Source organism: Sceloporus occidentalis, unplaced genomic scaffold (genome assembly GCF_023333645.1).
Source record: "Sceloporus occidentalis isolate IW3139 unplaced genomic scaffold, rSceOcc1.0.p SCAF_8, whole genome shotgun sequence".
Lineage (NCBI taxonomy): Eukaryota > Metazoa > Chordata > Lepidosauria > Squamata > Phrynosomatidae > Sceloporus > Sceloporus occidentalis.
This window is the reverse complement of record NW_028316988.1, coordinates 4173742-4317920: the sequence shown is the minus strand read 5'-3', so window position 1 is coordinate 4317920 and position 144179 is coordinate 4173742. Positions and strand designations below refer to the sequence as shown.

Here is a 144179-nt window from a genome sequence, read left to right as displayed (position 1 = left end):
TACTCCTCTTAATTTGGTGTCATCTGCCAGTTTGATAAACTATGCCTTCTATTCCTTCTTCCAAGAGTTTATCAAACAGGAGGAATGTCTCTTAAATTCGAACGAAAAGAAAGTGGGGCCAGAACGCATTCACTTAAAGTCGCTAGTTTAGCGCAGTTACGTGAATGCGCATTGCGTTTGAACTGGCTCCCCATTGCCCGAAAATAGCATGCCATTGCCCGAATTTGCGTGTGGCGGTCTATCACGCAATAACGTTAAACCCCATGATTGCATTCAGATTGCCATCAGATTATACTTCCATTTCCCCTTGTCTGATAGACTCCCAAGTCATTGATAAAGATGTTGAATAGCACTGGACCCAAGACCAACAAACCCTGTGGCACCCCACTGGTCACTTCTCTCCATATAATTCCCTTCCTAATTTATTTGTTTTCCTTCTATACTATCTTTGTTACTACTCCTTCTTCTAAGTTTTTAATCAAACAAAAAGATGCCAACGTTTGTTGGTGCCAATGTTTATGGAGGGGAGGATGTCATCTGGAAATGCTCAGATGCTGATGTGAGCAGATTGCGCATTTTAAAACACACACACACACACAGAGAGAGAGAGAGACCAGCAAAGCAACATATATTAAAACTGAGCGGAGCTGACGAGAGAGGTCACCAAAGGAATAAATACAATTGGGAGCAGCAAGGCTGTCATCCCTTTATGAATTGACTTTCTCCTCCAGAAGAGCTTCTGCAATGCCAGCCTTGCCAAGATGGCCTTGGGCCCGCCATGCTCTCGAAATACTACTGAGCGACTTTCAGACAAATGAGCCCTGATATCTCAGCTGCGCACTGCTCCGACTGTCAAGCCTGGGATTGTCCAGGCTTGGTCTAAAAAGTCCTCTCTCGTCCTACGGTGTCCGTAGCATTTGAACCCGGCTGACACTGTTAAAAGCGTGGAAGCCGGCGGGGAGGATGAAGCGACGGTTAAATGGCGTTCAGAAGGGTCTGCGACCTGGTGTGGAAGGGCAATGGCTGACAGAGAGAGAGAAAGAGAGTGGACATGTGGGTCTTAACGGAGGAGCAAAAGAGTGGGAAAATGGACACCGATATTTAAGGCCTGCGTAGTTTGCAAGGACCTGCGGAGAAATGCCAAAAACAGATCAATGCAGGTCAAGAGGGTCATTGAGAAATGATTGTAGAGATTGCTCATGTAAGATAGCTCACAAAAGATTGTATTCTCACACAGACACACCATATTCTGCCAGCGACCAACAAGGAAAGGAAGGCAGACGGTTTGCTGGCACAAAAGTGAAGCAGACATTTAAAAACTCCGGAAAACATCTATTTTTCCTGTTGTTGCTGTTGCTATCTACCTACAAGTCGTTTTTGACTTATGGCGACACCAAGGAGAACCTATTATTGAGGTTTCTTGGCAAGTTTCTTCAGAGGGGTTTGCTGTCATCTTCTCCTGAGGCTGAGAGAGTGTGACTTGCCCATAGTCATGGCTGAGCAGGGAATCGAACCAGCCACAGATGCCGGCAAAATGTCAGGAATAAACTCTTCTAGAACATGGCCACATAGCCCGAAAAACCCACAAAAAACTATGGATGCCGGCCATGAATGCCTTTGACTTCACATTATATTGGCATAATTTCTAGTTCAACCCCCAAACCTTTCCCTTTTTCCTCTGCTACTAATGAATTCTGCAGAGACAAATGAGACATGATACTATTATATCATAATCCTGTTGTGTGTGTGTTTTTTAATTGAACTCTATTTGGAGGAAGAGCCAGTGTGGTGTAGTTGTTTGAGTGCCGGACTGTGACTGTGGAGATCAGGGTCCAAATCCTTGCACAGCCATGGAAACCCACTTGGGCTAGTCACACTCTCTCAGCCTCAGGGGAAAGGCAATGACAACCCTCCTCTGAACAAGAAAACCCCATGATAGGGTCGCCATAAGTTGGGAATGACTTGAAGGCAATGTGAAGTCGAAGGCTTTCATGGCTGGCATTCATAGTTTTTCGGGCTATGTGGCCATGTTCTAGAAGAGTTTATTCCTGATGTTTCACCAGCATCTGTGACTGGCATCTTCAGAGAATGTGAAGAGACACAACAACTTGAAGGCACACAACAACAGCAACAACAAATCTATTTGGCACACAGTCAGTGGCAAGGTAGAAGTACCACTGACATTCCTAAAAGGATAAAATCCTCATCTGTCTTCCTACCTCACTACTCCTTGTCTTTCTTTTTTTTTAAAAAACAAACCAACAACAACAACTACTACTACTTTACCTTTTATACCCAATTATTTCCCCCAGCCTTCCTCACCCATCCGAGGCACCCAGATTATAGCAATTTCTTTCAAATGTAAGCAGGTGCAATAAAATTCCTGCCAGGAGAAATTTGCCTCTGAGGCACAAAAGGCAAAACCCAAGCGTATATCCAATTATCCCTTTAGTGCCATAGATATCTACATAATCTACGTGTGGGAAAGGTTTACAAGAAAGGAGGGAAGGAGAAAAGCATGGGAACGGGTTAACCAAAGCCAGTCATGCAACTGTCAGAAACTGTATGTGTGGGTGGATGCGGAGAAAGAGGGGGTTTGCATCTAAAATCTGATCATACAAAGTTCCTAGCTGTCTGGGAGTCTGAAATGAGTGTCTATGAGCATGTGCAGAGTGCCCATCCCTTAGTGTAAGCTAAGGACCTTCAGATATGTATAAAGACATTAGGTATATGTTCAGATAAACACCAACTATTATCATAGGGGAGCCCAAAGATCCTGAAAGTGTGAACCCACTCATGTTAAGTCCTTCCTTTCATTGCAAACTAAGGCCCCATACAAATAAAGCTGCTTTGGGCCACTTTGGAGGTGTGCTGTTTAAATGATGCATGTGTCCTAAGAGGCCAGAAGCTGCACCAAAGGTGCGCTCCAGTCTTTAGGACTGGAGCATGGCTTTAGCATGGATTCTGGACTCTTAGGATGCATGCATCATTCAAACAGCATACCTCCAAAGTGACCTGAAGCAGCTTTATTTGGGCCTGTCTGTATGGGGCCTTTGTAATTCAAGAAAGAACTTGGCAGTTGAGTGGTTTATGGGGAAAGAGGTGTTAATGGATGAATGCTGTAGTTTTTATATTGCTGCTCTCATAATTGTTTTTAATCCAATTGCATTTTAACATCATCATCGGTTTAATTGTCTTTTGATGTTATAATTTGTTATGTTTTTTTATCTGTCATTTTTGGATGAACCTTCTTGCCTTCAGTCCCAGTTTTAGGAGAAAAGCAAGCTGTCAGTTAGATCAAATACTAAATGAAGCCTTGCTTCATTTATTGGGCAGATGAATCGGGGGAAAGTTAGGGGATAGAAATGTAGTAAAGTTCAATGCATTGTCAGGTTTTTAGCAAATACTTTATATTGATTTTTTCCCACAGGACAGAGAGAGAACATCAATTCAGAAGAAAACATTATTGGGACATTGGGGACATATAAACACAGTACTACCAAAGGAAACTCAGTTAATCTGGTAAGTTAAACAATACATTGTCATTATGTGAGTATTTCTAAATAATTAAGCATTTGTTCACATAGCCCCAATCTGGCGACAGCTCTCCAAATTCGCAGGAAGCTACCTGATCTTTCTGGTTTAGAGTTGCTGTGGATTAAATCTGGACTTTCTTTCTTTCTTCCTTCCTTTTTTGCATGTAAAGCAGGTGCTTTGCCAAGCTCTAGGGGTCTGCCTTTTTGGGGGTGGGAGGCAAAACGATGGCATTGCCCCCCAATAAGAATTCTGTCCCTCTAAATGCAATTTTCTAGTGTTGCAGTAACTTAAAAACTTCAGCTGAGCGTTTAGAAATGGAGTTTAAGCATCCAAAGAAAAGGGGCAGGCAAAGAGAGCAAGAAAATGGGAACGCGGCAAACGTAAGAGTCCTAGTTGTGAATGGTTTTCAGTGTCTCGTTTATGTGATGGTAGAAATTTGGGGAATGGGAAAAAATAATTGGGGGGGGGGATTCCTGTTTGGAAGGGCAATGGTCTCATTTTGCAATCCTCTCTAGTAGCTACACATCTGGGAAAAAGATATATAAAGGATGAGAAAACCAAACTATGGGCCCATACAGAGAGGCCAAAATAAAGCTGCTTCGGGTCACTCTGGAGGTATGCTGTTTAAGTGCTGCATGCATCCTAAGAGGCCAGAAGCCATGCCAAAGCCACACTCCTGTCCTTAGGACTGGAGCATGGTTTTGGCACGGCTTCCAGGCCCTTAGGATGCATGCATCATTCAAACAGCATACTTCCAAAGTGACCCGAAGCAGCTTTATTTTGGCCTGTCTGTATGGGGCTTATGGATTCATGAGAATGGTAGCTTGAGCATCTGGAGAAACCCTAGGGCCACTATTCCTAGAATAGGTCAGACGTGTGCAGCAAGAGGGCTCCTGCTTTTGGAACAGCTCCAAGGGCTCAGCCACTTTAATCTGGTCCCGAGTGGAGTGCAACAATTTACTCAGATAGGAGTCATTGACCTGTGCCATTTTGAGAAAACCAACATCAAATCTTCATGTACTTGAGCCACATCTTCATATACTTGAGACACATATTCATATACTTGAGCCACATCTTCATGTACTTGAGCCACATCTTCATATACTTGAGCCACATCTTCATATACTTGAGCCACATCTTCATATACTTGAGCCATATCTTCATGTACTTTAGACACATCTTCATATACTTGAGACACATCTTCATATACTTGAGCCACATCTTCATGTACTTGAGACACATCTTCATATACTTGAGACACATCTTCATATACTTGAGACACATCTTCATGTACTTGAGACACATCTTCATATACTTGAGACACGTCTTCATATACTTGAGCCACAGTAGCTCCTTCTTTCTCAGGTGTGACTTGGAGACACTCAGCAATTTCTCATTACCCACAAGGATGCCACAGGGCATGCCATCCACCATTTTGTTATTTGCCCCTTCTGTCAAGTCTCCAGTCAAGTATAAAGCCAATGCAAATAACTGGCGTTTATCTTTTTTAAAAATCTCTTTCTTTCTTTCTTTCTTTCTTTCTTTCTTTCTTTCTTCCTTTTCGATATTGCCACTCCACCATCCTCTTTCAGTGGTCAACATTTGACATTGTGTTTCCCCATTCCCTCTCTTTAAAAAAGAACCGAAGAAGAGCGGAGGCATGGAAAAGTTTACTTGGCCGCGGAATGAATAGATCGCAATAAAGTAAAAAATAAAAGGACAATGGCCAGTCCTTGTGCAGAGGTATGAGTTTAGCTATTGAAAGTCCGCGGCTTAGGTCAGGTTGGGACCATATGTCACCATTCCAAAGCATAGTGGTGCATGGTATCCCTGGAACCGGAATCAGCTGAGCGCATTGTCTCCTTGCCCCGGGTGATTTCCCCCCCACATATATTCATAGCCGACACCAAGGCCTGCCCGCAAGACAGAAACAAATTGATACATACAAGCTCCCACCCCCATTGGGCTCGCATGACACATTTTAAGCAGACAATAAAAGCACATTTCAGACTGTTTAAAATCTTGAGAAAGGATCGGTTGCCAGGGCAATCGGATGGTAGGCCCCCGACGCGGCCCATTAAACTCCAATTGCACCTTATTCATTAGGACAGACTCTCAGGAGGTAAAGGAGGAGAAAAGGTTTTTAAAAAAGAGGGCCTTTTTTTTTATGGGGTGGACTTAGAGAATGGACCTGTACAATAACCAGTTTGTTCATCAATTCAGGTGTTATTTAATTGGTTTTGTTCAGAGGTTCCCTTTGTTTAAGGCTATCGCCCCAGTGGCTTATAATTCCCAACACTCTATTAAGATGGATTTCTTCAAATCCTCGAGCCTCACTTCATCACCAAAACAGGGAACGGAGTGGAATGGGTCCAAGTCAGGGAGGAGATCAACTTTGACATCAACTTATACTTTGAAACCGGCTTATAATTTTGGATATGCTGCTTGGCTGAAAATTTTGCAAAGAGAGAGAGGAAGAGAGAAAGAGACTTTCTTCCATCAGCCATTTCAGGCATCACAATGTTTTGGGCTGACTGACCCAAAGCTTAGACACACAGGAATGCATGGATGGGTTTGTGTCAATGCCTTATAGTGCAACACAGTGTTGGTCAGGATAAAACTGTATCTATCCAGATTCAAACATTCACAAGGTATGAGTATATAAAAATGTTACCCACATAACCACATTTAGTAATGTGAGGGTTCCTTTTTCACATTGTACACTGCCAAGGTAATTGACATTTTAAGATCCATGTAGACCTGTGATTTCATGTTTCTCAAAGCATGCAGGGGAAGTGTTCAGTGATGGCAGTCATGGGAGACACAAACCCATCCATGCATTCCTGTGGGTCTAAGCTTTGGGTCAGTCAGCCCACAACATTGTGATGCCTGAAATGAAAAATCCTAGATATTTGATGGCAAATTTGGGCCTGATACAGACAGGCCAAAATAAAGCTGCTTCGAGTCACTTTGGAGTTTTGCTGTTTAAATGATACATGCGTCCTAACAGTCCAGAAGCCGCACCAAAGCCATGCTCCAGTCCTAAGGACTAGAGTGCAGCTTTGGTGCAGCTTCCAGACTCTTAGGACGCATGCATCATTGAAACACCATACCGCCAAAGTGACCTGAAGCAGTTTTATTTTGGCCTATCTGTATAGGGCCATAGATGGCTATATTGGTTGGTGGTCTCCCATCCACATACTAACCAGGGCTCACCATGCTTAGCTTTCAAAACCAGAAGCCTCTGGCGCCCTTAGGGTATTTAGTTGTCTCCAAAGAAGCCCTAACTAGATTTCTGCCTGTCAGACGTTCAGTTGAAAAGTGTCAAACATCTGTCAGGTGTGAAGAAAACGAAAGAGACAGGTTTTCCCCAGTACAGGCAAATAGGGAGAAATCATAAGCCATTCTCCTAATCAATCCAATGTCACAAACAGTTTTGTTTCAAACTCCCTCATATTGGCCTAAGTTCTGCTTCTTTTTAAAAGAAAGTTTACATACCTAAACCCAAAGATATAGCCATGTTAGTCTGCAGAATCAGTATGTAGAGAGATATTGTAGCTCCTTTGAGACTCTCTGAAAGAAAGAAGTTCACATCTGAGGAACGAGACTGAGGTCCACGAAATCTCATGCTGCCAACTTCTTTCTTTCAGTTACTCTCAACAGTGCTACAAGATCTCTCTACATGCCTAAACCCAGTTGTTGGTCCTGAGTAGACCCACAGATTTAACTTAATGTATGTAAGTGTTTACCTAACCAAGTTCCCAGTGATTCAGTGGATCTACTGTAGTTGGGAATTTGTGTTGGTCTATGACCGTAACAAAGATTCTGTTCTATTCTAGTAGAGAATAGCAACAAGATTTGGTCATTGCTGTCAAATGTCGCATCCTCCCATACACATCCCCTGGCACCTTCCCAGACTCACAGAACATACAGATCTGAAGATGCCAGCCACAGATGCTGGCGAAACGTCAGGAATAAACTCTTCTAGAACGTGGCCACATAGCCCAAAAAACTATCTCAGAACTAGTTTCATAACTTGATCCTGTCCAATGACTACTGAGGTTTTAGGGTACCATAGCATAACCTTGGCCATTTTGGTTGAGTCGGCCCATCAAATTAGAATGGAATAAGATGTCCATCTGTGTGTTGTTGAATGGCAGGGCCGCAAAGAAAACCGAGATTCCCACCAGTTCCTTAAGTCCCAATTATTCCCAGATTATCTTTTGAAACCTGAAGATCTCAGCTGAATAAACCATTGGGCTGAATTACTGACAGCCGGGTGAATCTCTAAGGAGAGCAGAGAGGGAGCTGAGCCCTGTGGGTTAAAGGTGTCAGTCCCCCTCTCTGACCTTTCGGGGGCAAGGGATGCTGCGTTATTGACTGACAGCAGATAAACAGCCATCCCGTTTGCTGTCTCCTTTGGCACGCCAGTCAGGCAAACAAGAGAGGGCAAGAGCCTCCCAAAGTTAAAGAATAACTGTTTGTAGGGGATGGGGGACCCTGGGGGCTCCATCTCTGCCTTGGGGGACTTCAAATCAAGCGTGAGGTAAACAGCATCAGAAAGGAGAAGAGGCAAAAGTCACCTCCGTGGTTACCAAAGGGGTTCTGCTCTCTAGCAACAAAAGCTTCTGTCTCTCCCCCGCCTCTGCTTTCCCCCCAGACCCTATTAAGCACTAGATATGGCAGCAGACTAAAAGACCTGCCCTCCCATTGGGAAGCACTGGGAGCTATTGAGAATGAAAAGGCTCCAGTGTCTTCCTGAAAGGGTGGCGGCCCTGTATCCTACTCCGTTTGAAAGGTTCTCGTGGGAGAGTCCTGGGTCTGAAGGTGTCCTCTGTTTAAAGAGCTGTCCAATTTGAGCCTGGTTTAAAGAGCTATAAAGGCCAATTGGTGGGAAAAGCAGGGTATAGAACAGTGATGGTGAACCTTTTACAGGCTGAGTGCCCAAACTACAACCCAAAACCCACTTATTTATTGCAAAGTGCCATGTCTCTCTGGCTTTCTAGTAACAAACTCTGGCAAACTCTGTGCTGGGGCGATGGCACATATGCCCACAGAGAGGGCTCTGAGTGCCACCTCTGGCACGCGTGCCACAGGTTCGCCATCACTGGTATAGAACATTTAGGACCTGAGCAAGCAGGTACACAAGGCAGTTTATCATGGTCTCCTCCTCCCTTCGTTCTTGTTGTTACATGCCCAAGCTGATCCTGGGTTTTGGAAACCATATCCAAGGGTTTTTTTTGACAAGATTCAGAGGTTTTGTGTTGCTCTTCTCTTAGGCTGAAAGAATATGACTTAACCAAGATGAGTTTCCATGGCTGACGAGGAATTTGAGCCCTTGTCTCCCAGGTTTTTAGTCCATCACTCAAACCATACACCAATAACACAATGCAATAAACTTTATTTATATCCTGCCTACTCCGGGTAGGATCGAGGCGGCTTACAGTCAAAACATCAACTACATGATAAAATGATAATATACAACAACCCCAGGCTGTACCCTCCCTCCTTAAAATAGCAACTAAATCATATATACATTAAAAGAATGCATTAAAAACAACAAACGAAAGATGGGATGCAAGACACTTGTTAAGATGGGCTGAGCAATAGTCAGTTTTTATGATGGCTGATATACTATTCGGGAAAGGCCTGGCTCTCCTATATTTCTGCTTCAGTGACAGTGGTCATTTCTAAATCTTAATTCAAACGAATACATTAGCATGTGCAGAACATATGCAGACTTTGTCCCCTCTTTTGTCCTCTTTTTGCTGATGCGGTTCATCTTTTCCCCACTCCCTTTTGTGTTGGCAATGTGTACACATCTACCTTATTTCTTGGCTTTCGCTCCCAAAGGTTTCTTACTCCTGGAACCCAGTTTTGATGGCAGGGTCCATATCAACTTCAGTCAGACCATCGGGAAAAACTGCGACCCACCGGGACAGAAAAAACCTTAGCAGCCACTATTAGGGTCCGCTAAGCAGGGACGTAGCCAAGGGGGGGTTCTTGGGGTCCGGACCCCCCCCCCCTTCCATTAGGAAAATGAATGGTGCGTGCTGATGCGCCGCCGCACTCAAGCCCTATTATAATGGTGGCACTTAGTCTGGACCCCCCCCTTCCTAAAATCCTGGCTACGTCCCTGCGCTAAGGGCTTCCTTTTGCCTTCCCTTGAAAAGAGCCAAAAAGAACATCATCAAAGAAAGTTACCAAACCTTAACAGAGACAACGTTAGCTACAAAACCTGAAAGCTGTTGTGGACCAGAGTAGCGAGGGCAGAAATGAAGATAGTCAAGTTATAAATGAAACCAGGGGAATGCTTAAACACCCACCCATTGGCCCCAATGGTTAAATAGTTGGTTGCATTGTGAGCATAGCAGGACAAGAAAGGGTCCCAAATCAAAGCATTCCGTGGTCATTTTTCTATCCAAAAGTGATGTTGGGTGAATAACTTATTTACATGCCAATGTGCTTTGCTGAAGAGAACTGGAGATGAGAGGGAGGGGAAGCCCATCCAGGCTTTCTCTTCTTCCACAATCAATACTTGCCCAAGTCCCTGGGAGCCACCCTACTAAGAAGACGTTAACAAGGGGCTCCCTTGCACGAGGGAAGGCCGCGAATGGGCTTTTAATTGGTGATAGATTATATTTATCAAACTGACAGCAAAGAGGGGTTGAAGGAGTGACACTCCTCTCGGTTGCTGTGTGGGTGGGGAATACAGGCTTAAAGGATGGAGAGGAGGGAGGGTGGCAAGGTCCTTCCCATAATCTCACATCATTCTGAATTATTCATTAGAGCCCTTAAAGAGGGTGGATAAATCAAGAATGAAACAAAAGACTCTAAGATGCTATTGTGCTATCACTTGAGGCCAACCTAAACCCAAGGCCAAAGAAGATGGAAGAGGGCAGCTAAGAACGAGGGGCAGAGGGGGGCCGGGGTGGGGAAGACGGCCTTTGGAGAGTCATTTGGCACATATGGAGTGGTGGTGGCGTTATTAAGAAGCGTTTAAGAGATGGGACTTGATGTTTTTGGTTTGACCACAGCCCACCTAAAAGGTCATGAAGTGTGTTAATCATACCCACCTGAAATCTAAATGACTAGTTTGTTACAGATACACCGTCTGGGCCTACTTTGGGCTTAGAGAACCAAGTTCAAATCTTCACACAGCCATCAATCTCACTGAGGAAGTTTTCGGCAATTTATTAACTTTCAGTCTGAATTATTCTAGTGTTAGTGCATGGTTAAAATGGGATAGCCATCTGGTATGTTACCCAGAGTGTGAGAAATAGATTCACATTATTAAGCCTGGTCGGCTGGGAACCAGAAGAACAGTGGACAGAAGTCAGGGATAGAGTCAAAGAGGAATGTAAAAAGATCATACCAGTGGCTAGTGCTTATCTATCTGTCTGTCTGTCTGTCTAGCTATCTGTCTATCTGTCTATCTATGGGTTGCTGATTTCTTTTCCATCACCTATTCCTGGGGATTTGTTGTGAAAAACACTGGGGAAAATCAGAGCCACATCTGCCTATCTGCATTCATTGCAGCATATGCCTTCCTGGCTTTGGCAAAAGAGTCCAGCCATATAGTGAATACATCCCAATGTAATGGACCAGGTCTATTCAAAGTGATGGCCCATGGACCAGTGCCAGTCTGTGAGCCATTGGCACCTTGCCCACAGTGAGTTTCTGGGAAAGAAGGAAACATCTATAGCTGATCGACACAAATATGGTGCTGGTTCTTGGCATACCAGTCCCACACCTCAGATAGTTTAAGCAGCACTGTATTAAACCGCAGTGCATGCAAGAGCTCCAGTATGCAATTCCTACAATATCCAGGTGTACAACACTGAGCTAGATGGAAGTATGTTCTGATCTGATGGATTTGGGATTCCTGTTGAGCTAAATCCAATTGTTAGTCCCAATGAAAATAAAGCTCACTGAATCAATGGGAAATTGGAATACTTGTATAGGTTTAATTGTTTCAGTGGGTTTATACTATTGAGTATTGACAGTTGGATTTAGGTCTGTGTTCCAGAGGTTCTTGCTGTGTTCTTTCCAGAACTAGGAATACAGAGAAGATGCCAGCCACAGATGCTGGCAAAACGTCAGGAATAAACTCTTCTAGAACATGGCCACAGAGCCCAAAAAACCCACCAAAAACTATGGATGTTGACCATGAAAGCCTTCGACTCCACACAACAAAGAATCCCGTTTGAGCAACTATGGGACACATATTAATGTGCAGTGCACACCATGGGAGGTTAAAAAAAGTTCCTCCAACTCACTTTCCACTCAGTTTAGAAACTATTGTCTGTGACCAGCTTTAAGGTCTGGTTTCTTTTCTTTTTCTTCTTTCTCCTTTCTGAGATGAGAAAAGAAAAGAGGTGGGGGGGGGAATAGGGGAATAATCTAATGAAATATTTAAGAATTTTGGTGTGCAAGAGAGCCTCAAGAAGACATTATTGTCTGCGCTTTTCTTTTGTGGGAAAGATGGGAGAGGAGGTTATAAGCAGGTTGCCAGGGCCCTTCCATATTGATGGGAACGGAGTTGGCATTGGCTACAGCTGTGGTATCTCGATTCCCAGCTGAGACACCAGCCTGGAAGCCTTTGTCCGGCTTTGTGAAGAGGACACAGAGGGTCCAAATTTACACAAACTTGATTGCAATTGCCACTAGGCTTTTCTGCTTTGTCTCCTGCTCTCCTTCAACAGAAAGAGAGAGAGAGAAAGAGACAGAGAGCCCATAGCGCAGGGGGAGAGGGAAAGGGGTGACAATAAATGATGAATTCCATCACCGCTGAGCCACATAATAAACTCAAACACAGGAGAAACCCCAGCTTTTCCCCTTCCCTCTGTTAAAGAAATCTCCCACTGGTTGCCTTCTTGGAACCTGCTTTTTTCCCACTAACTGCTGCCTGATTTATAGTCACTCTTTTGGAGGGAGCATATGTGGTTGAGGCCGTTTAGCATTGGCTGACATTTTGCTTAAGCAACTGTGAAAGGGCAAATCTTGAAACAGAGCTGCAGGAGAATTACACTCGGGTCACTGTAGTTCCCCCCTCCTTTTCTTGCGGCCGCCAGTCCCTGCTATACACACATGCGTACGCGCACAACGTTGCGAAAGGCCTCATCCTTACATTCCCATTAATGAATACCATTACTTGGTTTTCTCCTCAAAAGCAGCAAACTGCCTCACAGTATTGCTTTGAGAGCCTTTCTTTTCAACAAGATGTCTTCAGAGGGAATGTCTCCCATGGATGAAAACCCAGACATGTGTAGCCAGGCAACATCAGAGTGTGGTCAAGATGGAAAACATTGTTGATGAAGGAGAACACACAAACTAGGAGAGGTTGCAGCAGTTTGCTTTTGCCTGAGCCAACAGAGAAGGTCAAGATTTGCTCCCTTCTTTATTCTCCTCTCTCCTCTGCCAAGTTAGTTGAATGCAAACCGCTTTTGTACTTTGAACTCAGTTTGTAGCAGTTGAAAGGGTCTGGAAACCTTATGAGGATAGACTTAGGGAGCTGGGGATGTTTAGTCTGGAGAAGAGAAGGTTAAGAAGTGATATGATAGCCCTGTTTAGGAATTTGAAGGGATGTCACATTGAGGATGAAGCAAGCTTGTTTTCTGCTGCTCCAGAGAATAGGATCTGGAGCAATGGATTCAAAGTAGAGGAAAAGAGATTCCACCTCAACATTAGGAGGAACTTCCCGACAGCAAGAGCTGTTTAACAGTGGGACACACTCCATCAGAGAGTGGTGGAGTCTCCTTCTTTGGAGGTTTATAAACTGAGGCTGGATGGCCATCGGCCAGGTATGCTTTGATTGTGAGTTCCTGCATGTCAGAGGGTTGGGCTGGATGGCCCTTGGGTTCTCTTCCAACTCTATGATTCTACGATTCTATGAAATAAGTTGAAGACAAACGGTGGAAATAGGAGGAGGAGAGAGAAACTATTACATTTTTAAAGCAGATGAAAAGGGTTACAGTCTTAGCAATTAATTCTGAATTGCCCTCTCTCTTTAGACAAATTTGGCCTTCTTGGGGGTGATTCCCACTGGCTGATACGCCGGGATTCAAATCGAATCCAAGGTGAGGCGTTCTTATTGGAAACCGAATTAACTCCAGAACAGTTCTAGAGTAACCCGCAATCGTTCCCACCTAAAATCGAATCGTAAAGCGGGTTTTTATTTGATCCATGTTATCGTCATTTAACGCGGGTTAAAAAAAAATAGAAGGGTCGAACCTACATTTTTTCCTTGATTCGGGACAGGAATCGGAGTATGTAAATAGGAACGATCAGCCTCTGAAATCGGGTTAACTGGATGGGAGGAGCGGAGCGTGATGGGCTGGCCTGGGGTGTCACCCTCTTTGGTCTCTTTCTGCATCGCCAGCGCCATTTTCTTCCATTCACATAGACTTTTCCCCCCGGTGGATTGCAACCTCTCCTCTGTTTGAGGAGAACCACTGAACACCATTTGTAACAGAGAAAGGCTGGATGCACAGCGATCTGGGGGGAAATAGAGCCTTTCCTTCTCTCTTTCCCAAACGGAATCTGGGGAGACATAGGAAACCCTGGATATGTTTGTGTGTGTGTGTGTGTGTGTATTCCACTTTATCTCTATCCCTGGAGACTTCTGCGCTCTCCTCTTTTGTATTGTGTCCGCCTTTCTATCCTGGATGTCTCTTGCTCTTGCTTTATTCGGCTTTCACTCTCTCCTCTCTCTTAGGTCTGCAGCCTCTTGCCTCTGGGATCGTTCTCTTTTCCCCTTTTCTGTCTTGTGTCTCTATCCAACTTAAACCCACTGCCTTCTCCTCCTTGATCCCATTTTCCAACCCTGGGCTTTGGATCCAGAGTCTCTACCCACTTAAACCCACTGCCTTCTCCTCCTTGATCCGATTTGGCAAACACACACACTTTCCCATAGGCTCTTTCCAGAGGAACTATGGTGGGTTATAGACCGCCGCTTTGAGGCGGTCTGCCGCCGCCGCCGTTTGCTCCGTAAGGGAGCCGTCGCAGCCACACCGCGCGGCTCCCTTGCGGAGCAAAAAAGAAGCTCCAAAATGGAGCTTCTTTCTGCGGCGCCCTAATGACGTCGCGAGGCGCCGCTGGCACACTCGTGACGTCATTAGCACCATGACACGTTCGGACACACAGCGTCCAATACGTAAAGATGGCGCCGGCTGTGTGGAACGGCTGGCGCCATATTGTACGGACAGAGTCCGTATTAGAGCCAGGGGCGTCTAGAAGAGACGCCCCTTTTTTAAAATGGGACGTCCTGCGGACGTCCCAAGTGCCGGTCTGTAACCGGCCTAGGGGATGGCTCCCAAGACAGCCCTGGGAGCAATCTTCCCCAAAGATTCTCTCCCCATGGGGCGGCCAAAGCGAATCTGGGGAACCGAGGCTCTTTCCAGAGGAACTATGGGATGGTTGTGTTTGTTGTGTTTGTGAGACATTTGTCCTCCTCTGCCGGAGAGTGCTGGTGCCATAATAAACTACCATTCCCAGGATTCCCTAGCACTGAGTTATGGCAGTTAATATGGGGAGACACAGAAGAGGACGAATAAGCGCCTCCTGATTGGCTCTTTTAAAAAAAAACACCGCAAAATTTATAACGAATTAAAAATGGCCAGGTAGTGGGAATGCAGGTACAGGCTACATCGGTGTATGTTACTCCAAATTAATGTGACGTCATGATGACGTCGCTTTGATTGACAGCCGAAAAAGGCGAGTGCGAACGAAATAAAGCTAAAACCGGGTTATATATACACCGATTCATTCTTGAATAGGAACGAAAGCGGATCATTTACAGCGATTCAGTTGGTACATGAGAACGAAGAAAAAAAAGCGATTTGGAACGCGGGATAACACCTGTGTTATTTTGAATCGGATTTAACAGAACCGGTGTATTTTAAATCGTTGTAAATAGCAAGTGAGAACCACCCCTTGGAGTCCTAATCCAGCCATCTGGGCTTTCCCAGATGGGCATGCCTTCTTCCCCAGGCCACCATCATTTTGTAGTTTTTCAGCTTTTATATGATTCCTCCCATGTTCTAAAGACTTGATACACCTCTCCTAAGGCATGGGAGACATTTAAGCTAATATAGGGCCCAAACAGACAGGCCAAAATAAAGCTGCTTCGGGTCACTTTGAAGGTATGCTGTTTAAATGGCACATACATTTTAAGAGGCCAGAAGCTGTGCCAAAGCTGTGCTTCAGTCCTGTTTGGGCCCATGTTCTGGTATTTTAAGCCTTTGCTCTTTGGCTAAAGGTACCTAAGAATTGGTCTGGAATTAAATTTGGCCTTTGGGCCGAAAAATGTTCCCCACCTTTTCCCAAGACCAGGAGTGGAAATCATGTGTCCCTCCATCTGTTGCTAGATTGCAGTTCTCACTATTCCTCCCTGTTGATTATGCTAAGGCTGCTGGGACCTGTAGGGCTGCATGATTTCCCATCTAACTTAATGACCAAGTAAAAAGAGGGCCAGGCAAGTGGAGGATGTTGCTCTTCCTTACCCTTGTCATTGCTCACAGGCTTAGAGGACAGAGGTAAGCATGAGGAGCAACAGGCTTTGGACATCAGCAGTGGAGGCTTTGCTGGACCATAAGCCCAGAAAAGCTGACCCCTGACTATTTAGCATCTCCATATTGCCATAGCCACCCACTATTACAAGGCCAACCCTTTTGAGCACCTTCGGGCACATAATTGAGATCCCACTGAGTGTGTTTACTTTGTTTACTAGATTTATACCCTGCTTTATTTTAATAACTTATATCCAGTTTTCCTTCCTGAAACAGGAGCTGAAGTGCATTGCATGAACCTTTGCCTGAAAGCGGAAGGGAAAAGACTCAAGGCATTTGGAACATTTCCTGCAGGAAGGAGGTAAGAAACTTTTAGATTTTTACTTGTGGTAGATTTAAAAGTGGATGAGTATCTAGTGGCAGAATTGCAGCATTTTAGAGATGACAGGAGATCATCTGGTTCAACGCCCGGCTCAGTACAGGACTCTTGAAACAATAGTCCTTAGCAGACCTTCAGCCTCTGGTTAAGTCTCTGCCAAAGGATATCCAACCATCTTAGGAGTCAGTTTATTCCAACTCCAAGATCCATATTGTTGGAACAGACCACAAGGACCAACTCCTGTCATGCAGGAATACACAACTAAATAAAGCAGTCCTGAAAGATGTCCATCCAACCGCTGTTGAAAGGCCACCGAAAAAGGACAGTCTACAACCTTCTGCAGCAATCTATTCCATTGTCAAACAGCTCTTACCATAAAAATGTTCTTCCTGATGTTTAAGTGGAATTTCTTTTCTTGTAATTTGAATCAATTGGTTTGTGTTCTAGTCTCTGGTGTAACATAAAAAAGGTTGATCCTTCTTCTATATTACATCTCAGTCTTCTTGTCTCCGAACTAACTGTAACCAGCTCCCTCAGTCATTCCTCATAAGGCTTGTGAACAGTTCTCATCATTGGGAACTCTTCATTTCCCCCCTTTAAATATGCTTTTTGGAATTTCCACCTATTGGTTACAGATCTTCCTTCTGGAGCATCAGAGAACAATTGCGCTCCATCTTCCACATGACCATCCTTCAAATATTTTAAGGTCCCTGTCATGTCTCCCTATAATCTTCTGTTCTTTAGGCTAAACATACCCAGGTCTTTCAATCACTGTCTATAATTTTTGAAGACCAGCCACCTCACCATCCTGGTCATCTTCTTCTGGATCTTCTCTATTTTGTCAGTTTACAATGGATCAGCAAGGGTTTCTTACTCACGGTAATTTAACAACAAACAGTAAAACTGCAAGTGAACCCCAAATCTCTTCAATATGGCCACCTTGTGCCAGTTACCTTTCAGCCTCAGTCTGCCATATCTATAAAATATTCATATTATAAAATATGAGTCTTGGTTGCCTTTGATCTCTGGGTGCACAGATCTTTGCGCAGCTCTGCTGTCCAGATTTACAATTTTGTGTTGGAATTCCTTACCTGTAGCTACTCAGATGTAGATTTTTATGTGCAACTGGAGATCATTCCAGCATTTAGCTCACATAATGTTTCAGGAAATTCAGCATTCTTTACTCTTGGAGTTATCATGTTGAACTTTTCTATACGTTGCGCCATCATTCCCTGCTTCTGAACCCATTCTTTTGCTCCTAGCTTTTGTTGATGGACCTGGAGGTTACAGGTTGTTTGATGATGATGATGATGTTTCTTAAGGAGCTTCCATAAACCTAAAGTCTGCCTGAGGAATGGCTGGTGACCCATGTCAGCGGGACAGAGAATCTAGCTGGATTCCAAAGCTTAACTAAATGTTAAAGTAGATAGAATTCAAAACACTGGGCAACTCAAAAGTTATGTTCACCACCTCATTGATGTGGAAGCTACCAGTTGTTGCTATCTTTGGATGGCGGGAGTGGCAGAAATGAAAAGCAGCAGGTTCTGGGTAAGAACAAGGCCAGGTTTAGGGCTCAGCAATGTGGGACTCCTACCAGTTCCTGACAGGGTCCATTGTTAACCCTCCAAGTTCTTTGGCTCTACAGCAGTGGTTCCCAACCTGTGGGTCAGGACCCCTTTGGGGGTCGAAGGACCCTTTCATGGGGGTCGCCTAAGACCATTGGAAAACACCTTTTTAATTACAGTTATGAAGTAGCAACGAAAATAATTTCATGGTTGGGGGTCACCACAACATAAGGAACTGTATTAAAGGGTCACAGCATTAGGAAGGTTGGGAACCACTGCTCTACAGCATCTTCTCCTCCTCTTTGCCATTATTTGCTGTTAGTTGCTTCCTGTTCATGTACCCCAGCTTCCTCCAACCTGGCACCCTGAAAATATGTTGGACTACAGCTCCCATCATATTATGTGCTGGTGGGGATTGTGGAGGTTGTTACAAATCTCCCAGGACATTAGGAGAGTACTGGATTGGTGAAGACTGACATGCCTTGTCCATACATGCAAATGGCGATATAAGCCTAAGAAGGAGCAACAGCCTCCAGTTGTCTTTTTTTCCTCCTCCTTCTGATTCTAATGTGTCCAGAGGCAGAAGACAAATGAATGAATAGCAGCGGAAAGGACAAAGAGGTGAGCTTCTCTAGGTCAGTGCTTGGAAAAGTAATGTTTTGGGACTGCAGGTACTAGAATCACTCAGTTGGCATGACTCTGACTTGGCAGGAGAAGAGCTATCAAAGTGATCTAGCACAGGCTCCCCTAAATAAATTTAAAGCAAACAGCAGGTGGGAAGGCAATCTGGAAGGTTTACCCAAAGAGGTATATGAGCAACGCTTGCTCCATTCGTGCATCCTCTTGCATTTTCTTCTCTACTGCGAATGAGGCATAAATTCCACTCGTTCAAGAAGACTTCCTCACGTTCCCTCGCCAGGGAACTGGAGCAGGCTTTGGAGATTACATCTTTCTCAAGAGGCTGGTTCTTTCTTCATTTAAGAGCTTTTTTTCCCCTGAAAGGAAAAATGAAAGGAGGAGCGGGCATGAGGTAGGGACAAGAAGAGAGCAATGCTATTGAATGTGCATTGCTTCAGCAGAAGCAGCAGCAGCAGTGTTTTTCTGCCTCGTGACACTAAGGGCTGGCACGCAAAGCTGCGTAGTTAGTTGTTATTAATGACCCTGGCTCTCCTTCAGTCCCCAAGGGACAATCTGACTTTAATAAGCTGCAGCTGGAGGGTGGATTCTGGGCTTGCAGCTGAGGAGGAAGAGAAAGCATCAGGAGTAGGAGCAGAGAGCAAGCAGAGCTGTGGTGGAGGCGCTGTGGATGGGGAGGGAGAAAATGTGTGTGTGGGGGGACCCACACTGCTGTGCCAACCAACTTGTGTCTTTGTTTTCTCCTGAGAAGGAGGATAAAGAGAAACAAACTTGACGCCAGCTCTGGGATGGGCTGAGTTCCAAACTTGCTTCCAGAAGGGGCCTCTCAAGCCCTTCTGTGTGGAATGATGGTGGCAGAAGCAGCACTGGGGAACAGCACCACACACTGTGACCCATTCTCTCTCTTTCTCTGGAGGTCATTAACACTTACTTTTTTTAATGCAGAGATTTGCATCTCCGCACCGATTCAGAATTGATTCGGTGTTCCCACTACATTTAACCTGATCAAATCTCTCCATGCCATTTTAGAATCATAGAATCATAGAGTTGGAAGAGACCACAAGGGCCATCCAGTCCAACCCCATTCTGCCATGCAGGAACGCTCAGTCAAAGCATCCCCATTGACAGATGGCCATCCAGCCTCTGTTTAAAGACTTTCAAGGAGGGATACTCCACCATACTCATACAGCTCTTACTGTCAGGAGGTTCCTCTTAATGTTGAGGTGGAATCTCTTTTCCTGTAGCAAGGATGTAGCCAAGGGGGGGGGGGGATCTTGGGGTCCAGACCCCCCCTCCATTAGAAAAATGAATGGTGTGTGCTGCTGCACTGCCGCACTCAAGCCCCATTATAATGGTGGCACTTAGTCTGGACCCCACCCTTAAAATCCTAGCTACATCCCTGCCTGTAGCTTGCATCCATTATTCTGGGTCCAGTTCTCTGAAGCAGCAGAAAACAAGCTTGTTCCCTTCTCAATATGACATCCCTTCAAATATTTAAACAGGGCTATCATATCACCTCTTAACCTTCTCTTCGCCACACTAAACATCCCCAGCTCCCTAAGTCATTCCTCATAGGGCATGGTTTCCAGACTCTTCACCACTTTATTTGCCCTCCTTTGGACACGCTCCAGTTTCTCCACATCCTTTTTGAACTGTGGGGTCCAGAACTGGACACAAACCCTGTTGCTGTTCACATTTGCCACTGTGTCGATTTAAAATAGAGGCGCCCCCCATTTCCAGGAATGACGCAGTGCAATCCGAATCAATTCACTAGTGTGGACACACTACCGAAGATGCGGATTGTCGCAGCTCTTTAAAAAAGAACCACTAAGGGGTCTGGTGCCAAATGCACTGGTTTAAGTGGGTTCTTAAGGGTCATAGAATCATAGAGTTGGAAGAGACTGCAAGGGCCATCCAGTCCAACCCCATTCTGCCATGCAGGAAATCCAAATCAAAGCATCCCCAACAGATGGCCATCTAGCCTCTGTTTAATGACCTCCAAGGAAGGAGAATCCACTACACTCCGAGGAAGGAGTGTGTTCCACTGTCAGACAGCCCTTACTGTCAGGAAGTTCTTCCTAATGTTGAGGTGGAATCTCTTTTCTTGTAGCTTGCATCCATTGTTCCGGGTCCTAGTCTCTGGAGCAAGTGAAAACAAATCAAGTGTGAACTTCACGGAAATAAACCAGTTCCACATTGGTTTATTTCCATAGTGTGAACGGGTCCTCTCTCTCTCTTTCACACACATATGCTCCCTAGGACTGATAAAAGGCCAAGATATCTTCCCAACTGGGGACAGAGAGAAAGAAAGAAAGAACGAAAGAAAGAAAGAAAGAAAGAAAGAAAGAAAGAAAGAACAAGAACCACCATCGGCAGCTCTGTGGCCCCCTCTCCAATGTGGTCTCCCTAATGCATTTTCCTGCTGTCAGGTTGGGTCACCCAAACTAAGCTGTGAGCGATGACCTTGACAAGCGACCAACTTCCACGAGCCAAAGAGGGGAGCGTTGGAGGGGGAGAAGGAGGCCTGGAGGGAGGATAGTTAAAGAAAAGCACCTTCTTTTCAGTATGTGCACAAGGAGCGGGGGCTGACATGCCGACCTCGGTGCTTGGCGGCCGCCCAGCCAGTTACACGACTTGGCAAGGGAGAGCGTGAGAAAGCAGGGGGCAAGAGCCGAGTGTCATCTGCAGCTGCAAAAAGGTGGGAGGTTGGGGGGGAAGGAGGGAAACACTGCTGAACAGAATGAAGGGGAAAAAAACAACACTCTAATTAGAAAAATATGTGGCCCGAGGCCTTTCCGCCATGAAAACACAGCCGCATTGACCCTCTCCTGCCAAATGTGCAATGTAAGTTATTTGAGGCTATGAAGTGTGGGATTTCTTCACTCAGATGGAGCAGGGTGTGGTGAGGAGGGAAATGGGGGGTGGAAGGGAGAGGAAGGGGCCATAAAGCAAAGCTGTCATCACTGAGTGTGGCAGGACTACAAGGAGGAGAAGGAGGAATGAGCAAAAGTTCATGGCTGCTTCCTAGTCCCCGGAGGTAGTGGCGGCGTGTTAAACTCCCTTCTCTTGTGACAAACAAAGCAACACCCTTGAAAACGAGTTGAATTTTCAAAAGCCCGAACGTGTGATGCAAAAACACATTTTAGATTTGGGAAAGTTGGCATCTCGTGTTATGGAGGTTGTTACTGATGGCCAAATAATCTCATTATTATTTGCTTTTTTAAAAACAATTGATTCATTTATGTGTATTAGAAGGCATAGGTAGGTAATGGTCATGCTTGCGGGGGGACTTGGCAGAACTTGGGAATATGTAGTTACAGATAACTAGTCACTTGTAGGGAACTCCTTTCCCCAGTTATGAATGTATAACTCAGGGGTAGGCAACCTTTTTGAGCTGGGGGCCGGGTTGCTGTCCCTCAGACAACTGGGGGGGCCGAAGCCAAAAAATAAATAATTAAATATATTTTTTTAAAAAATTAAATATATAAATAAATCAGGACAAATGTAGGACAAAATTTTCAAATGGAAGACACTTTTTTTAAAAAAATGGAGGACATGCGAAAAAATTTGCTGATTTTTAAAAAAATGTTAATATAAATGCATGTTTCTGAGGCTTCTATAGACAACTGCCCCCCAAAGGCCCCCGGTGGCAATCGGCAGCAGGACCAGGCTGGGGCCGGTCCCAAGGCCTTGCCGGGCTGCATCCGGCCCGCGGGCCGCAGGTTGCCTACCCCTGGTATAACTAAATTGCACTGTGATGGTAACCTAAGAAGAGATAACTGCTCCTTCTGTGTGTGACTAAGAAGACTATTAGTCTTTTAAACCATGATTATAGTTAGAAAAAAGTGCCTTTGGCGATACTTAATGCACCACGGTGCCTCCTACCCATAGCTGCCATGCTCCTGAAGCATAGTCCCTTGTCATTGACAGGGAAACCCATCAGTGACCTCCCAATTGCACTAGTCCCCAGTTGCAAAATGTTGCTGCTGGGGCAGCTGTGATATTGACAGTCACATAATATCAGTTTCCCCTCTTCTCCCTCTGTCCCCTCTCCTCTTTGCCATTTCCAAGCAGGCTGCTTGTCTGTATCCCAAAGGCACAAGATCCTATATAACACCAGCAAGTAAATAAGGCCAAGCCTGGTTAGTTCTAGGGAAGGAAACTGCCAGGCAATACCAGCTGCTGTAGGTCAGTGCCTCTTAAGCTATCTGATGTGGGGGATTGGCATTTGCCTCCCAATATACCAGGCACCAGTACCATATTTATACCCATTGCTTACAATCCTTCCTTCCTTCCTTCCTTCCTTCCTTCCTTCCTTCCTTCCTTCCTTCCCTGGAAGCTCTCAAGGGATTGTTGGCAGGTGGCTTCAGGATCGGACTGGTAAACAGACCACCTTGAGTAGCACTGCTATAGGCTATATTCAGAGGAATGCAGTGACATGGATACCTTTGAGTATTCATTGCCAAAGAAAACCCAATGAAATTCAACAGGGTCACCTTGCATGCAGTTCTTTGGATACTCTTTGGGCTCAGTAGAGGAAAAATAAGATGCACATTAAACTCATATGTAGGTATTATTAGAGCCAGAGTGATGTGGTGATTTGGGAGTGGGACTAGGACTCGGAGAGACCAGGGCTTGAAACCCCACTAGGTGACCATGGGCAAGCCATCTAAGCCTTAAAAGAAAGCAATGGCAAACCTCCTCTGAATAAATCTGGTGAATTAAAAAAAGCCTAGGATGGAGTCTCCATATATCAGAGACAAATTGAAAGCACATAACAGCAACAACACTGTGATGCTGGAATTTTGCTCCATTCACGAAAGGGTACATGTAAGGAGTGGTTGCATACAAGGAGATAGCATTTTACTAGAAATGGGAATCAGGTATTGTTCCTAATAATTGGGTATGATTAGAGCATATGGCAGTGCCCAACTAATGTAGGCCAATGGGGGGCCTATCCATCAAAAGAACATTGCAGTGTGTCTACCTCTACCATCAGCTTTTAGTAGCGTGCCATGAAATCCATTTACTTCGTATCGTTTGCCTAGTTCCGCCCGTTCCCCCAGGTGATATCCTGGGCCCTTTTATATAAGTGTTGGCAAGTCATGAATTGATGTGGCCCCAACACTTCTTTGAACATGAACTTGGATAGTTTGCAGCTCTAGCCGAGAGGGAGGGAGGGAGAAGACCCATAATGACCACTTTCTTTGTGTGACAAGCTGTCTGCTTCGTGTCTGGGAAAAGAGGAGCCCGGCACGCATCCTCATGGAGCCACCCACGCAGCCTGGGATGCTGAACCGCAGTCGTGTGTCAATAAAGTACATACTCTCTGTGTGTGTCTCTCTCATACACACACATGCTCACTGCCTCTTTCCTAAATGCATTCCTCCTCCTTCTCCTCCTGCTTCACTCAGCTCTCTGCTCTTCTCTTCTGCTTTGCCCTCCCACAGGCAGACTTTATTGGCACACAGGATGAGACATCCTTTAAATCAGCGAGTGGCATTCAAAACTGTGCTCTTCAAAGAACCCCTGGATTTCTCAGGAGGTTTCTCAGGGGCCTCCAAATGAGTATGAGTACTGTAATATTTTCTTTTGAGCAGGCAGGCTTCTTAAGAAGACAGCTTACACAACCCAGGATTGCCACTTGTCTGGCTTTAGCCTTGAGACTCTGGCTTTGAAATTCTTTCTCAAGGCTAAAGGTGAACCTTAGGTTGCATGGGTTTGCCAAGACTGGTTCTAGCATTAGGCGGAGTAAGGTAACCACCTCACATGACATTGGTGGAGCAAGCAAGGTGTTGGAAGAAATAGTTGTGTGGCATACACTATGCTCTGTGTCTTAATCTGCTGCTGTCAGTCATTGTACCCAATGCTTTCCCATCACCAAGGCAGATGAAAATTTCAACTGCCATTTTGTTAATCTTAAGTATATAGGAAGGAAAGGAACATCTTCTTATCCTTCAGCTTGTGCAGGAAACCATTCCACTTGTGTAGGATGTGTGTGCATGCGTATGTGTGTGCATGTGTATTAAGGTTGGGAAACATATTCAACGATTTCCCAATCCTTGACGAAACACAGGTTTTCTGGCCACTGGGAAACCTTGATGATGTAAGATTTTGAACCATGGAGTAATTTTCTGGGCAAAATTCAAGCACACTTAAATACTTTCGTTTTGTAGTAAACATGCAGAATAAGTCCTGAACTGCAAATGACTGTTTGTTTTTGACAACTTTATCACAACGGGGAGAAAACCTACAAGAACAGAAATAACAAAGGTTTTCACTGTGTATGCATGTGTGTGTATATGTTAGTACAACCACATCAAGGTGATATAAATGTTTTACAATAAGATTTAAGGACGAAGAAGTGGGGAAAAGGAGGTAGGGGGGCATTAGAGAATATGTATAACCTTGATTAGCTGCAAATGCTTTTGCTTACAAGCACAGGAACCTACATATAGGGTCATACCAAAGGCATGAGGTTGGAAAAGATGTGTTTTAAGGTGATTGAAATGAGAGAGGAAGTGTCACACAGCTATTCCAAGGGCATTTCTTAGCAGTGTGGTGCAACAAGGCAAGGAAATGTGAAGCAGCAACAGAGCTCAGGGGCAACAAGTACAAATGAACCCCCCTCATGCAGCCACCAACAGTGCATTGACTGGAGGTGGGGCAGACAGTGGTATAGGGGGTCTGTTGGCTGGATGCCCAGGAGGAATGCCCTTAGCTATGCCCTTGGCATGGAGTCTTTTGTAGCAGCGGGGTACTTCTGTATGACTTGGGTATGGAAGGTGAAGTTTCTCCATTTCATTTTTAGCATGTCCTGAGTGTTCTTGTTCTGTCCCATTCTTCCATTTGGTTGCAAGGCACACAACAACAAGAACAACAGCTGGCTGGCTGGCTTTATGTCAGTGGTTGGCAACTGACACCCAGTAGATAGTTTCACACTGTTCTGTTTTGGTCAGACCTCACCTGGAATACTGTTTCCAGTTGTGGGCACCACAGTTCAAAAATAATATTGACAAGCTGCTTTGTGTCTTAGGAGTTTATCACACTGGGGCTAATTTCGGCATTAAAGAGAGATCAAAGCTCATTTAAAGCATCCCTCAAATACAGCTAAAGTGGTGAGTAATTGTGTGAATGATTATCACACGCAGTTGCGCAAGTAAAGTGATATCAGAAATGCATTGTCGCGGAAAACCTGAAAGTAAAAAGATGTATGTTAATGCTTCTTTGTGACCACTTTAATGGCAGATTTTGTGCAATGATGTGTGAAATCGTTTCTTGTAATTACATGATTTTTCCAGCATATTCATGGGATAAACTCCTATTTTCCTTTGTGTGATAAACTCCTAAGGGAGGGTGACCAAGGTAGCAAAAGGTCTTGGAAACCAAGCCCTGTGAAGAATGACTTAGATATGTGGGTTTGTTGAGCTTGAAGAAGAGAGGATTGAGAGATGATAAGACAACCATTGTTAAATATCTAAAGAGATGCCGCACAGAAGGTGAAATAAGCTTATTTTCTGCTGTTTCAGAGGTTAGAACATAAACCAATGGATTCACTTTGCAAGAAAAGAGATTCCAACTGACCATTAGGAAGAATCTCTTGGCATTAAGAGCAGCTTGCAAGTGGAATAGACTGCCACAGAGGAGGTTGGCCTCTCCCTTTGGAGGTTTTTAAACCAAGGTTGGATTGACACCTGTCAGGAGCGAATTAGTTGTGTATTCCTGCATGGCAGAGAGTTGGACTAGATAGGTCTTGTGGTCACTTCCAACTCTATGATTGTAAAAATATCCCATGGGTAATTCACAGTTGGCCTGTTTTCTACTTGATGAGTATTGGGTTAGAACTCCAGGAGTCCAGAGTTCAAATTCCTGCTTGGCTGTGGAACCCCACTGGATGGTCTTTGACTATTCACATTCTCTCAGCCTCACAGGAAGGCAATGGCAAACTCCTTCTGGACAAACGTTGCCAAGAAAACCCTGTAATACATTCCCTATAGGGTAGCCTTAAGTTGGAAATGATGCAAATGCACAAAACACAAAGAGCCAAAGGGAATTCTTATTCAAACCCTCCACACACACCCTGCTGTTCTTTTTTCTGAAGCTTCTGTCTTTTATGTGTCTTGCAGTTGCAGTACCCCCTTTCCCACCCCAGAAAAGGGACTTTTTTCCAGGCCTGAGGCTTTTTAGCCTCAGCCAGCTACAAGTTTCCTCCAGTAGCAGCAGGTATGGAGCAGAACGCGGCAACCTACATCCTTCCCTCTGCCCCACCCTGCCCACTCCACACAGTAGGTTGCGGGGTGCTTACGCACACAAGCAGCTCTTCTGTTTGTATAAACTGCACACCCACAGAAAGAGCAGCTTAAAAACATTCCCAGAGGAGGGAAATGATCTTGTCTCTCCATCCGGGAAAGATCTGTGTAATGTACTGCATACGCATCCTGACAGCATATGTTATAATTGGCCTCTTAAGGAGGTCGGAGTACAATACTCACTCTCTAGATCTGCTCCTGAATTCCCCCTTTTCTCTACCGAAGAAAATGGCTTCTTTTCATGCATGGTGGCAGTGCTTCATTGCTGGGGGGAAGAAGAAGAGATGCGGAATTCAAATCTGTCTGGGAATACATCCTTTCCCTTAATCCTTGATTTATTTCCCTTAATTCAATTGCAATGTTCAAACCAGGAAAGCATTCCTCTGTGCTTCATGTGTTCCCAAGCTGAGTCCTGGCAATCAAACAAGATGCTCTAAGAAACTGAGGCCTTATTCCAGTGGTTCCCAACCTGTGGGTCGGGACCCATTTGGGGGTCAAATGACCCTTTCACAGGGGTCGCCTAAGACCATCCGAAAACACATATTTGCATATAGCAATGAAAATAATTTTATGGCTGGGGGTCACCACAACATGAGGAACTATATTAAGGGGTCACAGCATTAGGAAGGTTGAGAACCACTGCCTTATTCCCATTTACAAAAAATTTGTGATCTGAATCGATGGATCAATTTGACAGCGGAGCGTAGTTCCCACAACATTTGCCCCGGTTGCATTTCCCCCTCTAAAATAATCCACTATAATAACTAGTTCAAAATGGACCCGCTCTAGCTGGATGAAGGGCAAATTTAAATCGATTCCGATCCGCATCAGGTTCACACTTGCGCAGAATCGATTTATCCAAAAAGACACGGGAAACATCAGCGTCAAAAAGACGTGGGTAAATGGGTCTAGCGCATGCGCCCTTGTCTCCGAATCACTTCAGCGAATTGATTCAAGTGGGAACTAGGGTCATTTGAATCGGTTCAGACCGATTTGCAATCTGGTTTAAAAGGTAGTGGGAATCAGGACTTTGAGGTAGAAGGGAACCTTATAGCAGAGGGAGCAGGAGGCACCATAACACACCTCTCTTGGAAAGAACAAAATAGTAAGAGCTTGGAGGAATGAGTTGCAAGTAACATATCTCGGATCTGAACACTTTCAATGTTTTCTTGCTTTTGTAACCAAAGGTATGATGTACTGAGCTAATCCTTTGCACTGTAGTGGAAATTTTCTCCTTTTTTATTCTTTAAAAAATCAGAGTTGGAGTGCCATGTTAGTGATCCCTTGATGCCTTGCAATTCAATAAAATGCAAAAAGAAAGGAGAAGAAATGGTGATCCTTGCCACAAATTAAACCTTGCTGCATTTGGATGCCAGATTGGTTGGGTGGAGAGAAACTGCGAGTGAAAGATATAACAAAATAGAGAATCTGCTACTAAATACCGCTAAATACCTTTGTTGGGCCAACTAAAGAAACAGAGAATGCATCATGCAAGCTTTCAAAGCTCTACTAGCCTCTTCGTTGGGCAAAGATGTTTGAAAACACACAAAGGAAGAAGCCAGTGGAGCTTTGGAAGGTTGCATGATATGTTTGTACTTTTTAAATTGGCCCAGTTTTGTGGATTTTCAGTTTTGTTGTGCTGTATTTTGTTTCATGGTCAACACTGCCACCCCAGATATGCTTCTTTTGGGTGCATCTACATTGTAGAAATAAGCAGTTTAACACCAATGTAAAGTCGAAGGCTTTCATGGCTGGCATCCATAGTTTTTTGTGGGTTATTCGGGCTATGTGGCCATGTTCTAGAAGAGTTTATTCCTGATGTTTCGCTAACATCTGTGGCTGGCATCTTTAATACCACTTTAACTGCCATGACTCCATTCTACAGAATCCTGGAATCTGTAGTTTTGTGAGGCACCAGCGCTCTTTGGTAAAGAAAGCTTGTAAAACTACAGAGCCTAGAATTCCATAGGATTGAATCATGGCACGTAAAATGGTGTCAAACTACATTATTTCTACAGTGCCGATGCAGTCTAAAGAGCAAGAGGTTCAAAAAAATAACAAGCTAAACTTTTAAGAGCAATATTTAAACTTGTAGAGAAAGGAAGGGCGAAGAAAGAAGGCAAGTAAAATGCTACAGTCTGGCTACAGTCATTCTTACTATAATCCTCCAAAGCGTGCACCTCGCACACAGCTAAACTGAAGGCAAACGGAAGCCAAGAACTTCAGCAAACAAGGGGTTTTCGAGCCTTGTTCCTATGTCATCCAGACGGGAAAAGAAAGAGCTTTTCTTTCCTATCTTCTCTCTTCTTCTTTTAAAGATTTCCCTCCTTTTATTCTCTAGAGTTAAGCTCTCAGAATGAATGCATTAACCAGTATCCCGGAAACCTGACTCATTTTTTATGATAGCATGAGTTTGTCTTATTGGGGGGAGAGAAAGCCGAGGGGGAAAGAGAAGGACACAAGGATTTTATTCTCCTCTCCCAAGTAGGGCTAAGTAAAAAATGGGAGTTCTTTGGTAATATTTATGGTCTCTCAAGCTGCTGATGACAGGGTGCATTATTGAAACTGTTCATACCGGATGGAAGAGCCAGAAGGGGGTCATATCTGCATTACAAATGAACTAGTTGCTTCTGTGAGAGAGGGTCCTGGGTTCTTTCTGCTTTAGCCAGGAGGGCTCTTTGGAGTGCCTTAAACCAGAGTGGTGGTCCATGGACCTGTAGTTAGCTATGGGCATCAGTTGTTGGTGTAAATAAGTGTCCGGAAATGAACGTTACAGTCGTAGCCAGTGGGCACAAATGTGGCACCAGTCCCTGTTGTTCTTGTTGCTAACTGCCCGTGAGACATGGCAATCCTGTGGATGAGACATTGCCAAGACTCCCTGTCCTCCACTGCTCTGCTTAGTTCCTGCAAATTCATACCTGTGACCAGTCCCTGGCACATTAGGAAAGACAATTGCTGGACCATCAGATATAGCTCAAGAAGCACCTGTTTGCCAAAGCTTGGCTTAAATTCACTTCCTCTTTCATTGTTTGCTGTTGGGGTCAGGAGGCTTTTCTGTTTCTTTCCCCCTCCAAGTCTTTTAACTTGTTGCCTTTTAACTTATGATCTGTCAGCTAGTCTCTAAGGTTTCTTTTTATACTGTTTTTAGTCTGGTGTTGTGCGGGGCTTTATTCTTTCATTTTAGTGACTGGATTGCTATTTTTACTCTCGTTTGTCTGTTCCTGATATTTCTTTGACTGCTTTGGAACACCTCTGGTATAAAACAGGCATAAATAACTATGGGGGGAAGTGGCTAGAAGGCCTTTGAGGTCGGAGAATGTGGCTCCCAGGTATCTCTCCTCCTCCTTTTTCTTTTCTTTTTGCTTCCCCCCCCCTTTTTTTTTTGGTGGGCTACATTCATGCCCACAACAGAAAGCTGGATGGTAAACAGAGAGACCAGCAATTCCCATGCTCTTTGGGGCAAGCTGTACCACCCGCGTCCCAGACGGAGACCTCACATGAACTAAGCTGGCTTCCCGTTTGGTGGTGCGTGTGCTCCCTCCCAGAAAGTAAGCTTGGCAGCACTTCTGAGTCTGACCCAGAGCAGATCAGCCTGTGTCAACTAACTGGAAGAGAGAGAGAGAGAGAGGAAGAGGGGAGGGAAGGAAAGAAGAGCAAGGGACAGTCGTTGGCACGAAGAGACACAAACATTCCTCGCATCAGAGAAGCCTCAGACTTGGTCGGCGGCTCTTGTGGCAGAATCAGAGCTTGGAATAGTTAGTTTTTTGGACTGCAGCTACCACCGGCTTGTGGTCTGAGTGGCAAAGGCATCTCTTCTGCCATATGGAGGATGTAGCTGCTCAGACCATAGGCTGATCCAGACTGCAATACTAGTCCCCCACCGCACCCCATTACATCTCCTTGCTGTCTGGGGTTTTTAAGAGATGTTATAATACCAAAAATAAGGAGAGGAATTTTGCAATAGGATAATCTTGATGTGAGTGACAGCCTGAATAGTGCTTTGAGTGTTAGACTTTAAGAGACCAGAATTCGAATCTCCACACAGCTATCAAAACTCACTGGGTGATCTTGCACAAGTAACACTTTCTCAGCTTCAGAGGAAGGCAATGGCAAACCTCCTTGGGATAAATGCTGCCCAGAAAACCCTAGGATAGAAACATCATGACTTGAAGAAACATAACAAGCCAGCATGCTGTAGAGCAGTGGTTCTCAACCTTCCCATTGCCATGACCCTTTAATACAGTTCCTCATGTTGTGGTGAGCCCCCCACCATAAAATTGCAGTGTCTCAGTTCCTAAGACCATTGGAAATATGTGTTTTCCGATGGTCTTAGGTGATCCCTGTAAAAGGGTCGTTTGACACCGAAAGGGATCGCGACCCATAGGTTGAAAACCACTGCTGTAGAGGTTTGAGCATTGAATGAGGACTCTGGAGACCAGGTTTGATTCCTTGGCCATGAAACCCACTGCATGATACTGGACAAGTCACACTCTTTCAGCCTCAGGGGGATGCTTAGTAAACCCTATGAAGAAACTTGCCAAGAAAACTCCGTAATAAGTTTTTAGGGTTGCCATAAGTTGGAAACAACTTGAAGGCACTGAACAACAACAAGAAGCAACAAACTCTTAATGGAATGAAGTGAGCCATATTGATCCAGTTAGAAAGTTGAAAGCTTGCTTGAATCTGAACTCTTCCACGTATTTTTAAACAAATGCAACAACTAATAACATCCCTCCTTGAAAGTTAAGAAGACCAAGAAAACAAGGCATGTTGGAGTATTCTAGAGAAACAGATATTCATTTATAGAAACATATTCATGCTTCTTAGTTATGCTCAAACTGGGGGACATTTGGGGATTCCTCCTGGACTTAAGGCTGAAATGTAGGACATGTCCTGGAAAAGGAGGATGGCTGGTCACCCTGTATAAATGCAAAGGAGGACAAGGCACCACAAAATGTAGGGCATTCCAGAAAAAAATGGGGGACATGACCAAAGAAAAAGCAAAAAAATGCTCATAGAAATGAAAATTCATGCTTCTAGTAATGCTCAAAATGGCGGAACATTTGGGAAATCCTCCTGGACAGAAGGCTGCAATTTAGGGCATGGAAAAGGAGGATGTCTGGCCACCCAGAACCCATCCAATTAAACAACAAACCAACATCAAAATAAAGCTTTGTGTTTCTGAGCTTAAAAAGAGAGAGGCTTTCAAGTCACAACCCAATTCTAGGCAAGAGAGTAAAAAACACGAAGAGAGTGTCTTCAATCATGCATTGTGGTAGCACCAGAAATGTTATTTTTAAAGCGTCAGGCAGCACTTCAGACAAGTCTGTTCTGGAGTCCAAAAAGATGCAGTTACTCACTGAAGGGTATATATTTATTAGCATGACTAATAAATCAGAAGCTCATGGCAAGATGTTTCACATGCCATTTTCAGGTGCTCTGAGGAAGAGCCACCTTGTTTCTGACTTATCATGACCCTAAATCTATCATGGGGTTTTCTTGGCAAGATTGGATCAGAGGAGGTTTGCCATTGCCTTCCCCTGAGGCTGAGGTAGTATGACTTGCCCAAAGTCACTCAGTGGGTTTTATGGCTGCGCAGAACCATGTTCTCCAGAGTCATAGTCCAACACTCAGATCACTAGGCCACAGGTTTACCCTAGGTTACCCTAGGTTCAAATACGTGTTAATACTAAGGTAGCAGTTAAGTAAAGAAGAATACAGTTGCCTCTCCTAATTTCTGCAACCTCGATTATGCCTGGAGAGGCGACCTCTGTTATTTCTAATGGCATGCGCACCCAGGCCACGCACCCTATTCAAGTCTATGAGGCTTGAATATGCGTGAGCCTCCATTTTCACAGATGTTGTTTGACTGGAATCCCTAGCACAGTGATGGCGAACCTATGGCATGCGTGCCAGAGGTGGCACTCAGAGCCCTCTCTGTGGGCACATGTGCCATCATCCCAGCACAGAGTTTGCCAGAGTTTGTTACTAGAAAGCCAGAGGGACATGGCACTTTGCAATAAATAAGTGGGTTTGGGGTTGCAGTTTGGGCACTCGGCCTTGAAAAGGTTCACCATCACTGCCCTAGCATTTCTCACTATTGCTTATGCTGGCTAGGACTGATGAGAGTTACAGTCCAACAGCAATCAGAAGGTTGAGCTAGATCAATGGTGTGATGTAGCAGCTTCATGTGTTCATATTGCCCTCTATTGCATGCACACATGCCCCTTCTTTTACGGAGGTGGCATTTGTAGCGCTTTTGACAGCTATGACCATCCCTTTCCAGCAATGAGGTCCACATGTCCCCTTGTTTTTTTAGTGCAACAAAGGCAAAGTCCCCCTGTTCCCTTCTGCACCTCCTCTGCACCCCGGCTACCCGGCCCATCCGTCATCCAGTCTACAGGGACAGCATGTGATTAGCAATATTAGGAAACTAAGCCCCTCTTTCCCACTACTTAATAACCCATTGGCTGGGATAGCCTGGTAAACAGAAATCTAAATTCTGGAACCTCTCCAGTTTTGACTCACTGGAGGTCAAACATCTCATCGCAGGGAAAACAGGCCACAGGAAGCTGGCCGGGGAGGAGGAAGGCGGGGGGAACTGTCAGGAGGCCGCCAAAGCTTTACGTTCCCAGAACTCAGCAGGCCTGTAGCTTTCTGCTCTATTAATCCTTTCCAAGTTCCGTCCTCGCTCTAAAGCATGCGGTCTTATGAAATCCGCACAGACCTTTTGCCAAGAGGAGACTTAGGGTCTGCTGTGTCCATCAAGGAGAGGCCAAACCTACCATTCTGGAAAGTTACCCGTCGCTGACTTTTTATTTTTTAACATCCTGAGACTATTTCCAACAATCCAACAAACTATTATTAATCAGAATGTCAGACATGTGCAAAATAATCGAACAAATACTGCACAGAAAGCATTTGTTCAGGCTGGCTTGGGAAACAGGATTCTCTGACACTTGATGTGATCAGTCAGTGATTTTTCTTTTACAAAGCTCAGAGATATAGTCAGGTTTATTATGTCATATGAGTTTATGAGGACCTTGATACTTTAAAAGCGAGAGAGAAAACGTCCTTGTGGTCCTGGGCTGAAATTAGACCCAGGAACATTGGATGATAAATTCCACAAGCTTTGCCTAATTATAAGTAGACTCCTATTTGAAAGGTGCGGCTGGGAGGAGGAGCCCTTATCTCTAAGGAGTCACCGAAGCCCATTTTCAGTCCTAGAACATCATGTAATTAAAAAAGTATCTCTGAGACATGTTGGTTCTTCTCACCACAGGAGTAGCCTGTCCCCGGAGCGTGTGGGATTTAGGGCAACTGCTTGCAGGCCAAGGACTCTGGCTTTTAGATAGGACCGAGCTGCAGTTTTTCTCTTTCAACTCTCCCCCTCGAATCCCTGTGCCAGTTTTAGACGGCTCAAATGGTTGGCAGCCAAGCTCTTAAAAGTATTGTGCCGGTTACACCCAGCTGTTGGAACCGAACCTTGTTCCCTGGCCCACCAGAAACTCCAAACAAGACCAGGCAAAGACTTTTCATTGGATGTGCCATGTAGGCAGACTAGGCACTTGCTACAGCAGCCAGAATTCAACACAAGCGTCCCTCCACCGCCCCGCACCCCGCCATTGCTGGCATTTTCCCTCCCTAATCCTGGGCCAGCAGGACCAATGCTAAACTCTTCCCAGCTGGATGTCGTTGTTACATGCATAATAATTTTTTCCCCCTCTTCTCCGCTTGGCCCAGTTACCGCATCTGTGGGCCAGACACCCCTGCGTAGACTTGGAAAGTTAACAGCATCCTCCCTTCTTGCTCCAGGCAGACGTTTGACTGCCTTGGCAGTCCCAAAGACCATGTGCGTCAAAGGAACCCTTTAAGTCATGAGGGATTTCTGAAGGCTCTTTTGGAAGAAGCTGGCCCTTTGTCAACCAGGGGCACCATTTGGGGAGGAAGGGAGGGCGGGGGGAGGTGAGCCCCCCACCAGGTGTTTCAGATTATTCCTATATTTCTGGCCAGCTCACTGTTTCCCAGACCTACATTTGTGTTATAACACTGAGGGAGGAGGGGGAGAAGCAGTAGTTTGGGAGAAATACTGCTTAACTATTCCTATGCCTGCTTAAGCTCCACTTCCAAATGCTCCTACATGTGCTGAAAAGGTTGTCCGTGAGTGGATCCATGCTACATAACTAATGACTGTTTGGCACCGCTTTAGCAGCCACAGCTCCATCTAGAATCCTGGGATTTGTAGTTTGGTGATTCTGAGAATCCTCATTTCCTCTGAGCTATTTCTCTGTGGCAGAGAGTTCTAAGCATTTCATGAAATTACTAAGGCGATAAGGCCACACAACATACAGCCTTATTGCCAAATGTGGGGCGATAAGGCCACACGACGCCTGGCCCTATCTGCCCCAGATTTGGAGTACCTTATCTTATCGTGTGACTTTTTAACTCCAGAGATTGCCCTGGAGTTTACACCGCCATTCTAATGTCTGGGCCAGTTCCCAGCCTGAACGCTGACATTTTCCTCTCCTCTCTTGGCAGTGCCACTGCAGCCAGATCACAGCTGCCTGCTTTTAAGGTCAGACAAGGCACCCAGAGCACATGCTGGGCACCTTGTTTGCTTCAGAGGGATGGGTGCACCAGCAGAGCCAGTGCTGCAGAGGGAGAAGGAGGGGAAAAACTTACTGTTTGGGCAAGGAACTGGCCCAGATATTAATGGTTTGAAAGGCGGAGGTGGCAGCAGTGGCAGTGGCAGTAGGAGCAGTGTTGGCAGGAGCAGCAGTGATGGACCTAAAACTCAAAAGGGACAGTCTGGTAGTGTAGACAGTCTACCCAATGTTCCCGCAAAGAAAAAGGTTGCTCCGGGGCAGGTGAAGGGTCCATTTGTACTTTTGTCCCTAGTGTAGACCAGTGATGGTGAATCTATGGCAAGCGTGCCAGAGGCGGCACTCAGAGCCCTCTCTGTGGGCACACATGCTGTCGCTCTAGCACAGAGTTTGCCAGAGTTTCTTACTAGAAAGCCAGAGGGACGTGGCACTTTGCAATAAATAAGTGGGGTCTGGGTTGCAGTTTGGGCACTCAGTCTGTAAAAGGTTCACCATCACTGGTGTAGACTGTCCCTGAGATATAGGGATGGCCTCTTCTGATATCACAGAAACTAGGCCAGTGATGGCGAATGTTTTAGAGACCGAGTGCCCAAACTGCAACCCTAAACCCACTATTTATCTCAAAGTGCCATGTCCTTCTGGCTTTCTAGTAACAAACTCTGGCAAACTCTGTGTTGGGAGTGATGGCGTGTGTGCCCACAGAAAGGGCTCTGAGTGCCACCTCTGGCACTCGTGCCATAGGTTCGCCACCACTGAACTAGGCCCTACTGATGTTGCAAGGCAGGATGATGTTACAAAGGGCAGCCTTTGGTGATGTCATTAAGGATGATGCATTAAGCCTTAACCACAGTTGTCCAGAACTAAAGATTTTAGTGCACTAAAAAAGAAAGGCGAAACCGATCGGGAGAGTAGCAGCTTTCTCTGTGCCGTTCTACATGCCCTCATAGCACTTCCATTGTTTTCCCAAGAGGAGATGGTCATCTAAGCATGCCTTTTGCTACACTGATTTTTTCTGTTCAGCAAACGGCATGCTTTGATGACCATCTCTTTTTGGGAATTGAACAGAAGTGCTACGACGTCATGCTGTGTGCCATGAAGAAAGCTAATATTCTCCTGATGGTTCCACATTCCTTTTCTAAGGTAGTAAAGTCCTTAGTCTAAAACATACCTTACCTAGAGATTCATCCTCCTGATCCTGAGGACTGGAGAAGACGGGTGAGGCTCTGACACAGCCAGACCCTGAGACTGAAAACAACAAGCGGAAATGCATTTTGGTTGTGTATTCCCAGAGGAGGATGGGGTCAAATGAGAAAGCTTGACCTGCTATATCTTGGCCTAGCAGGGAACCCTTCATGTGCATCAGAACCTCAGTTTTGGAGGAGGAGGAGGAGGAGGAGGAGGAGGAGGAGGAGGAGGAGGAAGAAAAAGAGGAAGAGAGACATTTCCACCACATTTGCTTTGTGTGGGTTTTCTTTGTACGCCGGTATCATCCGATTTGTTCAAAACCCTTAAACCCCAAAGGCAGGACAAGTCTAGAATAAACACACACACATGCACATACACAATTGGCGACTTGTTCGGAGCAGGGTGGTGGTGGTGGTGGATCAGCTCCGGGGGAAGCTGGAGAGGGAAGGGGGGGTGTTCGGTTGAGCAAAATTTCCTGCTGGCCTCCCTTTTTAAAAAGAAGGTGTGCTGTTTGTTCAAGGCTATCCAAACATTTGCAAAAGCCCTGGCAGCCAGGGAATGCGCAAGGCAGTGTGTCCTAGGCGTGGGAAAGTGCTGCTCTCCTCAACCTTTTGCGAGCCTCATCCCCCGGCCTCCTCCCTCCGGCAAGCAAGCGGTTCAATTAAAAAAAGAGAAAGAACCCAGTGCCAAGAGATTTATTGAGCTGATAATGACAGCTTCACTCAGCAGCAGCAGCAAGCAGACAGAGGCAAGAGGCTAGGAGGAGGAGGCGGGGAAGGGAGGGAAGGCTCCAGATCACAGGAGAAGGAAAGAAAGAAAGAAAGAAAGAAAGAAAGAAAGAGAGGGAGGGAGGGAGGGAGGGAGGGAGGGAGGGAGGGAGGGAGGGGGGAGTGTATACTGTATGAGCCAGGAAGGATCTGGTATCAGAGGAAGGTGAGAGAACGGAGAAGCAGGCCTGCTGTTGTTAGCTGGTTTCGATGGTTAATCTCCAGGATGAAAGCTGTCAAGAGGCGAGGGCAGAGTTGCCACTGTTCTGGCCATGCATCCTGTCCTAAAACCTTAAAATCCAGATTTCTTTTGCCCCTGTACACATACGGTTGTTGTTTTATGTACGAGAGGGAAACTTCACTGTGACGCTGTTCCCCGAAAAGTTTGCTTTTATCATAAGGAGACCTCATAATTAATAAAATGATTCCAAAAGAATGTACATCCCGCCTCTCCGTCAAGACAACTGGGGTGGCTTACAAGTTAAAATTGTACAATCTCAACCCCAGTATCCTACCCTCCACTAAAATTAACAATTAAACAATTAACAGTTTTAAAACATACCTTAAAATAAACAAGTCAGGCAGTGGCCATAGCAGATTTGGAGGGGTGATGGGTTCCACTTTGGTGGCTGTTTGGGAAAGGCCTGCCGGAAGAGATCCATCTTAACAGCCTTTTTAAGCTGGGAATGTGATGGATCTCTTCCGGCAGGCCATTCCATAATCTGGGAGCGGTTATCGAAAAGGTCCTCTGGGTGGTTGCAGTCAGTCTAGTTAATCAAGGCTAGTGTGGTTTAAGTGAGGGACTAAGGCTCTGGGAGACCTGGGTTCAAATCCCCACTCAGCCGTGGACCTGGAAGACATAGGGCAGTGATGGCGAACCTATGGCACGCGTGCCAGAGATGGCACTCAGAGCCCTCTCTGTGGGCACATGTGCCATTACCCCAACACAGAGTTTGCCAGAGTTTGTTACTAGAAAGCCAGAGGGACATGGCACTTTGCAATAAATAAGTGGGTTTTGGATTACACTTTGGGCACTCGGCCTCTAAACGCTTCACCATCACTGACATAGGGCAAGGTCATGCTTTCTTAGGAGTTTATCACACTGGGGCTAATTTTGGCATGAAAGAGAGATTACATCGCATTTAAAGCGTCCCACAAATAAAGCGAAAATGGCGAGCAATTGCACAAATGATTATCACAAGCAGTTGCGCAAATAAAGTGATATTGGAAATGCATTGTTGCTGAAATCCCGAAAGTAAAGAAGATGTCCGTTAATGCTTCTTTAATGGCAGGTTTGTGCAACGTCATGTGAAATTGTTTCGTGTAATTACGTGGTTTTTCCTGGATATTCATGGGATAAACTCCTATGCCTCAGAGGAAGGCAACAGTAACCCTCTTGTAGATAAATCTTAGGAAGAAAACCCTAGGAAATGGCTGCCATAAGTCAAGAGACAATGCAAAAACATGCCACAACAACAAACTGCTTTGTGTATCTGTGAGTCACTATGCTGGAATCAGAAGGTCAGCCCAGAGCAGGGACTCACAGAGAAATGTAACTGGCATCCTCTTCTGAGAGCAGTGGATTCTGTTAGATAGAGACTGTCTGAACAATCTATTTTCAATCAATTGCATACCAAACCTATCCTCCTCCAATGGAGGAGGCTAGCTTAGAGCAGTCATTTATGGAGTAACACAACAGGTTCCCACCTTTGGAAGAAGGTAGTCCTGCTACATTGAGGATGGCTGTGAATTATGTGATCCTGTCCAGTTGCATGGCAGAACAATCCAGGGACGTAGCCAAGGGGGTAGGGTTCTTGGGGTCCGGACCCCTCTCCCCCGCCATTAGAAAAATGAATGGTGTGTGCTGTTGCACCACCGCACTCAAGCCCCATTATAATGGTGGCACTTAGTTTGGACCCCTCCTTCCAAAAATCCTAACTACGTCCCTGAACATTCTGACCCAGGGCCAGTATGCTGAACAGGGCCAGTTATAGGGAGAATATAACTCCCTTGTTGTAACAGCTTCACTGGCTACTGATCCATTTCCAGGCACAATTCAAAGTGCTGGTCATGACCCCAAAAGCCCTACATGGCTTAGGTCCAGACTATTGGAAATATCGTATCTCAGTCTCCATATGAACCTTCGTATAGATGTGTGCTTTGTCTGGCTTTAACTTTTGTGTGATTCCTAATCATTTTCATAGTGTTCCTAATATGGCGGGTTTAAATGGGTTTCAACCCTTTTTATAAACGTTTTCAATTTGTTGTTATGGAAGCTGTCTTGGGTCCCGTCCTGAGAGAAAGGCGGCATATAAATACAGTAAGTAGTAAGTCGGTAATTTGCTTACTACTAAGTCGAGACTGGCTGAATGAGGCCTGCCCAGAGCAGACTCATACAGACACATAGCATGCACCGCTCTGGCTACATTTGGAGTAGATGAAGAACGCATGCCCACCCAATTCCAAAAAGGATGGAGAAAATCACCTGCCACCGCCTCCTTAGTGGAGGCTGATCGAAGGAGGCAAGACCAGAGCAGTGAGCCATTTACCGCTGAGGCTTTCCAAAGAAGTCGCTTATTGCTTATGACGCTCCAGCAGTTCTGCAGGACTCCCAGTGCCCAAAGGTGTCTTCCTGGTATAGTGCATGCAGTAAATTTGCTCTATGGGTAAGTGCGCCTCATATATCAGAGGTCTGCAAAAACACCAACAGCTTCCAATGGCAAAAGATCTGGCGTCTTTAGAATCTCCACCACGTCTCACAACACTTTGATGCTCCCCAGCCTGCAATGCATCACAGATATTCAGGCATAAAATCGAGGGACTGGAAAGTAAATAGATGCTAAGGAAGGACACCCCAAAATAGCTCAGTGAGGACTGAGTGGCAGAATGCTAAGTTTTGGGATAATGGTGGAAAACATGGTGGTCAGAGGAGAATGGAAGAGAGTCGTAGGGAGAGGTGGGATATGAATAATAATAATAATTATTATTATTGGAACCATGTGACTCAAATCCTCCTCACTGCAATGTTTTATTGTAGGTCCCACTTCTAGGATGCTTAATCTCAGCATGGATCTGGTTTTACATCTTATTAAACACATGAGTCACGGGCCACATGCAGAGTGTTTTTTTGTTTAACAAGGTGAAAAAAGCCATATTCATGGTAGTATAATGGTAGTATAAGCAGAATTGTCCATGTGGGACTGTTGTGCCTGTGATGGCGTATTAAAGTGCACAGTAATGTGTGAATGTGCATTGCCTCTGTGCCTTTGTGTGTTGCACATTTTCAGTTGCCCGACAGGTAGTCAGTCATGCACATTGACTGCTGATCTGCCTCCATTGTGCTTTGTTGGTATTCAGTACAGGGATTGCATAACGTAACTCCATTGGTGGATATTTGTGCTACGCTGAAGTAATGTATAAAGGATTTCAGCTGAAGGGTTGATCTGTGGCAGGAAAAACAAGGAGTGTTGTGGCACCTTAGAAACCAGTAGGTGGAAAATCCTGTGGGTACATCTGCTTCATGGTGTGTATTGGAAGCTAACAGAAGACAGAGAAAAGGCAGAATTACTCAACACCTTCTTTGCCTCAGTCTTCTCAGAAAAGGCAAAGGGTGCTCAACCTGAGGATAATGGAGCAGAAGACAGAATAGGGGAATTTCGGCACAGAATAAGTAAAGAGATAGTAGAAGAATACCTTGTTAATCTAAATGAATTTAAGTCTCCAGGACCAGATGAACTACATCCAAGGGTATTAAAGGAACTGGCAAATGTAATATCAGAGCCATTGGCAATAATCTTTGAGAAGTCCTGGAGAACAGGAGAGATCCCAGCAGACTGGCGAAGGGCAAACGTTGTCCCCATCTTCAAAAAGGGGAAAAAAGAGGATCCCAACAATTATCGTCCAGTTAGTCTGACATCGATACCAGGAAAGATTCTGGAGTAGATCATTAAACAGAGAGTCTGTGAACATCTAGAAGGCAATGCCATAATCACAAAAAGTCAACATGGGTTTCAGAGAAACAAGTCATGCCAGACAAACCTAATCTCTTTCTTTGATAAAATTACCAGCTTGGTAGATGAAGGGAATGCTGTGGATATAGTATATCTTGATTTCAGTAAGGCCTTTGACAAGGTTCCCCATGACATTCTTGCAAACAAGCTTGTAAAATGTGGGCTAGACAAAGGAACTGTTAAATGGATCTGTAATTGGTTGACTGGCCGAACCCAAAGGGTGCTCAACAATGGCTCCTTTTCATCCTGGAGAGAAGTGACCAGTGGGGTCCCACAGGGCTCTGTCCTGGGCCCAGTGCTATTCAACATCTTTATCAATGACCTGGATGACAGAATTGGGAGCACACTTATCGAATTTGCAGATGACACCAAATTAGGAGGAATAGCTAATACTCCAGAGGACAGGATCAACATTCAAAATGATCTGAATAGACTAGAAAGCTGGGCCAAAGCTAACAAAATGAAATTCAACACAGAGAAATGTAAGGTACTGCACTTAGGGCAGAAAAATGAAATGCACAGATACAGGATGGGAGACACATGGCTGAATGAAAGTACATGTGAAAGGGATCTGGGAGTCCAAGTAGACCATAGGTTGAACATGAGTCAACAGTGCGATGCGGCAGCTAAAAAGGCCAATGCAATTTTAGGCTGCATCAATAAAAGTATAGTGTCTAGATCAAGAGAAGTAATAGTGCCACTGTATTCTGCTTTGGTCAGGCCCCACCTAGAATATTGTGTCCAGTTCTGGGCGCCACAATTCAGAAAGGACATTGAGAAACTGGAGCCATGTGTCCAAAGGAAGGCGACTAAAATGGTGAAAGGTCTGGAAACCTTGCCCTATGAGGAACGACTCAGGGAGCTGGGGATGTTTAGCCTGGAGAAAAGAAGGTTAAGAGGTGATATGATAGCCCTGTTTAAATATGTGAAAGGATGTCATATTGAGGAGGGAGCAAGCTTGTTTTCTGCTGCTCCAGAGAACTGGACCCGGAACAATGGATGGAAGCTACAGGAAAAGAGATTCCACCTGAACATTAGGAGGACCTTCCTGACAGTAAGGGCTGTTCGACAGTGAAATGCACTCTCTCGAAGTGTAGTGGATTCTCCTTCCTTGGAGGTCTTTAAACAGAGGCTGGATGGCCATCTGTTGGGGATGCTTTGATTTGGATTTCCTGCATGGCAGGGGGTTGGACTGGATGGCCCTTGGGGTCTCTTCCAACTCTATGATTCTATGATTCTATGTGTGGAATTTAAGCCGCACAAACTTACATCATTATCAGTTTATTAGGTCCTCTAAGGTAGTAGTTCTTTATAGAATAGCTGCACAGTTGGAACATATTCAGAAGCATTTGCTGTCTCCATTAGTAGTGAAAGAAGAGAAGGAAATGGAGAAGCAGTATCCCGCACTGCATCTGCGCATATGCCTAGGCTCATATGAGAACTAAAGTCAAGATGCCCCCATTTAGAGATTTAATACCTAAGGATTGGGAGGAGAAACCTGAGAGATCAACCTTGAACAGTCTTGATGGATCCAACAAATGTCCCCTGAACTCAAGTGCTATTAGCCATCATGACTATATATGCAAAGAGAGCTTGAAGTCCCTCAAGTATCACCTGACCTTCCTCAAAAGTATCTAGGAAAACCAATAGAATCATTTGGACTGCATCCGCACTGCAGAAATAATCCAGTTTGACAGTGATTAAATGGCCATGGCTCAATGCTATGCCATTCTAGTATCTGTAGTTTTGTAAGACATTTAGCCTTCTCTTTCAGAGAGCCCTGGTGCCACCACAAGCCACAAACCCCAGAATCCCTTAGCCTTGAGCCATGGCAGTTAAAGTGGTATCAACCTGGATTATTTCTGCAGCGCAGGTGCAGCCTAAGGCTTCTGTGAAGTTGCGCCTTGTCAGGAATGATCAAGCAGAAGTGTAGTAAATGATCAAGCGCTGGGAAATATTAACGCAGTGATTGCCACTGACCCCATCCAGAAATAATAAAGGCTGCCTGCCATCTATTCTGTGCATACTTACTTAGAACCACTCCAAAACATACCTTTCCTGGCATAACGGAGCATTACGCTAACCTAAGCCCCCAATAAAACCCCAGCCCTTCCATTTTTAAAGGACAGCTAGCAGCTAGGATTAACTAATGCATAGGAACAGTTAGAAGGGACAGGCTTTTGTCACCAAAGGCAACCTGAATGTTCAGCTGCCAGTCATCTAGTATACAGAGCAACCAAGGGTTAGATAAATATTTGCTAGGGATGGTTGAGTTATAATATATTGTGCCTCTACTGTCACATTGTGCTTTTGCAATTTCATTATTGACTGTAAATAATCATGTTATATATCTATATGCAGTGCAAACTCTGCTTTAATGGATTGGCCCAGACGTGGGGGGAAGGTTGTCGGGGGGGAAGAAGAATCCCACGGTAATATATATATATATATATATATATCCTTTTTCTAATTTTAAGATTGATAAAGATTATGGAATTGGGAGAGAGGGATTCTCACTAAAGGTAGGAAATGTGTCTATTTCGGTGTCTTCTAAACTATCTTGGCTTCTTTTCATTCCAAAAGTGACGAAAATTGCAAATTTGGCTGAATTCTGAAGGAGCGAATGAAAATGCTTTACTTTCTGCACTGGCTAATATTGTTGTTGTTGTTGTTGTTGTTGTGTGCCTCCAAGTCTTTTTGACTTATGGCGACCCTCTTATAGAGATTCCTCATTCATAACAGCTACATAGCAGGCAGGTATCACATGGGTCTCTTCGAGCTAAGGATACTTGTACCTATATCAGGCAGCATGTGCAGTGGTTTGAGTGTTGGACTATGACTTTGGATGCCAGGGTTCAATTACTCACTTGAGCATAAAAGCCCAATGGTGACTTTGGGCAAATCATACTCTCTCAGCCTCAGAGGAGGGCAATGGTAAATCCATTCTGAAGAAACGTGCCAAGAAAACCCTCATTTGATCCCATAAATCTACTGAATGGCATTTTTCAATACCAGAAGCTAGTGTGAGTAATTCCTTTCATTCACTACTGTCTTGAGGCAGAGCCTGGGGTTTTCAGCATCTCATATCTTAAAGAGGGAAAACAAGGATGCCAATTCAATAACTGCGTTTTATTGCAATATTTGCCCAACTGAGAACTGGATTTCCAAAAAGCGCTCAGAGGGAAAGATCTGAGATAGGGTTTTTTCACCGTACCAGCCACCCACAAGCATTTGCACACAGAGAGAGACCTGCAGGGGAATTGCTAGATCAGGGTTGCTCCAAGTTATTTTGCTTGGTGAGGTGCTCCAAGAAGCAGCAGCTGGTGCCCCCATTTTCCATATGCAAAAGTAAACTGGACTGGCAGATTAATCTTAGTCCAACAATGGTGATTAAACAGCATCTTCCACCACATATGAAGGCAGCAGACTAGCCTAAGAGGCACAGGGCAAGTTGCATGGCACAGACCTCTCTCTTCCAAAACGTTGCTGCCGCCTCTGAGCATCTGTTGCCTGAAGCAACCACTTCACTTCACTTTGCTAGTCTGGCCCAAAAAACCCACAGGACAAAAAGTGTCACTTGAAAGCCTCTCCTGCACAGGTCTGGTATGAAGATATGCTCCAACTGCTTCGTATTAAAGATAGTCGCTATTTTCTAATGTCAGTTTCCAGTATATGGGGTGACGGAAAGAGATTTGACTTTTTGAAGATGGTTGAACACTATAATACATTTATTCAATTCACACACCAACTTTCTGCTTTAAGAAGGTGCTCATGGCAGCTACCAATAATAAAACAGATGAGAAACAAAATGTTAAATATATACCCAACACTAAGAAATACAGCAGTTCCTTGTTATTTGCTGGGGTTTTGTTCCAGGAGCCGCGGTGGATCACAAAATCTGTGGATGCACAAGTCCCGTTAAACACAGTGGCATAGCAAAATGGTGTCCCTTGCATAAAATGGAAAATCAAGGTTCGTTATTGGGAAATTATACTTCTTTTGAATATTTTCAAGCCGTGGATGCTTGAATCCGTGGATTAAAAAAGATGTGGATAAGGAGGGCCGACTGAACACGAATTAAGAACTTAGTCGTAACAGGCATAGACATACCCCCTTCAACAGCAAGTCAGCCTATATGTTGGAAGTCTTCCTGGCTCAAAGGGTCTTGCTTGCCAATGGAGGGAGAGTAGAGAATGAGCCAGCCTTGTGGAAAGGAGTTCCAGAATTTGGGGATAACCAAATATTAGGGATGCTGACAAGAGGAAGGGTTGTACGCAGATCTCCAGCTCACCTAATAAAGGAGCAATTTTTTCAGGCTTAACTGATTTGTTGCTGCAGCTTGCAGAGATGCTGCATCCACTTAGTTTCCTCCTTCCTTCCCAGTCATTATGGTACCAGGGCTCACCATCTGCTCTGCTCTCTATCCATCTTGCTAGCAATAGCAATAGCAAGTGCATTTCAATACCACTTATCAGTGCACGTAAGCATTCCCTAAGCGGTTTACAGTGTGTAAACTAATTGCCCCCAACAAGCTGGGTACTCATTTGAGCAACCTGTTGAAGGATGCAAGGCTGAGTCGACCCTGGAGCCCTGTCTGGGATCGAACTCACAACCTTGTGGCTGTGAATGGCTGCAGTACCAGTATGAAACCATTGCACCAGCAGGGCTCCTTGCTAGATGCTAGTCGGCTAAATGAAGTTCCTTCTCACATCTCCCTAAATTGGGGAGAAGGAATAATACCCTCATTTCACCTTGATCTGGGAACAGCGCCGTTAGCTAAGATTTCTGCCTTAATTTCCAAACTGTAAAATATGTTCTCTCTGTGTGCATGTGTGCGTGTGTTTGAAAGACAAACTATGAGCAACTGAGGTTAGTATTTAATGCATAACATTTTAAGATCTCACCAGGGGCTATCCTCACGTGTTCGTTTTTGGCCTGGAAACAGGACCTGATTCCAATCTAAACTCGCAACCCTGACAGTGATACGTCCCTTAGTTACATCTCAGATGTAACAGACTCTACATAGGGCTGAGTTTGAAGAGTGTTGCCTGTGCCAAACAGCTGCAGCCAGATGGTTAACCAAACCAGGCCACAGGGTTGGCACAACTCCTTTGCAGCATTTCCACTGTCTGCCAGTCTGTTTCCAGGGTAAATCCACAACTGTGTTGGTGTTATAGCTCTAAAGCCCTACACAGCTCAGGTCCAGCTCTTCTGATAGACTGTATTTTCACATACAGCACAAACCTTCCCAAGGCTTCCTTGATTGAGTCTGTCCACCTGCAATTGTGGTCTCCTCCTCCTCCTATTGCATCTACCTTGCCAAGCATTGTGTAACAGTCTTCAGTTTCACAATAGTTTCATCCTGTGTTTTGGAAGGACTTTCCCCCTTGCTAGCAGACCAGAAGAGCTCACGTTTGCTCTAGGTTTGTTCCAAAGTTTAATTTGTGACTGTCTACCCCAGCAACATGCTGAATCCTAGATTTAAATGAAATTATAATACCCCCCCCCCCCCCGGTGCACTCAGAATGCTTTCCCCTCACCATGCGCCATGGCAGGCCCTTCACTGCCGAAACCTGAGCATCATGCTCTCTTGGCTAATCTCAAAGGAGATAAAATGGCAGATCAGATGCAGAGGAGGAAGGGAGGTGGCTGTGTCCAGTGAGGAGACCTTAGGAAGCTCCAAATAAATCTCGATAGAATATGCAATCGTTATCAAACACAGCTGTCTTTGACTGGGCTTTCCAAGGTCTGGGTGACCCAACCAGCATTTTTGTGCTCTTAGCAGAACTCCCTAAAAGTGAAGAAATCTATGGGGGTACCTTGCTGGATCAGAGAACATAAGAAGAGCTCACCTAGATCAGAACAAAGGACTCCAGCATTGCCTTCCCTCAGTGATCAATCATCCTTTTACTCATGCTTTCTAAGTACTAGTATTAAAACACATACTACCTCTGACACTGGATTAACATATCCTGTAACTGTCCTGAATGAATCCTCTGTAGTCCTAATTTTCAGCTGCTTTAAAAATGTCCGTCTTTCTCTGTCTTCCTTCGACGTTCCTCTGCTGTCCTCAGATTGCTTCAGTTGCTGCAAACAAAGGGCCTGAACAGACAGGCCAAAATAAAGCTGCTTCGGGTCACTTTGGAGGCATGTTGTTTAAATGATGCACATGTCCTAAGAGGCTGGAAGCTGTGCCAAGGAGTAACAAAGTTCAGTTCAGAATCCAAAGATATAGCCGTGTTAGTCTGTAGAAGGAGTACGTAGAGAGATCTTGTAGGACCTTTGAGACTAACTGAAGAAGTTGACAACATGAGCTTTTGTAGACTTCACCTGAGGAATAGACTGAAGTCTCCGAAAGCTCATGGTGCCAATTTCTTTCTTTCTGTTAGTCTCAAAGGTGCTACAAGATCTTGCAAAGTTCAGTTCAGTTCATCTTTATTCAGGGGATAGCGAAAGGTCCAAAACATCCGGTTCTTGGAGATGTAGTATACTTTGTTGTTTATGCTGCCACTGCAGTATCTGGTTATAGAGACAGAGACTGAGCAGGCATGCTCCTAGATCAGCCTTTCCTAATCTGATGTATGTCTGCACATGTGCCTTCAAGTCACCTGTCAGCTTAGGCTACACCATGATTTCCATAGGGTTTTGCTAGGCCAAGAGCACTGAGAGATGGTTTTACCAGTCCTTCCTCTGAAATGTATCTACAGCACTTGGTATTCATTGACAGTCTCCCATCCAAGTACTTACTAGGGCTTACCTTCCAAAATCAGAATGGATCTGGGTCTTGTAGGGTACCTGCCAAACCTAGTATCCTTATGTAGGGTACCTTCTTTAGTATTAGGGCTACAACTCCCAAACGTTTCTGGGAACTTCAGTCCAAAACATTAGATGGCACCAAGTTGGGGAAGCCTGCTCTAGACAGATCATTCCCTCTACAGCAAACAGCATAGATCAGCAGCAACTCTCTCACGAACAATACAGATGTTTCTTTCCAGGCAGCTGGAAAACACAGACTTCTCTCTCTTTTGCTGGCTACTTTCCACTTGCCAAACTTTTGCCCTCCAATTTCCAGCCTGAGTAGAAGGAGTGCAATCAATAGCCAGTAGTAGCCACCGGCCATTAATGCTCACTTCATCTTCAACCACCGGTCTTCACTTTTCTTCCATTAACTTTCATTTCATCTCCGTCTTCGATATCTTCTCCAAAAAACAACTTTAGGTATTGGTCAAGCAAAAGCTACTCATATGGGGGTGGGCTAAGGAAGTAAGGGTACAGTGACAATAAAAGGTGAATGCTCTCTAAGGGAGATTGGGGAAAACGTCAGCCAAATCTGTATGTACTCTTGCTCCCCTTTTCAGGGAAGCTAAACAGACAGTTTCCTTTGGAGAGGAAAGCACTGCAGTTTTCAAGTGTCTTTCTCAGTGTGAAGTGGAAGGCTTTCGTGGCCAGCATCCATAGTTTTTGTGGGTTTTTCAGGCTATGTGTCCATGTTCTGGAAGAGTTTATTCCTAATGTTTCGCCAGCGTGCCACAGATGCTGGCGAAACATCAGGAATAAACTCTTCCAGAACACGGCCACATAGCTATGACATTTCACAGATGAAAACCGCAGCTGTTTGCTTTTGCCTGAACCTACTGGGAATGCAAAACGCACATGCACACTGAGTTAAAAGAGTGCATGCTGCTTTTGCGCTTTGGACATGCTTTGCAGTAAATGAAGTAAGCTGAGGATAAAAGAAAGTGGGAGGAAGGGAGAGAAACAGGCATTTTAAAAGTAGCTGAGAAAGTATGGTGATGGTGGATTAATTAAGAACTAATGGCAAATCAGAAATGTTAGAAGGTGTGAGTTTAGAAGACATTTCCTGGAGAGAGAATTGTGAGGGTTCTTTTCTCTCTCTTCTTCCCCTCTCACTGCTATATACACACACATTCACATATATTCTTTTTCCCCTGTTAGCTTTTTGTTGTGTAAACGCACGGAGCCAGACAAACAGTTTTTGTCCCACGCTTAAAGCTTAAGCACTCCACTTCAGGCTGGAAAACTGATAGATTTATTTACAGTAAGCAGCTCACAAACTTGGAAAGGCTTGGGTGTATTTGCTATTGTGCGCCTGGGATAGTGCTCACACGCGCTGCTCCTGTGGCATTAAGAATCGTGTCAGCTGCCAAAAACCACACAACTTTTCTGTTGATGCTAATTACAAGCGCTGTTTCCCACGGGCCTAAAGTGTGTGTGTGTTTGTGGGTGGGAGAGTTTCATGCAAAATGGCCTTATGCAGGGTGGCACTGTTGATCCGTCTTGCCCAGTGCAGTGGTTTCTAAGATCCAAGGGACTTTCCCATCATCTCCTATCTGATACTTTTAACTGGAGATGCTGGGGAGTGAACCAGGGACCTTTGGCATGTAAACCACAAGTTCTACCCTTCAGTCAGAGTCCCCTGAGGTAGTTTCTATACCACAAGAGACATGCAGCAACTCCTGTACCTACACAAACACTACCAAAACTGTAGGTAGAGAGATCTCACAGCCCCTCTGAGACTAACTGAAAGAAAGAAGTTGGCAGCTTGAGCTTTCATAGACTTCAGTCTACTTCCTCAGATGCATTTGGAACAAACTGGGCATCTCTCTGGCCTTTCCCCATCACCTACTTCCTGGGCCCTTTAAACAAATCATGCCAGAAACCACCTAAACACTTCTACATGCAAAATGTGCGCATTCACACCATTCTGTGTTACGGTCTGTTCCCACACTATACAGGATCCCACAGCTTTGACAGCTGTGGCTTTCCAACTGGGTTGTGGAGAGCTCCAAGCTTTAGACGCTTAGGTTATGTCATCTGTGTATGTGCCTTCAAGTCAGCTGTTGACTTGTGGTGGGTCCATCAATTTCATAGGGCTTTCTTAGGCAAGGAACATTCAGAGATGGTTTTGCCAGTTCCTTCCTCGGGAGAAAAGCACATCTGAAGGGATGTTGTGCTTTTGGGCAAGCTGATGCTCCAGAGACTAGAATGAGAACCAGTGGATTCAGATTACAAGAAAAAAGATTCCTAAATCTTAGGAAGGATGTCATGATGGTAAGAATTGTTCAGCAATGGAATAGGCTCACTCAGAGGATGATAGGGTCTCCTTCTTTGGGGGTTTTTCAACAGAGATTGACTGGATGCTAAGTGCTTTAGCTATGGATTCCTGTACTGGCAAAGGCCTGGATTAGATAGCCCTTGAGGTCCTTTCCAACTGTATGATTCTATGACTCCATGATCCAAACATGTAACTACAGGAAAATGTTGGGGGTGTTTGGGTGAAGCAGAAGCTCAGACTTAGTTAGTCCCGATAATGTATGGCTTGAGGAATCAAAAGTCCTTATCAGAGGTACTCCGGGCTACAGCCAGATAGCCAACCATTGCCATGCTATTTTCCAAGATTCTCGGTCTCTTTCCCCCACTCCATTTCCCTCCAGCAGTCACTAGGTCTTCGGTGTTTAGTCCTTCTTTGTTTGATTTTGAAGGTTTCTACCCGCTAGGTTGTGCCCATGCCCACCAAAGATTGTACCAACCTTGGAGTCCCCTGAAGCCGGCCCTTATACTTGGATGGTGCCATTATGGTCATGGTGGGATTGGCATTGAATGAATTAACTCCTCTATAGTTTACAGTGTGGATAGAAACTGTGCGGCACTCCAGGTCATGTTGAACTGTGGCTCCAGTTGCTATGCTCCCTCAGGCTGCTGGGAATAGCAGTCCAAAAACATTTGGAGGACAGCAGGATTCTCATGTCAAATATGGCTTTCAACGACGCAAGCTATGGTGATGCACACTGACTTAGAGTCTTAATACAGTAGAAGCTCCAAGTTCAGCAACACTGTACCTCTGAATGCTAGTTGCAAGGTGTGTGTGTGTGTGGGGGGGGATAATAGAGAAGGATCACTTTTATGTTCTCTCTGGATTTCCCAAATCTGATTGACCACTGAGAGAAGCAAGATGCTGGACCAGAGTTCAGAAAAGGTACTTGTTTAGATCACAGCTTCCAGTATCTCCCAGACAGCAAAAGCAGTTTTCTGGTAGCTGTAGTCCAAAAGTAACTTTCTCTTGTTCTGTGCTAGGTTAAGTAGACCTTTGGTCTGAGCCAGTAAGGTTCATGTTGTGCTTTTATACATCAATGCACATGTGCTGAGGCAGTTCGCATATGCACATTAACAGCAGGAACAGAGTGTGATGTGATCATTCCAAGTGGATTCTGGAGTTATGTTAGAGTGGTTTATTACAAATCAAGAGAGAGCAAACTCATCACCCCAAATAGGACAGATATGGATATTTGTGTATATTGATTTAGAGATGAGATATCTAGTGTAGTGATTTGAGTGTTGTTGGATTAGGATTCCAGGAGATCAGGGTTGGGTGATCCTGGGCAGGCCACACTCTCTCAGCCTAAAAGGAAGGCAATGGCAAATTACCTCCGAATAAGGCTTGCCGAGAAAATGCAAGGACAGAGTTGTCATAGGTATATGGCCATTGATATATGGCCTTAGACATGCCAGTATTCCCTGTCACATTTACAGGCTTCTTGGGAGAGATCTACAATCAAAGTATGTCCTGAATCTGAAAATATATGACGTTTGTATCCAAAGACAACCATATCCCACTTGCTCTCTCTCTTCCAACAGGGTTCCATCATGTCTATTTTCTCCATTTAAATTAAGCACTCCTCTATTTTGGTGTTTTGATGCACAGCAAATACACAAAGTGAATCCATGGATAAAAAGCCAGTTTATCCCCCAAGCAAACAAACTGTTGGCCCTGAAACAATTGCTTTCCTACTTCATTTCTTGATCCTAGGCTAAAATTTTTCTGCAACCTTTGATACTGTTGTGTTTCTGACTTTTGCATTCAAATTACCTGTGATCAACAACAAGCCTTGTTTTGGTGTGTAATTTCCTCCAAAGCATATTTCAGTTTCTTCTTCTTCTGCCTTTGTAGCTGAAGCATAAACTTGGATTATGGTTCTGTTGCTCAGTTTTCCCAAAGTCTTATTGATATAATGTGATCAGACTTTGGATTGTATCCTTTGACTGATTTTGCTGCATCTCTCCTCACTATCAATGCTTTCCCATTCCTTCTTAGAGTTTCATTTCCTGAGTTTCCTGACACTGTGTAATTCTCTAAGGTGCGTTACAGAGTGCCGAAAAGCGGCGCTCTGCCTGCGCTGTCATTAGCTGTGCCGAGAAGCCCCAGCGGCCAAACCGCGAGGCTTCCTGGCGCAGCTAAAAAGAAGCGCCAAAATGGCGCTTCTCTATGCATCGCGGCTATGACGCTATGAGGCGCCAATGACGCACTCACGGCATCATATGTGCCGTGTGACATACGGACGCAGCGCGTCCGCTACGTAAAGATGGCGGCCCCCGTGTGGAACGGGCGCCACCATTTGTACGGACCCGGTCTATATTAGGGTTAGGGGCGTCAGGAAGTGACGCCCCTTCCTAACCCTAATACATCCTGGGGACATACTTTGTGCCCGTCTGTAACGGGCCTAATTCACAATGTCCAATTCCTGTCCATTTTAACTTGCTTACCCCAAATATTGCAGTGCTGATACGTTCTATTTCTTGTTTTCCTATGTCTCACATTCCATGCTCTTATAATATGTGTCATGGAGCTTTGGACTTCCCTTTCACCTCTGAACACATCAACAGCTGGATGTCCTTTTGACTTCAGTCCAGTTGCATCACTACCACGGCGCTACTTGTAGTTGTCCTCTGTTCTACTCTTGTACTTTGGACATATCATGAGATGACATGTCTCAGAAAAACCAATAAATGGATGGCAACGGAAAAGAGTAAGGCCACATTACAAGTGGGTTGACTCAGATGAGAGAACCACAGCCCTGAGTTTGCAAGACCTGACCAAACACAGGGCTCTTGGAGGTCTCTCATTCATAGGATCACCATAAGTCCAGCCAACCTGGAAGCAGTTAACAACAACCACAAAGGCATGCCTACTGTAAAAGGTAACAAATATTGACATTTGGCAGTTGCTGCTTGTCACGTAAACATTCCCGTCTTCTCTTTTCTCCTGCAAAGCTACATAATAAACAGTGGGCCATAAATGGGGTGGGGGCATGGGGGCTCGAAATGGTTTTGCCTGTTTGTCATCGCTTATTCCTGAATGAATGGATCCCATTCACAAGCTTTCGGAGTCATGGAACCGGTTCTGTCTTGGGAGTATAGCCCCAAGTATAATTCTTAGAGATTTTGTTCTCTTTTCTTTAAAAAAACCCCGAAATCACAATTAAATGGCACCTTTAATAACAGGTAGCTCTTTGAACAAAGTTCCCTTTCTTTACTGGCAGGGCAAGGGAAACGAAGATGTCCTTTCGGCCGAAACAATGAGGGGAGTTGGGCAACGGGGGAAATGGCTCTGTTTCTGGGCAGGTACTTACACCTGCATGCTTAAATCACCCCCCTTCTGCCCCACTCCTTCCCCCTGGCTACTTCAGAGCCCTGCTGCACATTGAGAAGGAATGCACCGTGTCTGGCACAATGGCTTCACCTGTGGGGAGAGAGGAGGTATAGTGTGGGAATTCTCCACCCTTCCTGACTCAAAGCCATAGGTTATGTCTATCCTGGGGCACAACCCAAGCACTCTGGTTAATGAATTACGCAGGAGTGTGTGCGCCTGTGGGAGAGAGAGACCGGCAGGCAGGCAGGCAGGCGCATACACACATACAGCACAGCAACACAGCAGCACAAGGGCAGGGTGAGGCTTAGCTTTAGAAGTCAAGTATGCGGAGGCCCTTTGACAAATTTTATGGTATGCGGTTTATCAGCCACCCGTCTGACAAGGTCTTGCTCAACCTGGTACTCAGAAGTGTGGGAAAAAAACCTGGAAGGAGAGGGCGGCCAGTGGGTTTAACTCTTTCCTGCCACAGTTTCCAGTTCAGCAATTCTGATCTCCCAGGTGCAGCAGGGGGTGGCATTTCTGAAATGCACGCAGGCTTGCTGCTGGTTTTCAGGACTAAATGCCAAGGATAGGCATAAGAACAGGTCCGGTTAACAAAAAGAAATTAAAGGCTGGCAGTCTTCATTTCATCTTGGCATAAGCAAAGGGGTAAAAGGAGCAGATCGAAACTTGCTTTCCTGGTCAGCTTGCTGTGAATGTAATACAGGGGAGGGGAAAGTGTGCCAGAGCCATAGGGCAGCCCCAAAAGGCAGCTTTTCTGACCTCCAAAAGAGCAAAGTATATTCCTTCTCCTGGAAGACCCTAGGGTTAGAGGTTCCACTTTTCAATTGGTTACAGCCTCCCCCTTTAATTGTTTAACTATATATTCAGAAGTGAATTAATAATTTTTGACCAATTCCAAATATTGTGGTTGGGTTTTTTGGCAGTCTGTATGACTCCTAACTGCCGCCATGGGGCAGAAAATTGTCCCGTCCCCCCCCCCCCCCAGACCTGATGCGTTTGCCAGTTCTAACAACTGTATAGCAGACCAAAGGTCAGAGGGTGCAGTGCTTCAACGTTTCATGGTGCTATCACTCATCAGCTACAGCCAACTTTGTATTCCCAAGGCAGTTCAGGACGGTAGCTCAGTGCAGGTGCATGGCAGTGTCATTCTCCTTATGGTTCCACCCAGCGAGGAGGCACTCTGCTGGGGCCATCATCACAAGGTGTAGCTAATTGCATTGTTAATTGGTGCGCTGTGGGACAGGCCAGTCGCTGCAGGCAAGGCAGGGTGTTGTCTTGGGTCCTGGTGCCATTCCTGCCATGGGCTTTGAAGGCCTTGCCTAATAAGCCTGCAATTACAGAGGCTGTCTCGTGGCTTCCAGTAGCCGACAACCAGGGTGGAGAAGGTAACCAAGGTTGCTTAAAGTTGATGAGGCGTTCATTGTGAAATGCCCCTGATTCCTTCATGGAATTTTACAGGGTTCACTTGCATCTGCTTCCCATATTTCCCCAGCACATCTTCCGTCTTTCATACCTGACCCCTTCTCCTCCATTGCAGTCGGCCCTCTTTATTCACAGATTTTGTATCCATGGATTCAAGCATCCACAGCTTGAAGATATTGTATGAATTCCAAATACAAACCTTGATTAAGGGATACAATTTTGCTATGACATTATATTTAATGGGACTTGAGCATCCATGGATTTTGTTATCCAGGGGGGGGGGGGGCTGGAACCAAACCCCAGAGGATAACAAGGGCCCACTGTAATAAGCCCTCTCTATTTCCTTTCCTTCAACCCTCTACTCTAAAGAAGCTACTGGTGAGAGCTGTAATAAAATACCTATAAACCTTGAGAGAGCCAGCTGGAGTAGTGGTTTAAGGGTTGGATTACATCTCTAGAGACCATGGTTCGATTCCTTACTCAGCCATGGAAACCCACTAGGTGACCTTGGGCAAGTCACATACTCTCATGGGAACGCAATGGCAACCTTGACAAATCTTGCCAAAAAACCCATGATAGGGTCGTCATAAGTCACATCATAAATCCTGGACCATAACACTGTGCATCCAAGCACTGCATATCTTGTGCACATCTCTGTGAAAACAACAACTTTTGAAAGCAGGAGCATGGGCACAATCTGTACTAAACAAAACATGGTGCCATTCCAGCAATGTCAGACATATGACTGAATGCCAGCATCCTGGATGCAACATGTGCAGGGGAAACCATAACCAATCTGTGCACAAAATTCTGGAACCATCAGTCATTGATCACCACCAAAAAGTTGGAAGAGCTTGTTGCTAAATGTTTTAATTCTGAGGGATGCAGCCAGTCCAAGAGGGCTATGCTTCCAAGAGAGAACCCACGCCCTTGATCCAGCCATTCTCAAGGAAAGAGGAAATTTCTGCATCGGTACATTTGATGTCTTGATGTGGTGTGGACTTAATTTTGAGGACGTCGTCCACCCTTGCCTCCAGCACCGTCCACTGCATTCAAGTCTTAGCCCATGAGATTTCTGCATCTGGCCTGGATCTTTATTTCTCCTATTCCAAAGGATGTCACTGAGGCAGAAGGAAGCTGAAACAGTTGGTCCTTTTTCTAAACACCTGTTTTCAATAATTTGATGAAATTAAAGTTAGAGAGGGAGAGGGAGAAAAGACACAGTTGCTCCACAGTGCCTTTCGATTGGTGTCACAGAGAGAGCTTTCTGTCTAGAAGCAGCCCAGTTGACCCATTCACATATTCCTATCCAAAGAGGGCCTTACTCCATTTGTAATAAGGTACTTTTTTGGAACTGGGGATTACATGTTTGTCCACCTTTGTTTTGGCTGTGTACCAAGAAGCAAATTGTGGGCTATCAGGGCTTTGTAGATGTAGAGAAATTAGCTGTTTCAATATTGGCACTGCTGGAGAAAGCCACAAAATGGCAGAAGGAGGCACAGGTGTCCCTATGAATGAGGCACAAAGAGGTGGTTGCATTGGATGGGTAATAGTAGTATTAGCTATTATAACCATATTAGTACAAACAACAAGAGAGGTTCCATTGGTGATAGACATCCTGAGAGCAACTCCAAATGGACTGACAAAACCTTTGAATTCAATCCCCATAGACAAGATCATGGACTATGAAAGTTCATGCTAAAACTTTTTTGTGTCTTAGGCCCTATACAGACCGGCACTTTGGGCCAGCATGGGGGCGAAGTGAGGGTGCAGCGTCCTCACAACGCATGCCCCAACTCTGCCCCTTAGGGCACTGTGATGCCGTGCACCTCTCCACATGGCACAAGGCATCACTGCACTTCTCCGGTGCTGCATCCTTACGATGCAGCGCCAAAGGAGCCCCACATAGCTGCGCCACCGCAGCTATCACATCCTTTCCAGCATGCAAAAAAGAGTCACTTTTTGTTATCCCAACACTTTTTGTGGCTCCTTTTCACGCCCTGGAAAGGCCAGGTCGGGGCCGTGGCATGCCGACCCGGCTGAAGAAGGGGTGGCTCCATGCTGTCCCTTCAGGACTGTCTGAACAACCCCTTCATCTCAAGGGTGCTACAAGATCCCTTTGCATACTCTGTTCCTTTGAACTGAGTACTGTAGTTCAGAGAATGCTGCTTTTGTAGACACCACTCTAGCCAACAACTTCTGCTCCTGAGGACAAAAGTAGCCACCCCCCACTTTGTCTCCTTTGGTTGTCTTAATCCGTGTTCTCAAATGTAACAAAGCTACATGGCACTGCATTCACAATCATTCCTTTCCCCAGGTTTTCTCATCTTTCCAGCTGTTGCTTCCTCTGTGGACAGGCACATAATGAGCTTGATGTGGGGGGATGTGTCTTTTCCAGTTTATGCAATGGCACAGGCCCTCAATTCAATCACTTTCTGACGCTATCCTTAGATCATCTCCCCAACAACAGTGGAAGAGGGCTGTTGCCTTCATGTCCTGTTTTTTAAGGGCTTCCCGTAAGCATCCGGTTGGAAACTGTGGGAAACAGGATGTCAGGCTAGATGGACCTTTGGTCTGGTCCAGCAGGGCTCTTCTCATATTCTTAATTCTGAATGCAGAATGAGATGCAAGTCCTCTATTAATAATAAGCATTCCCTTTAATACTGGAACTTGGGTGGTCCTCTGCCTATCTGTCCAGAAGCAAAAGAGGGCCGCTCAGAAGTAAAGTAGTAACTTCTATGTACTTAGAAAGACATCCTGGCCAAGCAAAGTATATTTGTTTTGTAAATTAAACTTCCATACCCAGAGAGATCTTGCAGCACCTTTGAGACTAGCTGAAAGAAAGAAATTGGCACATGAGCATTAGTAGACTTCAGTCTACTTCCTCAGATGCATTTACGAAAGCTCATGCTGCCAATTTCTTTCTTTCAGTGAGTCTCAAAGGTGCTACAAGATCTCTCTACATACTGATTCTACAGACTAACAGGGCTACTACATCTTTGAATTCTATGTCTACAGAATACTGAGGGCAATGGATGTGTGTCGAGGGTGGAAGAAATTCATGCGAAAGAGAGAACTGTCCTGCTTGAGCCCATTTAAATTGTTCTGGAAGTGAGGGAGATCAAAACCAGGGAGATGTACAGCATGATGCTTTGGTTTTATTTGCTTCATCTCCACCCAGTGTTATATGCAGAGCTTTCAGGAATATGAAACAGGGGAAGGGTTATCTTTATTTGTTCCATTCCTCCTCTCCAGAAACTCCCCTACAAGTTTCTTTTTAGTAGTTAGCACAGTATGTGAACATTTCAGTGCTATAAAGTACTCCTTGAGAAACTTTGCAAACTTTTCTTACATTTGGTGCCATTGTTGTAGTTGTTGTCATAGTCATCCTCTTCCGCCTCTTCCTCCTCATGTGGGAATTTGAACAAAGTGTTGCAGCATACCCTAAGTAGCTTAATTCTTTACTAATTTTGTTCTTGAAGAAAGCAGTCAGGTGTTGCAAGGCTGCATCCTCAAAAATGTGCAGTTTTTGAAGACTACCGTTTATACTCAACTATAAGTCGACCTCTTGTATAAGTCGAGGGCAAGATTTAGGGCTGAAATTATGGATTTGGATATGACCCATGGATAAGTCGGGGGTAAAACTTAGGGACATGTAGCAAAGGATCTAAAGCAGTGATGGTTAAACTTTTTGAGGCTGAGTGCCCAAACTGCAACCCAAAACCCACTTATTTATTGCAAAGTGCCATGTCCCTCTGGCTTTCTAGTAACAAACTCTGGCAAACTCTATGCAGGGGCGACAGCACATGTGCCCACAGAGAGGGCTCTGAGTGCCACCTCTGGCACGCGTGCCATAGGTTCGCCATCACTGATTTAAAGGATGAAGCAAAGCAAAACAATGTCAAAGAACATAAAAAATTCCAGTAGACATAGCTCTTTGTGCTCGCTTTTAAGGCTGGATGGATGAGAGAGAATGGTACTTCCAAGACAGATTATACTCTTGCCTTTCACCAGGGGATGGTGCCTTTTCAGCCACAACTCCCAGCATTCATCATCTTTGGCTATGCAGGCTAGATCCAATGGGAGTTGTAGTCTGACAACACCTGGAGGGTCATACTTTGTCCATTTCTTGTATAAACAGTACTTTCATAAATAAATGTTTCCAAATTTATCTGGGAGGAATCCCCGCTAGACACAATAGCATTTACTTCTGAAATACACACAGGGATGTGTCTCACGAAATGCAGCACCCTGTAACAGCCCCCCTTTTTTGTACTCAGGATGGTTTCTTTTCTGAAGTTCAGCCCATTGGGAAACAATAGTGGGAAGGAAAGGGAAGCCGCTATTGTCTTTGGTCCAAGGTTTAATGGAGATGGGAATAGACATTTGCATATGTGTTTTTAACTCACTGCCATGGGGGAAAACCCAGTTCCTCTAGTAGGAGCAATGAGCTGCTAGAGTAGTTTCCCATTTTTTGCATCATCAGGTTTGTCCCATTCACTTGTGGCATCTGGATCCATACTTAACAAGTATAGCATGTTTGAAACCACTTCAAGTGCTATTCTGTGGACTCATGGGATATGTAGTTTTCTGAAAAAACTAATTTCAGAGGGTTCTAGTGCTTTGGCTCAGAGTAACAAACTACAGCACTGCAACAAGGAGCTTTAAGCACAGCATTGAACTGCACATCACAGGATCTCATCAGCTGGATGCATGCTTGTTAAAGTAGTATCAAACTGCTTTAATTCTGCAGTGTGTATACACCCTGAGTCCTGAGTTAATAGTCCTGACCTGGGCTAGATAGTATGTTTCTGAGCCATCATAGCAAGCACCTTGACATAGCAAGGAACATCTGTTGGGGTGTGTATTTCCAGGCATCCTGTTTGCAAGATCTCTTGGCATCTGTCCACCATCTCTCTGCATTTGTGCATCATCGTCTTACTAGTCAAACCTCTCCTCTCAGAAGATGGTTCTCTCCTTTCACACACAGCTTGCTTTCATTGTTTCATTATCAGCACCAATAAATATTCAGAGAATATTGCCAGGCTTTTGTTGATCTGGGGCCCACCTGGATTCCCGCATTACATTCTGATCCTTCAGGTCTTTCAAAGAGCAGGGTCTGGAGTAAATATTTCTCTCACACACATTGTTTGTCTCTCTCTCACACGCATGCACCACTGCACATTTTACCCTCACATGAATCCTGTAAAGTTAGGCAGTTAGGTGTGTTTGTATGCACATGTACGTATGCATGCATTCATATGTAAGAAACACAACTGTCTGCCTAGCCTCACAGCATTCTTGGGAGGAACACACACACACTTACCTTCAGGTCATATCAAAATCTATTATTTTGGCCCTCAAACCTGCCTTCGATTTATACATGAGATTAACTTATAGTCAAGTATATATGGTGTGTTGTTGTTGTTATGTGCTCTCAAGTCATTTTTGACTTATGGTGACCCTATGGAGAACCTATTGTAGGATTTTCGTGGCAAGTTTATTCAGGGAGGGTTTGCCATTGCCATCCGCGCACAGACATATATACACATGTACACACCTACTCAGTGATCTTGGGTAAGTCACATGCTCTCAGCCTCAGGAGAAGGCAATGGCAAACCTCTGAACAAATGTTGCCAAGAAAACCTCAGGTAAGGTTCACCTTAGGGTTGCCATAAGTCAGAAACGACTTGAAGGCACACAACAACAACATTCCCATAGAAACACACGATCTTTTGTCAAGTCCTGTTTCCTTCCAGGTAGTGAGGTCATTCAAAAATGAGATCCCCCCCACATACCTACACCCAGATAATGCCTTCTTTTTAGCCCCTGATAATCCTTCTGTTCATTGTGCTGTGCATGCCAATCCAAGCCTAGACAAGTATGTGTGACTCACATCATCGGACAATTCCCATCTTCCAGTACGGTGAAGTACAGGGATGAGGAACTTGTTTCTGTTGGTAGGCGCATGCTGGCAGTAGTCAAAGTCAATGGTGGGTAAGACTGGAGCCAAATATGAGCAGAACCCTCTCCTTTTTTCTCACTTTTCCTCTCTTTCATACACTCCAGTTCTTGCATTGTGGCAGAGACAGCTGCAGCAGACACTGTTGTGTCTTCTTCCTTCTTCATAATTGTTACCATCATGGCCATACTGTGATGTTTCTTGGCCATGTGTGTCTTGTGAAATGTTTCTGCCACTTCCTTTTCTCCCTCTCAGTCCCTCCTGCCTCCCTCCCAAACATATTCGTTTCCCACCTTCCTCCAAAGGAAGCTGATCACCTTGCTGAGGACTTTTGAATTAGGCTAAAAATGTATGACAACCACCCCCAAGAACACACCATGTCAGTCCAATGTTCTGTTTGACAAGTAGCCAGCCATATGCCTCTTTGAGTCCTACAGTAAGAACATAAGCATCCCTGCACACTGAATTTCTCAGGGACTGGCCTTTATTGAGAGACATTTGTTGTTCTTGTTATCCACCCTCAAATGGATCCCGACCCATGGCAACCCTGTAGACGAGACATCTCCAAGACTCTCTATGCTCCAGATCCTGCAAATTCATACCTATGACCTCCTTCATAGAGTCCATCCATCTAGCATGTGGCCTTCCTCTCTTTCTTCTCTCCTCTACCTTTCATAGCATTATTGTTTTTTCAATGATGTGGCCAAAGTACGACAGCCTCCATCTAGTCATCTTGGCTTCCAGGGAGATTTCTGGCTTGATCTGCTCATTTGTTTGACTTCTTGGCTGTCCATGGGAACCTCAGCACTCTTCTCCAGCCCTCAGTCTCAGATGCCAATGAAAAACCTCTCTGAAGTAACTTGCCAAGAAACACCTTAGGTTCATAAGGACCATAAGTCGGAAGCGACTTGAAGGCACACAGCAGCAACAACAACAGCTTCTACTGAATCTCCCATTAGTCATCTTCACTGGATGATCCTAGGTGCTAGTACAGTGATGGTGAACCTTTTGGAGGCTGAGTGCCCAAACTGCAACCCAAAACCCACTTATTTATTACAAAATGCCATGTTCCTCTGGCTTGCTAGTAACAAACTCTGGCAAACTCTATGCTGGGGTGACGGTACATGTGCCCGCAGAGAGGTATCTGAGTGCCACCTCTGGCACGCGTGCCATGGGTTCACCATCACTGTGCTAGTATAATGAAGAAGGGTGCTAGAGAATTGGTGGGTTAAGTAAGAAGATCACATCAATGGGAATATTCATTTACCAGAAGTTAGGACTGTTCTTGGGAATATGGTCTGTTTAGAGGGGGCGGGTATATATCATATATCGCCTTAAGGAAAATTAACCATTAGTTACACTGCTAGAAACGGCCCTTTCAAAAGGGTCCAGGGTGGCATCTTCATAAACCTGGTAAGAATCAATGGGCAAAGAGTAGCCTTGGAAATTAATGAGGCAGTTCCCTCGCTTGCAGCCAGTGGCTCTCCTCAGGACCATTAACTGAAGTGCTAAGCAATTAGCTTTTTCACACTCACAGCCTTTCACATCTTCCCAGGCATAGCACACAAAGGCGACAGATCTGCTGTTTTATGTGTTGCTATGTGCCTACAAGTCGTTTGGGACTTATGGTGACAAGGTTTTCTCGTCAAGATTTGTTCAGAAGGAGTTTGCTTTTGCCTTCCTGGGGCTGAGAGAATGCGACCACTCCAAGGGCACCAGTGGGTTCCCATGGCTAAGCAGGGGTGCCAACCCTGGTCTCCAAAGTCTTAGTCCAACGCTCAAACCACTGCACCACACTGGCTCTGCTGTGTATTTGTACAGGTTATTAAAAGAGGAGGAAAACATTTCCCAGGATTTATGGCTGGGCTTTAACAACAGTTTCAAAAACAGATGCACTGAGGCTCACTTGAATGCATTAGACCGAATAGCCATTGACAGCAAGGGTAGATATGCACCTTTCCAGAAACAACGCTGTAGCCAACAAGAGTTTACAGCAGCCTGTCGTACATCACTCAGCTACACTTCTGACATGGACTGCACATTTCTCATGTGTCCTTTAAGGCTCTGCCCTGGCAGCCTGCACATTGCATCCAAGACCTTTTCCCTGTGATAGGAGAAGGAAATAGGATCTGATTTGCTTTTCAAGAAGGCCCACCAACTGGTATCAGATGCAAAATAGTGGCTCAAGAAGGCAGGCTGAGCACTTGTTCGGCGAAAGCATTTCGCCAAAGCTCCAGTAGAAGCCACCTGATGCCATTGACCGCAATGCAAAATACTGTTACGTTGGAGCTTAGTTCCCAATGGAATTAATGGGATAGAAAAACATGTAATTATGCGCTGAATTTAGCCCGTCTCACTTTCTTTCATTCCTGTAGTATGGTAACTCCTCTTTTCTTCTGGTTTTAAATTTAAACATAAATTTGACTTTGCTTCCCCTGTCCCACCCCACATCTCTCCCTCCCCCCTCGTCCCCCATTTGAAAGCACTGAAAGGACCCTGTGGCTTTTTTCCATTTGTGGGCTTATTTTAATCTCAGTTACACCAGCCTACTCTCCTTACCTCCTGCCATGTCCCTGAGCTGTAAGACAAAGGAGCGTTTACACTAATAAAGTGCCCGGCCAATGAAGGCTGAAACAAACAGCTCAGCAGAGAGCGCATAGAATTGAACCTTAGAACATCCTCCCATCAGTCCTCTCCCCAAAACCAATATTGACTCAAGACCCCTGCATGGCTGCTTTTAGCCAGAAGATTTTAGCACACAAATTAAAATTCTTCACACAGCCGGCCCCGACCCCCTGCCCCAAAAGATTGAACTGGAGCGGATGTGAAAACAATATGCCTCTCGCTATGGCTCTCAAGATGGAAGCAAACCCAAATGGGACAGCAAAAGAACCATCGCTTTCTGGGATGATATGTAGAGAGATCTAACCAAAAGAAAGACGTTGGCAACATGAGCGTTTGGAGACTTCGAGTTAGGTCCTCAGATGCATTTCTGGGATGGTGTAAAAGAGGCCTAGGTCTCCTAGCTAAAAGCTTAGGGTCACCTTGACAATATGGAAGACTAGAAAAGAAAAGAAATATTTTTCTCTTGTTTGGTTTCTTCTGTTACATCATCATCATCATCATCATCATCATCATCATCATCATCATATTTGCCGTGCTCCATATAAAGTCCCAGAATCAAAGCATTTCCTTACAGTTCAAGATCCTGTAGCTCCATTGGAAACAAAAATACATATCTTACAAAGGGAACTGAGTTTGTCAGACTGATCTATGTTTTTCTTTTTGTCCACCTGATCTCATAATATAGGAAGCATGGGCCTGTTACAGACTGCCAAAATAAAGCTGCTTCGGATCTCTTTGGAGGTATGCTATTTAAATGACGCATGGGTCCTAAGAGTCCGGAGGTCGCACCAAAGCCACACTCAATTCCTAAGCACCGGAGTGCAGCTTTTGGTGCAGCTTCCAGATTCTTAGGACGCATGCATCATTTAAACAGCATACCTCCAAAGAGACCCGAGGCAGCTTTATTTTGGCAGTCTGTAACAGGCCATGGTCATTTTTATGCCGCATGGAATTGTAAAAGTATATCATATTATGTGTGTAAAGTATTTTATGTTCCCAGAGTAACTAAGTGATTGCTGATCTATAAAAGATGTTAATAGCATGCCGCCTTTGCTGTTTCTGAAAATGTCAATTAAAGAACAGGGGGATTTTTTCTCCTTCCCATGGTTTCAAAATGTCTGAAAATTTTACATTTCTAATGGATTGAGATTGGAGTTGTGATTTGAGAAGGAAAAAAGGCTTCCCCCTAAAAACCACCAGATTGTTTTCAGTTTGGAAGCAGTGATGTGGCTGGACCTTGGGCCAAGTCGGGTGGATAGATGGGAACGAAACCGGGGTCATGTCAAAACAATGCCTTGTTGACATCACTCGAAGGAACACCTCGTGAAGTAGGAATTGAAGGAGGTCTTGGTGGAATATCTCACCCCTCAAAGAGGAGTCTGAACTCTTCTTCTGTTTCCATCCTCCTCTCTTGTGATGTGCATTCATCACAAGGAGCCCATTCCCAGGAGGAACATCATTAGAGGAGCCTACTGTTGGAGGCCGGCCGCCATTTTGCATCAGGCGCACTCGCGTTGCGAAGAAGAAGCCAGGCCCTTTTGTGAGGTGGGAGCCTAGGGTGAAGGGAGACAGCTTAAAGGAGCCGGATTTGGTGAACCCATCTCATTAGTTGCCACATGGCATCATTATCTCACATTAGCGACACTCTCGCTACAGTAATTGGGAAGTCTCCGGAATGGCCTGGCGACCTTTCATTACTGGGGCCGGCTTTTTCACCCTCTTTAATGCGATTCCTCTTTCTTTCTTTTCCCCTCCTCCGTAGCCCCTTCAACGCTGGACCTTGTTAAGATGCCAACGTGGGAGAGAGCACCAAACCCATGCAGAGAGGTTCCAAAGCAAAGGGATGAAAAGGAAGGAAGATCAACAGTCGCCAGCGACTCTTATTTCCTCGGAGTCTACTGTAACCCATCACCTGACCTTTGACTGCAAGACGCCAGCTGATGAAGTACGCCATGCAGGGAAGCAAAGCAGCCAACCAGCCCCTCGGAGACAAAGGAAGGAGAAGAGGCAAAAGGCTCAGGTGGGTCTTTCTTGTGGAGAAAGAAAGAACAGGACAGATTGATGTTGCATCCACACTGCAGAAATAATCCAATTTGAAACTACACTCGTCCCTCCATATTTGCAGCTTTGATATTTGCAGATTTGATGAATATGTTCTCTCTATCTAGGTCCTCCAGTGCAACTCTATAGTCAACTTTAACTAAAAGTTGCACTGAAAGACCTAGAGGTTCCTAGAGAGAAGACTCTACTAGGCCTTTGTAGCTCCTCCAGTGCAGTTCTATGGTCAGGGTCTGTCGGATGTTGACCAGAGAGTTGGACTGGAGGACCTACAGATTCCTAGAGAGGTGTCCTCTCAGGTAAAAACATATGTTTTTGTTATTTGCGGTTTTCCCATATTCACGGGGGTCTTGTGCCCCTAATCCTGGAGGGACAAGTGTCTATAATTCCCAGAATTCCATAACATTGAGCCATGGCAGTTAAAATGATGCCAAACTGGATTATTTCTGCGGTGCAGATGAAGCCTGGCATGCTTCCTAAAAAGCTGGATGCTGTTATAATGCTATTATTCCACTTTTGCTGCTACAGCTGCCTTCTGCAGGATCCTGGGGTTTGCACTTTAAGGAGCGGCATTTAGCATTCTCAGCCAGAGAGCTTCTTGGCCTTGCTAAACTACAAATCATAGAATGCCACAGGAGGCAGCCATAGCATTAAACGCAGAATAACAGCACTATAACAGTGTGGTGCAGTATTGCCCTAAGAAAACCTCAGGCAACTTTGGTGAAACAGCTAAGTAAGTAGGTTATAATAACTTATCCCTTAGTTAACCACTACTGGAGATATGTCTACATCCCAAGTCACAAGTCAGTGGCAGTTGGTGGCTCCCAGATTAACATCCTCTGAACAATAAAGAAGTCATCTAAGCTTCTGAACCTATGTCAGCAATAAGATGCAGCACCCTGGAGAGAGCCATTATGTTTGGACTAACACCTTTAGGGGATTCACTGTCTGACGGATATTGGAGCAATCAGCCGTCAAACATTACATCTCTGTGACACAACTGATATGAGATCAGATGTTGTTGGTGTTGGTGTTGTGTGCCCTCAAGTTGTTTCTGACTTTTGGTAAGCCTAACGTAAATGCATCATATGGTTTTCTTGGCAAGAGTTGTTCAGAGGAGGTTTGCCTTTGTCTTTCCCTGATGAATTGAACCTTGGCCTCCAGAGTCATAGTCCAACACTCAAACCACTATGCCATGCTGGCTCAAAAATGTAGATATTTGAAGCAGTACCAGTAGAGCGAAGGGGTGTTTCATCCTACCTTCCCTCGATGTCATTTTCTAGACCAAATCCTGCTCATGGAAATGGCACCCAATTTAAATCAGGCAGTCTCCTCCAGTCTTGTTGCTCCATTCAGAATCGGAGCTCCCTGTTCCCCCTACAAAATAAAATTATGTGCTGTTTGATCCATCCGCAATATAAGGATGGCGATAGTAGGGGTGGTAATTCTCACAATGCATAGGGACACTCCACAGTGCAAAATTGTATCGGGCTTTTGATGTTGTTGTTCATAGAATCATAGAAGAGTTGGAAGAGACCACAAGTGCCATCCAATCCAACCCTCTGTCTTGCGGGAACTCAAAGAATCCCTGCCAGATGGCCATCCAAAGACCTCCAAAGGAGACTCCCCCATGCTCTGAGGGAGTGTCTTCCTCTGTCAAACAGTTCCTACTGTTAGGAATTTCCCACCATGTTGAGATGGAATCTCTTTTCCTGGAGCTTGCATCCATTGTTCTGGGTCCTAGTCTCTGGAGCAGCAGAAAACAAGCTTGCTCCATCTTCAATATGACAGGGCTATCATGTCGCCTCTTAACCGTCTCTTCTCCAGGCTAAACATCCCCAAGTTGTTCCTCATAGGTCATAGTTTCCAGACCTTTCACCATTTTGGTTGCCCTCCTTTGGACACATGTGTATGCCTTCAAGTCATTTCCAACTTATGGTGACACTAAGGCAAACCTATTGTGGTGTTTTCTTGACAATATTGGTTCAGAGAAGGTTTGCCATTGCCTTCCCTTGAGGCTGAGAACATATGATTTGCCCAGGTGGGTTTCATGGCTGAGCAGGGAATCGAACCCTGGATTCCAGAACTGTAGTCCAACACTAAAACCACTATACCCTGCTGGCTCTCACTTAGAATCAAGAAATCATAGAGTTGGAAGAGACCACAAGGGCCATCCAGTCCAACCCCATTCTGCCATGCAGAAACTCTCAATCAAAGCATCCCTATTGACAGATGGCCATCCAGCCTCTGTTTCAAGACCTCCAAGGAGGGAGACTCCACTACACTCCAAGGGAGTTTGTTCCACTGTCGAACAGCCCTTACTGTCAGGAAGTTCCTACTAATGTTAAGATGGATTTCTTTGCTCTTTGGAGGATGCCAACGCTGGCAATTCCAGGGTTAAGTCCCTTCCTTCTCTCCCTCTCTTCTTGAAACTGCTGCTTTAATTCAAGCCAGATTGAATTTCGGAAGGCAGCAGCTGTGCTCCCTTCCCAGGAAATCCTCCTCTTTGCTCCAGAGGGGGAGGTGAGGCTGAGGTGGTCTGCCAGGGGCTACTGGGTGTGTGCTGCGATGGTGGTGACCTGACACTCCACCCGCATCCCCCCATTGCACTTTGAAGCCAGAGACAGTAGGTGGGCCTGGGCAGCGGAGGGGCGGAAGAGATCAGGACAGTCTGGCTTCCATGCTCACCCCCCTTTCCGCTCAGAAGGCATGTTCTGCTTGGTAGGCCTTGGCGAGAGTAGAAAGGTGGGGGCAGGAAAGAGGAGAAGGGAGACTTTCATGGGGACTAATTGAATCCTGCAGACGTGGAACAGATTCTCACTCGGATGAAGGAGTGCACACAGCCACAGTGAGGAACATGTCCAACCGACAGAGGAAAATAACCAGCCACAGAAGAAGAAGGGGAAGAACAAAAAACACATGTGCTTAGTTCTCCCTCTGCCCTAGGATGCGATCCATGTCCAGAAAATGTCTCCGGAGGGTGTGTCAACCCTCTGGAGAGCCAGTGCGGTTTGCACAGAGATGAACTCCACCATGCAACAACTGCATTCAAAGCCCACCATGGCCAAGGACTTTGCAACAGCCCCATGACTCAGAAAAAGAGCACACATGTTTCGCACAGTGCCACATTCGGTCCTTAGCTAAAAGGGTTTCACAGGCAGAGCATCACAGAGAGCTCTTGCCAGTCCCCACAGATGAAGCCAGGTCAGATGGCAACTTGAATGCCTCTGGGCTACATAGACCCTTCACCATTTTGGTTGCCCTTCTTTGGACACGTGTCCGAGGCAGCTTGGATGCATCTGGGCTACATCGGCATGACAACTTTTCCATGATTTGGAAGGGACTATGATTGTTCCTGACCTAGTGTCTGGGCTCCTAGGAAAGGCTGTGTGTTTAGATCTCCCGCCTTGCTCCCCCAGCACTGAAATTCACTGTCCTGGAGCTGTGGTCCCATCTATCTCTCTGTCCTCGAGTGACACCTACTGACCAAGGCAGACAACAGACGTATTAAAACAACAAGCATCTTGTGCCACCTTAGGTCTCTCACACACTCCACAGTTAGAGCCCTCTGATGCTTCTTTAGCTAGCATGGCTCCATGCTATCGAATCATGGGATATGTAGTTTTGTGAGTTTTCTGCTGGTTTATTTCAATCAGTTGTTCGACATAAACAACGAAGAGGAACATGTGTTTGTTGGTTTCTTTCTTTGTTTGAGAGGATTCTCCTACTAATCCTGGAAGATAGTCCGCAATCTACGTCAGAGGTTGCCACAAGTTTCTAGAGCACCAGAAAAGTGACTAGGACTAAATAGACAGGTCCCTACATTAAGGGATTTTTCTAATTTAAGGGATTTTACCATTAAAAGCCAATATAGGAAAGAGGTAGGGATTAAGGCTGCATCCATGCTGCAGAAACAACCTGGTTTGAGACTGCTTTAAGTGCCTTGCCTCCATGCTATGGATTTCAGGCAATTGTAGTGGACTACAATTCCCAGAAATCCATAGCATGCAGCCAAGGCACTTAAAGCAGTTTCAAACCGAGTTATTTCTGTGGTGTGTTTTGGATTTGAGAAAGAAGATTGCAGTAATTACTGCAATGCATATTTCAGTTTAGTTAGAGACAGAGAAAGCCACCTTATAGGAAGTCAGCCCTTCAAATCGATAAGAACCCTATGCACATCCACTCCTATTTATTTGCACCAGGTAGGAGAGAAGGCTGCAACACAGATCCCTCTGCCTTTTCACTTAATAGAACCATTTAAAGAGGAGGGGGGAATTTATGCTTGCCTGGTACAAAAAAAAGCTAAGCTGGTCCCAGGAGGACCCTGAACAAAGTCATTTCATGCCCCAATGATTTCCATACTCCACAATGTTTGCAAATCGTATTGCTTTTACCCAGCATGGCCAGCCGATGGCACCCTTCATCCAGACTCTTTACTGCCCAGAGTCTCTAAGCAGGACTCAAGGTTTGAAGAATATGTCACCTTCTGTTTAAATTACATTAAGAGAAACCACAGCTCCCTTATTGTATAATTATCTCAAGGAGAAGATCCATTGTCAAGATGGACCATCGCATTGCATGTGGCCGCTGTTGTAGCTTTCTAGTCTTAACGTCTCAAATATTATGTATTGAAATATTTCTATTTTAATACATAATATATGTATCATGAGCTCTCAAGGCAGCATATAATTTAAAAAGCACGTTAAAAACATAATAATTTAAGCAAGATAAAAGCATATTAAATAAACCACCAGGTTAAAATAGCAGAAAAGCCCCAAACAGTTAAAACCATGCACATGAACACCTTAAGAATAGGCCCTAAAGGCTTTAATAAAAGTGATGTTCCTTTTCTTTTTTTAAAAAAAGATCTGCTTATTTCCATTTATACAATAAGTAAACTTTAACATCTACTTAAATTACATTTTGTATTCATTTAACCCTCATACATACACTCATACAACTTTAATCTATCTTGTGTAACCTTTCTATCAACAATCATATCCCAATCATTACTTCCTAAGACTATCCATTCACCAAGTATTTTATCTTACTTCGCTTCAGTTTTATGTATATCTGATTCTCTCTTTTAACCAAATTTACATCTTTCTTTCTTCTTCCATTTGTTTAAAGAAGGGGGGATACACAGTATTCCAGGTGAGGCTTGACCAAAGCAGAATACAGTAGCACTGTTACTTCCCTTGATTTAGACACTATACTTCTATTGATGCAGCCTAGAATCATATTGGGCCTATTAGCTGCCGCATCTCACTGTTCAACTTATGTTCTACTTGGACTCCCAGATCCCTTTCGCATGTATGTAGTCTTGTTAAGCCAGGTGTGCCCCATCCTATCTCTATCTATCTATCTATCTATCATCTATCTATCTATCTATCTATCTATCTATCTATCTATCTATCTATGTGTTTCATTTTTTCTACCTAAGTGCTATCTTACATTTCTCCCTGATGAAGTTCATTGTGTTAGTTCTGGCCCAGCTTTCTAATCTATTCAGGTCATGTTGAATTTTGATCCTGTCCTCTGGGGTAGTAGCTACTCCTCCTGCTTTGGTATCATCTGCCAATTTGATAAGCATGCCCTCTATTCCTTCATCCTACTCATTGATAGAGATGTTCAACAGCCCTGGTCCCAGGACAGAACCCTGTGGCTCCCAACTAGTTACTTCTCTCCAAGATGAAGAGGAGCCATTACCAAGCACCCTTTGGGTTCGGCCGTTCAACCAATTTCAAATCCACCCCACAGTTGCATTGTCTGACCCATGTTTTAGTCTGCATTTGAACTTCACCCTGTCCCTTGAATTGCTGCTCCATGCCATAGCCATCAATGGATAATAATTTATTCCCATAAAAGCTTGACTTGCTAATGCAATATCCTCCAACATTTCACAGATGAAAATGGGATATGTCTGGCCAAGACTAAGTGCTTACAAGGAATCAGTGTGGTCAAGATGGCAAAATGTATTAATGAGGAAGAGCACACAAATTAGGGTTACATTGGTGCCAAAGCGTATGTTTCTCAGCTTTCCGAAATCTGTTTTCATTTCAGCCTTTGGTTTCTGCGAAGCTTATAAGCTATGTGATAAAGGCACATCGCTAGCCCCTGGAAAGTTAGCATTGAGAAATAAATGCATCTGTCCTTAGCCTATGTTTTTGGGATCCTTGTGGAAGAGAGATGGGACATGTTGAAATCCTGTCTGGTGTCTGGCACTGTGGTTCTTACAGTAATACTATTAATAGCATTTCCCGCTTTCGGCCTTTGAGTGGCTGGCAGCAAGACTTGTTGTTTTCTGTGCCTTGTTCAGTGGTTTCCTTTTTTAAAATCCGACTCAGCCCTTTTAGCCAAAAGGAAGTTTACCATAACCTGTGTGTGTGTGTGTGTGTGTGTGTAAAAGTGTGTATGAGAGAGAGGGGAAGTGGGTTAATGGGAAAGAGAAATGTCTATGGCCTATGCATTATATATAGTTGCCTGGTGGACCTATCGTATGGCAACCCCATGAATTTTATAGGGCCTTAGGAAAGGAGTATACAGAGGCAGTTCCTTCCTCTGAAACAGAGCCTACAGCACCTGCAATTCATTAGCCGCCTTCCATCCAAGTACTAACCAGCCCTGACCCTGCTTAGCTTCCAGAATCAGACATTGCAGGGTATTTTGGCACAGGGAGGAGAAGAAATGCAACATCACAATTTATTCATCAAGCTGTTCTGAAAGAAAAGAATGAAATTCTCTGTCCAGTATATTGTTGTAATTTATATAACTTAAGAGTCTTTCTAGCTCAACAGTTCTTTCTCTGTTGCACCCAGACAGATGTATGGATTTACGTTTTTGCATGTATCTCTCCCCCTTTCTGCCAATGAGCAAAAGACAGCTTACGTATCTCTCCTCCTCTCTACTTCAACCTCACAACAGGCTTGTGAGGTAGGACAGGTTTCCTTAAAGTCAGAGAGAGTGGCTCAAATTCACTCAGTGAATTTCATGGCTCAGTAGGGACTATGGCTGCATCTACACTGCAGAATTAAGGCATTTCTGGCTCTGCTTTAACTGTCTTGCTCAGTGTGATGGATTTCTGGGGTTTGTAATTTTATGAGACATTTAGCCTTCTTGGTCAGAGAGCTTTGATGCCACAGCAAACTACAATTCCCAGGATTCCATCGGATGGAGCCTTGGCAGTTAAAGTGGCGTCAACCTGGATTATTTCTGCAGTGCAAATGCGGCTCTAGATAGGAGGCTATGGGTTAGTTGGTGAGCAGAAGGTAACACACTACACATTCCTGGACTTGATGTAACATTTCACATGCAGTTGTGGTAGAGTCAGGAGACAAGTGCCCTACTACATTCAAAGACTGAAGTCTATTGAGGATGCATGCCTGGGAAATGAACTGTGTGAAGAAGTCAATGGAGACAACGGTGTGTCTGTTTCCGTGTCACATTACAAACAAACCCGGCAGGCAAGTGGAGAGAAGTGCATTTCTCTTTCTGTCTCCGCATGATGTTGAAGCACTTTCATTCTCTTTTGGTTGTGAAAGCATGGGAGAGGGTCGTAAAAGCATCCCTTTTGCCAAATGAATTTTTCCAGCTTGGCAAAAGGGACACTGTGACTGGGTATGTGAAAGACTGAGCTAACCAAAACCTGGGGGATCTGGCTGTGCCTACCTGTCAGCATGTAAGCCATGGCAGGTTTTTGGAGTGGGACACCAGCCCCTGGCCTGAAAAAGACTTCTAGGAAGAGGGAACAGAAACTCTCAAACACATGCATTTGCTTAAAAGCCCCTTCCTTTCCCCCATGACGGCAAATTGGGGTTAGTGGTTTAGCAGGTAGGGAGTTGTTGCCCTTGATCAACAAGGGCACTCAGGGCGGCTGCTTTGGTGCCTCTGTGAGAGGGCTGTTTGCCTTCTATTTCTGTAGCAGTCCTTTGCATTTATAGAATTTCATGTGACCGGTTCAGGAGGGAGGGGATTATTTTTGGCCCGTGAAAGTAGCCTCTCCAAACATTCACTGCCTGCGCTCCCAGGGCCAAGTGTGGTGGGCACAGCACCACCATGCCACGCCGGGAGGACTTTGCGGTGCTGCCCCCAGCATTGCACCATCTATGGCCTAGTCCGCTTGCAAGGTAGGGACTGCTGCAGCATCTTCCACTTGCGCTGGGTTTGTTTCTGCTTCCTTCTTTTTGCCTGTTTACTCCATAGTTGGCCTTGCAGAGATGCCCTCAAAAAGGTTAGCCACCTCCTTGGGTAACCCAAAAGGTCATGCTCTCCAGTGAGATGGGCATGGAGAACTCTCACCCAAAGAAATCACTGATACTAAAGGAAGGGGAGCCTGTAGGAGGTGAAGCAGAGAGTTAAAACAGCCACTGGCATTTCTGCCTAAGGGCCTTGGGAATTTGCTAGACACAAGGCGGAGGAGGCCTTGAAGGTCACACACTTGCCATAATGTCTGTTTGCGAACAGGACGTCTGCCAAGGTGAGCGGTGGTGTGGTGTATCTGGTTGCGGAAAGGCTTTTCTAGTGGATACACCCCAGTTCTCTCTTAGCTCCAAGATCAGGGGCTTATATTGTACACACTAGGATCCCCATCGGAAAAGGCAAAGCCGCCCTTTGCTTTTTTTGCTGGCCCTTTCTTCTTTCTTGGTGCTGTCATTTTCTTTCCCTTTTGCTGTTGGAAGCTAGACATCCCTGTTGAGCCACAAGTTGCCCACCCCAGTTAGGAGAAGAATCCAAACAGGAACGTAGCTAGGATTTTAGGAAGGGGGGGGGGGGTCCAGACTAAGTGCCACCATTATAATGGGGCTTGGGTGCGGCGGCACAGCAGCACACACCATTCATTTTTCTAATGGAAGGGGGGGGGGTCCGGACCCCAAGAACCCTCCCCCCCCCTTGGCTACGTCCCTGATCCAAATGCCATATAGAAACTATGGATGCAGGGGTGTTGTGAAGGGACATGAAACAAGACAGACAACTAGTAGCGTGTCTGTGCTTGGGATTTCCTTCACCAAACTTTAAGCCCACTCTCAGCTCCTCCAACTGGGATCAGGGGATAAATCAGGGGATAATACCACCAATCTATCTAAAAGGATGACTGTTAGGTTTACCAAGACAAATCAGGTATGCTTTGATTGAGATCTCCTGCATGGCAGGGGGTTGGACTGGATGGCCCTTGTGGTCTCTTCCAACTCTATGATTCTATGAAAATAAATGGTGCTCTTTGATAGCTGCTTCCACTAGCAAGGTAAAGGTGTCCTTTTTCTAGTTTCACTGAAATGCATTCTCCTATGTCTCCCCTTTCCTTGTGTATTTTCCCAGATGGACAACTTTGAATACAGCATCCAGCTGAATGACCGGGATTGGGCTGAATTCTACTCGGCCTCTGAAGAATGCAGCTTGAGCCAGCCAGCCTTGGCCACAGATGAAGAGCAGGTTCTCAGTGACATTGAGGAAGGGGAGTGCGAGGAGATCAGGTTGACTGGATGGAGGGTGGACCCTCTCCTGCCCCATGACACTGCCAGCTGCCTCTCACATGGAGCCTCCAGCGCACACCTGCTTCCAGAAGACCTTTTGTCCGGCAGCGAGGACGAAACAGATCTAGGTTCAGTCAGCAGATTTCTGTGCAACGACAACCAATCTAGCACGGCTTTTCATCCGTCTTCCGGGACCCAGGAGAGTCTTTGTGTCACTTTGAAACCATTGGAAAGTCAGCGTGGGATGGCGAGGCCGGCCTCAGAAAATGAGGCTGTGTTTGCTGCCAAGGAAGGAGAACCTGAGACAGGAGATTGGGCCAGAAATCCTAACTGTGCCTTACCAGCAGTGGCAGTCCCTTCCGTCCAAGAGGAACACTTGCAAGAGCAAAGCCCAAGGAAAGAAGCAGTGGAGAGACCTCTGCAGAGGAGCTTGGATGCCCCAAAGGGGATGAATGGCACAGCAGGAGAAAATGGAAGTGACCCCATCTCTTTGCAGTTACAGCCCTCCCAAAATGATGCCTCACAGACTGCCTCTGTAGACACTCAGTGGTCGGAGAATCGTGGGGAAAGCACAGAGGAAAGGGTGAGTAAGAGAAGAGAAGAGGCTCTAAACAGCAAAGGTGAGAAAGAAGCTGACCGTAGCAACAGCTTAAGCTGCGGCATCATAAAAGAGAGAGACCAAGTTGGCCAGGCGGAGAGCTCTCCTTGTGATAATGTGGTACCACTCTTTCTAGAAGGAAACCAGTATGTAAGACCAACACAAGAAGCTGATTCGAGCTATGATGAAACATTAGCTAAAGGAAGAGAAACTGCTTCATTAGCTGGAATGGCAGAAAAGGACAACGGTGGAGAACCATGCTGCAATCTCAGCATGGCTGAGCCTTTCGAAAAGGAGTCTCATCCTGTGATTCAAGGCGGCCAGAGTTATAACTTTGGGGGGAAGTCTGTACCCTTTTGCCTGACATCTCAGGACTCTCCAGAAACTCAGGAAGAAAGAAGAAACAGGTGGGAGGGGGTAGGAGAGGAAGGACCAGTTTCATATTCTGTCCCAGAGTTGCCCAGTATGTATGGGCCTGAAATGTATGAATATTTTTTCGCTGACATAGACGAGGCCCGTATGAATAAGGATAGTGGCAGAAAAGGCACAGCACCCATGACATTCCTCAGCTCTGGCCCTCAGTCAGCTCCACCTAGTGGCACAGAGGACCCAAACTCTGAGAGGGCTGGCGATGCCACGCACATCTCCATCCCTGAGGTCTACGAACACTTTTTTGAAAACAGTACAAGGGACAAGAGAAACTGGAGAGCAGTTTTCATCAGCATGCCAGCCTCCGAGGCACGGAAAGCTGCAAGGGCTTTAAAATCCTTTCTGTGCAGACGTGCGCGCCATGTCAGGTCCCAGCCCACGACTCATGGGGCTCTGGTCCGGAGAGCATCCCAAGGAACATTGGTGCTCCTGTCACCCAGGCTCTTAGATGAAGTCCACCCAAGGCCAGAAGACCTACAAATGGCTGTAATGGAACCAGGTACCTCACCTTTTTCCTGTTGTCATGGGGTGTGTGTGTGTGTGTGTGTGTGTGTCTGCTTTTAACTGCTTGCTGTGTTAATAATATATTTCCAGAAACACCTTTTGAGGAAGGGGCTAGTCTGCATATGCACAGAGGTTTTCTGCCATTAAAAAATATTAAGTTGCTATATTTCACCTGCCAAACATGTCTCAAGGCACTATGCCCAAAGCGCTGCAATGTTTGGAAACGTGTTTGGAAACTCCTCTTGTGGTTCACAGCTTGTGCCATGGTTTCAGGACCATCACTGTCAACGTTGTTGCTGTCGCGGTGACAATAAATGAAAATGTCTCTCCTGCGAAGGCGGAAAAAACTGACAAATAATAATAATAATAATAATAATTTCTATTTCCCGCCTCTCCCTGCGGATCGAAGCAGGATTACAACCGGATAAAATACAGTCATCAATACAAACACAGTAATTGGACTGTGCCAAAAACAACCCTAACCCCAGTACAATAGTAAAGTTAACAATTAAAATTCTCATCTAATCATAATCAATGAACTGGAGCATTGAGGTGGATGAAAAAATACACTGAAATGCTAGGCATTGGGCTAGAAAAGGAAGAGAAACGTATGCATAAACATCAAGAAATTGAACCATTTGCTTTGCTAGTAGTTTTCATATTTATAAACTGTGGCCTGGGTGCTTGCATAAGAAAGCCACCTTACCTTGGCGGTGACTAATTCTTCAGCTCTTTTTTAAGGATGGATAGATACTCTAGAATAGATCAACTCAGGAAACTGGCACATAAAATGAAAGCCTAAGGTTTTACCACTTTAAGCACCTTAAACACTGTTTTAGACTCACCTAGCAATTTAATCTAACCATTTGTAGCAGTTTAGAGCCTTCCAAAAAGTTGTATGGTTGGTTGTTGTTTTTTTAACCAGGCACAATTTGCTGCAGAAGTCCTATAGTTTGAAGGTGAAATTTAATCCTTATAGTGCTATAGTTCAAAAATACCATTTTATTTGCACTATAGCAGTATGACACTAAAACGGTTTTTAAAATAAAAGATGTGAGAACAAGACGTTTGGCTTCAGTGTGTCTCCGAGTTAAAAAGAAACCCACTTGAAGGTGGAAATAAAATGTTGCAGATGGTGCCAGAAGTCCACAAATACTAATGTCACAGTAAATTTGTGACTCCGTGTTTTAAGTTTTACAACATGCTTTGAAAGTTAAAACCTTTGCTGCTCAGTCCTATGGATGTTTACTCAGAAATAAGCCTCCTGGACATGCTCCCAATTTAAGGGATTGGACTTGCAGCCATGGGTTAGGAAGGAAGAAAGAAAATATCTCAGATGCTAAAGGGATATGAGGAAACACAGCAGATTGAACCTTGGTCCTAATTAAGAGACAGATCAGCATAAGACCTTTCAAAACTGAATGGGGAACCTTTGGCCTCTGAGATGTTTTGGCCTGCAACTCCCATCAGATTCACCCAACACAGGCAATAACAGATTGTGGGAGATGTAGTCTAACACAGCTGAAGGGCCATAGGTTCCACATCTCTGGTTCAGAAGCTATTATTGGTCCTGGATCTCTAAACAGAAGAGGTCTTTTTTGTTGTCCTTGCTCTACTGTCTGGGGCAGTTATAAAGTGATAAAGAGTATATGCCAATAACATCAATGCACGAGGGGTCAGATTGGAACTGTGGTCTCATATATCCACTGCACCATTTGTAATCCATTATATTAAGGCTAGATGGAGCCATGTTCTCTCCCACTTACTAAAGCCTTGGTATATCTAGAAATGCACTATCCAGATGTACAGTAAACTGTACTGACATGACATAGAAGATAGATAGGGGCCTATTAGTAGATCTCTGGATGGTTTGCAGCTCATCAGCGGTAAAGGTTTCCAACTCCCAGTTATTTAACCACAGCAGCAGCAAAAATCTCCCTGACCTCCACATCCGCATGGCTGAAATGAAGAACGTTTGCAAACTGCAAGTGCGTTCTTGCATGGAAGGACAGTTCGTTCTTTCCATTCTGGTGCTCAGAACAAATTATTGGGCTCACGGTCCTTTCATTCTAACTGTATATCTTTTGCATCGGGTTCCAGTTGGTGGATCTTGGTATCTAGTAGCACACAAAACACATACAAACACACACACAAACAGAGTAGATCCCATAAACCTGAAATCCGCACACTGAGCTTCCACAGCAGCCCCGTGCCCCCAAACCAGTATTTCCCTTAGCATAATACATAGCAATTTTGTGGAAATTGACATTTAATAAGATGCATAGATGGCTGTATCTCAGAGGAAGGAACTGGTAAAAAAAACCTCTGCATATTCCTTGCCTAAGAAAGACCTATGAAATTCAGGGGGGTTAACCATAAGTCAACAGGCAACTTAAAGGTGCGCACACACACAACACACATGTATAAATGGCTAACACAGATCCTACTCTGGAAAGTATGAATAGCTTTTGTTAACATCCCAGGGCATATTACAGGATTGGGATGGAGAGGAGTGGAAAGAAAGGCACAGAAAGCCAGGGTAGTTTGTGCTCAGGCTGTGTCTTGGCATTGAAAAGGCACAGCGTCGACTGCCAGGTTATTAGAGCCTGGCAACCTGGCCGCACGGTTCAAACACGGCACCAGGAAGCTTCTTTTGGAAACCCTTTTGATGGGAAAACCTAGGGGGAAATATAAAAAGCTTGTGAGGATCAAAGTGCAAAGATTGGAAGGACTCATGCATTAACATCTGAATTTTTTGTGGGGCTGGCAGGAAGGGTGAGAAGAACTGCTTTAGGCTTTCTTGGATAAGGCTTCGTTTCCTCTGCAACAACAACAAAAAAACCATGTTGATTCTGCTTTTCATCCCAGAAAGGCCCCTCCAGGCAGTTCTCACGCACAGGGACATGTGCCTAGGCTTTGTGGCCTTTGCTTCGTGGGCCGTGAAGACCTCCGACCTGCAAGCCCCGGACGCTTGGAAGATTGGTAAGGCATCACAGGGCCCCTGTGTGGGAGGTGCATTGCTCCTGGTGGATTTGGGGAAGGGAGTGGATTTAAGCTTGGGAGATAGCCCAGGAATGTGAACATACTGGTTGCCTCTTGGAACAAAGCAGAACAGATGCCTGGACTGGTTTCTCTCTTTTTTCTTTACCCATATTTTCCCCCTCTGTCCCTCTCCTGAAGACCATCTCTATCCTTATCCTCTTTTTAAGGTGCTCCCCTTTCGTAAAATCAGTGGTTCCTTGCACACAAAAGAAGGGGGGACAGGCTTAACCCATTGCTAAAAGAAACTTTACATATAGAGTATATTAAGAACAAGAATTACCTGCTCTAGGCCTTTCCATTTATGCTGTACTGAACGTTCCTGAATTTGGAAGAGGTAAGTCTCAAGCGGTTACTCAAGCAGGGACATAACAGGTGACACTTTTGCCAATTCTCTGTTCATCCAACATCACCTGCTGCAGAAATGCAGGAGAACCTTCCTGATAGGAAAGCATTAAGCCCAGAGTAGCTGCTCCTGCAGAGATCCTGCCTACTGTTATGACCCTCCTCATATTCTGTCGCCTCCCTGCATAAGGAGAAATGGCAGCCTCCTGCCTTCTAGGGACGCGGCTTCTCTGGATGGAAGGCGACAGAGTTAAATTACTACATCACACAGAGACACAGTGTGCAGCCTCCTCAAAGAGACCTCACAGAAGCCTTTGATCAGATATTAATTTATTTCACAACAAATCTCTTCTGTGTACAGTTTGGGGATTATATTAAAATGCCCTCCGTACTCTTCCCTGAGTTACTAGATATGTTTGGCTCTCACAGACTTGCGCACACATCTCTGAAAGGATGATGATTTCTTTCCAATTATTTAATGACCAGCCAGCCCCAAATCAGGAAAGCATATAAGTCTCTTATCACCTTATCACTGTTTGCCTGGCTTTGCATGCCTTGTACTAGAGGTATCAATATCATCATCACGACCACCGTGCCTGACTCTTCTGCATTGCTCAATGTCGTCTTCTTCTTGGCCTTAATTTGATGTAGCACAGAAGGTATGTGATAAGGCTTCTGCATCTCCCTAGAGCCCTTGACACACTAACAGAGACATAGGGTCAGCCCTCTGCACCCTTCTATCCCTTTGCTAAGGCTCCAGAGTAAATATAAAAGGAAGTACAACAGTAAAGTGGCCATCCTAATCCTATACGTATGGATCAAGAACCATGTTTCCCATCACCAACAGTGTTCAGCTAGAGGCACCCAAAAGCAAGCTATGAAGGCAATATTTGTCTTCCATTTCCAAAAGTATTGATATTACACCAGTGACAGTGAGAAGCAGTTCAGCAATAGGACCAATAGCTTATCCAGCATCTCTGAATGTCTTCAAAAAGATGCTGGACAGTTTCCTTCTGGGGATGCTCGAGTTGGACATCCTGCATTGAGCAGGGAGCCATAGGGCTCCTTCCAACTCTATGATTCTTTACCTCTGTATGTGATGGATCCATTGACATATTACAGCTAATAGCCTTTAATAGGCTTATGCTCTATGATGGAGTGTGCACACTCTAGAAATCCCCCCACGGGCCAGAATGCCCTGACCCCCCCAGTTACTGGAAAAACCAACAGGCATCAAGCTGAAGGCTTAGAGAATCTGTATAACTTATGAGACATTGGAGAGAATGGAGGATGACAATTAACTGTAGGTTCAGGACAACCTAAAAGTATCATCTGCAGGTTATGACAAACTTCATGACCACTGATAAGTGGTCCTCTTTGGATGACTATTACTCCTTTTACCAAGGAGCTATGCTTGTTTAAAACTATCATTTGCTATCAGCAAACAATACTCTTCAATACTGAGCAGAGTAAGAACAGACATGTTCGTGTTGACTGTATGCTTATTTACCTGCAGCAAGCATTTGAGACTAGAATCGGAAATGAATGTAAAGTGTAGCAGTATTTCCTCTGAACCTGAGTTCAAATCCCTGCTTGCCCATGGAAACCCACCGCATGACCTTAAGCAAGTCACACTCTCTCAGCCTAAGACGAAGGCAACGGCAAACTCATCTGAATAAATCTTGCATTGCACATTCAACACACATCAGTCAACCATGGGGATTAAGAAAATAAATGCAGTAGATCACATAGGACAGGGTTTGGGATTGGGATAAATCTTTCTGAGAACCCCAATGTTCATCCATTGTTTTTAAAACAAGTCCTCACAATTGCAAAGATACACTTGAGAATGTATGTGACATCTGGAGAAGCCTTGGCTGCCAAAAGAGATCTCCAGAAGATCGGGGCAAATAAAGATTCCCAGAGGGAGAGGTATTCAGTTCCTTATTCTTTCCTCATCGACCCTTGTCTAGAAAAAAAAGTTACGCAAACAGGAAACAATTGCAACACGATTGATGGAAATAGAGAGTGTGCAGATTTTATTAAATATGTATGATACAGGACTTTGACATAGGAGTGTATCACACTGGGGATGATTTCAGCATTAAAGAGAGATTCAAGTGCATTTAAAGCATCCTGCAAATGAAGTGGAAACGGCGAGAAATTGCATGAATGATTATCACACTCAATCGCGCAAATTAAGTGATAACAGAAATGCATTGTTGCTGAAACCCTAAAAGTAAATAGATGTGAATTAATGCTTCTTTGTGCCCACTTTAATGCGCAATGTCCTGTGAAATCATTACGAGGGATTACACGATTTTCCCGGGATATTTATGGGATAAACTTCCGATCTCCGTGTGATAAACTCCATTGAATGAATGCTTTGGCGTAGAATTGTGACAAAAGAATGCACACACATTTGTAGTTTTGACCCAGAGAGAGTCTAGACTGCCTAATTTCTTGCAGACAATGTAACTACAGTGGTCCCTTGGTACTCACTGGGGTTTGGTTCCAGGCATGCTCAACATACAATGCTCAACTCCCATTGAATACAATGGCTAGTAAAATGGTGTCCTTTAGATAAAATAGCAAAATTGAGGCTTGCTTTTTAGAATTTATATATATATTTTAAATATTTTCAAGCCATGGAGGCTTGAATCCATGGTTAAAGGATTTGCAGATATGGAGAGCTGGCTGTCTTTCTCCTTCTTTAATGCATCTGCCTGAGTTGTGGGCACAACTCTTTCTCCCTTCAGTGCTGCTGGCGAATTTCGGCACCCTTTCGGCCATCCGCTACTTCAGGAGGGCAGTCATCACAGAAGGACAGCATGGAACCTAAGACACACAAGTGGCTTTAAAAGCATGCCAGGGTTTCTTCGGAAGCACCGAACCAACCTTTTGCTCTCTTGGATTTCTGGACTGCTTTTGGTGTGACACTCTACTGGATGAAGAGGAAAAGAAGTGAGAGAGAATCTATAGGGGCCCAAGGAAATGCAGCAAAGTCAGGGAGGCACCTCAAACCTCCATTTCTTCTCATAGTTGGGAACGTATCTTCAACCCAAGGGAGAAGGTGGTCTATAAATAAGTCAAGTACCATCTGGTTGGTAGCTTAGTTAGACAGCTGCACGCAATAGACCCAGTGGCTATAGAGTAACTGGAAGGTCTTACCTCCCCCTCTCTCTTTTTTAAAGGAGGACACTGGAAGGATTTGGAAGAGAATTTGATAGTGTTGTTCAAAAAGAAACTAGTCTAGTAGATAAGTCACTAGAAGGGTAGTCTGACTAAATGGGTTGCTTTTAACTAGGAGAAAAGGAAGGTAGGCATGAAAGCAAGATGGAACTATTGACAGCATGTTTAAAAAGAAGACCAAAGGGAAGACGGATGAAAGTATCAGCTGAGGACAGATGCATGAAATGGAAAATAATAATAATAATAATAATAATAATGATTTATTTCTATTCCGCCTTTTCCGCACGGCATCAAAGCGGATTACAAGAAGAACATTAGATACAAAAAAATAATCATACAGTAAGAAAGGTTTAAGAGGGCAATTGTCCCAAACGTAAGAGCCTTTTAAATACAGGTTGAGTATCCCTTATCTCAAAATCCGAAATGCTCCCAATTCCAAAACTTTTTCCATGGGTGGTTGGGGTAGCGACACCTTTGCTTTCTGATGGTTCAATGTCCGCAGACTTCATTTCATGCGCATAGTTATTAAAAATGTACATGAAACAGAAATAAATTTCATGTTTAGACTTGGGTCCCATCTCCAAGATATCTTATTGTACATATGCAAATAGTCTAAAATCCAGTGAACGAACGACTGAATGAATGAATGAATGAATGAATAACCAAAACACTTTTGGGATACTCAACCTATATTCTAAAACATCTAGAAGACATCTAGCCATGTTCTATAAACAAATGAGCAAACGGACATATTCATGTTTTTAAATAGTAGTACATGTAGCGCTGGCCATCCTTTCGACCTGAAGACTTCTGTCCTTTTCAGCAGTACTGGCTAAGTACAGGATTTTGAAATAATAATGTTGATGATAATAATAATAATAATAATAATAATAATAATAATAATAATAATATATTTATACCCCACCTCTCTGTAAAACCCAACCAGGCGGCAGAACATGTAGCTCTTTTTGTTACAAAGGACAATAGGCTGACTTAGGACCGTTAGATTTTGGGAATGTTAAATAAAAGCTTGCATTTGTAAATGAACTTGCTCACTGGGTGGATGGGAAACTACTACAGTTGAAAAGTTCTGTGTAACTTGGAAAGTTTGCAAGTGGAAGTTAGGTCAATAAAAACTACCACTGGTTTTGTGTTTGTGTGCTTTTATTTTCCTACTCCAAGTTTTCTGTTTCTTGGACTCCACTCTTAAGCATCTTTAGGATCCTAAGCGGTGAAGCATTTTGATTCAATGGTGTCACATCTTTACGCACCCACATATCCCATATTCTCCCTAAAGTTAGCTTCTACACTCGCAGTATCCGAAATGTGGAAATGGGTTTTTCCAGCAACAGTATAGTTCTATAAGCAATCCCTGTCTGAAACACTCTACTCTTTAATAGGCAATTAAGACCTGTTAGCCTTTTAAAAACCTTGCTCCGGATCAAGATGAAAACAGCTAAAATTGGTTTGCTGAAATGGATTTACATAGCTGTCTTGATTTTGCAGGGCATCACTATTGGGACTGGGATTATCACAATGAACAAGCCTCTGTATTTCAGCATTTATCACTATAGCAGTGGGTTGGAGCATGCTTTCTTTAGTCAGTGTTTACAGGATACACCTGTTAAAGGCACAGGAGTCCTGACACAAAGAGATGGCAACTATGCCATGGTACTACTTCCATTTATTCGTTCAATCAGGCCCTGAAGCAGAAGAGAAAGACTCCAAGCCATACTGCTGGAAAAGAGGAGCCTTCACAGAGATCTTATCAAAGATCCCTTTAATTTTAGCACAGTCACTGCTTTGTTCTCAGTGGAGCTGAGCCAAATATAGCAATACTGGAGAGGAGATGACAACCGCTGTCTTCATTATGAGATCCAGGTGACATGTAGATCCTTCTCAGGGGGATGGAAAATGAATAAATTGAGTATCATTCTGAAGCCCCAACCAGCGACTGGAAACAAAAGCCCAGGAGTTTCTGCTGGGCTTGTTGGAACAGCAAAGATTCAATGGAAAGCAACCAGCTCTGGCTTGCCTGGAAGCCATGTGTTTATTTCCTTGGCCTTTCAGATCAAGGTTGCTAATTCTTTAGGTTCCATCTAAATTGTGGTGGTTTTAGCCACGGTCTCTGGAAAGATAGGAATAAAATCCTAAGGACAAAATGAAACATAGCGTTAACTGCATGCATTTTTTTGTCTGAGGTTAATAGCAGCATATGGGAAATTTGGGCATTGCTGACAGGCTGGTGGTGAGTTTAACTCTTTCTCTCCTTGCCTGAATACTGACAACAATCTCCTGTCTGAAGCTGCCACTTAGATATCCAAGGAAGCTCCCATTTCCTTTAATGGGATGAACAAAGACAGGTGAGCAATTGTGATTGCCTGGGTGTTTTTGGACTGCAGCACCCACCATCCTGCCCCATTGGCTACTATGACTACAAGGGATGATGCAGTTGTAGTCAAAGAAAACCTTTGGAGGGCCATAGCTGCCAACCTTTGAAGTAAGAAATTGAACATTGGAGGAGGGATGCTGGATAAGAGCGAAGTACCATCTAGTGCAACATTCTGGTCATATAGTGGCCAGCCACATGCAAATGGAAAGCCTCCAAGCAAGACATGGCAATAGCACATAGCCTTCTCCAACTTGTATTCCCTAGCAACTTGTTCCCAGCAAACTATACTGTCTCTTATTGCAGCTGATAAAAGAGTCACAAAGAGATATAGCCAGCAGCAGCCTTATTGTGTTTGAATTTGTCTAAGCTGTCCAAATTGGAAGCCACCGTCCTGGTCCCAAATGTGTTTCCCAGGACTCCTGATCTGTTCCTGCATGTATAATGTTGATATATTTTCCTGCTAGATCCATTTTTCATATCTTAACCCTTGAAGACAGAGCTAGGACTCCAGCCATGACCTTGAGAGGTTTGTGCCGGATCATTTTTGTGAGACCCTTTGCCAAGGTGAAGGCAATTGGCTGGCATTTGGAGACACTGTGTGTGTATCATAATAACCCTGTCCTGCACAGTTTCTGTCATCTTCCAGCCTCTTGACAGCAGCTTTACTGCCAAGTGAATGAAAAAGTCAGACAGGTGCTTCTGCAGAGATCATTGTCACCAGGTTGCAGATCACAGTCTGCAATGAGCAGAACCTCTCCAAATCTCCAGCGTGTCGCTGAAACATAATGCTGAAGGTTAGTGAAGGATGGGAATGCCATGCCCTGCAACATTTCATACTTGAAATGTGTGAATTAGAATATGGTCAAGGTGGAACGTGTCCAAAGGAGGGTGACTAAAATGGTGAAAGGTCTGGAAACCATGCCCTATGACAGTACTTCTCAAATAGTGGGGTGGGCCCCCCAGGGGGGGCACGAGGCTCCATAAAGGGGGGCGCGAAATGTGTTATGCAGAGGTGTACTTATAACAATTTTATAGACAAATGATACTATTTACAGTCGCACGGGGGGCGCGAAATGTTTTCTTCTTCCTAGGGGGGGCATGACAGAAAATAATTGAGAAGCACTGCCCTATGAGGAGAGATTTAGGGAGCTGTGTATGTTTAGCCTGGAGAAGAGACAGTTAAGTGATATGATAGCCCTAAAGGATGTCATATTGAGGATGGAGCAAGCTTGTTTTCTGATGCTCCAAAAAATAGGACCTAGAACAATGGATGCAGGCTCCAGGAAAAGCGATCCCAACTCAATATTAGGAGGAACATCCTGACCATAAAGGGTGTTCGATAGTGGAAGACACTTCCTTGAAGTGGAGTCTCCTTCCTTAGAGGTCCTTAAATAGAGGCTGAATGGCCATCTGTCAATGGGGACGCTTTGATTGTGAGTTCCTGCATGGCAGAATGGGGTTGGACTGGATGGCCCTTGGGGTCTCTTCCAACTCTGTGATTCTATAATGAAGAAGAGACGAGCTAGAAGAGGCTGCAGCAGTTTGCTTTTCCCTGCTCTTACTGGGCAAGATTCTACCTCCTCTTCTCTTCTGTCCTTCCAGTTAAGTGAGTACAAACAACTTTTGAACACTGAAATCAGCTTGAAGCAGTTGTGGTAAGCTGAGGACAAAGCGAGGAAGTGGGAGGAAGAGAGAAATTGGGACATTTTAAAAGAGCTGAAAAAGTGGGATGACAGAGGAGTAACTGGGTCTGTCCATTCCAGACTGGGACACTGGGAGGTATGGAATCCCAAACAGATTGCACACATGACTATGGCCAGTATAAAGCAAACTCTCTCTCTCTCTCTTTCTCTCACTTGTCTGCTTTGGGTGTGATCCCACAGAAGCAGTTTGGCCATGGAGTTGATTTGGCTGATTCAAGTGCCTGTAGCTCTGTGGTAGAGCACATGTTTTGCATGTCAAAGGCCCTACCTTCATGCCCTGGCTTCTGGAGTTTGAAATCTGGCAGCGAGAAGCACATGTTTTGCATAAACACTTGGAGAGATGCTGCCAATCAAAGCCGACAGTACAAGCCTTGAATCATGTAGTTGCTCTGTCACGGCACTGTTAGAACACTCCTAGTAGGTTGTAGGTACAGTTAGCCCTCCACAATCCACCGATTCCTCTTCCATGGATTCAAGCATCCACAGAGTGAACATATATATCAATATGTGAGCTGAATGTACGTAAGAGAACTACTGTGCTCCTAACGCTAAATGAGCGTTTGAGGCACTCCCCTGTGCAAGATATATATCTTTTTACAACCTACGTCCAAAATCCATTCCTTCCAGGAGCCGGCTTCAAGGTAATACAATCCTCAGCGAAACTAGGTGACCTGGAAACTCAGACCCAGCTATTAGGTTTCTCAGGCAAGTCTGTGCACTTTTGATTTATCCTCGGCATGTCTGTTGAAATCCAATTGCCTTGCCTGTCTGTACATACAGCATTTGCAGAAGGTGTGAGAATCCAAACCAATTCCAATAAATTGTGTCGTTGCTGTAGACACGACTCAAGCTGCAAAGTTTTGAAGTTTAAGACTGGTTTTTGCCCTGGCACAGCAAGCGCCAAATCATGGGATCTCAAATCCTCCAACATTTTGCAGACGAAAACCAGTACGCATGTTGGCATGCAACGTCAGAGAGTGGCAAAGATGACAAAAATGATTGAGGAAGAAAACTCAGGCTAGAAGCGGCTGCAACAGTTTGCTTTTGCTCAAGCTATGGATGAAAGATCTCCCCCCAGATCCCTACATTAGTCCCTTTTCTCAGGATAGATGCACAACAATATCTACTCTGGCCTAAGGCAGCTTCCTAATGTCTACAAGATAAGCAGCACAGCAAAATGGTGGCGCTGGGAGAATCTAAGCACAAAGCAAAGTCTGGAGCTATTAGCTGATGACAGGTTAGGTTTTATGTGTCCTGCTTCTCTTGAAACTGGGCCTCCAACTCAAGATCCTTGTAAGGAAAATGGCTTCAGACCATTTGGATTTTATGGGCGACAGTGAGAAAACAGAAGGGGCTTTGGAAGAAAACAAACTGAAAACTCAGCTCGCCGGCCACAAATCCCATCCTTTGATATATGCCTTAGAAAGTTTGCATCGAGATAAGAGGTTTGCACATGATGGAACAGAGAGCACTTTGATCCGCTTTGCCTGAGTTGAGACAGGCACAATCTGGCACCGAAACTGTCTCCTCCACCTACGAACAAAGAGGCAGGTCTGTGTTCAAGCTGTGGGAAGATCTGCTAGAAATAATGCTATACATGGAAAAATGTGGGACTCTTTATTCTAAGAAACAAGGATTTGGAGCAGATGTGAGAACATGAAGCATTCTGGCCTGTGTTATGAGAAATTAAGTTCAAGTCTAATACCTGTCTAGTCCACTGTTCTGTTCACACAGCAACCAGCCATTTGCTCATGGGAAGCCGACCAGGAGAACATGCATACAATTGCATCCTCTGTTTCACATTCCCCAGCAACTGATATATGGTCCTCATTCCCACTGCCTTTTAAACCGGATCATGATTTGGTTTAAATGAGCATGGTTCCCACTTAATTCAAATCGCTGAAGCGATTCCGAAAGGAGGGCCATACTCCAGACCCATTTAACCTCTTTTTGATGCTGGTTTTTTTCAGCTTCTTTTCAACCAAATCGAATCTGCGCAAGTGGGAACCAGAACCGAATTGGATTTGATTTCACAATTCAGTTTTAAAATGAATCACTTCAGTGCAAATGGGAACCGGATGTGGATCGGAATCGGTTTATTATGACATGTAGTAAAGTGGAAATGGATGTCCTGTGCAGGAACCGATTCTATTTAAACCCATTCATTTCCCAATGTGAACCACAAGTGGGTTATCTGCTTCAGGAACCGGTTTAAATTGGACCGATTCATTTGTGAATGGGAACCACAAGTGGGTTGTTTTGATTCGATTCCATGCCAGAAAATGCGATTGGGGCAAATGTAGTGGGAACCACAGTCCGATGTCAAATCAATACATCAATTCAGATCGGAAAGCAATTTTTCTGTAAGTGGGAATGAAGCCATGGTGCCATATGCTGACTCTGATGTGGGAAGTGATACATAGCCAGTGATGGTCCTACCCTCCATGAATATTAATCCACTTTTATAGCTATCTCAGTGGGCAACTGTCCATATATCTTGTGGCAGTGAATCCCACAGGCATACTTACTTTCATCAGTCCTGAATCTCATCCTGGATGCCCTCCCTAGGTTCTAGTTTTTGGAAAGAAGGGGGAAATAAATTCATTTCATTTCATACATCAAGGAAAGGGACCACTGTGCTGTTTTTATCTCTCGTTTCCAAATACAAAAGAGCTCAAACTAAAAGGAAAACAGGAGTCCTAATATCAGATCGACTCTGGTCTGCAGAGGAATGGAGTCTGGCAGGTCATGGAGCAAAAGGACAGGAGAATGCTAAGAAGACACACAGAGGGAATGCAGCAGTCAAATCCATAAGCACTTAGATATATTAACTATTAGGATCATGGCCTACAAAGAAATTACCAAGAGAACAATACATTTGCAACCTTGCTAGAACCCACCATTGCACACACATGCACACACACCCATACGCGCACAATCTCCCACAAAAGGTCACTGAACACTGCTCTAATACAGCTATGGTTTCAGCCGTGTACATTTTCACACCCAGCCTCCTTTTATCTCTCTTCCTTCCCCCACTAAATCCACATCTTAAAAGTAGAGTACAAAAAAAGGAAGCCTGTAATTATTCTATAGCAGCAAGCACACACTCTCAACTTTAGTTTAACACCGGAACGGCTGGGGAAAAAGCAGCCGCTCCAGGAACATTACACTTTCCCCCCCATGTTTAAAATTAAACAGGATTTTAATTCCTCCTCCCTTTCCTGCTAGGCATTTTTATATTAAATAAAATATCAAACAAACAAAAAGATAACATGTAAACTTAGCCAGATAGTTGTCATTTTTTAAATAAGGTTCAAGTAAAGAAGACACAACGGGTGTTTTCCTGATGTAACACCAGCACAACATAACAAAGGCCAATATGGCATATCACTAGGTTGGCAGAACTGGGTGGCTGAGATCCTGTACCATAGAGCATAGTGTAAAGGTTTCACACTACAACTATGCTATGGCTCCCCTCTTACCCCCATTATGGGATTCATAATGTAGCTGCTACAGCCCTTACTTTGGGGACATGCAGTGGTTGGTGGGGAGAACCAGAGAAGTCTGGCTGTGTCCCCATAGCCAGGTGCAGAGCATCATGTGCCAAGATCCTCCAGAGGTCTCAGTGGATGATGTTACTCTTCATCTGGTTATGGGGAAATAGCCTGGCACTTCTCTGATCGCAACCCCGCTCCTGAGCTCCATCAGTCATTGAATAGCCATAGAGTGGGGTCTGCAGCAGCTAAACAGTGGCCTATTACAGACTGCCAAAATAAAGCTGCTTGGGGTCTCTTTGGAGGTATGCTGTTTAAATGATGCATGCATCCAAAGAATCCGGAAGCTGCGCCAAAGCTGCACTCCAGTGCTTAGGAATGGAGTGTGGCTTTGGCGCAACCTCCGGACTCTTAGGACCCAGGCATCATTTAAAGAGCATACCTCCAAAGAGACCCAAAGCAGCTTTATTTTGGCAGTCTGTAACAGGCCAGTGAGTCCTGAATAGCTTTGGTCATTGTGGTGAGAGGAAGAAAATTCCAACCTCCACAATGGCAAAAATATGAACTTGTCCCAAAGAATGTGGAACCCAGAGCATTCTCATCTCATCAACTCAGCCCTTGGAGAATTGAGGCAAAAAATATAATCCTTTGGCTCTTTTAGGTATGCACAAATCGCCCTTTGCTATGTTGTAAATCAGGGATAGGCAGTGTATAGCCCTTCAGATGTTTCAGACTCCAAGTCTCATCAGTCACAGCCGACACTTCAACAGTGAAAGATGATGGTACTTGCATTCCAACAACATTTGGAGGGTGACAAACCAGAGTGGGAAAAGTGTTTTTATTAGCTCTGAGATTCTGGACATTGTAGGTCAAAAAGGAAGTTTTCCAAATTCTGCCCACAAGTTGCCTGGCCCTTTTCTGAACCCATAGCTTTCCATGCATCACAGTTTCAGATGTCCAGCAAACCTTTCCAACTTGTTCCCAGAGATTCCTCTCTCCTCTTTGATGCTGCTCCTGCAGACATCTTGCCTAAAGCTTTGCAGATGGCTGCCAACATTCCTGGCTCACCTGCCCCATTTTCCTGTGCAACTTGTTCATGTTTGGGAGGAGAAGAAACCAGGGCAACAGCCAAGGCTGTGTCGTTGGCAGACATTGTAAGCTAAAAGTACACAAAGAAAAGGACAAGTCCCAGTTGCAGGTGGTAAGGTTTGGGGTTCGGCTATCCCAAACCACTTTGGAAAGGTTTCTTTTAGGGACTACAGCTCCTAGAATCCCCACTTGCCTTGCTGGATATGAGGTTTCCAAAGGACGTAGTCCAAAAAAACCCCAACAATTTCTCCAAGCACTGTGCTAAATTGAGTAACATTAAAATAGGGCATGTCCACAGGCGCACTAGATAACTGCACAGCAGCCTCTCCGTTCCAGAATCTGTGGCGACAGTAACAGAGGGTACTCCTTTCTTCCTTACTGCAAAGGGAAGTCTAGCTCCTCAAAGCAGGTTTCCAGGTTTGACCCTCAACAAGTTCAAAGATAATAATAAAGGATATAAATACTGGCTCTTATCTATACCTCCACCACCACCCCATTGTGTGTATATGTGCAAACCTGCACAGATAAACACAACCTCACTGTTGGCTGATGACTTTAACATATAATTTTCAAATTGAATACTTATTTACACATCCTCAGTTTAGATTTAGTCAGGATTGCCTGCAATGCTGGCCATTTTGGCACACTTTCACAGAATGCAATGTTTTTGGCTACCAGCAAGTCCCCTTAGAATAAAATAAACAGTACCTCTGCTGTTATCAGGTCATCTCCCATCCCAAATTCCTAATACTGTAAGGCTGGCGTTTCAGAGTTCACATTCCTCCACTGTTAGATATCTTCTATAAGGCACTCAACTAGTATCTTAACCTATAACCTTTGAACTGATGTCCAGATTTACAAACCCGAGCTCTCTTTTAATTCCTTGCTTTCCAAGGTGAGTCGATGGCTTTCCTTCTTGTTCTTCTTGAACCGGAAAATGGCAAAATCCACTGATCTGATGCACAGCGAGAGTCTTGGCCCCAGTGAGCCACAAACTGGGAGAGCTAGATTTTTCTGCATAGGAGCTACAAACAGTCCAGGGTCCTAGACACGTTCCTACAAAGATCGGCAGAGCGGATTGGATGGGCTGCTGAAATTCCAGGCTCCTTTTCAGACCAATCTGTCATAGCACCACACCGGTTAAGCAAAGGGAGAGAGGAAAAAGTGGAAAAGGGGGGAGGATATGTCCTAATATAATAGGGAAAGCCATAGCCTTCCAGAGGAGAGTGAAACCTGCCACTTTTAGAGAAATGAAAGAATTTGGGCTCAGCATCCAGTGTTTTATATTATCCAGCACAGAAGCGGAGGAGAGTCGGAACAGAGTCGGGGTGCTTCTCTCTGGCCTTTTAAATAACTCCCTTCAAATAGCTTGAGCCTCTAGCAATGATAGATATCATTGTCCTTTGTCTCCATTTCCCAAATGTTGTCGTAACTGAAGTCGCTCTGGAAGCTTTGGAGTTCAGCATAGTCATGATAGGCAGAGTCAAGACGTTCTCGTCCGCTTTCTGGAAGGTCGTACGTTCCAATCCCTTTGTCTATAAGAGACGGGAAGTAGAGGGCTAAATACATACGCATAAACAAGCAAAGCAACCTCTTAAGGAGTGCCTGCGTTCGCATGCATCCCGAAACTAGCACCAGAGGCTCTTCTCTTCAGCCTACAATTGACACCACACTTTCAACTGTGGGATGTCTTTCTGGTCATGGCACCAAAGCAGTGGCTCTCCTCACAGAGATCTACCCAACCTCTTTCCATCTCCTTCTTAGATATGATTCTAAAAGATGGACTTTTTATGCTAGGGATGGGGCTTGTAGTTCAGCAGTAATGCTGGGACTATGTGAACACAAAGCATGCAACGTAATCATCAGCCTCTTCCATTGCACTCTAGCGTTTCCTGCATTTAAGCTGTATGGGGCTGATACCATCCTAGCTGCCTTCTCTTGGTCACATCTTGATCTATGGCCAGTATATATTTTCCAAGCACTTTGAGTCTGTGGCTTATCTTGAGGTGTCACAAGAAATGGGGAAATTTCCCGAAGGACTCACCTGAAGTTGGCAAGGAAGGCATTGGAAGTTCTTCCCTATCCCTTGACAAGGTGCTCTGGAGGACGAATGGAGAGAAAAACAGGCAGAGATGAGTGCTACAAAACCCACTATAACTTTTCCACAGGGGCCTTTTTGTAACCCCTGATTTAACAGTCTGCTCCCACTTGTCCTCTTCCACATTAGGACTGTTGTCAATGCTTCGTCAGAGTAAGCATAAGAATATAAGGAGAGTGTTCCTACTGGATTTAAACAAAGCTCTATCTAGTCTCATGTTCCGCTTCCCACAAGGTCCAGGCGAGCCCATAAGCAGGATGTGAAAGCACTAGCCTTACCACATGCATCTATAGTAGCTTTGATTCAAGATATCCTACCTCTGAGCCTGGACTCCTTCTGCTCCCTCTCCCTAACTTCTTCCCCATCTCCATCCCCATAAATTTGTCTAATCCCCTTTTAAGCTGTCTAGATGAGTGGCTCAGCACTCTCTACTCCGGCTGGCAGTGGCACTCCAGGTTCCAAGAAGACGGAAGTCCTTTCCAAGCTTGGAAAAAGCTTACTTTTGGACTACAACTCCCAGAATGCACAACTCAACATGGCAAAGATTCTGGGAAACGTAGCCTCCTAAGTAGCTTTCCCAGCTTTCACATCTTGAGCCAACTAAGATCCATTTTACTGGAGATACCAAGGACTGAGCATGGGATTCTGTGCATGCAAAGCATGTGCTGTCCTACTATGGTTCATTCAAAAAAGCAGCCTAAGAACTTCTATACAAACATACCAAGCTGCCTTAAGACAAGTAAGACTGTTGCTTCTCCCAGCCAGTATTTAATCCAGTTGGAAGGGTTAGAAAGAATATTCTCTCTTATTTCGTTCCCAGTAAAAAATGTTTTTTTCCTGACGGTCAAGAACCCTCCTCAGGAAGAACAAAATTTGTGTAGTTTTCTCATTCAAATGCTCCAGAGTGCTCTGAAGGACTTTTCTGCACAGAAAAAACATGTGGCTTCTTTGCACAAACTCCACATTTTCTGCATAGGAAATGTGCTTTATGCATAAAAAAACACACATATTTTTCTGCACTTCTCTGGAGTACTTCAGGATGCATGAATGAAGGAAAATACTGTGCCAAAATAATTCATTTTCTCCCACAACAGGGAGAAAACTATAGTAGTTACGTGTGCGTGCAAGGATGAAATAACTGAGGATTTGCATCCCTAGATCTCAAATGGTGCTCTTTTCCAACCTCTGATTCTTCAAACTTGAGATACTGAGGGTTGTGTCTGGTAATATATAGATGAGTTACAGAAGCACAAAACACTGTCTCACTGACATATTCTTCTGCACCCAGAGACTAGAAAAGCTCCCGATGGCCTGTTACAGACTGCCAAAATAAAGCTGCTTTGGGTCTCTTTGGAGGTATGCTATTTAAATGATGCATGGGTCCTAAGAGTCCGGAGGTCGCGCCAAAGCCACACTCCATTCCTAAGCACTGGAGGGCAGCTTTGGTGCAGCTTCCGGATTCTTTGGATGCATGCATCATTTAAACAGCATGCCTCCAAAGAGACCCAAAGCAGCTTTATTTTGGCAGTCTGTAACAGGCCTAACACATTGAAGAACCCTTAAATTGCACTCACAGCGGTCAAGTAGTCAGTGTCTGACGGAGGCATTGCTGAATAATTCAAAGCAGGGCTGCATCTCTGAGCTGCGGTTGGCTCTCGCCAGTGGTTGCCAGGTAATGCCTGGCAGTTCTTCTTTTGCACCGGAGGGTGGTGGGTGATGGGGACCGTCACTGGCATGGCAGGGTAGCCGTTCTGATGCTCCAAGGCGCTCTGCCCATGGCGACGCATGAACTTGGTAAGGAAAAAGAACATACCTGATTTAGCTAAGTATTCCAAGGGAAAGCAAACCTTCTCTGATCTCAGCTTTATTAAAGAGCTGCTTTGCACTGCCAGGCCACTGGTTTACATCAGGGGTGGGGAAATGGGATGAGATTGGGACTGTTAACAGCATCATGTTTCAGTATTATCCATGGCTACACCTTGACACTGCGGAGTCCCCAGTAAAGCTACAAGTGAGTTTTTCCACCTGGCACTCCTACTTGGAGGCAGGCTTCATTCCTTCTTCCTGCTCTCCACAGGCAAGAGGGGAAAAAAGCACATTCAGCTAGAGCAGTGATGATGAACCTTTTGCAGATTGAGTGCCCAAACTGCAACCCAACCCCACTTATTTATTGCAAAGTGCCACGTCCCTCTTGCTTTCTAGTAATGAACTCTGGCAAACTCTGTGCTGCGGCAACAGCATGCATGCCCACAGAGAAGGCTCTGAGTGCCACCTCTGGCATGTATGCCATAGGTTCACCACCACTGAGCTAGTGCTTTCATTCACTCCCTGGAATACCAACAAAGAGGTGGCAGGCTGACTACAGATCTTGATGGGCTGGAATAGGCCAGAGTGTGTGTTTCTAAGGCCCCCCTTCTTTTTGCTATGCACCTTCAAGTCACTTCTAACTTAAGATGACTCCATGCTAAGGTTTTCTTGGCCTGATTCATTCAGAGGTTTCCCACTGTCTTCCTCTGAGGATGAGAGATTGTGACTTGTCCAAAGTCACCCAGTGGTTTCCCATAGCTGAGTGGGAATTTGAGCCCAGGGAGATGATCACACCGGCAAAAAAGGTGGGATGCTCCCATCAATATCACGCGATAATGCGATGATTATCACACGACATTGTGCGATGTCGCGATTGTCCCATGAATAAACATCAATGCAATGTATGAAATACCTCTTCCACAAAGTTGGAGTCCGCTGCCCCATGTGAAGAGGGGGAATTGGGCGTGTAAGGGTCGGCATACATGGGGGAGCAAGGCGGAGGGGTATTCTCCCTGTTTTGGGCTGCTGTGCAGTTCTGACATCTTGGCAAGTTCCATTGTTTCAGCTGCGGAGGGGAAAACACCGTTATAAATATGAGGCCTTGCTGCTTTGGAAGAAACTGGGCTGATTAGGATATTTACAGGGTCATAGACAACATCCTATTGGTAGCATAACTATCTGTAACAGTATTTTTTTATTTAGTGGCCTGCTCTGGGATGAGCCAGTGTTGTTTAATCTAACTGGGGCGCAGTTCTCCAGGATTGAAAATGGGGGGCTTTGCCCCAGTTCCTACCAGATCTTTTCATATGATCGTAGAAGAATTGGAAGAGACCCCAAGGGCCATCCAGTCCAACCCCATTCTGCCATGCAGGAACTCTCAATCATAGCATCCCCGACAGATGGCCATCCAGCCTCTGCTTAACTGCACTGAACTGGAGGGGCTGAGAATTGAATTTTGAACTGGAGAGCCTGAGAAATGAACCCAGCATGTGCACAAACGAAATCTCTGTCACTGAACCACACTCGTTCCCTTACTTCTAACATCAGTCTCTGCCTTACAGTCTCTTACATTGTTGAGGTCCAGATGCAGCGGAGGAACGGAAGGGTGCTGTTGTTGTTGGACCAGGGCTGTATATGGTTCATTGTACACTGGAGACAAGACTTCCCCACTGGCATGTTCTGGGATGAGCTGAAAATGACTCCTTTCAGAGTCTTGACTGCTGGGTTGTGGTTGCTGTAGGCCACACTTCCCTTTGGACTTCCGAGAGCTCCCTTTCCTTTTCAGTTCAGGTTTTGCAATCCCTGTAGTCGTCGACGCTGGATTTCCCAGGCACTGCAATAAGAGGGGTAAAAAAAATCCTCTGAGCCTGTTACATGAGAACTGCTCTCTAGTTCCCTGCATGGTCCTCTTACATGCATTAAAACACACACACAGAGAAAAACAATAGTCAGGGGGTTGAAGTGCTCTTCCTTTTTGTGATGTAGGAACCTATCCTAAATCTTTCCATGCTCTTTCTGACCCTGGTATCAATTTTTTTGTTAAAGTAGTGATGGCCAGAAATACATCTACTTTGTTATCTGAGGTATCTGTATACTATTTTGCGGGTGGTGCGTCACAAAAGTATTCAGCAATGGCCAAAGAGGGTTCTCCCTTCATGTACTTTGCTGAATTTCTACTTACATGGCTTGCCTGAGGCATAGGACCGTCTGCTAAGCGGTTCTCTGGCATCCCCCCAAATGACTGCTTTTCAGAAAGGGATCCGGTGCTGTTCTGGGAATGGTGCGTGGAGGTTGCCCCCTTCCCTCCGGATGCCCAGGAGTTGGTTCGACCATCAGAGGTGAGCGAGCCTCTCCCGCTTCCGGAGAACTACATTAGTGAACAAAGAAAAGGACAGGAGGGAAGCAAAAGTGGTAAGGGTTATGAAGTATGGCATTGCTGATTTGGGAAAGATGAGAAAGCATTGGCTAGATACAATGAGGAGCCAAGTCCAAATATTGACCAGAGGTAGAGATCACCAATGTTCTTCAATAATGCTCCTTCCCTATATGGTAGGCTGGGATTACCTATCATATAGCCCTATAGGGTAGGCTGGGATTGCTTCCCTCATATTGCAGCTAGAGAATTGAGTCCGAGAGACTCTTGAGTTCCTAGAAGCAAGTCCTAAAATGGGTTCGATATCTTTGTTATAGATCATAGTCCTTTTAGCTTGTCGAGAAATACTCACAAGTTGACTGTCCTCATTGAGTAGCATGCAAGAAGTGTGTCTTCCCAAATGGCATCTCATGCCAAACTATTCAGAATTGTCAAGTTGTGGGAATCTATCCTTATAAGCCAAATAGCTAAGTATAGTCCAAAGCACACTGCAGAAATGGTCCAGCCTGAGACCGCTTTAACTGCCCTGGCTCAGTGCTAGGGACTTCTGGGAACTGCGGTCTAGTGAGACGTTTAGCCTTCTCTGTCAGAGGTCCCTAATCCCACAACAAACTACAGTTTCCAGGATTCCCTAGCACTGAGCCAGGGCAGTTAAAGTGGTCTCAAACTGGATTATTTCTGCAGTGTGTTTTGGACCCATGTCCATTTCTTGAATGTGGGAAGCAAAGAGCCAGTATAAATACGACCCAGTCCAGATCAGTCAAGGCTGCAATGTATCAGAGGATGGGAAAATGGAACTTTACCTGAGCCAAGTGTGGTGCTTTTGGTCCCGAGAAGCTCTCTGATCCAGAAAGGGATGAGTCCACATTACGGAACTGAGCTGTTTTGAGGCAATACAGCCACTCCTGGTAGTCTTCATAGGAGGGGCAAATCACCCGAATGGAGTTGATTAACCGACCTGCAAAGAATAAAAGACAGGTCTAATGGCTTAAATAGGATGTCCACTCACAACAGTCCTGATCTTCTTAGTTGTCTTCTGCTTCCTTGACTACACTCTCCAGTAACCTAAGACTTTATTGCACCGGGCCAAAAAGCAGAATATTAACAGGATAAAAGCATCTTTGGCTGGTACTTATCACAAAACATCATGTCCGTCCTGCTGCCGCCTTGTATTCCTTGTATACTTGTAGTCTACCTTTTCACTGACAGGCAAAACCCATCAACAGACTCTCAATTTTACATCTATTCTATTACTGTCTTCATATGCTAGGTCCCATCTGTTGCAGTTCTGCTTTCAAGGTGTGCTTCAAATAAATAAATGTATCACACGCAACCCCAAGACGCCACATTCGTACATTCTTTGGCATACCTTCTATTAGAAAGGAGGTTTTCTGGTTTTCTTCAAACTGCACTTGAATAGCATTCAAGGGCAATTCTCCCTGTTTGTAGAAAATGAAAGAATAAGGAGATTTTGTAAAATATAGAACACGCTGCCCATCCATGCCCAAGGTTAAACATATATAAATACCTCAAATAAAAATAGAATTGAAGGCAAACGCTTGTTGCCGGTGAGTTAAGAACTGCCTTGAGACAATTAAGCAATAAATATTGGTCCTTTTTTGGTTTTAGGACACAAATTATCCATGATAGGAACCAAGGACTTTTTGGTTTGCAGCCTGTAGCCCAAACACATTGAAGTAAATCCCATGCAGCACTTGGGCATTACCCTCAAATAAATAGATATCAGATTGCACACTCATAATATCTGTCATTATAGTTCATTTGTTTACAGCTACCAATATCTTGCACTACATCTTTTCCATGTTGACTCAAAATTAAATCTCACCAGGGTGCATTCCCACAAATCTAAGTACAGGATTGCAAGCTTTAGCCTAAATCCAACTGCTGGTAGCAACCAGAATTGACCCACTAGATCAGTAAAACTTACGTAAGTGCTGACTTACTAAAGGCCCATTATTTTAGTGGATCTACTCTGGTTGGGATTACATATTCAATTTACTTTACTTTATTTAAGGTATTTAAGGTGTTTCTATATTGCCGCCCAGCGCACAAGGCCTAAATCAGTGATGGTGAACCTTTTAGAGGCCAAGTGTCCAAAGTGCAACCCACAACCTGCTTATTTATTGCAAAGTGCCATGTACCTCTGGCTTTCCAGTAACAAACTCTGGCAAACTCTGTGCTGGGGCAATGGCACACGTGCCCACAGAGAGGGCTCTGAGTGCCACCTCTGGCACGCGTGCCATAGGTTCACCATCACTGGCCTAAATTGTTCAATTTCATGCAAGAGGAGAGAGAGAGAGAGAGGTAATTCCTTCTCTTAAATTGCAGAAAACACACAGCTCTTGTAATTATTAGATTTTAAAATTTATCTATTAATATACATTTTAGGATCTATTAAGATTAATATTTTAACATCTAAAGGAGAGAGAATTAGGAGTCTAGAGATAGCGGAAGGCTTTTATAGGCTTTCACATCCTCAACCACTGTGTTACTTCTTAGTTTCATGATCCATTACAAAGGCCTAGAGCTGATGTCATAAAATTGCCCCCAAAATAATGTGACCCAGAGGACTTTGCTCCATGAAAGGCCTATGTAATCCCTCAAAAAGTCCCTATTACTGTTTACTCTCGCAAACAGTTTGCTCAGGATAGAGTAGAGGTTTCAGTGGGATTTTTCAAGTGGGAAGGTGAGGATTTGGTAAGGGACAAAGTTCCTCCCTGCTCAAAGACCAAACAAAATTTAGATATATTAGTTCATACAAGAAAGAGAAAAGAGGACAAAAGGACAAATGCAAAAGAAAATACAAATGAATCTTTTATCAAGAGATGTTTTAACAAGAGGAAGATATCTAGCCATACATCCTTCTTGCCTGCTTCCAAGACTAGTTGACCAATATGTGACAAAGATGATGGACTAAAGTAGGCCTTTGGCAGGAAACAGCAGAGCCATATCCTCCAACTGTCCCAGTTTGACAAGGACATTCCCAATGAATCCTATGTTGCTCAGCCTTTTTCATCTGCTATTAAACTGTCCCCAGTTCCTCTCCTCCTCTTCCCATTTCCTCCATGTCCTCACTTTAATTCAATTGCTATGTTTAAAGTACAAAAGTAGTTTGCACTCAGTTAGCTCAGTGGAGAGATACAAGGGGAGATAGTGGGATCTTTCCCTTCCCAGGAGGTTCAGGCAAAGACAAACTGCTGCAGCATCTCCTAACCCTCATTAATAACATTACTGACCCTTGCAATCATTACCGGCATATATTATACCTAGTGATTCTTTCCCCTCCACACCCAGACATCTGCCAACCAAAGACACAGGTTATGTAGTCTATCAGGTTTTCTGTGTTGAAAGATCCGGGTGCCTTGAGCAGCGTGTGCCACCTTACAGGGCACCTCCTGCCCTCCTACAACTGCGCCCAGATGTCTGTTGCCGCCTCTTGGCTTGAGCAAATTCAGCTTGCTCACCTTGCCTCCCTGCCCCTCTTCCTTGGCAGGGCAAGCCATTCCTCACAGAGGCGTGTTGCCTCAATTACCACCTCCAAAGCTTCATAAAAAGATTGTTTCCACATGGCCTCCTCTGATTGGAACGCCCACATGTCCACTGCAGTTGTGAACTGACCCACAAGAGGAGGCTGCGCTTGGCAGGGTCTCTGAAAGAGAAACACACTCCAATGTGGAATGCGATGGGCAAATGGTGCGCTTCCTCTGACCTCAGTGCCCATGGCAAGGGATGAAGCTAGCTGAAGAAATCTCAGAGGATGCTTGAGAAAGCCCTGAGCAAAACAGCCTTGGAGGTCTTTAAGCCGAGGCTGGATGGCCATCTGTTGAGTTTGCTTTGATTGAGAGTTCCTGCATGGTTGAATGGGGTTGGACTGGATGGCCCTTGTGGTCTCTTCCAACTCTATGATGCTATAGGTCAGCATTGAAGTGGTCTACAGGGAAGAAGAACCACTTGGAATACTCACACATCTATATAAAAAGTGGACATGGCCACGTCTTGGTTTTGTTCGTGTTTTATTGTTTCGGTATCGTTGGCACTGCGGAAGATCCCAGGGTCAAAACAATTGCCCCACAGACCTAGCACCCTTGTTTTAAAGCCATCTGAATACATTACATATTCAGAAACAGGTGGGCATGAGAGCAAGAAGATATGTGCACTCATTTGCAAGGCTTCAGCAAAAGCCAAAGAGATGCATCGCACAAGAAGAGCCAAGCCACACATATTAGCACTCGTTCCCATCCAATTCACCACCACCCAGCCTCAGTTAAGAAACATCAACTGGTTTTATTCTCTGTTCAACCACTTGGTACTGCTATTTAGCTTATTTCAGTTGGACAAGTAACCTCAGCTTCCATGCTGAGTGTATATGCCTTCAAGTCACTTATGGAGCCCCCATGTATTCCATAAGATTTTCTTAGCCGAAGAATACTCAGAAGTCATTTTGCCAGTTCCTTACACATTATAAACTGCTTAGGGATTGCTGGTTCACTGATAAGCAGTATAGAAATGTACTTGCTATCGCTATTCCTCTGAAACATAGGCCTGTTACAGACTGCCAAAATAAAGCTGCTTCGGGTCTCTTTGGAGGGATGCTGTTTAAATGAGGTATGCATCCTAAGAATCCAGAAGCTGCACCAAAGCTGCACTCTAGTGCTTAGGAATGGAGTGTGGCTTTGACGCGACCTCCGGACTCTTAGGACCCATGCATCATTTAAATAGCATACCTCCAAAGAGACCCGAAGCAGCTTTATTTTGGCAGTCTGTAACAATTTCAATGTAGTGGTTTGAGTGTTGGAACGTGACTCTGGAGCCCAAGGTTCAATTCCCTGCTTGGCCATGAAACTCCCTGGGTTATCTCAGGCAAGTCATACTCTCTCAGCCTCAGGAAAAGACAATGGCAATCTTCAAGTGGAAAAGAGGCGAACCCCTACGGAAATCCTAAACTCAAATTTCCATTTAGCCATAAAGCTTTATTGGTCAATCCTGGGTAGGACTCAGGTTATTGTGAAGATAAAGTGGGGGAAATAATGCATGCTGTTGGTAGCTCTCTGAGAGGAGGATAGGGTAAAAACAAAATTGGAAATCATTAAGGTTACATCATGGCTTGGTATTAATAGCATGCTCTCCTGTGACATTGGTAGAGACTTCCTTTATCGTAGCACACACAACACACTGCTTGGAATAGCCACAGTGACCCAGTTTAGCTTGTGTTTTTGCCTTTTCAGTCTGCAACAGAGAAATGGATCTGAAATTCAGCACTGTCAGGCAGGCATGAGGAACTTCAAACCGATGCCAAGCCCAGACGTGCCGATGGAAAAAGTCAAGTTCCTGCAGTTGGTATCACAGGGCAATGAATCATCTGCTTGCTCACATAGAATCAGAGAGGGCTATAGAGGGCCATCCAGCCTCTGTTTAAAAACCTCCAAAGGAGGAGACTCCACCAGACTCCAAGGGAGCGCATTCCACTGTCAAACTGCTCTTACTGTTGGAAAGTTCTTCCTATTGTTTAGGTGGAATCTCTTTTCCTGTAGTTTGAATCCATCGCTCCTGGTCCTGGTCTCTAGAACTGCAGAAAACAAGCTTGCTCCATCATCAATGTGACACCCCTTCAAATATTTAACCAGGGCTATCATATCACCTCTTAACCTTCTCTTCTCCAGGCTAAACATCCCCAGCTCCCTAAGTTACTCCAGGTTTCCAGACCTTTCACCATTTTGGTCGCCCTCCTTTGGACATTCTCCAGCTTGTCAACATCCCTTTTGACTTGTGGTGTCCAGAACTGGATGCTGTATTCTAGGTGATGTCTGACCAAATCAGAACAGAGTGGTACTATTACTTTCCTCAATCTAGATTTTATACTTCCATTTATGCAGCCTAGAATTGCATTGGCTTTGTTTAGCTGCTGTATCACACTGTTGACTCATGCACAACCTGTGGTCTACTAGGACGCCTAGATCCCTTTCACAAAGGCATTTGACCACATAAGGCTCCAAGACAAAGGCTAAGTTCTTTCAACACAGAGGGCCAACATGGCCACTAGCCTTCTAGAGCAGTGGTTCCCAACCTGTGGGTTGGGACCCCTTTGGGGGTCGAACGACCCTTTCACAGGGGTCGCCTAAGACCATCGGAAAACACATATTTGCATGTAGCGATGAAAAATAATTGTATGGTTGGGGGTCACCACAATATGAGGAACTGTATTAAAGGGTTGCGGCATTAGGAAGGTTGGGAACCACTGTTCCAGAGGATTTCCTGATGCTTTGGGGATATACATTATATGACCTTGGATCACTATGTTTCCCACCAGATTCAAATTTATTAGATCTGGTGGCCAAGCACAGGCCGGTCATACACAAATTTCTAAGGTGAAACACCAGTGTTTCCAATTTAAACAATTCAGATAGCATGGCTTTTGCCTTTGTGGTAACAACAGAGGAACCTCCAGCCTCTGGGCCAGCAGTGGCTCACAGCGTTCCCCATGTGGCCTCCAAGCTGATTCTCATGCTATCTTCTGTCTGTGGTGGAGGGATAGAGATAAGAGGCTATTTAAAGTGCAGAGAGTTGTTGCAAACAACTGAATTCTGGTTTGCAGAGGAAACTGTAGCACAGCTACTTCATGCCTTTAGTCCTGCCATTGCTAGAATGTGCTGCCTCCTCCCCAATCCTTCCGAAATTGGATTTTGGCCTCTAGAGTGGAAAAAGGACTCTCACCTACCACAAAGTCACTACCCAAGCATGAAAGGACAGAGCTAAGATTCACCATGTGGGACAAAACTCTTAGAAACCAAAGAAGCCTCTGTTAAATAATGTATATCCATTGCTACAGCCCTTGGGCTCATGCTAAAGGGAACCGAGGCAACTCTAGCAGATTGTAAGGTCTGGTGAACCACCCGGTCTAGCCAGCTGTCAGGGACAGTTGGGCCCCAGTGCATGACTTCACAAAACCACAGGCATCTTTTCTGGTACAAGTGTCCCATAATCTGATCAGAGGATCCACACACTGGACTCAGCTCCTGGCCCTTTTCAAAAGAATCTCAAGACGGCCTCTGCTTATACTGGCAAGAATCAAATGCAAAGAACTGTACGGAGTCCAAGAGCTGAGCATCACTGTACATTTTGTACTTAGGTTTGGATACCAAAGCGTAACCTATATGAGCCTTGATCAAGCAGAAAGGACAGGTGCATATAAATCACATCTAAATCCCCTTTAAAAATGGCTGAAAACAGCAATGGAGAAAGGATCCATCTATACTCTGATTTTAAATATGTGTGTGTGTGTTATAATAAAAATATACAACTAAATGTGCAAATTGAATCAATAGATGGTTCGACTAAAACTCATCCAACCAATCAATGAAAATGTACTGATAATTGGGTTACAGTCCTAATCATGATGAATAACAAAGCATTGAAGACTATTTGAAGACAAGTCAAAGAGGGCACAGGTGGATCGAGGGTTTTGGGAGAACTCTCCTACCTTAAAATAGAGGCCATTGCGTTCTTCAGATACGATTACCAAGGTGGATGGATAGAGGATCAACAGCCGGTCGTGTGCCTCCTGTTGGGAGAAAAAGAAGACCAAGATTGGTATACAGCTACGATTGTACAGTCAACCATTATAATATTTCCACATCACAACAAAGTAAGGGGAAATGTCTGGGAAATGCATCCAAAATGAAAGGCACATAATCTGTTTCTGGAGGAAGGGGTCTTACCTGGAAAGGCAAGTGTTGCAGCTGGACTTTAGAGACACAGAGGATGTCGCCCAGAGACTCCCGCTGGGTCCCCCTCCATTCCTGCACAGGAGCGTTCTGCACAGACCACCGGAGCTGCTCCCGCCCAGCGGAGCCCTGTTTCCATTCATTCTAAACATTGAAAAAGGAGGAGGACAAAAAGAATTAATGCTTAACGCATGCAACTCAAGATACATCTGTCTTGGATCACTGGCAAGGAGGATATCAGCAACTCACCGATCATTTATGCTAGTGAGTGGGAGCAGTTGTCAGAAATGCTTTCACCACCAGCCCTACCATTTTCAGTGTCATGAAATTAGTTATGGCTGGCATCTTCAGAGCCTTCGACTTCACATGTCTTTGGTTTATTTGTTCTTTTAAAGTAACTATGCTTTTTAAATTGATTTTAAATTTATGGATAATTATATTTTAAACTTTTTTATTTGGTATATTTTCAAAGCGGTGTTTCTTTCAAGGGTTGCATGCCACTTTGAGTCCCAGACTGGGGAAAAGGTAGAATATCAATAAATAAATTCATTGTTGTAGTTACTGTTATTTCTATTCTGTCTTCTTCCCAGATCTGGGGGAAAGACAGAATAGAAATAGATGGCCTTCTGTGCCAAAATAACTTGGCTAGCTTTGTATATTATGTAAAGCTCAATGGAGGGGTGTGGAGTGGCATTTGATGCTCCATCTCAGGAAGCAAAATGTCTTGGGCCTGCTCTGGACGTTTCCGACCGATGCAAACTGGTCATGCTGGTCACTTCTTCTAGACCAAATCTTCTGCCACACATTGAACCTGGTTGGTACGCCTTTGTTGTGTATAGCAGAAAGAGCAACAGCAGCCGGAGCTGAGCTGTCAAGAGTCAGACTGGAAACTGTGATGTGTGACATCCCCCCAACACACACACACCATTTCCATCCGCACAAATGTCTTTTCCACATTCCTCTTAGACAATCTGTCTTGCTTCCTTGTCCTGAAAGAATTACTCACCTTGTGTATGAAAAGACTGAAAAGAGGCCAGCATCAGAATACAAGAGAAAAGGCCATTCAACTCAGGAATTTCCCAGGAATGCCGATCGCAGACACGAAACCACATCTCACAGGTGCGGAGACTGGGATGGGATCCAACTCACACCTGCTAACTCACTTTCTCCCACGCGAACCCTTTTCATTTAAAACCCTCACAGCCCTGTTTGAATCCCTCTCCAGAATATCGATCATGTCTAGAATCATAGAATCCTTGAGTTGGAAGAGACCCCAAGGGCCATCCAGTCCAACCCCACTCTGCCATGCAGGAACTCTCAGTCAAAGCATCCCTGAAGGATGGCCATGAAGACCTCAAAGGAAGGAGACTCCACCGCTCTCCGAAGGAGTATATTCCACTGTGGAACAGCTCTTACTGTAAGGAAGTTCTTCCTAATGTTGAGGTGGAATCTCTTTTCTTGTAACTAGCATCCATTGTTTCAGGTCCTGTTCTCTGGAGCAGCAGAAAACAAGCTTGCTCCCTCCTCAATATAACATCCCTTCAAATACTTAAACAGGGCTATCATATCACCTCTTAGCAGTCTCTTCTCCAGGTGAAACATCCCCAGCTCCCTAAATTGGTCCTCCTAGGGCATGGTTTCTAGGCCCTTCATCATTTTAGTCACCCTTCTTTGGACACAGTCCAGTTTCTCCACATCCTTTTTGAATTGTGGTGCCCAGAACTGGACACAGTATTCCAGGTGGGGCTTGACCAGAGCAGAACAGAGTGGCACTATTACTTCCCTTGATCTAGACACTATACTTCTGTTGATGCAGCCTAGAATTGCATTAGCCTTTTTAGCTGCTGCATCACACAGTTGATTCATGTTCAACTTGAGTCTAGGGAGCATGTCTTTTACTTTACTATGGCAAAGATTAGAAAATATTTTATTATTGTTATTATTATTATTATTATTATTATTAACCTTTATTTATATAGTGCTGTAAATTTTGATTTTGATTTTTTTGGACTTTCACTTCTAGAAGGAATACTATGAAGACTGAAAGAGGATACAGAATTCAAAGGCAGCGCTTGGAAAAAAAATGTTTGGACTACCACTATCAGAATTTTGGCCATACTGGCTGAGGATTATGGGAGTGGTAGTCCAAATATGTCATTTCCTCAGGCTCTGTTCAAAGGGAGGTTAAATGAATGGGCTTGCATTTAGTGTCTGAAGATAGGCATATTTTGTAACTTCAGCTTTTGCTATTGTATAGTTCTGGTGAAGCTTTTTATTTCATTTCACAATTCTGTCTGAGGACAAGCTTTGTTTCTGAGGACACAAATCAGCATACCTATACTATAACAACAGTAATAGGAGTAGTAGAGAGCCAGCGTGGCGTAATGGTTTGCGTGTTGAACTATGACTTTGGAGGCCAGGGTTCGATTCTCCGCTTGGCCATGAAACCCACTGGGTGTCCTTAGCCAAGTCACACTCTCTCAGCCTCAGGGGAAGGCAATGGCAAACCTCCTCTGAACAAACCTTGCCAAGAAAACCTTGTGATACATTCGCCTTAGGGTTGCCGTAAGTCAGAAATTACTTGGAAGGCACACAACAACAACAACAATAGGAATAGTAGTCATAGTGAATAAGAAGAAACCATATTCTCTAGTCACACAATAGTCTCATTCTGCTAAGAGGAAGAACAAAAGGTTGTAACACAACCCACACTCTTGGACTGCTATTCCTATAGCACACTGTCTATCCTCCTGCTGCAACGTCCAAAGCAGATGCTCACCTGAGTCAAGAAGGGCAGGTCAAGGTTCCCTCCATTTAAATGGATCTGCTTCTCCAAGTGGTAGAGCCAACGCTTTACCTCCGACTTGTTGGGGCAGTAGACTATCAGGGGGTTGAGCAAGGGACCTGGAGAGGAAAAGGGCAAATGGTACATATTGAGATATATTGTTTCCCAGTACTGAATAAGATTCTTGCACGGTGGACAAGTACATTTAAAAAATGTAATATTGGCCCCAAACAGACAGGCCAAAATAAAGCTGCTTTGGGTCACTTTGGAGGATTAAGCAGGGATGAAAACGTTCCATTTTGGACTATAGCTCCCAGACTTCCCAGAAATGTATTATGCTGGGTGTAGGATTTGGGGAACTGTAGTCTCAAATGTTACATTTGGGACTAAGCGTGCAATTTTCTGTGACTGTGTGCCTCTGAGCTAGTCCACCTGCTGACTCTCTGGTACTTTTTACTCTATGGCCTGTTACAGACTGCCAAAATAAAGCTGCTTTGGGTCTCTTTGGAGGTATGCTCTTTAAATGATGCATGGGTCCTAAGAGTCCGGAGGTTGCGCCAAAGCCACACTCCGTTCCTAAGCATTGAGTGCAGCTTTGGTGCAGCTTCCGGATTCTTAGAATGCATGCATCATTTAAACAGCATGCCTCCAAAGAGACCCGAAGCAGCTTTATTTTGGCAGTCTGTAACAGGCCAATGATTCCTTTTTGCTCTCTGATCCCTCTAGGCTGGAACCACCCCAGTTATTTGCTGGTTCTTGCCTTTCCAGCTGTCTCTGCTTACCAGCCTTTGGCCCAGTCCTTGCGATAAAGGCTGAAGTGTTAATAAACTGCCCTCTTCCCGACAGTGGGGTCTGCCCTACGCGAATCAACCCGTCATTCATTACTCCACCTCTTATTAAAACAAATATCAGTCACGCTTTGAAACGACCTCAACCGGGGCACTTGGAGCACCCAGATAAGCCAGCACTCAGCAAGCCGTCATAACAAATCATTATCAGCAAAATGAGTACTTTGGTCTTCTGGAGAGCTCTCCAGCGCCGGAGGCTTAATACAAACACCGATTATTAGGCTCTGCAAGGTTGCCCGAGCCAGGGAAAAACACAATTTTGTTTGTCAGGGTGTGTGCCATGTGGGCACACTGAGATGGAGAGCAGGAAAAGGGGTTCTCTTCTCCCAGTGCCTTGCAAAACTGGAAGGACTCCCACTGGGACATATGCACAAAGGGTGGGAAACACAACAAGGTTTTGCACTCTCCATGGCTGTCTATTCCACTTCCAGCCAGCCATGCCTTTCTCCGCATTGACTACATTCCATTCTCTCCCTGCCCCAAAGAGGCACTCGGCCTTCTGTGGCCACTGAACATGCTGGGTCCTATTTTGGGAGAGGCATTTCTTCCCTTAGGCATTTTCCCCTAAAAATCTTTTCATGCTGCTAGGTTTTCCCAAGTATACGGTTACCACTCCTCTGGTTATCTTTCACAGAGCTGCTTTGGCTACGTAAGTACAGTCAGCCCCCCTTATCCACGGTCTTTTTAACCACAGATTCAAGCATCCACGGATTGAATATATATATATATATATATATATATATATATATACACACGCATTGCAAATAGCAAACTTTGATTTTGCCATTTGATATAAGGGACACCATTTTGCTATGCCATTATATTTAATTGGACTTGAGCATCCACAGATTTTGTTATCCACAGGGGGTCCTGGAACCAAACCCCAATGGATAACAAGGTCTCACTGTACTAGAAACAAGGAGCCCCTGAGCATATGCAAAATGACTTTCTCTCACAAGTAGCTATGGCCTGTTACAGACTGCCAAAATAAAGCTGCTTCAGGTCTCTTTGGAGGAATGCTGTTTAAATGATGCATGCATCCTAAGAATCCGGAAGCTGCACCAAAGCTGTGCTCCAGTGCTTAGGAATGGAGTGTGGCTTTGGCGCGACCTCCGGACTCTTAGGAACCATGCGTCATTTAAATAGCATACTTCCAAAGAGACCCGAAGCAGCTTTATTTTGGCAGTCTGTAACAGGCCTGTAACAGTTAGCATGCAGTGCTAAACCACCAATAGTTCAATGCATAACAATTTATACATTTATATACAAGGGCCTAGTGTACCACAAATTGGCACTTGGATTAGTATAACACAATAATATGCCAATAGAATTAATATATTTGTATACATGTATTATTATTTTTATTTCTTACACATATTTCTTACACCTAGATGCATGCCAGAGATTTAGTTAATAAATTGAGGGCACTGCTGCCCCCCAAAATAAGAATTCTGCCTCCCCATGAAATCCCCCTTTAGTCCCCAAATGTGTAGTGATGCAGTATCTAAAAACATTACTTGAGCATTTAGAAATACAGTTAGACATCCAAAGAGAGAGAGAATGTGTTTGTGTTTGGCCAAGAGAATGCAAACACAACAAATAGGAGCTCTAGGTGTGAACTGTTTTCAGTCTCTCGTTCCTAGAAATTTGAGGACTGATGGAAAATTTCATGGGGGGCAGAATACAGGGGAGCAGCAATGCTCGCATCCCCCACATCAACACCCTTGATGCACATACATCTTTTCCTACTGTCCTCATGGACTCCAGTCCCAGCCTACGTCAGTAAAAAGGAAGTGTTTCCGTCTTATCTAGTGCGTCATCTGAACATTTTTCACCCCAAGGGAAAGTGTGTCCCCCCATCTTTCTTTTTTAAAAGACTTTCTTCCCAAATGGAATTGCCCTTAAGGGAGGTTGTTGTTGTGATTTTGTATTGCAAAGGGGAAAAGTTCATGCCCTCCCGATGAGCCCCAGGAACTGCTTATTATAACTGCATCTGCAAAACCTCAAACTCTTGGTTCTCTGCCCCATTTAGCAAACCTGGATGATGTAGAATTCGGATGGGTTGTTGCAGCCCAATGACTCAGAAGTCACCTAGATAGCTAGACAGCCTGGCTTTCTTTTGTCCTTTTGTTCTTATTCCTGACATTTTGCCAGCATAATGCCAGGAATAAACTCTTCTATGGATCTCAAGGTTTAACACAATGTTCGATGCTCTTTTATCCTCCTTGTCCGAGAGCCTTTTCACACTATGTAGTATAGTGCTACTATTCCACTTTAACTGCCAATGAAATCTTTGTAGTTTAGGGATAGGCATTTAGAGCCCAGAGAGTTCTCATGCCTCCCCAAACTGGTCCCTAGGATTCCATATAGGATGTGTACATGGCAGTTAAAAGTGGACTCATAGTGCTATGATTGTGTGAAAGGCCCCTGAGTCTCCAAACTTTAGGGTTGCCAGAGGTCAGAAATGACTTGAAGGCACACAACCACAATGAGAAAGCACATCTGGGCATAGCATACAGCTTGTTCTGCACCCCTAAATTTGCCAACCAGCCTTGGCAGTGCTGAAGTCAAAATCTGCTACCCAATTAATTGGCTTCTGTATATAGGCCAAGGGAGGGAGTGCCACCTTTTCATTCACATCAGGGAGCAAATGGCTTGGGCCAGTCCTACCGGTTGAGCAAACAAAAGTGTGAAAACTACACAGGAATGTGTGTTTTCATTTGTAAAATCATGGAGGCAGCAAAGGTGTAGTGTACATCATGGTGCAGTGGCATGAGAGTTGGGCTAGGACTCTGCGAGACCAGGGTCTGAATCCCGCTGCATGACCTAAGAAGAAAGCAGTGGCACATCTCCTCTGTTTCATATCACTTCAATTGACATGGCTCTTTCCTATGGATGCCTGGGATTTGTTGTTTAGTGAGCCACAATCTGACAGTAACCAGCTTATCTTCACAAAAAGCCCTTGCCCCATAGGCATGCCAAGATCTGTCCCAAGGCACCCTTAATCCATCTAACCTTGTACTGTCTGGTCAACCAGAAGCTGCTCTTCAGGATCTTAGGCAGAGATGGAACTTTCCTATCATTCCCTACCCAAGATCATCTTAACTAGAGAGGCTAAGGACTCAAACCCAGGACTTTCTCAATGTACAACCCACCCACCCACACTTTCAGGGGCTTATCTAAGAAATGAAGCCACAACTTCCGGTATTCAAATTGAGCAACATGTCCAGAGACCAGCTAGCCTCCAGGTCTAAACCATTAGGAAGACCAGACGTTGTTTCCAACAAGACAACAAGCTACAGAGGTGCTTCAGTCAATGAAACTCACTTCCAGGCTTGCCCTCTTGCAATCTCAATCTCTTTCTTTCTTTGTTCTGAGTCATAAGTGGTTTTGCACAAGAAAGCCTTCCTGGGAGAAGAACCTGTCTGGCTCAGAAGCTCTCTAAGGACTTCGTCATCCTTAAATTACAACAATTGCTCATCGCTCATGGAAAAGAATAGTTGAAAAGGCATGAAGTAGTCAAAGGGAGAGTGAGGCTGTAGCCATTGTGGACTCAGCCAAATCCTAAGAGAGTTTGCTAGTGCCATCTGCCTATGAATTTGCAGGGCAGATGCATCCTATATAGCAATGACGCCAGATGCTGAGATCCAGTGTGTATGTGGAAGCAGCGAGAATGTGTTTTCAGAATATTAGAATGGTCATGAGGTACAGGATATCCAAGGAGGAGAGTATGAGGTTTCAAATGTGTCATTATTGCTGCTGAAGATCATAATGACTGTGGAAGATAAGAAGCACTTACTTAACAACTCTTTTGCTCTTAGAATCATAGAGTTGGAAGAGACCACAAGGACCATCCAATCCAACCCCCTGCCATGCAGGAACTCTCAATCAAAGCACCCCCATTGACAGATGGCTATCCAGCCTCTCTTTAAAGACCTTCAAGGACGGAGACTCCAGCATTCTCCTAAGGAGCTTCTTCCACTGTCGAACAACCCTTACTGTCAAGAAGTTCCTCCTAATGTTGAGGTGCAATCTCTTTTCCTATAGCTTGCAATCATTGTTCCACGTTCTAGTCTCTGGAGCAGCAGAAAACAAGCTTGCTCCCTCCTCAATATGACATCCCTTACTTAATAACTCACACATACAAAACAAATCTTGGTACATCTTAGTCTTCATTGCCCTTAGACGGCTGCATCACATGGCTGTGTTGTTATTTGTTGCCTTCCGCTTTGAGTTATGGTGAAAGTGTGAATGAGAGACCTCCAAGAAACCTAGTCATCAACTGCCTTGCTCAAGTCTTGCAAACTTAGGCCCATGACTTCCTTGGTCTTCTTTTTGTTCTGCCTCCTACTTCCCAGCAAGTTACATCATCTTGTGATACATCCAAAGTACAACAGTCTCAGTTTAGTCATTTAGGCTTCTAGGGAGAGTTCAGACCTGATTTGCTCTAGGGACCATTCATTTGTCTTTTTAGCAGTCTGTGATATCCATAGAACTTCTCTGGCACCACATTTCAAATGAGTTGATTTTGTTCTTGTTAGCTTTCTGCACTGCCTGGCCCATTTGTGTGCAGGGGAGTGCAGACACATTCGCCCCAACGTCAACATCCTTGAGGCCAAAATTATCACGAATTGGAGACTCCATGGCAAGCTGTTCATGCTAAGGATATATCATTTCGTGTGTGGTACTAAAACTGTGCAGTTAATTACTGGGTTTTGTACTAGAAAAAGCAACCATGTCAAATGAATTTAGTTGTACTGGGTTGTTCATGTGTAGGCTGCATGATTATGTTACAGCCTCTGAAGGCAGGATGCTGAAGGTTGGACTAGCACAGTGATGGCGAACCTATGGCACGCATGCCAGAGGTGGCACTCAGAGCCCTCTCTGTGGGCACATGTGCCATCATCCCAGCACAGAGTTTGCCAGAGTTTGTTACTGGAAAGCCAAAGGGACATGGCACTTTGCAATAAATAAGTGGGTTTTGAGTTGCAGTTTGGGCACTCGGCCTGTAAAAGGTTCACCATCACTGGACTAGCAGATCAAGAGACTAGGAAAGGCAAGCAGGCTCCTATTCTCATCCATACATACATATTGAACTAGGGTCCAAGCTAGTGCAGAATAGTAAAGAAAGGCAACATCACTCTCACCTGTAATTTGGAAAGCATAAACCTCCTCTTGGGCTCCCTTTGGGTTCTCAAGTTCATTCAGCTGGAGTTCCTTCAAGGGCAGCAAACCCTGCAGAAGTAGAATGCAACTGTCTTAGATTTGCTGGTCCAGTTTCTTTAAATTTAGAACTGTGGCCCCATACAGACTGGCCAAAATAAAGCTGCTTCAGGTCAGTTGGAGGTATGCTGTTTAAATGATGCATGCATCCTAAGAGTCCGGAAGCTGCTCCAAAGCTGCGCTCCGGTCCTTAGGACTGGATCATGGCTTTGGTGCGGCTTCCGGACTCTTAGTACGCATGCATCATTTAAACAGCATATCTCCAAAGTGACCCGAAGCAGTTTTTTTTTGGCCTGTCTGTATGGGGCCTGTGTTCCCCATTGTGCCACTGGATTACTCTCCCATAAGGCCAAAGTGAAGGTTATTCTCAAAGTGGCTATAACCTTATTTAAAGACTCTGCTTTTCTGTGACTCGGTGTAAGAAAGATGTGACTCAGCACAGTAGTCAAAAGGAGAATGACCCTTGAATGTACCTCGAAAGAAGGCCAGAGGTTTGGGATATAAAAGGGGATCACATCACTGGGTGATTCACATCCAAGGCCTTGAATGCCCTTGGAAAATAATACATCATTTTAGGGAGGCATGCATAAGTGACTTATTTGGATGGGTGCATGATGATGTAAGTTGGATCAGACAAAGAGCAAGGCAACAGTGAGGCAAATCTGAGTTCCAAAACAGGTACAGATAGACTGAGTCGGGCACAAAGGAGGAGGAACAAAGAAGCAACACAGGGTCGCTTTGAGGACACAAAAGTAGACAACCAAGGAGATATCATCGTCCCTGTCGTCATCTATTCCTGCTTCTGGTGTGGGGTGGGACTGAATCCTCAACTGGGTCTAAAAGTGGTCCTCATGGAGCAAGCGGAGTAGTGTCCCCAAGGCAGCTGCTTTACCTTCTTAAACAATGACCCCCATGTTTGCTAAGCCAGAGCTGGCTGGATGGTAGGATTTATGATGAATACATGACTGAGGATTATATAGCTACTATATAGCATAATGAGAGCTTGGGAACATTACCTTTTTGGACTATAACTCCCGAATCCCCCAGCCAGCATGCACTGGCCATTGAGTCATTCTGGAAAGTATAGTCCAAAAGAGTAATTTTTCCAGCCTCCAAAGGGTCAGACTATTGATCTAACTAACCTAGAATTGTCTAATCTCAGTTTGAGGGTGACTTGCCTTCCCGGGTCTCAGATCCTTCCCAGGCCTACATGAAGTTACAGAGTTGAAGCTAGGAAGCCTGTGCTCTGCCACTGGCTGACAGCCTCCTTTGCTCAAAAGCAGATGCCACTATTCCCTGGCTATTTGCTTTAAACTAGAGCCAACAACACGGCTTCTGATTTTACCTGATAGGTGAGTCCATTAGGTCCAAGGGACTGGAAATAGAGGTAGGCTTGAAAGAGTTCCAGGTAGCAGTCAATCAGCTCCTGCAACAAAGAAAGCAAGTGCAAAAATGTAATTTCCATGCAAAAGAGGTGTTTGGTTCATTTCCAACACGATCCAGGGACTCTCAAGATAGCTTAAAATGCTTCATAAAAAGTTTAACATTTAGCATTAAAAATGGAAATGGGAGTGAGGCGAGAAAAGGGCAGCATCCAAAACCAATCAAGAACAACACATGATCTCACTAGGGTTTGTCATTCAAACACAGAGGGAAGGAGGGAGAATGAGAACTTGTTTTCTCGTCTGGACATTAAGTCAGAAAGTTGCTGTTCCCAAATCAATGGGAAATGATTATACCTTCTTATTGATTTAGGGAGATGGGATAAGGAACCTTTAATCTAGCTGACTTGCTTCTAGCCTGAAAGTGGATGAAGAGCTGAATGGAGGGTGAGCTCTGGCACCACAACATCTGGGAGGGATGGAAGAAGCTAACTGAGTATATACAGATATCAAATAATAGGGTTCTCTAGATACTTTAGTTCTAGGATACTGGGGTCAGGGGTGGCAAAGTCTAGGGGTCCAATTTTTTTTTGCTCTGGGACTGTTTTGGGCTGCATTTCCCCAAATGGAAATGGCTGCTAGCCCACTTTTTGTTTCATGAAAATCTTTCTGATGGGCCAATAGAAATTTGTGGGAGGCTGCAACTGGTTTTAAAAGAATACTGCTGCTCCTAGAGGTCCTAGCGGTCCAGGACCAAGCAGAGCATGGCCATGATGTTGCAAAGCCCTGATTTAGGGCTTTAAATTGTTAAGACTGAGCAGACTGAATCGTTCTCAAAAGCAAATTTGCAGTCTGCAAGACCCGGCCAATACTCTGGCCATCGTGTGTTGAAGCACTTCAGGTTTCCAAACGATCTCCATCAGCAGTCCAACGTGCAGCTCCTTGCATTAATAGGAAGGGGATGTTAACTGAGCATGAAGAACTGTGGTTTGTTTGCTTGCTTTGAAGGAAGGGCTGCAGATGTGTACAACTCAGTTTAGGAAAAGAAACCTCAGGGTACAGCTGTGCCACATGGGCTTCCAAATACAATGCTCCATCTGAGCACATCCCTCCCAGATACATACCTGATCCTATAAGGGGAGTGTAACAGCCTAGAAAAAGATTTGCTTCATTTCTTTTTAAACAAATATTATGTTTACCCTACTCTTCAGCTTAGGGTTGCCATAGTGCCGGACCTCGAAACCGGGAAAAATGTAGGACAAAATTTTCAAATGTAGGACACACAAAAAGTGTGTCCTACATTTGAAAATTCTGTCCTACATTTTACCGCGATCGCAGCGGAGGCCAAGCGGCAAGGGAAAGCCTCCACTTAAGGAGGCTTTCCCTCCCCGCCTGGGCCCCGCCACGATCGGAGGCCAGGATCGGGGCCTCGCCTCGTTCCTGAGACCCTCAGGGACCATGAAGGAGGGGAGGAGGCCTGCGGCGATCGCCCCGGCCTCTCCTCCTTCCTGGCCCCGGCTGGGACCATGAAGGAGGGGACGAGGCCTGCGGCGATCGCCCCGGCCTCTCCTCCTTCCTGGCCCCGGCTGGGACCATGAAGGAGGGGAGGAGGCCTGCGGCGATCGCCCCGGCCTCTCCTCCTTCCTGGCCCCGGCTGGGACCATGAAGGAGGGGAGGAGGCCGGCGGCGATCGCCCCGGCCTCTCCTCCTTCCTGGCCCCGGCTGGGACCATGAAGGAGGGGAGGAGGCCGGCGGCGATCGCCCCGGCCTCTCCTCCTTCCTGGCCCCGGCTGGGACCATGAAGGAGGGGAGGAGGCCGGCGGCGATCGCCCCGGCCTCGCCCCAGGCCTCAGAAAGGCCTTGGAGCCGCCGCGGCAGCGGAGGTAGCCGCGGTGGGCGGGGCCGTCCCGGTTTGGGCGCCAAACTGGACCGGGACCGGGATGGCACCGCCCAAACCGGGATTGTCCCGCCGGGGGGCGGGATATGGCAACCCTACTTCAGCTACAAATGCGCCCTTCCTTATCTATATAGGCCTCACCTGACTATGCTGGAATTTAAATTTGACTTTGGAGTAATAGATAATTTTCCCCAGGTTCCGCACCACCGTCTTCCTTCTCCCTTTCTTGAAGAGGCCTGGGAAGCGCTGGTCAAAGTTCTCCTTCTCGTTTTCCTGGGCGGTCAGGTTCTGTAACAAAGAGGAAACACGAGCCATTTTTAGAAAGGACCATCCAAAGACAACATCATCACAACCGGAGGATGGACCTACAAATACCCGAGAGTCACTGGAGGACCTAAAACCTTGAGATGTTGTCTTTCAAATCCAAACACTCTAAATCCATCAGCTGCCCCTCCTATAGAATCAATGCCTTGGGACACGGGTTCCAAAGTCAATACTGTGATAATACCTTAATTAGGCCAGACTAAAAGCCACAAACATCGCACCACAAACGTTCAACCCCAGATGTTCCTCTGTCACACAAAGATGCTTTTACGTGTCTGAGTCACGTAATCTGAATGCTGTCTTCAAATGGTTTGAGGGAAAGGTCTGCAGGCGATTAAATCAGGCTGATCGGGGCACACACCCCTTCAATGGGAGATGCCCTGGTTTGGTGAGTCTGCATGCCAGCCATGGATTATAGATGGCATTACTGCAATGTGGCCTCCGCTTAGTGCCCTGGAAAGGAGTCAATGAGGGTTTTAAAGGAAATTCACCACTCCGTCTCCACATCTCGCATTGCGACAAATCCAGCTAAGGGGCTTCAAAAGGCAGTAAACCGAATCTGATCCCTCCTCTCCCGGCATATGTGCACAAAAACCAGTTACCAAATCTGAGCACAAGTTATTTTCCAAAGCCAAGCTCCAAGCAAACAGGCAAACCCTCTGGAATTTCCAAGCTCAGCTTATTATAGCTCTAGCTCTCTCTCTCTCTCTCTCTCTCTCTCTGTTTTTCCCTGGACACTGTGAGTCTTTTTTCCATAGCCTTCTTTTCATGTCTGCAAGCCTCCAGCCGCACCTCGTTCTCATTTGCCTCGCTGCCTCTGCAGGAACTTGCCTGACCAAAACATCTGCTGTGTAGTTTTCAGCCACAATACATCACAACACTCTCACTTATTCACTCCCGGGTGCCTTCTTCCAATGTCAGCATGGCACTGGATTGGCATCCATAGGGATCACTCTTTGCCAGATCCAACCATTTATAATAATAATAATAGTAATTTATTTATATCCCGCCTCTTCCCTTTTGGGGATCGAGGCAGGTAGCAACAGAAGTTAATACAATACAAAATAATCAAACAACACAAACCCCCGACTCCCCCCAAACCTCACCCTCCCTCCCTGAATAAAATTACTGCAATAAAACCATATATAAATACAGATCACAATAGCAAATTAAAATCAATTAAGTCTGGGAAGTCCCGCCGGAAAAGAATTGTTTTTAATTGCCTTTTTGAAAGCCTCAAGGGAGGTTATTTGGCAAGTCTCTCTTCTGGCAGGTCATTCCTGATTTTTGGAGTGACAACCCTCCAATTCATCCAGAGGAAATGTGTGGAGAGTTTGGAAATTTGACTCATTTTTATTTCAGTTCCCATGATCTCCCAGTATGGGAATACTGAGAGATGTAATACCAAAAACTGGCCCTTCCTAACCTGATCCCCAATGTCTGTATATAAGAAAGAGCATTAAATACATGTCTTTAAGGTACAGGATTTAGCTTTCATTTAAAACACACACACACACACACACACACACACACACACACAATCCCTAGCCCTTTAGATTGTGAGGATTGGCTTGGAAGCATGTAGGCACTGATAAAATAGCTGAATGGGTTTAATAAAGGGCCTAGGCTAAGCATGAATTGAGGTGGTCAGGAAGTGAAGCATTTAAACGATTCACAGCATCGCTCTTCCTGCTTTGAAAATGAAGAATAAATTATGCCAGGAATAAGCACACGCATCATGTCGTCTTGCTTAATCTGCATAATTTAATACAGCGCATGGAATTTACCATCCAGAGTCTGGATTTTCCTTAACCAGATGCATAATTCCTGCATATCAAGTCCTAAACTTACAAGTGGCTACATTACCGCAGACTTCTCTCATGTCAATTTAAAAATAAAATCTTTGAAAACTAGCCCATTTTTATGAACTGCTTTCTCCCGGTGTTCGCTTTCTATAGAGAGTGTTTAGCAGTCGATCGCATGAGTTCTCCATCCTTCTGAACTCATACAAACTCTCAGCACAGCCTGGCTTTCACATTCTACTTGCAGACATAACAGCTCCCTCCATAGCAATGTTTGCCCCTGTTTGCATGAATGCAGAATCAACTAACACTTGCTGGGATGGAGAAGCGGTGAGATAGAGAACTCTTGCTGTTCTCAGGTGCCTGCCAGTTGTTTCTGACTTGTGGCGCCTCTGGGGTGAGTTTATCATTGAGTTTCCTTGGCAAGATTTGCTCAGAGGTGGTTTGCCATTGCCTTCCTCTGAGGCTGAGAGCGTATGACTTGCCCAAGGTCACCCAGTGGGTTTCATGGCCATGTTGGGAGGTCTTTAAACAGAGGCTGGATGGCCATCTGTCAGGGATGCTTTGATGGAGAGTTCCTGCATGGCAGGGAGTTGAACTTGGATGGCACTTATGATCTCTTCCAACTCTATGATTCTATGAACCCTGGCATCCAGAGTCACAGTCTGACACTCATACTACTATGCTATGCTGCCTTCCAGACAAAGCTTAAGATGGCATAATAGAGTCACTGCCCACACTGTACCTACTTTTCCCTCTAAAACAGGTTAGGTAGGATTCTGAAGCCATACTTGGGGGGCAAAAACCCAGCAAAACCTGTTCCCTGTAAACCCATCATGGTGACTTAATAGCACACCAGTGCATCTTGTCGCACACCACTGCCATCAGCTGTCACTCAGCTTCTCCATCCAGAGAGCAACTGCAGCACCTTCTCCGCTGTCAAATGCTGGAAAGCATGCCTTAAACCACCCTGTAAGTGCCAACTCATATGCTGGTGTCAAAAGTGTGTTTGCAGCCTCTAGGATGGGATGGGTGGGTGTACAGTACTCTGAAACGCAAAGGGAACCATGGGATCAAGTAGCAGGCCGATAGCACTGTCCAGGAGGTCAGAGCCTATGGAATTAGCTAGTCCTAATCCTTATGTGCCTTGCTTTTTAATAACCGGTGCCAGCCGAGACAGCTGCAAGGGCCCAGTTGATAGATGAAGGCTCAGCGGTTATTAACCAGACCAACGCTGTGCCCGGGCGCCTCACTTACCTCACTTCTTTGGAATGGGCTTCACCTCCCTCCATGCTGCAGCCACTTCAGAAGCTCAAACAGCTAGAGAGGAACCAGTTAACTGGTGATGAGGTGCTAATTTATCCACAAGCTCCCCTCCTCTGCCTTTTTCTATCTTGGGTTTCTTTGGCTTTAACTGGGCCTAATTGGATCCAGACACTGCTAAGCCAACAGATAGATAACATGGAGAATCGAGCAGTCTGGCCAAGAAGGAAACATCCCAATAAAGGATGGATGCATCAGGAGAAGCAGGCTCAAGTCTACGAAAGCTCATGCACCAACTTCTGTAATAAAGACTCTATTCTTTCTGCACTAGCTATGCTGGGAGTTAAAGGCCTGTTACAGACTGCCAAAATAAAGCTGCTTCGGGTATCTTTGGAGGTATGCTCTTTAAATGATGCATGGGTCCTAAGAGTCCGGAGGTCGCGCCAAAACCACACTCCATTCCTAAGCACTGGAGAGCAGCTTTGGTGCAGCTTCCGGATTCTTAGGGTGCATGCGTCATTTCAATAGCATACCTCCAAAGAGACCTGAAGCAGCTTTATTTTGGCAGTCTGTAACAGGCCATAGTAAAACAAAAAAAGCCACTTTCCGAAGCTCTGCCCTTGTGCCTTCCTATTTTAAAAGTGTCCAAAGATACAGGGATGTCGAGGCATTATTGCTGCTGCCGCTGTATCAGAGCTGTGACCTCAGGAAATGCAAAGATAACTGTCGACTGATAATATTATTCTTAGCTGGAAAGTCCTTGATGGGCCCAGAGATCAGGAAAGAAGAGCAAAGGCAGCACAATGCAAAGAACAGATTCCACATGCAAGCCGCAGACAGGAGAAAGATTTAAACTGAAGTTTTTGTTTCGCTGGTGTCTAATTATAAAGGATAACCTTTCATTAGGGCAGTCTCTGGTCAAAGTCTTCCACTTTCTTCTGCCACCGAAACACACAGCAGTCCCAAAAGCATCGAAACCCATAATGATAACATACACTTTGAGCCCAGGATGGACGTGGCTGCAGAAGCATGCGACGAGATCTCCACATTAAATCCCCAGTCCTGAATTAAATGCAAAGACAGATGTCTTCACTTTCAGAGCTGAAAAAGACACGTGTAACAGCATGATCCCATCTGTTTTGGAGCAAGAGCCATGTTCACCAGCAGCATCACCTCTAAAGCAGTTTAATGTGTAGCATTGGGAAGGAGGGCTTAAAGATTTAATACCACACTAAAAACCAGGAAAGGTGGAAGCTAGTATACATGGACTTTGAATGGAAGTAAGAAACACCACGGCATTAATTCTATGATTTATTTACTCAAAACTATATCTCACTTTTCTCCCAGTATAGGACCCAGGGCTTCATATAGTGTAGTATTAGTTACTTTAAACGCCATTATTAAAATTTAAACTCCGTTAGTAGTTTCCTATCGCTAATGGAGTTTACATGTTATTGCTTGGATTTTGCTCCAGAGCCCATGTGGCCAAAAAGGAGGAATGGCTTCTGCCTACATAGATATCCCACCCCAATACCATCTTAAATGAGAACACCAAAAACAGCATCTTGATATATGTAGGCCTGTGACTCTAACGTTTCTTCTCCTGTAGGCTTTTTAACACCTTTGATGCATGAAGAAGCCAGTGGAGCTTGCTTGGGCAATGTATTTTTGGTTGGCCCAATATCACCTTTTTCTGGATTTTGGATGTTACTGTAATTCATGCTTTAGGGGGGATAGGAAAGAGGTCACTGGGGTTCTGGAGGGGCCAGGGGCTATACAAACAACCTGGAAGAGCCTCATGTGATTCCAGGATGCACACTTTGCCCACTCCAGTATAGAAAGCCATTCTGATGGTCTGTTGTTGGTGTGAGCACAAACAGTGATGCCTGCTTGAATCTTGTACGTTGTTTGGCATTGTTTCCCTTTGCTTCATTCTTTACCTTTTTGTTACATGCCCCTCAATTTTAACCTTGACTTATCCACTGGTCATATCAAAAGCCGTTATTTCTGGCCCCCAAATCTGTCCTCGACTTATACATGAGACCGACTTATAGTTGAGTATGTACAGTACTCCTCCTTCCTAAACTGCAAATCCGGGGATTCCAATAGGATGCTGCTACGACAATTAAAGTGGAGACATACTTTCATAATTGTGTAGTATGAAATGGCCTATGGTTACTAGAAGATAATGCAATTTCCAGAATGCAGCAACTTTCAGTCTCCAAGGTGCTTGACCATATGTTGGTCCTGTCTAGAAAAGCCAAATGATCTAATCTCCCTTGGCTAGGAAGGATGTTCCCTCTGCACAATACATTGTGGGTAATATTAAAACCAATCATATACACCAATAGCCCTAGATTAGTGATGGCAAACCTATGGCACGTGTGCCAGAGGTGGCACTCAGAGCCCTCTCTGTGGGCACATGTGCCATCATCCCAGCACAGAGTTTGCCAGAGTTTGTTACTGGAAAGCCAAAGGGACATGGCACTTTGCAATAAATAAGTGGGTTTTGGGTTGGAGTTTGGGCACTCGGCTTCTAAAAGGTTCACCATCACTGCCCTAGACACTTGATAGAAATGTTGAGGAAAGCTCTCCGGAGGGGAGAACCTAGAATAGTTTTGAACAGCCTCTTCCACCTGCTTGCACACACCCAAACACACCACCTTTGGTATATGTGTTATCACAGACAACTGCACACCCAAGTTTCATTAGACACCCTTCAGGCCATTAAGTGGAAACTAGATTTTCATCTTTCCAGGGTTCCCAGGCTTTGGGGAGCCAATAGGAATTGGGCACACACCCGCCGCTTTCGCAAACCCCAAGCAACATCCTACCAACTCCCTCAACCTGGTTGGGCTGGATTGGAGCTGTGGATTATGTCCATGACAGCAATGACGTTAATGATGGTTGATATGAATGGCTGTAAAGCTCAATGTGTAGCTTGGCGGATGCTGTGGTGAAAGGCGCATGCTAGAAATTACATTCCCTGCTTCGTTTCAACCTGCAAACGTCAAAGTAGGAGAGAAAGCGCGAAGGGGGAGAAGAGGGGATAGAATGAACTAAAAAGCTGGAAGACAAAACAGAGTTGGGAGAGATGGCACTATCCTCTTAGCTCTAAATCCAGTTGCTAAACCCAACAAGAGTAAGAATGATTGAATCAGTTGTTCCACAGTAAATCAACAGAGGAAAACTGGGACACGTGTGGCTCAGCAACCTCAAAAGGACAAGCAACAAAAACACAAATGGGGAAGAACATACACAACTGCTATTTCAAGCAGAAAAGGTGCCGGGTAGCTGTGTTGGCCATGTAACAAATACAAAAAAAAATACTAACTGGACTGAGATCTTGAAAAGCTAACTTGACGCCATGCTATTTATCCATTGTTACGACCATTTGTCTGTGTCTGTGTGTCTTCTCAGCTACTTTTGAATATGCTGTCTACCTTTAATGTCACCTGTTTGCAAGAACGTCTGAGGTGACCGGTAAATAATGCTTAGCAAACGGCACAGATAGGACATAGTCTTGTTCATCTGGGATGAGTTAATCCTGACTAATTCTGGGCGAGGGGGGACCCTTATGCTTTGTCAGCCAGTTCTGCACCTTAGTTTTATGCCTTGTGTATCATAGGCCAAACCCTTAAACAATTTTTCAGTGGCACTGTCATGTCAAGACTTCAGAGCAAATGACCCGGGCATGAATGAGCAAAAGGACATGCAAATACAAACACAACACATTTGCAAAGTAATAAGCAAAGTAGTACATGTTACAGTATAAAGAGGATGGGTCTGGATAAGGGTAATATCATAACCTTAGAGACTAAACATATGCTGTACAGTTCCATTGGCAAACTATCAACACTGTGAGTAGATAGCTAGACGTTGTGTGTGTGGGTAGATTTGTAGGGTCCTCCCTTACAAGTGGTGCAAGATATCTGATTATTAGGTAGGGAAATGGGAATATGGATTTTGACATTTTGAACCCCTGTAAATGCCTGGCGTCCAAAAAATGATATTAGAGACTGCATTGGGACCAGGGCCACACATCTCTCATCCCTAACTTAAAGAATTTGAACCCTTGTCTGCTTAAGACTTTGCAAGGAGGCCTATAATATATACCTAAGAATACAAGTAAAATAGACAGTGGTGTAAAAGTAGTGTGTTAACTAAATAGAGGACCTTGGAAATGTACCCTAAAAATGAATCCGAATGTTCACTTTAACACCACAAAATGAAGTTCCATAGCACTTCGTAAGAGTTTGGGTCATAAATGGATTGGGTACGAAAGGGGACTTTCCAGTACCAGCCTAGGTATTTTATCCACCGTTGTGTAACAGTTATATTTTATTAAAAGACGTAGTAGTGTCTTCTCGATGAATTGTAAGGTGAATAAATCTTGGGGCTGAGTGTCTCCTAGACCCTGTGAGGCCGATTTCTTCCCTCGTGACATTAATGTCATTTTGCCATTAAGATGCCAAGCGCTCCGAAGATTAAACGTTTCCTGTTTGTTTATCCAAAAACGTATCCTTGCACCCTCCAGACAACCCTACCCAAGATGGAAAAAAGGAAGAATCATCAAGATTCCTCCGGCGGAATCCATTCAAATGGTTTGGCTTGTTGCCTAAACCGAAAGAAACCAGCGTTTCATGTTTTGTCACCCCCTTCATCGCTCAGCGGTATTTTCCCCCTCTGGGCTGTTTATATTTCTCACAGACTTGCATAAATGCCTTTCGCTGGCTATTAATCCCAGGGAAGGTTTTGATCCCTTTTTGTTTCTCTCGGCTTTTAAATCACCTCACGAGAGAAAGAGAGAGAGACAGGCTTTGGAAACTGTGGGTTGACCTGGCAAGACGGGCACCGACATGTCTTGTTTTGCTCCACCTTCGCCAAAAGGTGAGGCAGGTTAAACATTAAATTCCCTCAGACCTTTGCTAGAACAGAACGGCATGACTTGGAGTTGAATCACCAGGGATGGCCGCCGTGAGAAAAGGACGTCAACTCTGGACAAAGAATGGCGTCATTGGGTTTTTTTGAATTATGACTCCGCTTGGTCATTAAAACACACACAGATACAGAAAGGGATGGGTGAAGGTAATATTTGTTATCTAGACCGCGCTTCCTTTCTCAGCGAGCCAAAGTTTGCTTTTTGCTCCAAGTGGGAGCCAACTGAGTTGGGAAATATTGCAAGACCGGAAGCGCCAAGGACCAAGCTGTGGTGGGTCCACGTTTCCATCTTTGCCAATGTCAACACGTTCAGATGCACACAAAGCCATACGTTGCTACAAGGGATGCTCTCTTCTTTGCACAATTGTGTCAAGAGGATAAATGCACTCATCCCTCCATATTTGCAGCTTTGATATTTTTGCAGATTTGATTAGTCACAGATTTGATGAATATGTTCCCTCTAGGAATATCTAGGTCCTCCAGTGCAACTCTATGGTCAACTTTAACTAAACGTTGCACTGAAAGACCTAGAGATTCCTAGAGAGAAGACTCTACTAGGACTTTGTAGCTCCTCCAGCGCAGTTCTATGGTCAGTGTCTGTCGGACGTTGACCACAGAGTTGCACTGGAGGACCTAGAGGTTCCTAGAGAGAATACTCTACTAGGCATTTGTAGATACTCCAGTGCCATTCCATGGTCAGTATATGTTGGACATTGACCACAGAGTTGCACTGGAGGACCTAGAGGTTCCTAGAGAGATGTCCTCTCAGGTCAAAACATGGTCTTTTTGTTATTTGTGGTTTTTCCATACTCACGGGGGTCTTGTGCCCCTAACCCTAGCAAATATGGAGGGACAAATGTATAGCCAACCCTGACATACACAATTCTTTTTGACTGGTGGGGCAGCTGCTACTACAACCCCTTTAGCTGCATGGGAGAGCACTGCTACTAAATCCAACTTGTTTGTCCGCAGGTTTGTTGTGTGCCTTCAAGTCATCCCCGGCATATGGAGAAACCCTAAGGCAAAGCTATCATGGGGCTTTCTTGGCACGTTTCTTCAGAGAGAGTTTGCCATTGCCAACCTCTGGAGTTGAAAGTAGGATTTGCCCAAGGTTGTCTGGGGGACATCGAAGGCTTTCACGACTGGCACCCATAGTTTTTTGTGGGATTTTCAGGCTATGTGGTCGTGTCCTGGAAGGATTTATCCCTGACGTTTCGCCTCCAACTGGGGCTGGCATCTTCAGAGGTTGGTGGCTCACTTCCATGCCACCACTCACTTCCATGCCACCAACCTCTGAAGATACTAGCCAGAGATGCAGGCAAAATGTCAGGGATAAATTCTTCCAGAACACAGCCACATAGCTCGAAAAACCCACGAAAAACTATGTCGTCCAGTGGGTTTATATGGCTGAGCCATGCTTCAAACTCTGGTCTACAGAGTCATAATCCAAAGCTCAAGCCACTACACCAGCAAAACCTATTATAGGCACGTTACAGACCGCCGGATTGCGGCGGTCTGCCGCCGCCACCGCTTGCACCGTCCGGGAGCCGCAGCCTTTAAACGGCGCGGCTCCCGGACACTGCCGAGAAGGAGCGTGGAAATTGCGCTCCTTCTGAGGCCCTGGAAGAGGCGCCGTAAAGCGCAAGGGGCTCATTTGCGGCGTCATTTCCGGGGCGACACGTGCGGACGCAACGCATCCAGGACGTAAAGATGGCGGCGCCCGTGTGTATAGGGTGCCGCCATCTTTAAGCCCCCGTCACGTGCTAGGGGTGAGGCCAGTATGGACGCTAGGTCCTCGGCCAACCCCTAGCACGTGACGGGGGCGTATTATAGGCCCGTCTGTAACGGGCCTTAGTTTGCAAAAAAATGCACTCATTAATCGCAGATAATAAGTGCATTTAGGGATGCAGCCATGCACCATACCAGATACTATGACAGCATACAATAACACCTGGCCGGGACTAGATTGGCAACCATCACCCATCACTTTTTGTTGGCCACCCTTCGATTGTGGGATGACCTGCTAGGAAAGATTCGACAGCTAAATATGCTGACTGAATTTAAAACAGTACTAAGACCTCTCTCTTCCGGCAGGCCTACCCAGTCGGTTTTAAACTATGCATTTTAAATTGGTACAGTTTTAATTTTACATCTGGGTGATTTCAGTGCATATTGGTCATCATAGCTCTGTGTTTATGTATGCTAAACAACGTGATTAAATGGTTTCATGTCTTTAGTTATGTACTGTATCTTAATCTAACCTGCCTCAAGCCTTGGGGAGAGGCGGGTAAGAAATCAACATTTGTTGTTGTCGTTGTTATACCCTGCAACGTTTCACATATGATAGCAGCTGAGGATGCCTTTGCAACAGACAGAAGAGTGCTTTCCACTCTTTGTTTGTTCCATAGAGGGTTAAATTTGTGGTCGCTCTTAGATAAAAAGCCCTCGGACTGTAAGGATAATGCAAAAGGAGGATGAGCCAAACTAATTTGATGAGGTCCTTAGAACTCTAAACTACAAATCTCAAGATTGTATAGAATGCAGCCATTAAATTTAAAGTGAGATCCACCTCAACATTAGGAGGAACTTATTGACAGTAAGGGCTGTTCGACAGTGGAACACAATCCCTTGGAGTTTGGTGGAGTCTCCTTCCCTGGAGGTCTTTAAACGGAGGCTGGATGGCCATCTGTCAATGGGGATGCTTTGATTGAGAGTTTCTGCATGGCTGAATGGGGTTGGACTGGGTGGCCTTTGGGGTCTATTCCAATTCTATGATTCTATACTAGAATTGGGTTCACGGTTGGTATGTAAGCATGTGCACACCTTGCTAGAGAAGCTGACGTGCCACCTTCTCTCGAACACCTGGGCGCAACTGCCATTTAGCCCAGGTGGGATGAATCAACTTAATCCATAATGTAGTTTCCTGCCGTTTCAAAAGAACAGAAAGAGCAGCACAATCTTTTCCTCCCCACCTCTTTGCCCTGAGAACTCCAGATATACAGGTTGGTGACAGGGCTCTGTCATCACCATCCCTACCTGCGGAAACGCAGCCTGAGAACATGCCAGCATTCCTGAACAGAGAGGAGAGTTGCCTTGCATGCTGAATTCTTGCTACTGAGGCCAATGGGGAGGAGACAGTCACTGTGGATTGGCTAATTCATGCAGATTTTATCACAGCTCATTAACAACTCTTTAACGTTGTGGCAAATACAACTGGCCTACTGGTTAACCCACAGATATGTCATACTTTCAATTGGAAAGAGATTTCTAGGCTGCGTCATTTTCTCTCTGTATGAAATACTATTCTTGTTCTGTGCCTTTCCTAGGCCTGTTACAGACTGCCAAAATAAAGCTGCTTCAGGTCTCTTTGGAGGTATGCTATTTAAATGATGCATGGGTCCTAAGAGTCCGGAGGTCGCGCCAAAGCCACACTCCATTCCTAAGCACTGAGTGCAGCTTTGGTGCAGCTTCTGGATTCTTAGGATGCATGCATCATTTAAACAGCATACCTCCAAAGAGACCCAAAGCAGCTTTATTTTGGCAGTCTGTAGCAGGCCCAAGTTATGGTGACCCTAAGGCAAACATATCACAGGGTTGTCTTGGCAAGATGGGTTCAGAGGAGTTTGCTTTTGCCTTCCTTTGAGGCTGAGAGAGTGTGACTTGGCCAAGGTCACCCAATGGGTTTCCATGGCTGAGCAGGGATTTGAACCCAAGTTGGGGGAAACATTGAACGCATACCAATTTGACCGTAATAAAGAATTTCGACTTATCTAGTACTAGCTATTTCTGATAGGTGATTAATAGACAGACAGATACTAGAAAGAAATTGAAACTGCCATGGCTTTGCCTCCCAAAGAAACTTTAGGTACGGACCGAAGGGTCTTGCATTCATGTTAAATCTCCTCAGCCATAATCTATGGGAGCAGCCTTGATCAAATATTTATGTCCGTCTCAGTTTCTCAACTCTTAAAATAAGGCCATTATTACTTTAGGGCGACCAAGACAAAAGGGGATGTGAGTGCAAACAAGATATTGCACATCAGAAGCGCCACAGACGTGATTAAAAGTGTCATATAGGTGATTAGAAATAAGATAGTTACCCCACAAAAACTCATAGTACTTACTTTTCCAGGAATATACTGGAGTATTTTGTCGGAGCTCACATCCCTCTCCTGTCCCGGTTCAAATCCGAAAAGGCCAGCTAGTTTTTTCTTACTCTCTTGTCTGCAAAGCAATAATAATAAAAAAGGAACATAGTTGAGATCAAGGCAAGGCAAACAGAGCAAAGCAGAAAAGCAAGGCAAGGAAGAGTATTGCCAGCATTCACAGATGCTGGTGAAATGTCAGGAATAAGCTCTTCTAGAACATGGCCACATAGCCCCAAAAACCAGGGATGCCAGCCATGAAAGCCTTCGACTTCACACTTAAACTAATGTTTCCGTCTTCCTTTTTTTCAGTTGCAGAAGCATGGACAGAAAGAAAAGGCACACTCTCTCCAGACATGTGAGTTTGACAAACCACTACTTTGATATCAATGGTATAGGAGTCTATTTCATATCAAATTAAACTATAGTGCCATCTTGTTTAGTAGTAGCTGTATACCAAAGCTTAGAAACAATATGAAGTCAAAGCTTAGAAACAATACCAATACTTAGAAACAATACCAAAGCTTAGACATAATACTTTAAGGATCCTATTTTGCAGAATCCTCCCACCATCATGCATCTTTGGATGCCAGACTCTCTATGCCAAATCGTAGCTATTCAAAGCACTGATGTGCACTGGATTGGCATCCATACCTATCATTTAGAAAGCATGGACCAACAGTTGGGTTCTCCTTTGTACTGACTTGTATCAGCTCTTCAGTTCTTTAAATAGGGATCTTTCCCAGCCATACCTAAAGTTTCAGGCTAGGATGTTTTGCAAGCAAAGCATATGTTGAGTCAGTGTGCTACAGCTGATACTGCCTGGGCATCCCTTTCATAAAACTACTCTTGGAGCTATCAGGATGTGTGACTACTATCATGTGCCAAGTATCTTTTTCCGTCACCATATTCAATCTGAGCCTCCAGGTGTAATTTCAAGGCAAACCTAAGTTCCCAAACTTCATATTTAAGGGAAAACATCAGCTCAGTGGTAGAGCGCATAGTTTGCATGCCAGAAGTTCCAGGCACTCTCCAAGGTCAATGCTCAGAGATAGGGCACTTGACTTCCCAAGCCTATTGTTATTCTAAATCAATTTTTAACTAGAGGTACTGGGACTGAATAGGGAATTTTAACTCATTAGTGGGTTGCTGTTGTTGTTGTTGTTGTTGTTGTTGTGTGCCCTCAATTACTTCCTACTTATAGTGACCCTAAGGCAAACCTATCAGTGGTGTTTTCTTGTCAAGTTTTGTTCAGAGGAGATCCTAAAGCTAGAGGCTGACAATCCTATTTAACAGTGTTGCAAGTCCTTTGAGGATGCATTGCTTCTCCTGGTGTACATACTTATTTGTCCTTCTTGCTTTTGAGTCAAATATGTCTAATAGGTTTGTAAAACCATTAAAGAACCCTACCAAACTTATCTGATCAGAAGCAAAAATGGGATCAGTGTATATACCACAGCCAAAAAGATCTCTTTTTGACCCACCTTGACTTTTGGGTGGCAAAGAGGCTTGTCTCCAACAGAGGATAATAATAACCCATAATAAAAACAGTTCAAGGTCCATAAAGCTGAGTAGGCTTTAGGCTTATTTGTCACCAATAGCAGCACAGCATAGTAAGCTACTATTTGAGTTGAGTAGGGTGGCATAATAGTCAGCTAGATGTTTGTAAAGAAACAGAAACAAACAGAATACCTAGATTACTGTACCTGTACTGTGATTTTGTGATTGTGTGAATCCAAGGCCCTGTATTACTCCTGAGTTAAGAGTCCCGACTAAAACAGTGGGTCTTTCCAAAATGTGGAAGACTGGGTTGCAAGCAGTTATTTGGACCCTTACCACAGACGACAGGGATAGGTAGCATCTTTTGCACATAGGCTGGCATCATGTAATAATGTAATGTAATAAAATTTATTCGGTCATTGACCAGTTTAAAAACAAAATCACATGAGCAACCTATCAATATAACAATAACAAATTAAAATATAAACTGATAGTAGACTGTACATGTACAGTATCAAACAGTTCTTTCTACACGGTAATAAAATGACCATTTGACAGTTGAGGGCGCAGTTTACAAACAATATAACAGAATTTAGCCACCTTAAGGGATAATCATTGTTGTCCAATAAGAGGCGTAAATAAAAGGAGTCAGGTTTGCCTGGGAGTTTACTCAGTAGTGGGCTAATCAGTTGGTGACGAATGTCTCTATAGAATTGACAATAAAGGAAAACATGCTCATTGGTTTCAACAGTGCCCGAGCCTCATGGGCAAAAACGGATTTCAAAAGGTGTCTTTTTAAATCTACCTTCCAACATGGCCGACTGGCATCATGTTAGTGATAGTTTGTTGCTGTTAGCCGCCCTTCAGTCAACCTCAACTATGGTGACCCTGTGGACAAGACATCTCCAAGACTTTCCGTCCTCATCCTCTTTGTTCAGGGCCTGTCCTCCCTGTTTGAGGCTATCCAACTAGCATGCCGTCTTCATCTCTTTCTGCTGCTGTTGTTGTTGTTGATGTTGTGTGCCATGTCATTTCTAACTTATGGCGACACTAAGGCGACCAAACATGGGGCTTTCTTGGCAAGTTTCTTCAGAGGGGCTTTGTCCTTGGCATCCTCTGAGGCTGAGAGACTGGAACTTGCTGAAGGTGGGTTTACATGGCTGAGCCGGGATAGTCTCCAGAATCATAGCCCAACATCCAAACTACTATGCCATGCTGGCTCCCCTCTTTCTGCTGCCTTCCGCCTTTCCTAGCATCGTTGTCCTTGCTAATGATTCATTACATGAAAGCCTCAATTTAGTCATCCTGGCTTCTAGGGAGAGTTCAGGATTGATCTGTTCAAGGGCCCATTTGTTTGTCTTCTTGGCCATCCACTCTTCTCCAGCACTGCATCTCAAATGAGTTGATTTCCTTCCTACTGGCTTTTTCTTTTAACTGTCCAGCTCTCACATTCCTATATTGTGATGGGGAACACAACGGCTTGGATGATCCTCACTTTAGTGGCCAGAGTTATGTCTTTACATGTTACGATCTTGTCCACTTCTTCCATAGCAGCCCTTCCCTATCCTAACCTTCTTATACAGAGACACAATTTGCACTATGTATGCAGTGAATCATTTGTACAATGCACACAGACATATCCAGCTGAAGGTGGTATAAGCAAAATTGTACATGTGGGATGGTTATATATGTGATAGCACATTAAAATATACAGAAGCAGTGTGTTAATGAGCATTGCCTCTATACATTGCCTTTCTGCATTGTGCATTACAATTTCACAATGGGTCATCAGTCATGTTCTTAGGCCACTGATCCACATACGATATTCAACATGTATATTCCATATATATAGGGATTGTACAATGCAATTCCCAATTGGCCCACTGCAATATTTTATATTAAGAGGTTAGGAGGTGAACCTGAATATTCAAGTCACCTTTTAGTGGGCAGCATCAATATTTGTTACAGATATATCTTATGTTTCTTCCATGATGGAACTCATAAAGAGGGATTCCAGTAAAATAGACTAGCGAAGTTGGATGGCTCCATGCCTCCTTCCCCAGTCTGCTTGGCAGAAGGCATTTTTAAAGTCTAGTCTGCAAAGAGGCTCGAAGCTTTCACTTGCACCTTGCGCACAAGAGGGAAAACCCCACTGCCATCATGCCAGCATCAGCTCCTAACCTCTGCACACTTGTTGTTGTTGTGTGCCTTCATTTCCGACTTAAGGTGACCCTGAGGCTAACCTGTAATGAGATTTCCTTGGCAAGATTTCTTCTGGTGGCACATTAAAGTGCACAGAAGCAGCATATGAATGAGCATGGCCTCTGTGCATTGCCTTGTACTCTGCACATTTGCCTTTGCCTTCCTCTGAGGTTGAGAAAGTGTGACTTGCCCAAAGTCACCCAATAGGTTTCCATGGCCAAGCAGGGATTTGAAACATGGTCTCTGGAGTCATAGACTAGGGCTCAAACCTAGTCAATATGCTGGCTTTTCACACTAGAAATGGCAAAAATGAAAATAAGGGTAAGGATTAAAAGCCTGGGTTTTAGAGGGATAGCACAGTCAGTTTTAGTTGTCCTGCATTTCAGTTTTTTAAACCCCTTTCTCCCCATCCTGAATATGAAGAAACCTGCTCATTTCGGTGCATCCTTATTAAAAGTGAACAAAAACAAAAGAATTTGCAAAAGCAAAAGAATTTGCAGGGCGATAATGTCCGTGGGTTTATTTGCATGGTGGTGTTAGTATAAGAAATACCATGCAAAACAGCAGCATTACATAAAAAGAAATGGCTTGCTGAGCTGAACCAAAGTGTCATTTAACCCAGTAGTTTTCAGTGGGAGTCTTTAGACTGTTATCAAGAATGTTCCATCTAAGAAAAACAGCCAGGCTTCCTTTTCAACATGCAACCATGGGGTAGTATCAGTTGTCTATGAAACTGAGAAAGTTGGCATGAAAATTGGGCATATGCTAAATAGAATATGCCCTCTGCAATATTGGAGCTTTGTGGCGAATGCCGACAAGCTGCTCAGACCAATCAATACAGAAAAGAGTCTATGAAGATAAAAACTTTGCTAAGTGACCACATGTTGTTGTGGTGGTGTGCCTTCAAGTCGTTTCTGACTTATGGTGACCCTAAGGCACTCGCCTAGAGTAGGGTTTTCTTGGCAAGTTTCTTCAGAGGTTTGCCATTGCCATCCTCTGAGGCTGAGTGTGACTTGCCCAAGGGTGCCCAAGGGTGCCCAATGGGTTTCCATGGCCGACCCAGGATTCGGACCCTGGTCTCCCAATGTCCTAGTCCAATGCTTAAACTACTGCACCACGCTGGCTGGAGGGTATGACCACATACCCTCCAACGTTTCATAGATGAAAGCTGGGACGTATATGACCAAGCAACATCAGAATGTGGTCAAGACGGCAGAAGTTATTAATAAGGAAGGACAGACAAGCAAGGAGAGGCTGCAGCAGTTTGCTTTTGCATGAAGACAACAGTAGTTCTGTTCCTCCTCAGATGTTGGTATTCATGCCTCTATGTATGGAGCTGTCATTTAGTAATTGAGAGTGACAACTGCCATCACCATATCTTCCTACGTCCATTTGTCTAACTCCTTTCTTAAGACCAACGGCCTTCACCACTTGCCCAAGACCACCCAGTGGGTTTCATGGCTGAGCGGGGATTCGAACCATGGACTCTGGAGTCACCGTCCAAAATTCAAACCACTATGCTCTCTGGCTGGTGATTTAGGCACCTAGAAATCTGAGGCTGACCCTTACATTGCTAGAGCACTGAGTTAATCTAGGCTAATTCTCCAGCCCTTCATACACAGAGACTGTATGTATGCTTAGCTGACCATGATAGGCCTAATCTATCTAGGACAGTGATGGTGAATCTTTTCGAGGCCGAGTGCCCAAACTGCAACCCCAAACCCACTTATTTATTGCAAAGTGCCGTGTCCCTCTGGCTTTCTAGTAACAAACTCTGGCAAACTCTGTACTGGGATGATGGCACATGTGCCCACAGAGAGGGCTCTGAGTGACACCTTTGGCACGCGTGCCATAGGTTCGCCATCACTGATCTAGGATCTATGCAGGACCTTATTATTCCAAGAAGGAACCAGGCTGGGAGGCACCCCTTAGAATGGCAGCTTCATCCATGTGTTGCCATTCAACTGTAAGCCTGAGTTAGTTCTGCATGAGCAAACAAAACCAAAACAAGACAACCCTTTTTAAGCAGGGAGGCCTATGAAGTTTTTAAAACACCCAAATCTTATATTTTTAAGTCTGCATGTAATGACAGCAAGAGACAGAGGGTTAAATCAGAAGCTAGTAAAGAGTGACTCTGCTCCTAGGGACTGTATATGTGGCTTCTAAGGTCAGAAACAATGCTATGGGATCCTGGGAATTATAGTTTGTGGTGGCACCAGAGCACTCTGATAGAGAAGGCTAGGTGTAAATCCAAGAATTACAAACCCAAATAAAGCAGTATCAAACTGCATTATTTCTGCAGTGCAGATTTGATCTCAGACTGTTTTTGCAGGTCTTAGTTCTCCCTGCAGAGCATCCAAAAAAGAAGGAGTGAATTGCCTCTCCTGGAAGCTTTCCAGTTTTGTTTTGGGATGGGAGGAAGCTGGCATATTTCAGTATCCCAGAATGTCCTAGGGCAGAAAGGTGGCCCTTGGACTCACCAAAATTGCCTTCTTTTGGCCTAAGACATGCAGTTCTAGTGAACAGATTTACCTGAAAGTGAGGTCCACCCTTCAAGACAAGCTGAACTTCCTACATGAAAGGTCATTTTGCACAGGAAATAACAACAAGCGCCTTGGTTTTGCAATCCAGTCCCATCATGGGCTCATGTAGATTATAGTTACTAGAATTCGTCCCGGTCAAAATTACCATGGATGTCATTATCAATAATCATTTTAATGGAGACAAACCCAAACCTAAAGATGCCAAAGGATCACCAAGCATGCTATTATCAGACAGCATGCATAGTATTAATTCAATGGAGACCAACGCAAACATAAAGATACCAAATGATCACCAACCATGTTATCAACAACATGCATGTTATTAATTTAATGGAGACAAATTAATAACATGCAGAAACATAAAGATACCAAGTGCGTTATCAAACAACATGCATGTTATTATTTTAATGGTGACAAATACAAACCTAAGGATACCAAATGGCTACCAAATGTGTTACCAAACAACATGCATGTTATTAATTTATAGAGACAAATGCAAACATAACGAAGGTTGGACTATATGGCCTCAGGGTAACTCCCAACATTGTGATTCTAGGAGGCTGTTACAAACTACAAAGTTCATGGTATAATAAATTGATTTGCCATTAGGGTGCCATAGGGGTTGTTTCCTTAGAAGTCACTATGAAAGACAAAGAGAGTGCTTTAAACCCTAATGGATTTATAGTGGCATACGGTTTCATGCCCACTTTGCTTGCTGAAGTGGGCTCTAGTCCATCAAACCTTATGCTGCCATAAATCTGGCAGGCGTGCAAGGGCCCATAAGAAACTGTACACACAGAGAGCAAAAGGAGGAGTGTGCAGAAGTGTACATGCGGTCGGAAAAGTTTTCCCTACCGAACGCACCATACAAGAAGTGAACAAATAGAGACGCAATTCTATGAACGCTGGGGTTAAGCCCCAATGAACTGTGTGGGGTTTACTTGTGAGCAGACATGTGCAGGCTTGCTCTGTATACCAATGACAACTTTCCAGGAAAGCATACAGAAAAATAAATCCACAATTTCCCAGCTCTTTCCAAGCATTAATTCTTGAAGCAGCCTCTTTGGGGCTGCACTGCATGGAGAACTATGAATCACAATACACATCAATATTTAGGATTATAAATCGGACACCAGATCCTGTGAAAAGGGGTGTCCGTGTCCGTCCATTATTGCCAATAGCCGAGGGATACCCATGCAACCTTGAATTCATATTTGATTTTAACCATGCAGTTGCATTAAACACTTGGTGTGGCTTTAATGCATGAATTGAACATGTAGCCCAGCCCAGATACAACTAGAAACAGTGAATACAGTATTATATGCATCTGAGGAAGTAGACTGAATTAGGCCTTAATTTTGTAACTTCATGTGGTTTGCAGATCGCACGCTGTCTGCAGGTTTTGTGTATATTTTATCTCCTTGTGTAAAATTTTACAGTGCTATTACTATTATTATTATTATTATTATTATTATTATTATTATTAGGATTTATTTATAAAGCACTGTAGTTTTGTATGTACACAGCGCTGTACCTACAAACCAAAAACCGCAAAATTACGTGGAACGATTCCACGCGATGTCGCCCCAAACCTGCCGTTAAAGTGGTCACAAAGAAGCATTAACGCACATCTTTTTACTTTTGAGACTTCAGCGACAACGCGTCTCCGCTATCACTTTATTTGCACAGTTGCGTGCGATAATCATCGGCGCAATTACTCGCCATATCTGCTTCATTTGCGGGATGCTTTAAATGCGCTTTAATCTCTCTTTAATGCCCCAGTTAGCCCCAGTGTGATAGTCCTTTCAACACTAGGTCCCTATAAACCCCAAGAAAAGCGGCTTGTCCGATTTGGTTCTTTTCCTGTTTGCAAGTCAAGACAAAAACCTTTCCTTGCAAAGGCACAGCCAGAGAATGCAATTTTTCACTCCCTTTCTTTCCACCGAGACTTTAAAAAATGTTTTGAAAGCAAACTTGGAGATAATAATAGTAATAATACTCACTCTTTCCTGAGCGAGGGCTTCCTAGAGAAGGAATATCTGAACCTCCCAGGTGCTTGGGGAACACAAGCCATGTTCCCCATGTTGCTGCTGGAGAGAGTGACTCCTCTAATCCAGGAACAGCTGGGGAGAAAACAGAAGCCAACAGGAAAGAAAGAAAGAAAGAAAGAAAGAAAGAAAGAAAGAAAGAAAGGAGGAGACAGTGCTCTTTGGAGAGCACAGACAAGGGAGGGTGTGAAGCCAGAGGAGGTGTGCCAGTGTGCTGCTGGAGTAGCCTCTCTCTCTGTATGTGTGTGTTAGTGTGTCATGCACACATTCCCCACTTCCGTCTGCAAGAGTGACTCTGATGGGTGTGTGAGCTGGGAATAAAAGGCCTTTCTGCCTAAGGCAGTTTTGTTGAAGGTTGGGTGCTCTCACTTCCCTTCCTAAGGGTTGTGATACAGCTCTTGCTCTTCTGTGTCTCTCTGTCTCACATGCAGAGGCACAACACAAGGCTAGGCAGGAACTCTTTTGTGGCGCTTTCTCCTTCCCAACAGCTGAAGGGGTCATTTGATCCCCTAACAGTGCGCCGAGAGAGATTGTGTTGCAGCTGTGAGACTCACTGAAAGAAAGACGTCGGCTGCCAACTACTTTAGTTCAAAGATATAGCCGTGTTAGTCTGTAGAATCAGTATGGAGATTGATCCTGTCGCACCTTTGAGACTCACCAAAATTAAGATGTTGGCTGCCAACTTCTTTAGTTCAAAGATATAGCCATGTTAGTCCATAGAATCAGTATGGAGAGAGATTGTGTTGCACCTTTGAGACTCGCTGAAAGAAAGAGGTTGGTTGCCAATGTCTTCATTTTAAAGATATAACTGTGTTAGTCTGTAGAAACAGTATGGAGAAAGATCTTGTCATCCCTTTGAGACTCACTGAAAGAAAGAAGTTGGCTGCCAACTTCTTTAGTTTAATACTGTGTTAGTCTGTAGAATCAGTATGGAGAGAGATCTTATCACACCTTTGAGACTCACTAAAAGAAAGAAGTTGGCAGCATGAGCTTTTGTAGACTTAGTCTCAAAGGTGCTAGAAGATCTCTCTACAAACTGATTCTACAGACTAACATGGCTATATGTTTGACCTCCTAACAGGTAACTAGAACCCTAGAGTTGGAAGAGACCCCAAGGGTCATCCAGTCTAACCCCCTTCTGCCAGGAAGGAAGACAGAATCAGAACACACACACACACACAACAAATAGCCATCCAGCCTCTGGTCATTGTGTGCCTTCAAGTTGTTTCCAATTTATGGCATTCCTAAGGGGTTTTCTTGGCAATATTTGCTCAAAGAGGGTTTGCTATTGCCTTCCTCTGAGGCTGAGAGAGTGTGACCTGGCCAAAGTCACCCAGTGGGTTTCCATACCAGAGCTGGGATTCGAACCCTGGTCTCCAGAGTCATAATCCAACACTCAAACCACTAAGCCCTACTGGCTCTGTTTAAAACCCTCCAAAGAAGGAGACTCCATCACTCTCCGAAGCAGGCTATTTGACTGTCGGACACAGCTCTTACTCTTAGGCAATTCTTCCTAACGTTTCGGTGGAATCTTTTTTCTTCCTGTAGTTTGAATCCATTGCTTCATGTCCTAGTCTCTGGAGGAACAGACTCTTATCTTCCTCCAGGCACTTTTAAAATCACAACAACCACCGAGACAGAAGGACTCCTTGCCAGTTTCACCTGTAAGTAGCCAGGCTTGTTGAGACAAAAAAGGAAAGAGGGAAAGTCCAAAGCAGTTTCCTCCAAAGGCATGATTCATATTTTTGGTGGGTTTCTCCCCCTCGGCTGGCTTTGCAACTAACTGTACACTGAAAGAAGGGAAACACAAACTTACTATTTTGAACTACAACTTCCTAGATGGTGATGATGATGATGAGGAAGAGGAGGAGAAGGAGAAGGAGGAGGAGGAGGAATATATTGATTTATATCCCGCCCTTCTCCCAAGACTGGAACTCATGGCAGCTTACAACATTAAAAAACACTATACCATCCCAGTAAGTCAGGAACCCAAGCTTTGGTGTACTACAAAAACAAAGCATTTCGGCACCACTTTCCCTCCTATGGCTCAATGCTATCAAACTCTGGGATTTTTAGTCTGGAGCTCTCTGGCAAGGAAGGATAACTATCTCACAAAACTAAAAACAAACCAAAAACAGAATTCCATAGCATTGAGTCATGGCAGTGTCAAACCGCTTTATTACTTGCAATGCGACTTTGTTTTGTTTTGGTAACATTAGGCACCGTCAGGGAGATGGCTTTGCCATTACGCAGAGTGAGGCATTTGCTTCAGACATCAGATTTTGTATGTCGCAGAAGGAAAGCAAGCTGTGGTTTATTAGTATTGCATTTTCGACTGTCAAAGGCCTCATTCCCACGTACAGATAAATCGATGCGCAATCCAAATCGATGGACCGATTGGACATCAGATCGTGGTTTACGCAACACATGCCCCGATTGCATCATTTTCTCTGCTCCGCTCTGGACCCACAACAAACTCCAACTCCCAGAACTCCATAGCCTTGAGCCAAGGCAATTAAAGCGGTGCCAAACCAGGTTATTCCTCCAGTGTGGATGCAGCCTGTGAGAAGGCAACTGCTTGCCATTCCCTCACTTTAGTATTTCTCTTGAATTCTCAAAAGATCCATCAAAATGTTTATAGTTATATAGAAAGTTACTTTTAAAAAGTCATTAATTCCCATTAGCGTGTAGAGAAAATAGTTTACTGCCATGTTTTAAAAGCCTTTGACTTCACATAACAAGATGTTACTTAGGACAATAGCATGCAAAATCCACAAAACAGTGATACCTTTATGGGATCAACTCAAATGCATACAATATATATTGCAAGCTTTCAAAGCAGTATTAGTGTCTTCATTAAAAATAAAGACATGAGAAACTGTATTTAATTCATGTGCTAAATACATAGCAACAGAAATGGGCTGTAATCTCAAATCTAATGAGATTTTGGAGAACCTGGGTGTCATCTACCTTGTTGTCATTTCGCTTTGCTCATCCTTTCCCTGTGATCCTTTTGAACAAATAGCACTTGCTCGGAGCAGCATTGTGCGGAGGTGTTCTCATCTCTTCTACATTAAATATATTAGATGCTATATAATGAAGGTCCCACCCAAAAAGAGTGAAAGAATCAAAGCGTTCTCGGTGTAGTATCTCTCCAGCTGAATCGCTTTGGTATTTCGCCCGGTGTGCTTAGATTTGCACAAGCCGTTGTGTCTACAAAAGACTCTTAAGTCTTGTGTGATGAAGAGGCAACGGCTGCTTCATAACAATGGAGGGCGGGAGGCAGCTTTTAGAGAACATACTAACCGCTGACCGTGTTCAGTTCTCATGAGACTATTTTGGGTTTTCTTCCTCATCCTTTCCATTCTTTCTGTCTTAAGTGATGCTGGGCAAGGAGGTGTTCTGCAAACTCTGAGATCCACTGGACTCTATGAGTGGCTAATGCCTTGAAGTTACACAAGGAGAGGCGCCGGGGATCATTACAGGCCTCATTCCCACTACCTTTTAAACCGGATCTTTTGAACCAGGACAGGCCAAAATAAAGCTGCTTCGGGTCACTTTGGAGGTATGCTGTTTCAATGATGCATGCATCCTAAGAGTCAGGAAGCTGCACCAAGGCTGCACTCCAGTCCTTAGAACTGGAGCATGGCTTTGGTGTGGCTTCCGGCCTCTTAGGACGCATGCATCATTTAAACAGCATACCTCCAAAGTGACTCGAAGCAGCTTTATTTTGGCCTGTCTGTATCAGGCCTAAATGACCCTAGTTCGCACTTGAACCAAATCGCTGTAGCAATTCAGAGAAGGGAGCCATTCTCAAGACCCGTTTCACCTGCGTCTTTTTGACGCTGACTTTTCTCAGCGTCTTTTTGGATAAATCGATTCCGCGCAAGCGTGAACCAGATGCGGATCGGAATCGATTAAAATGTGATCTTCGGCCGGCTGGAACGGATCCATTTTGAATCAATTCATTTGTGAATGTGAACCACGAGTGGGTTATTTTATTTTGCAGCAAGAAAATGCAATCAGAGCAAATGTAGTGTGAACCGTGCTCATCTGTCGGGGATGCTTCGATCAAGAGTTCCTGCATGGCAGAGGATTGCACTGGATGGCCCTTGGGGTCTCTTCCAAGTCTATGATTCTATGATTCTCTCCTCTGCTGCCAATTATCTCCAATTACTTCAGTGCCTCAGACATGAAGTTCTGCATCTGTTGCCCAATATCCTTGCCTTCATTAATCTATGAAGGGATTTCATTCTGTTTTGCTTGGATGCAGCCTAATATCAGCTTCCGCTAGTAAGAACAATGCTTTTTAAACAAAGCCCCCAGCCATGTCACAGGTTTGTGTTCCTAGTAGTAAGGTACTTTAAAATAAATAAATTCTGGATTTTGTTTTTTGAAGAGTGTTAGGCGATAGACTCGGCTCTTGGAAAAACTTTATGCAACTGGTGGTTATTTATAGATATCTGAGACTGGAGGAAGAGTCTGGCCAGTAATGCGGAGCAGGTGGGAGGCTGCGTGGAAAGAGAATACTCCAATGACCGATCCCACATATATGTTCCAATGTGACTTACATAAGCATCATTTTTGCTCTTATTAATCTTCCAGTTGGACCTGGGATGCCAGTTTTTGAAGTCTGCCTTCAATTTAAAAGGTGGGTTAGTAGGAGTAAAAGAAATCACAGATATGGCTGCTTTGTTTTGGGGTTTTTTAAAAGCCCAGGGCCATCTAACAACTATCGGATGTATCCAGTCCCTTCCTATAATCCATTTTCCTTCCTTCCATCTTGTAATGCCAGCTCCAAAGAGAAAAGGAAAGGCTGTAGACCAGTGGCAGTGCGGCTGAAAGCAACATGTCTGGTTCGGCCATTGGTATCTCCAGGTAATTTTGGCAAAGTCTGCCTGAAATCCCAGTGATCTGGTGCCATTCCAAGGTGGAGAACCTCATGCCCAAGAACTAAGGGCCTGAACAGACAGGCTAAGA

General features: G+C 44.6%; 2 protein-coding genes across 5 annotated transcripts; one reads left to right on the top strand and one right to left on the bottom strand.

Annotated features, from left to right (window-relative positions):
• The first annotated feature begins 65917 nt into the window (after positions 1–65917).
• Positions 65918–84732, top strand: PERM1 (PPARGC1 and ESRR induced regulator, muscle 1). 4 transcript variants are annotated; one of them, XM_089534265.1, is made up of 4 exons: positions 65918–65980; positions 75334–77014; positions 79888–80001; positions 83163–84732. In XM_089534265.1, the coding sequence occupies exons 2-4, from the start codon at positions 75334–75336 to the stop codon at positions 83243–83245; spliced, it is 1878 nt and encodes a 625-aa protein (XP_089390391.1). In that variant the 5' UTR covers positions 65918–65980; the 3' UTR covers positions 83246–84732. The 4 variants fall into 4 exon arrangements, with proteins under 4 accessions (XP_089390391.1, XP_089390389.1, XP_089390392.1 ...); XM_089534263.1 differs by lacking the exon at positions 65918–65980 and adding an exon at positions 74049–74144; XM_089534266.1 differs by lacking the exons at positions 65918–65980; positions 83163–84732 and adding exons at positions 74049–74144; positions 83050–83152.
• Positions 84733–91646: 6914 nt separating this feature from the next.
• Positions 91647–139234, bottom strand: PLEKHN1 (pleckstrin homology domain containing N1). Its single transcript, XM_089536913.1, has 16 exons — positions 139155–139234; positions 130886–130985; positions 118573–118719; positions 116498–116578; positions 115077–115164; positions 109076–109200; positions 106291–106440; positions 106053–106133; positions 99924–99993; positions 99358–99512; positions 98363–98548; positions 97751–98014; positions 97094–97246; positions 95949–96164; positions 94321–94375; positions 91647–93811 (listed from the first exon to the last, which is right to left on the bottom strand). Exons 1-16 carry the CDS (start codon positions 139232–139234, stop codon positions 93654–93656), a joined length of 2109 nt encoding a protein of 702 aa, XP_089393039.1. The 3' UTR covers positions 91647–93653.
• Between the last annotated feature and the right edge of the window lie 4945 nt (positions 139235–144179).

Coding starts and splice junctions, on each gene's coding strand:
- PERM1 (XM_089534265.1), top strand. CDS start 75,334: ATGGACAACTTTGAATACAGCATCCAGCTGAATGACCGGGATTGGGCT. Junction 77,015..79,887: donor AATGGCTGTAATGGAACCAG/GTACCTCACCTT, acceptor TTTTCATCCCAG/AAAGGCCCCTCCAGGCAGTT. Junction 80,002..83,162: donor CCCGGACGCTTGGAAGATTG/GTAAGGCATCAC, acceptor TTCTCCCTTCAG/TGCTGCTGGCGAATTTCGGC.
- PLEKHN1 (XM_089536913.1), bottom strand. CDS start 139,234: ATGGGGAACATGGCTTGTGTTCCCCAAGCACCTGGGAGGTTCAGATAT. Junction 99,994..106,052: donor GCAATGGCCTCTATTTTAAG/GTAGGAGAGTTC, acceptor TTCTACAAACAG/GGAGAATTGCCCTTGAATGC. Junction 99,513..99,923: donor AACCTCCTTTCTAATAGAAG/GTATGCCAAAGA, acceptor TATTCTTTGCAG/GTCGGTTAATCAACTCCATT.